General features: G+C 38.6%; 6 protein-coding genes across 7 annotated transcripts; 2 read left to right on the plus strand and 4 right to left on the minus strand.

The window, feature by feature from the left end:
• The first annotated feature begins 290 nt into the window (after window positions 1-290).
• On the plus strand, window positions 291-86,916 carry slc1a7a (solute carrier family 1 member 7a). Its single transcript, XM_057857256.1, has 11 exons — window positions 291-794; window positions 4,011-4,090; window positions 24,533-24,748; window positions 36,377-36,419; window positions 40,131-40,362; window positions 40,443-40,542; window positions 40,642-40,875; window positions 43,176-43,370; window positions 74,660-74,794; window positions 75,283-75,382; window positions 84,271-86,916. The coding sequence occupies exons 1-11, from the start codon at window positions 654-656 to the stop codon at window positions 84,535-84,537; spliced, it is 1,743 nt and encodes a 580-aa protein (XP_057713239.1). The 5' UTR covers window positions 291-653; the 3' UTR covers window positions 84,538-86,916.
• A 5,730-nt stretch (window positions 86,917-92,646) lies between these two features.
• On the minus strand, window positions 92,647-114,371 carry scp2a (sterol carrier protein 2a). Its single transcript, XM_057858215.1, has 16 exons — window positions 114,256-114,371; window positions 111,386-111,443; window positions 111,228-111,299; window positions 110,929-111,060; window positions 108,245-108,309; window positions 103,834-103,960; window positions 103,703-103,766; window positions 103,528-103,614; window positions 103,289-103,439; window positions 102,487-102,634; window positions 102,187-102,294; window positions 99,245-99,398; window positions 99,075-99,171; window positions 96,725-96,854; window positions 96,401-96,480; window positions 92,647-94,027 (listed from the first exon to the last, which is right to left on the minus strand). Exons 1-16 carry the CDS (start codon window positions 114,307-114,309, stop codon window positions 93,932-93,934), a joined length of 1,623 nt encoding a protein of 540 aa, XP_057714198.1. The 5' UTR covers window positions 114,310-114,371; the 3' UTR covers window positions 92,647-93,931.
• A 2,572-nt stretch (window positions 114,372-116,943) lies between these two features.
• czib (CXXC motif containing zinc binding protein) lies at window positions 116,944-119,095 on the minus strand. The gene is made up of 8 exons (XM_057857836.1): window positions 119,012-119,095; window positions 118,835-118,918; window positions 118,265-118,321; window positions 118,093-118,174; window positions 117,985-118,016; window positions 117,806-117,883; window positions 117,645-117,710; window positions 116,944-117,401 (listed from the first exon to the last, which is right to left on the minus strand). The coding sequence occupies exons 1-8, from the start codon at window positions 119,015-119,017 to the stop codon at window positions 117,324-117,326; spliced, it is 483 nt and encodes a 160-aa protein (XP_057713819.1). The 5' UTR covers window positions 119,018-119,095; the 3' UTR covers window positions 116,944-117,323.
• A 1,041-nt stretch (window positions 119,096-120,136) lies between these two features.
• uck2b (uridine-cytidine kinase 2b) lies at window positions 120,137-126,634 on the minus strand. The gene is made up of 7 exons (XM_057856440.1): window positions 126,467-126,634; window positions 123,504-123,663; window positions 122,983-123,079; window positions 122,731-122,873; window positions 121,620-121,717; window positions 121,494-121,542; window positions 120,137-121,391 (listed from the first exon to the last, which is right to left on the minus strand). Exons 1-7 carry the CDS (start codon window positions 126,569-126,571, stop codon window positions 121,255-121,257), a joined length of 789 nt encoding a protein of 262 aa, XP_057712423.1. The 5' UTR covers window positions 126,572-126,634; the 3' UTR covers window positions 120,137-121,254.
• Window positions 126,635-127,443: 809 nt separating this feature from the next.
• aldh9a1b (aldehyde dehydrogenase 9 family, member A1b) lies at window positions 127,444-138,174 on the plus strand. Its single transcript, XM_057857507.1, has 12 exons — window positions 127,444-127,564; window positions 127,667-127,870; window positions 129,161-129,306; window positions 129,405-129,534; window positions 129,670-129,804; window positions 134,769-134,965; window positions 135,223-135,363; window positions 135,427-135,615; window positions 135,742-135,829; window positions 135,936-136,077; window positions 137,351-137,463; window positions 137,551-138,174. The coding sequence occupies exons 2-12, from the start codon at window positions 127,702-127,704 to the stop codon at window positions 137,643-137,645; spliced, it is 1,545 nt and encodes a 514-aa protein (XP_057713490.1). The 5' UTR covers window positions 127,444-127,564; window positions 127,667-127,701; the 3' UTR covers window positions 137,646-138,174.
• Window positions 137,931-140,618, minus strand: zte38 (zebrafish testis-expressed 38). Of its 2 annotated transcripts, none has more exons than XM_057857509.1 (13): window positions 140,487-140,618; window positions 140,289-140,413; window positions 139,956-140,100; window positions 139,806-139,869; window positions 139,436-139,472; window positions 139,341-139,361; window positions 139,232-139,258; window positions 139,078-139,145; window positions 138,841-138,989; window positions 138,543-138,766; window positions 138,389-138,449; window positions 138,276-138,310; window positions 137,931-138,200 (listed from the first exon to the last, which is right to left on the minus strand). In XM_057857509.1, the coding sequence occupies exons 2-13, from the start codon at window positions 140,334-140,336 to the stop codon at window positions 138,165-138,167; spliced, it is 915 nt and encodes a 304-aa protein (XP_057713492.1). In that variant the 5' UTR covers window positions 140,337-140,413; window positions 140,487-140,618; the 3' UTR covers window positions 137,931-138,164. The 2 variants fall into 2 exon arrangements, with proteins under 2 accessions (XP_057713492.1, XP_057713491.1); XM_057857508.1 differs by having other exon boundaries at window positions 138,270-138,310.
• Between the last annotated feature and the right edge of the window lie 3,561 nt (window positions 140,619-144,179).

The raw sequence follows: 144,179 nt of genomic DNA on the forward strand, positions 1-144,179 counted from the left end.
CTGTATAAACAGTTTATAAGTATGTCTATTAGGCATTCAGGTGTTATACTCAGACAAATGTTTGTGACTCTCAACTTTTCATGCATTTCATTTGTGTGGTCTTCAACAATCCGCTGTCCAATTGTTCAGAGAGCCCTGTAATCCGGCCTTAGATGGGAGTCGTGCAGTACGGCCTAATAGGATCGTAGTATTAACAATAGCACCAGCTGTTGCAGGGCCCCCTGTCGGCCATCGGGAAGAGTGTAAGGGCGGGGGTTAGAGCTGGAGATGTTGTCTGCGTGATGCTGTCAGTCTCATGTGGAGTATCCCGGGAAGCAGATTGGTTTTGACGCAGTGGAATTTCTGCTTATTTTTCCAGGCATTTACTTTTCTTGACCGCCTCGACATCAATCATCCAAATCACCTCAGATTTGTTGTTTCTCACTTTTGTTTTATCCCACTACCTTCTACATAGGTCCGCTTTAATCTGTTTCGATCAACTGTGGCGCTTATAGGTCTTAGAACATTGCACAGGTGGCTGCCGACTGTGCGCTGTCGGATCTACATGGATGAATAATCAACAGTTGGGGGGTCTACTCGGGTTTTTTCCCTCTGTGGGGGGGCTTTACAAAGTTGCAGTCAGGACCAAGCTGCTCTAGGAGGAGGTGGTGAGGATGGCAGTGGCGCTGGAAGAAGTGTGGGGGCGGGTCAAGAATGTCTGCAAGCAGAATGGTCTACTCATCCTGTCTGTGCTTGCTGTCGTAGTTGGCTGCTTGCTTGGCTTCTTCCTAAGAGGCAAGCAGCTCTCCGTACAGGTCAGTCAGTTCAAATGCCGCCCCACTTTCTGATTATTGTGACCCCAAACACACCTGCATACCAACTTGTCAAGTATCTTACCCTTGGTGTCCATTTTACACCTTAAAACATGACCTTTTGGTTAGTTCACAAAAAGACATAGCACATCATTCCATTTTGTAAATGCAGGAATAATTTCAGAAAGAACTATGTTCCTGTTGTTGGAAAGGTTAGCTTGCTCCTTGAATGGCTTTTCAGATTCAGAACTAGGGGAAATTGTTGTCAGAAGCATCCTCAGCTTGTTTCCATCAACCTCCAATATTGCCCAGAGTTGCTGCTGGACACATATATGGTTTAGGATTCCCGGTGGGGAGATTAGTAGTCAATCACTCACAGAGACATCAGGTCAACAACAGACCATCATGTTCACTTATATAATTCACAGGAGTCGCAACAGGCCGTGGCTTGAAATACCAGACTGTATTTGCAGTTTCACAAGCGCCTACGTAGACAAGAATATGGATAACCGTAATTTTATGGCTTGGGTTCCAATTTATAATTTCTTTGATAGACGTCCAATCCTTTTGAAGTTGGAGCTCTGGCAGTGAATTACCCAGTTTCAGCAATAGATGTAAATTAGATGTCATTTTGAACTGGGTGGGCTAACTGTGAGAGTGCAATTACTCATCGATCTGGACATCTGGACAGATATATCGATTGGTGAAGCACAATCGAATTGAAATAATTAAGCCCAACATCAGCATCTTTCAAATAGGACGTTTGCTAAAAAGAATGGTGCTCATTGAAACGTCTGAAATGTTTCAGCAACAAATTGTCAAAAATTGCTTGGTATGTTTTTTGCTGTCAGTAAAAAGAGAGAGATTCTATGTACATAATACTGTATTTGATTGATTGAGCGAAGGCCCTTTTATCGAATTGAAACCTGGCAGACTGACATATCAGCAAATATTTCCTTTTTCCAAAGAATCGACATCATATCATTATGCAATTTGTCATTTTCACCCCCAGCTAGCAGCGAATGTTCGCTACCAGCCTACCAGGTTTAAATTGATTGGACATCCATCCCAGTCAGTGGCAGGGAATGAGTTAACTGTACAGTTAATGACTTTATGATGAAACCTTTTTTACTCTTTGGACTATTATTTCACATCGAGTTACTATTGGGTGAGCTTAGTGTTTGTAATATGGTAAAATGTCTTCTGTCAAATACCCTAGGTGTTATCCGACTCTAAACCAGAATTCACATTGTAACACAATCCAAAAGGGCTAATTTCTACATCTTCATTCTCATTCAGAAAAAAAACCCCTGAAAAATAATAGTCAATAAAAGCACAGTCAACTGTGCTATCTTGCCAATACGAGCGGAGAAGATTACGGTTGCAAATTATGGTTACTGAAGCTCTTGAGCTCCACTGTCAAACACAAAGACTAAGGCAAACATTTACATGATCATTTCTCGAAAGATCAAGGTGACAAAATCAAAAACATCTCATCCCGACCCTTTCACATTTGGTGTCATTCTAAACATTCATTAGTTCCTACAGAAAAACAGCAGAGGTTCACTTTTTATCTACAGAGTAGGTGGTATTGAATGGACAATTGGAAAAGGGCTTTGTATAATTCCTCTGATGTTCCAGATCTGACATTTAACAAGCTTTAACAGTCTGCATTCTCACATGTAGGAGCTCCTAACCTTTATTCTGGTCGTCTTACGACCAATTAGGTCAATACATTGCTTCTATGGTAACAGATGGCGTGATTTCACTTCCAGCAAATAACAGATGCACACGCATACACCCTGCAACTACATTCCTTGCTGTATGTGTCACGGGAAATTAAAAAAGATTTTAAAAATGATAATAATAATAATAATACAAAGTTGCTCCTACTAAAGATGCGCTGTGCTACTTTGGGCATTATTATCACTACTTCATTTTAACCATTGAAATAAACACTGTACTGTATTTCTACGTTCATTGAAACCAAACGCGATTGAATTGCATAACCAGTGGCTGATCAAGCGACCTTTCTTGGAAACAGACTGAGGTGGGTAGTAAATCATTGCATGTACTCCGTTACATTTACTTGAGTAATTTTTTGAGCAAAAGGTACTCCGAAGAATAGTTTTACTAAGCCATACTTTTTACTTTTACTTGAGTAGATTAGTGAAGAAAAAAAAAACTACTCTTACTCCGCTACTCTGGGCTACACAAAAGTCGTTACATTTTTCCTCTTCATTCTACAAATTAGATTTTTTTTTCTTTGCCCCGATGCCAAGAGTAGCTCTACCAATTTCACCAATAAACGTTGCAATAATAATCATATGACTCCATTATACCTATCAAACGCAAACTTGCCGTTCGATGATCATGCCAGCCTGTTCAATCATACGCCGTCTTTGAAGCACCGTAAAAAATGACGTATTTGACATAGAATGCTGCCCTCAACATGACTCGAAAGCGCGGATTTTAACCTCTCTCCCAGGTTTTATTTGGCACCGATTGACCACAGAAAACTAGAGATATGATCCTTTTAATTTCATAATAGCAATGATGAGGGAACTAATCACTATTCAAACTAGGAGCTATTCTCTCCACTAGAGGGCACTTATGCTTTTTGGACGAATAATGCTTCATTTCTGTCATTTTTTTTTTCTTCTCTCGCCGGAATCTTTTTTTTTGGGGGGGGGGGGGGGGGGGCTTAATGTTATGTAATGGGTTATTGTACAATATCACTATAACCACAGTTCATATAGATAACTTTGTGCTGAGAAAAAAATACCATTGTTGAAAAAGAAAAAAATCAAACAAAAATGTAACCTGTTACTCACAATGTTACCCATTACTTGAATATTCTTTTCACCAAATACTTTTTTTCTTGTACTTACTTGTGTACATTTTTTAGATGACTACTTTTACTTGAGTGATATTGTTTTGAAGTAACGCTACTCGTACTTAAGTAAAATTTTGGGCTACTCGCCCCCACCTTTAGAAGCAGATGCCAAGCCAGGAGTTCAGTTAGGTTCGGCAGCACAGCTAGTGTACTTTAGGTCTTCTGAACAAAAGTGACGTGAAAAAATGGAGGTTGGATGAACCGCATTTTACTGTACATGACACTTGTTTTGTAGCACACAAATGCTGCATTTTTCACACACGACGACAAAATTCTCAGCATGTCAAATAAATTGCATGTTAAAGCTTTTTTTTTCCTTGCAGGAAGTCAAGTATTTTCAGTTTCCTGGAGAACTGCTAATGAGGATGTTAAAAATGCTCATCCTGCCACTCGTCGTTTCCAGGTAGGAGCCATTTAAATGTTTACATGGATGTGGGGCTGGAGGTGGACCCAACTACCCCAGGCACCCAATAAGAATCCTTATTTTTAAAAATGAAAATATAAAAAAATATATATATATATAAATATAAATGTTTCATAAAATTACAAATTAATTGGGACCTCCAATTAATTGGTGTCATGAATTAGTCTAAATATAGTAATAACATATTGAGAGAATTAACTTCAAATCAACAGTTCTCCAACATATTGGACATTTTGGAGCGGACTCTCTCAAAGGTGCAAAATGCCTTAGTCCACCAACAGTGACTGGCAACAAGTTATAGTCATCAGTGAGCCCAGATTGAATGACTTGACTAGTGTTAAAGAAAGATGTGTGTTCTCAAAGGAAAATACTGCCACTATTTTCAATGTGTCAGCCAAAAATAACAATATTGTAGCATCCGAAAGAAAGATGGCAAACTGCCGTTGTGATTTTCTTGAGATTTAATAGTAAGACAGCATAGAACACGGCTACTATTGGCCATAGTGAGGCCAAAACATCTGAACGAGCTAATACGGGCCGCGCGATGCATTGACAAAAAGTAATATGCAGAGTTAAACAAATTCACCCAGTCTCAGGCGGAACACACGCAACTTGATTTGTTAAAATATGACAGTTCGGTGTCCATGCTGTGTTGGCCACAAAGTGCTATCCAACTTAAGAAACACAACTTCAAACATGAAGAAATATTTAGAATCACAGCATGGCAAAGTCAAACTGATAGACCAAGTCCCGCAAAGTAGGGGGATGAGCAAAAAAGCGCATATTGAAAAGAATATGGTTCTCACTTTTATGTAAAGCCTGCTTCATGTAACTAAAAATGTGGTCATGGACTTAACATTTTATACTAATTTATGAGTTTAGAATTCAATATTTTTCGATTATTTATTGCTCATTTACTTTTTGCACCATGAATCACAAGCATCTTAGGGTTAGGGTTGTAGACATCTAATGGGCAAATAGCACAACCACTGTGCTAAGCTGTGACCAGCCCTTGTACAAAGGTAGAAGGCTTCTACATTCACTTTTAACATGCGTATTGGCCCAAAACCGATAATTAAAAATTCATGTCGATATTATCCGATATAATTTTAAAATACTTTTATGGGCCGATGTTATAGCTACCCAATTACTACTTTTAATCTAATTTTGTTACTTTTAAAATAAAATAATACATATTAACTAGAAATTGCAATTTCTGGAGAAATAACGACATTGCTTTGCTGTGGTGGATACAGCTCTAACAGGTCACTTCCTGTTAATTTGGGGACATTTCCGGGATACGTCCTGTTGATACCAGGTCACTTCCTGTTGATTTGGGGACATTGCAGGGACAAGTCCTGTTGCATGGCTGTCAATGGCATCGACTTACTTGGGTGCCAGTTGAATGTCAATGGGCTATAATGGTAAGTTTTCGGTCAAAAATCACAACCACGCAGGTTTTTTTTTAAATGAAGGGGAAATTTGGACGTAGATGGCCCTCAATGGCATGGACGTGCATGGCTGACAATGGCATCGACTTACATGGGCGCCAGTTGAATGCCAATGGGTTGTCATGGTAAATGGTCAAAAATCACAAGGACCTATGTCTTGCTGCCATTGAAAATGAAATTTGGACATATATGGCTGTCAATGGCATCCCATTAGAAATGAATGTGACAGTTTTCTGGTGAACCCTTAAGTTTTTGGCAAATTCTAAGTACAATTCTTATGCCCCGTACTGTCCTTGAATTTTTTTATGTGTAAATTATGCAATTTGGTCAGAAATGTTAGGACTAGATACATTTTTTGGGGGGGACTTTATGGGCAAACAGAAAATTTACGTGGGTCACTCGAAAAATTCCCTGCGTCGTGAGAAAATTCCGTTCATGTTGATATTCGAACGGTTTGAGCTGTGCCATACTCCGAAGAAACGCCATTCAAAAAAAAAAAAAAGAATTTTACTATCTGGCCCTTTGCCTTGCAAAGCCCCATCTAACTACATTACTTTAGAAATGATTAATTTATAGAATCAGTCTACTATTTGAAAGTTATTTTTGGCATAACTGAATTCAAGTTAACAGTCCATTCCTGATAGATCATATGCTACTAATTTTTGTATGTTCATGTGAATTCTTTAGTTTAGCTATTGCCAACCAGGCTTCTCGTGGCTGGTATAAAGAAAAAAATTGGGGTAGCTAAGATTGTCAACACGAACCAGTTTTCTAAACAGAAAGTGGTTGTGCAGCAGCATTAACACATTTGTCTAAAATGTCTTTAAATATGAATAATATAATTCCACCCACTTTCTCTCTTTTTACGCTCACACGTTTTATGCAATGGATGGTGGCCAACTGCCATTGGAAATGTACAAAATTTGACGATATGCCCCAGCTTCATGCTTTTGTATCACACACTGTACTACAGTTTGACCAATAACAAAATATTCTAGTAAATTAACATAATCAAACTCGTGATCACATGTTCTGTAACTGTACTTTTCTTTCAATGCATGTCTACATCCTTGTCTTTTTCTACGTATTTTTATCTGCAAAACCACAATTTACCCGCACACATTTAATAGAATGTATCATTTTCTGGGAATTACGTGGTTTCTAAGTAAGAATTGAGCCATTACGGCCCTGACCTAGCTCCCCTTGTCCTTGCCTGACATAATACAAGGCAGCACCATTTATTTTTTAAATGGATAAATTGTCAATACATTATATTGTGAATACAACTGTCACATTGAATTTTGAATAACTTTCTGATCATTTGAATTGTGATTAGATTTTCTATTACAACAGTGTCAATAGAAAAAAAGTCATTTTTTTATTACAGAACTGGCATTGATAATTCACTCTACGTATATTGAAACGGACTGGATATGTTTCACAATCACAATTCAGTGTCACAGAGAAAAATTACAATTAGCGTATAGGCCCAAATATAAGACGGCCCTGATTATAAGACGACCCCCTCTTTTTCAAGACACAAGTTTGAAAAAAACCTTTTGAACACCAAATTAATTTTTAGACAGAAAATAATTACAGTACATCTGAAACAAATGATTATAACAATATATTTGAGAGAAAAAGCATGTTATTTTACCTCATTCAAATCTTAATATCTCAACATTTAAATATGTAAACTAAAGTGCGATCACATTCGTAAATGAATGGCTTCTGGTTTTTGAAATGTAAATAAACCAATCTATTGTGATGAAATAAGAAAATTGCAATAACTGCATTAACCATCAAAGTGAGGTTTAACTGTAACTGTTGTCTTGAAACAAAATCTGAATAAGGAAAACCATTGCAATAAAATAAAATAATGCAAACTGGTTAAACTTGAGAGTAGCTGAGACTTGTCATAACAGAACATTACTCCTCTTTTCAGCATTCGCTTCAATGATATCTGGCGCCATCTAGTGTCGTGAATGGGTATAACGTCTTAACCCCGAATATAAGACAACTCACAATTTTTCAGTCTTATTTCAATGCAAAAAAACACTGTCTAATATTCGGGCCAATACGGTACTTCTTGCAGTGGTGCCCAAAGAATTCAGGGATTTAAGCATTTATTCGCAAGAATTTCCCCTTAAAAGCTCTGTTTACATAAGGCGGCCGCCACATTGACTGACAGACTAGCATCATACTTCGGCATATTTAAGTAAAATAAATGCTAACTGCACGTTTTTCTTTTGCTTTTAACCAAGAATCGAGACAGTTTTACGTCCATATCTATTAAAAAAAATCAGGGATTCAAGCATTTATTCATAAGAATTTTCAACGAAAAAAGCTCTTTGTCCGTGATTACATTTGGTCAGCTTTGATGGCCACGCCAACAATGCAGGCCCGCTATTAATTGCCCCCACGCCCTGTGTCCCGTCAATATCATTATGAATTCTACGTTGTGGGTTATTTTGTTGCCGATGTTAGGGTCCGCTACTGCGTAAACAAGGTTGTACTTCAAAACAGAAAAAAACGCAGGGATGTGGTTAAGGGTTTATTAAATATAAATAAAAATACACGCGATCACGGAAAAGGGTGAATAACATAATGGGTCCATGACAGTAGGTCCACAGGGATCAATAATACTAACCTGAGCGGTAGGCAGAGGGCCAATATCAAATACCAGCACAATGTAGGGGATTTCAAAACAAGGGCGGCAGAGGTCGAATGGCTACCAGCAAGTTAATATCTCAATACCCTTCTCTTGGATCGCCTGCGCCTCGGCTTATACGGTCTTGATGAGCTTGAATTGGCTGCAGTTACGACGTTGGGAATGCTCCGTCTGTACCAAAACACGATTTGATCGATATTGTGACAGCCGATGCTGACCAAAAATGGCGTAACGTCTCCGTCATAAAATCGCGCCAGCAGCCCTCCCCGCACAGAAAGCACCAGTGGGCACCCCAGGACAAGTCTGTGAAAGTGTCCAACCCGCGTCATTCCTGGGACATCTCTGCATGCATGAAAGCAATGGGGCGAGTAAATCCCGCGTCACTTTACACAGGAATTTCCCTGGATATGTGTTTGAAAAGGGCTATGGAGAGATATCACGGGAATAACACGGGTTGGACACTATCACAGACTCATTCCGTGTTGCCGACTCAGCGCTCTCTGTGCGTGTAGGGCGGCTGCCACAAATTTATATTCTGGATATTTTTGATTGGCATCGGCAACAAAAAAAAACACACATTTCCAAAGATGGACAATGGACTCTCTTCCTCAACACTACGATCCAGTAGCAATTTAATTTCGTTATGTTTTTAGTTTAATTTAGCTATTTCCAGTTTGCCATGTTGATAATTGCGATGTTTACCACTTTTCATCTTACTGCGAAAAAAGAGGAAATGACGATCGGCCCACCATGATATTATCGTCATCAGGCATCGCGCTGTGACCTGGGAATTTAACGCCTGCTTTCACACATGCCACTTCTCGGGAAATTCCCGGACATTATACTAACACGCGACTCTGTAAATGTCCGCGACATCGCCGTGTCAATCGATCTGGGCAATTGCTTTCACATGTAAGGGGTACCCATTTAAATCCCAGGATTTTAACGGTGTTTAGGTATGTGTGAAAAGGGCTTCAGTCAAAATGGGGTGGACGTCGATTGCCATCAATGGCAACAAATGAGTCAAGATAAACATGTAAACTAACAGATTCTCCTCATGACTATTTTCGGCCCAAAGCGCTACATGAGGTCAGTAATGTCCAACACACACAAAAAAAAAACCTCCAAAAACAAATCAGGCAAACACACCGGTTACATGCAGGCTGCTTTGTGCAATAAGCTACTTACAATATATGCACCAGCAAAGTCTGGATGAGAAGTTAATCTATCCTCCCTCCCGCTGTCCATCTCTCTATGTCAGTGCTTTTTGCGTCTTCCTTTTATTTATGTTTAAAAGGCGGAGAATAACATATGTATGTGCAAGTTCCAGGAAAATAATGCATGCATGTCAAATGTGAGGCACATGATTAGACCTCAACTAAAATATTTATTTTAAAAATCTCACGGTAAACTAGTTTATGTACATAAATTTGCATATCTTTACAACATGCATATTCACTAGAATCTTCAACATAGTCTCTCTGGAGCTGAATACTGTATAATGTATCAGGTTAGTGCTGTGCAGATCAGCTGGTTGACACAGCTTATCTAGGGGTGAAATATCTGCTCCAGCCCTATAGCCTGTCTGTCCCCATTTTTTTCCCCTCCCAACCATCTGCGCGCCAGCCAAAGAGGAAACCAGATTATCCCGTGTACGCGTCATGCAGAATCAATGGTCATGTACGTGTTTGTCTACACTATGCAATCCATTGCCGTACGTCAATATACAGGGTGATTCAAAAAGAATGATCCTATTTCATGAATTAATATTTTATGAAGCAAAAAAAACAAAAACTTATAGCAGTGTCATGTGACAATCATAAAGAATATTATACACTGCTGGCCAAAAAGTATTGGCACCCCTGCATTACTGTCAGTTAATGCTCAATTTCTCCCAGAAAATGATTGCAATTACAAATGCTTTGGTAATAATATCTTCATTTATTTTGCTTGCAATGAAAAAACACAAAAAAGAATGAAAAAAAACAATTAAATAACTATAATTTTACGCAAAACTCATGGCATGGCATTATGAAAGCTGAAGACTAGCAACAAATTTTGCAGCATAATGTAGGGCCCAGTGTGAGAAAGCTGGGTCTCCCTGCGAGGTCGTGGGTCTTCCAGCAGGACAATGACCCAAAACACACTTCAAAAAAGCACAAGAAAATGATTTGAGAGAAAGCACTTGAGGTTTCTAAAGTGGCCAGCAATGAGTCCAGACCTAAATTCCATAGAATACCTGTGGAGAGATTTGAAAATGGCAGTTTGGAGAAGGCACACTTCAAATCTCATAGACCTTGAGCAGTTGGCCAAAGAAGAATGGTCTAAAATTCCAGCAGAGCATTGTAAGAAACTCATTGATGGATACCGGAAGCGGTTATTTGCAGTTATTTTGTCAAAAGGTTGAGCTACCAAGTATTAGGCTGAGGGTGCCAATGCTTTTGTCAGGCCCATTTTTGGAGTTTTGAGTAAAATGATAATGATTTTTATTTTCCCCATTGTCTTTTGTGTTTCGTCATTGCAAGCAAAATAAATGAAGACATTACGACCAAAGCACTTGTAGTTGCAATCATTTTTCTGGGAGAAATTGAGCATTGTTTGACAGAATTGCAGGGGTGCCAATACTTTAGGCCAGCAGTGTAAAATATAGAGTAATATTTGATCAGGAAATAGGGTAATTCTTTTATAAACACCTTGTATAAAGCATGCATCCAAAGAAAATGAATTTGGTAAACTCATTCACAATATAGTAGTCAAACTGTTTTCTACACTCTGCTAAAAAAGAAAACAAAAAATACAAAAAACTGCCAAATCCACTGAGATTTAGGGCCCTGTTTTTGTGTTGAGCTTGAATTGTGCTTTGTTCTCCAATTTTGCAACGGTAAATTTGAACTAACCCATAATGTTAAATTAGCCATTGGGTGGCTTTATTTCCAAATGTTTTTGCAACTAGAGTACTATAAAGGCAATAAAAATATTAATGGAATACTAATCTGACCTTGTCAGAAAAAGCCAACTTCTCCTTTAAAAAATGCTTAAATGCCTTCTCTATTTTGACAGAAGATTACTTTAATGCTCCTGCTCAGCAAAGAAGCACAATGGTCAAGTGCTCCATATGCTTCAACAGACTCTAGCATTCTCGACTCTACAAAACACACTTGACGTGGTGTGTGCATGATGTGAGCATTACCAGACAGAATTGGTACAAGCAATTGCATGTTCAAAATGTATTCTTCAATTTTATTGCTGTGGATGGAAGGAGAATGGGGAAATATATTTTTCTTTTTCTATTTTTTCGTTTCAATCAAACCGAGACTTAAATTGGAAGGACGAAAACATGGCCAGCATGATTCTTGTCGATCAAATTCATGTTTATAATTGCAAAGTTACAACTAATTCATCACCAAACAACATACCTAACAAGGATCACATTTTTTTAAATTTTCATCTTCTTTTTGCATGCCCTGAATAATAATTTTGGTTTTGCATCTAGGGTCTAATCTTACACAATTGCACAACCATACAGTGGTTTAGTTATACACACAGTAATAATGCTGCATTACTATTTTAATCATGACAACACTGAGATCTTCGGCGAAATAATTTCCCTCGTGAGATCATTTAGGAATTCTTAACTATTTAGAAACATGGATTTGTTTTAAAATACAAAATTCAGATCATCCTGGTTGAGCTCATCCTGACTAATGAAGTAGGTAGCAGGTATGACCTCACATAAAATAATAACATACTTGTTTTTTTGCATCTGATAGGCCACAGTCAGGGAATTAATGCCGCTTGAGTTCAAGCAGCAGTCTCCAATTTAATTCATACATCGATACGACTTTTAAAAAATCATTTGTGAATACTCATCTAATTATTCATTTTATTTTAGTTACCTTTAAACTAAGGGTGTAACGGTATATGTAATAGTATTGAACCGTTTTGGTACTTGGTGCTCGGTTCGGAACGGACACGTACCAAACGAGTTTCTGACGTAATATAACCCTTACTTTTCGAGGCTGTGAGTCGATCGGGTTACAGTTTCTTTGTGTAGATTATATTTACTCCGTCTTCTCTACTATAATGAGGACCAACACGGTAGGACAGTATAACCCAGAAACGTCAATGGCGCAACAACGTGGCCGCCGTGAGAACGCAGTGAAACGCGGGCGTTAGAGTCAATCAGCCAATGCACACCAGTTGCAGTGAGGCCGCGTGTTAGATGCGTCCCAGAAGCGGCTCAACGCGACGCACGCAAAAAGAACGGCAGAGTTTATCATTTGATGCGAGACGCGGCCCTCCTGCGTCAATACTACTACCGGTAGCTTGGATCGGGCCAGAAGTCACTCGTGTAAAAATAAGGTGGATCTGGTCGATTTTCAAACTAATATGCAATCGTAACCTACTTTTTGAGTCTATCAGATCTTTTTAGTGGTAGATCGGGGCACAGTTGATTTGTCTTTGTTGATTTACCGCTGTCTTCTCTGCTATAATAATAACCAACACGGCCCCGTGTTCAATACAAAACCCTCCTACCACAACAAAACAAGTAGGAACTAATATTCACATAGTAACTAAAGTTATACAACATAAAATATACAATATAAATGAATACTACATCACATTTGTAAAATATAAACACATAATAAAATAAATAATAGCCCATTTAAATAAAATAAATTCAAATGAGCAAAAACACCTGTAATTAAATAATAAGAATAATACACACATCCTGCTTACACAATTAAATCCATTAATTTCTGTGTGGCGCTTTAACTTGAGAAAATCCACCAATAAAGCTTTTGAAAACCATTCATAAGAAAAAAAATGTTTCATTGCGGCATTTCATTTGTAAAATACTGCTAAAATCTTTGTCATTGGGATTGCTTTTCTCTTTAGCACAGGACTTCTTTTTTCGTCTTTCTTTCAGAAAAAAAGCTGACCAGTACGCAGGGTCTGAAAGGCAAATTGTTGTTGGATTATCTTTAAATACCCGCTACTTTTTGAGCAGAATTCTAGCTTTGTATAGGCTAATGTTCCTATTGTTGAAAGCACAAAAGTGTGTAATAAACAACAAGCACATTTATATTTTGCATTTTGTTTTCTTACTGTACCGAAAATGAACTGAACCGTGACCTCAAAACCGAGGTACGTACCGAACCGAGATTTTTGTTTACAGTTACACCCCTACTTTAAACAGATACTTGGAAAAACAGGGCATTCCAACTGTGAGCACTGACTGCCACGCCTCCCCGTTCAAATGGTTTGGACGTCTGTCAACGTCAAAGGCAACCAATGAGTTAAAAATTTGTCACTAAAATTAGCATACTTTCTTTCCTTACCATCGTTATAATTTGAATACCAAAAGTGAAAGGCTAGGCAAGATGGCTGCGTTTTACAAACGGTGTTGCTCCTTTGTTGTTGTGTTGTGCGTACAACGTGTTGTGCGTACAACAAAGTATTTTGTGACGCACCTGCCTCATGCAGTGCTCATATAAACACACACCGGCTAGGGAGTGTGTGCTCGTGGATACAAACAACAGCAGAATGATTCATTCGTTGGGTTGGCTAAAATATGATCGTCATCCAACAGAAAATGCATGTTCCGTGGCACAACCAAACAAAGTAACAAGATAAATGTAGGCCTATTGAATGCGTGCAGTGTATTATGTGTATGAAAGCTTGCCAGACCTTTGTTTGGTAAGAATGATAGATTTGTACTTTCATAACACTACTCAATCCATTCAGGGACAGTGAACATTTTTCATAAGTTGACATGTAACAAATATACAGTATATACAGTGGGGCAAATAAGTATTTAGTCAAGTTCTCCCACTTGAAAATATTAGAGAGGCCTGTAATTGTCAACATGGGTAAACCTCAACCATGAAAGACAGAATGTGGGGGGAAAAAAACAGAAAATCACATTGTTTGATTTTTAAAGAATTTATTTGCAAATCATGGTGGAAAATAAGTATTTGGTCAATATCAAAACTTCATCTCAATACTTTGTTATGTACCCTTTGCTGGCAATAACGGAGGCCAAATGTTTTCTGTAACTCTTCACAAGCTTTTCACACAATGTTGCTGGTATTTTGGCCCATTCCTCCATGCAGATCTCATTTTAGAGCAGTGATGTTTTGGGGCTGTCATTGGGCAACACGGACTTTCAACTCCCTCCACAGATTTTCTATGGGGTTGAGATCTGGAGACTGGCTAGGCCACCCCAGGACCTTGAATGCTTCTTACGAAGCCACTCCTTGTTGCTCTGGCTGTGTGTTTGCGATCACTGTCATGCTGAAAGACCCAGCCACGTCTCATCTTCAATGCCCTTGCTGACGGAGGGAGATTTTCACTCAAAATCTTTCGATACATGGCCCCATTCATTCTTCCCTTTGCACAGATCAGTGGCGGCGCATTGTGTTACTGATAGTAGCCTTTGTTACTGTGGTCCCAGCTCTCTGTAGGTCATTCACTCGGTCCCCCATGTGGTTCTGGGATTTTTGCTCACCGTTCTTGTTATCATTTTGACGCCACGCGGTGAGATCTTGCACGGAGCCCCAGATTGAGGGAGATTATCAGTGGTCTTGTATGTCTTCCATTTTTCTAATAATTGCTCCCACAGTTGATTTCTTTACACCAAGCGTTTTACCTATTGCAGATTCAGTCTTCCCATCCTGTTGCAGGTCTACAATTTTGTCTCTGGTGTCCGTCGACGGCTCTTTGGTCTTGGCCATAGTGGAGTTTGGAGTGTGACTGACTGAGGTTGTGGACTGGTGTCTTTTATACCGATAATGAGTTAAAACAGGTGCCATTAATACAGGTGACGAGTGGAGCCTCTTTAGACCTGGTTAGAAGAAGTTAGACCTCTTTGACAGCCAGAAATCTTGCCTGTTTGTAGGTGACCAAATACTTATTTACCACTCTAATTTGGAAATAAATTCTTTAAAAATCAAACCATGTGATTTTCTGTTTTTTTCCACATTCTGTCTCTCATGGTTGAGGTTTACCCATGTTGACAATTACAGGCCTCTCTAATCTTTTCAAGTAGAACATGCACAATTTTCCTCCTCACTGTGTGTGTATATATACATATATACATATATATATATATATATATATATATATATATACAGCATATATGGCCAAATTTCAAAGTTGTGCAATATGCATGTGTGATACATCATTGGGAAGCTTAAAATCTCTATTTTCTGGGGGAAGAAAATTTTTGAACAGGAGGACATTTAAAAAAATAAATAAATGAATAAATTTAAACAGCAAAACCCTATCTGGAAGTGAGAGCACGCGAGAGCAGAATTACAGACGCAATGATTTTAACGAGATATTATCACGTACTTACTTCTTTTATATCCAAAGACTCCATGTAGAATGTATTATCGAGTGTCAAGACACAGATGTGAATGGCCACAGCCGGATTTCTTGGGGATTTTATGGGTTAAACATGGTAATATAACAAGGGTCGCGAAGCAGAAATCGCAGACATCAAGGAGTGGTTTAAATGTTCTTTTTCATTTATTTAACCTATTAAACCTTTTTTTTTTTTTCTTTCTATGTTTCGATCGATTATTTATCATCTAACATATCAGGGAAAATGTGACAGTAACAAAACAAATAAATAAAAATTAAGCCATAGTTATAAGGTTGATATCTGTGACTTATTTACAGACGCTACTTTTCTCATTTTGACGTATGCGAGTGAATAATTTTTTAAAGTCGTTTTTTTTTTTTTTTTTTTTTTTTTTTAAACGAAATATTAGACATCAATTAAGGATTCTAAGCTAAAAATGACAGACATTTTGAAAAAGAAATATAACTACTTACCTTCTTTTTATGGCTGGGTTGAAACAAAAGCGGTTGCGCGACATCTGTAAACGGGGGTTTCCAGGGTAAGACGGACAAATTAAAAATAGCCGGGGGCTTAATGCACCATGAATCTGCGAATGCAGCATATAGACTTATATGGATTTATTTAAAGAGGGGTGCAAGTGCAGAAACTGCTTTTTCAGTCTTGTCTGTGTTTTCCACCATATATATATATTATTACATAATGATTATTGTGTTATTTTTTTCATAATTATAAATAAATTTGTAAATTAATACGTTTTTTAAAAAATTCAATTTATGACAGTAAAATGACGCTCTAAAGTAGATTTTTTGTTTGTTTGTTTTTCCCTTTAACTCATTGCATGCCATTGATGGCAATAAACATCCAATTCATTTAAACAAGAAGACTGGCTGTGAATGCTCATGTTTCAGTGCCATTTGCAGAGCTAGACGTCCAATCCATTTTTTTGGCAGGGGCGAATGAACGAATGGTCTAGCACCGTCAATGACGGTTAAACGAGTGCCCTGTAAGTTTTTTTTTTTTTTTTTTAAATCATAATTCGTGCATGAAAGGGTTAATCGTGTTGCGTGGGTGCCACATCTTTTCAAGGGACTTAAAAGATGTAGTTTTCTCATTATGGTGTGTTCATTGCCATTGACAATTTCAAGGTCGAGACGCTATTTACCCAACCTTTTTAGAATGATTGTTACACACATGTTTGTATCATATGTGCATTTATCAGGAGTGTATATTGTCTATGTTATGACGATACGTTATCGTTCTTTTGACATCAATATGATATTTGCCAATGATAACCCTTTCAGAGACAATGGTCACCACAGTGGACAGGTAAGTATTTCTGATCATGCCCACAAACAGAGATGAGTAGTAATGCGTTACATTTACTCCGTTACGTTTACTTGAGTGACTTTTTGAGAAAAAATGTACTTCTCAGAGTAGTTCTAAGCCATCCTTTTTACTTTTACTTGAGTATATTTGTGAAGAAGACACGCTACTTTTATCGGCTACTTTTGGCGACACTAGTTACAGTGTTATGAAAAAGTATCTGAACCTTTTGGAATTTCTCACATTTCTGCATAAAATCACCATCAAATGTGATCTGATCTTTGTCAAAATCACACAAATGAAAAATGTCTGAAAGATGTCTGCTTTAACTAAAACCACCTAAACATTTATAGGTTTTCATATTTTAATGAGGATAGTATGCAAACAATAACAGAAAGGAGAAAAATAAGTAAGTGAACCGTCACATTTAATATTTTGGTTCATTGTCTTGTTGCAGCATCCATCCTCATTTTAGCTTCAACTGTCTGACAGACGGCCTCAGGTTTTCCAGCAAAACATTCTGATAAACATTTGCATTCTTCCATTAATGATTGCAAGTTGTCCTGGCCCTGAGACAGCAAAACAGCCTCCACTATGCTTCATGCTGGGGATGAGGTGTTGATGTTAGTGAGCTGTTCAATTTTTCCTTTCACAAATTACGTTGTGTGTTACTCCCAAACAATTCAACTTTGGTTTCATCAGTCCACAAAATACAGTGCCTTGCAAAAGTATTCGGCCCCCTTGAACCTTGCAACCTTTCGCCACTTTTCAGGCTTTAAACATAAAGATATAAAATTTAAATTTTTTGTCAAGAATCAACAACAAGTGGGACACAATTGTGAAGTGGAACAACATTTATTGGATAATTTAAACTTTTTTAACAAATAAAAAACTGAAAAGTGGGGCGTGCAATATTATTCGGCCCCCTTGCGTTAATACTTTGTAGCGCCACCTTTTGCTCCAATTACAGCTGCAAGTCGCTTGGGGTATGTTTCTATCAGTTTTGCACATCGAGAGACTGACATTCTTGCCCATTCTTCCTTGCAAAACAGCTCGAGCTCAGTGAGGTTGAATGGAGAGTGTTTGTGAACAGCAGTCTTCAGCTCTTTCCACAGATTCTCGATTGGATTCAGGTCTGGACTTTGACTTGGCCAGTCTAACACCTGGATACATTTATTTTTGAACCATTCCATTGTAGATTTGGCTTTATCTTTTGGATCATTGTCCTGTTGGAAGATAAATCTCCGTCCCAGTCTCAGGTCTTGTGCAGATACCAACAGGTTTTCTTCCAGAATGTTCCTGTATTTGGCTGCATCCATCTTCCCGTCAATTTTAACCATCTTCCCTGTCCCTGCTGAAGAAAAGCAGGCCCAAACCATGATGCTGCCACCACCATGTTTGACAGTGGGGATGGTGTGTTCAGGGTGATGAGCTGTGTTGCTTTTACGCCAAACATATCGTTTTGCATTGTGGCCAAAAAGTTCAATTTTGGTTTCATCTGACCAGAGCACCTTCTTCCACATGTTTGGTGTGTCTCCCAGGTGGCTTGTGGCAAACTTTAAATGAGACTTTTTATGGATATCTTTGAGAAATGGCTTTCTTCTTGCCACTCTTCCATAAAGGCCAGATTTGTGCAGTGTACGACTGATTGTTGTCCTATGGACAGACTCTCCCACCTCAGCTGCAGATCTCTGCAGTTCATCCAGAGTGATCATGGGCCTCTTGGCTGCATCTCTGATCAGTTTTCTCCTTGTTTGAGAAGAAAGTTTGGAAGAACGGCCGGGTATTGGTAGATTTGCAGTGGTCTGATGCTCCTTCCATTTCAATATGATGGCTTGCACAGTGCTCCTTGAGATGTTTCAAGCTGGGGAAATCTTTTTGTATCCAAATCCGGCTTTAAACTTCTCCACAACAGTATCTCGGACCTGCCTGGTGTGTTCCTTGGTTTTCATAATGCTCTCTGCACTTTAAACAGAACCCTGAGACTATCACATAGTAGGTGCATTTATACGGAGACTTGATTACACACAGGTGGATTCTATTTATCATCATCGGTCATTTAGGACAACATTGGATCATTCAGAGATCCTCACTGAACTTCTGGAGTGAGTTTGCTGCACTGAAAGTAAAGGGGCCGAATAATATTGCATGCCCCACTTTTCAGTTTTTTATTTGTTAAAAAAGTTTAAATTATCCAATAAATGTTGTTCCACTTCACGATTGTGTCCCACTTGTTGTTGATTCTTGACAAAAAAATTAAATTTAATATCTTTATGTTTGAAGCCTGAAATGTGGCGAAAGGTTGCAAGATTCAAGGGGGCCGAATACTTTTGCAAGGCACTGTATTTTGCCAAAACGTCTGTGGAGTGTCCAAGTGCCTTTTTGCGAACATTAAACAAGCGACAATGTTTTTGTTTTTTTTTTGACAGCAGTGACTTCCTCCATGGAGCCCTTCCATGAACACCATTCTTGGCCATAGTTTTACATATAGTTGATGTGTGCACAGAAATTTTGGACTGTGCCAGGTATTTCTGTAAGTCTTTAGCTGACACTCTTGGGTTCTTTTTGTACCTCACTGAGTATTCTGTGCCCAACTCTTGGTGTCATCTTTGGGAGACAGCCACTCTTTGAGAGAAGCAACAGTGCCAAACTCTCTCCATTTGTAGACAACTTTTCTGACTGTAGATTGATGAACTTCCAGACTTTTAGAGATGGTTTTAAACCCTTTCCCTGCTTTATACAAATCAACAATCCTTGATCGAACGTCTTCAGACAGCTCTTTGACCGAGCCATGATGCACAACAGACAATGCTTCTCATTAACACAATTCTTAACAGGTGTGTGTTTTATAGTGGGCTGGGCAGCTTTAAACCTCTCCTCAGTGGTTGGGCACACACCTGACTTAAATTGTTTGGTAAAAATTGGTTTCAATTGTTCTTTAAGTCTCCTTAGGCAGAAGGGTTCACTTACTTATTTTTCCCCCCTTCTGTTATTGTTTGCATGCTATCCTCATTAAAATATGAAAACCTATAAATGTTTGGGTGGATTTAGTTAAAGCAGACACTGTTTTTACTTCTGTGTGATTTTGACAGAGATCAGATCACTTTTGATGGTGATTTTATGCAGAAATGTGAAATTCCAAAAGGTTCCAATACTTTTTCATACCACTGCATTACATTTTTCCTCTTTATTCTACATATTAGAGTTTATTTGGGGGGGCAGAGACGCCAACAGTGGCAGTCCCAGTTTCACCATTGAGATGTCGTGACAATAATCACATGACTCCATTATACCAGACTCAAGTTTGCTGTTATATGATCATGCCGACCTGTTAAATCACGTGTTGAAGTATTTAAAATAGAGCGCTGCCGTCGACATGAATCGAAAGAGCAGATTTTAACATCTCTCCCAGTTTTTATTTGGCACGATTGATACCACCGATATGATCCTTTTAATTTATAATAGGAGATATGTTTTCTCCACTATAGGGCGCTCATACTCTTTTGACAAATGATGCTTCAATTCGGTCTTTTTTTTGTTTTGTTTATGGAATTCGTTGATTTTTTAATTTGTATTTCTTTGGCCTAATGGGTTATGTAATGGGTTGTAGTTTTGTTCTTCTTCAAAGTATGATCATAACAGTTCATACAGATTTTAAAAAACTGTTAAAAAAAAATCAAATCCTAACTTCGTAAGCAGTCACTCACAATGTTACTCATTACTTGAGTATTCTTTTCACCTAATACTTTTTTGCTTTTACTTAGAGTGCATTTTTTTTGGATGACTACTTTTACATTAACTTGAGTAATATTATTTTGAAGTAACGCTACTCTTACTTGAGTAACATTTTTGACTACCCATCTCTGCCTACAGAGTTATAAAAGCACTTAGAAATAAGAATCCTAGGTTATAATAATTAATGTATTAAGTCAACTTAATGCATGAAAGGGTTAAAAGGTCTGCCATAATCCGAGTTAGATTCCGTTCAATGGTCTACTGTTAAGAACAGGTGCTTTGCACCAAAATGTAAGGACAGGAGACAGACGGGCAATTGCAACAATGGTTTATTTAGTGATGGGTCAACTGAACAGAGATTCCAAAGTGTGGGTCGAGTAATAGTGCAGTCACAAAGCGAAGCGCGGTCCGGTGACGTAAGCAATTACGTTCAAACCTTCATGACCCACCGTACCACGTGACTGATTCAGAGAGTGGTTCAACGATTTGGGTTAAACCGCTGATTTGAACCAGAAAAGGTGCAGCAAAACACAATGGAGTTCCCCGTGCATTTTTGTTGTTTTTCAGTCTACTGGCGAAATTTTCATTTTGCAAGTTGCAAGGAAACTGGAACAATACACAGAGCCAAAAAGAGAATGTTTGATTTTTGACCTCATCAGTAACAACAACATTTACCTGATAAAAAAATCAATCATATAAATAAACCGGAGGAATTCACTATTCCATAGCTTGTACAGACACACAAGGGCTGCAAAATTACACATCGCCCACTCACGTAGACTAGACATTCACTGTTTTTATTTTCCCTATTTACTTACTAACACTACCACGAAGCGACATGAGAACATTCCTATTTCTTATACTGTATTTGATGGTGTTCGATATTCCCTTGGGTGTATATTCGTCTACTTTCTGGTGCCGTGGTGGAAAATAAGCAATTCTACATTTTGACCTCTAAATGGAGTCATAGAGTAAATGAAACATTATGAAGTGTTGGCGTATGTACCGGCATAGTTGGCTGAAAGTGTTGATGCTTCACAGGGCTTCATCTGATCATCACTGGGTTTATTAGTAGTGAAGGAAGGTGGCAGGTAATGAGGGATACACTAACAAGTGAGGTAGCAGGGAGTGAAAAACCATTGCTGTGTGACAGGAGCAGGTTGAGAGACACCTCCAATTGATTTAATACGATATCATGTCAACATTCTACACAATAAGTTACATTCCATCGAAAGCAATTAAAAAAAAAAAAAAAAAAAAAAGTAATTTTGACATTTTTGACAGTGGTGTGTCCGAATTATTTGAATGGAAAATATCTATGAGATAACAATATTGAGCGATATTTTGTGTTTCAATTTCAACTAGAGTTGTCCGATACTATCGGGTAGCCAATAATATGGACCAATGAAAGCATTTTAAAATGAAATCGGATCATATCATCATTGGTTATTCATTATCGGATTTGGGCCAATATGCATGTTGCCTTCAAAGTCAGTATGGAAGCCTTCTGCCTTTGTACAAGGGCTGGTCACAGGTTAGCACAGCAGTTATACTTATCGACCATTAGATGTCTCCAAACTAAGATGCTTTGGATTTGTTATGTGAGCATTATCATTATTATAGCATACAGTGGGTACACAGCTGCCTACAGTGGTATGAAAAGGATCAGAACCTTTTGGAATTTCTAACATTTCTGCAAAAAAATCACCATCAAATGAGATCTGATTGTTGTCAAAATCACACAGATGTAAAAACAGTGTATGGCTTAACTAAAACCGTCTAAACATTTATAGGTTTTCATATTTTAAAGAGGATATCATGCAAACAATGACACAAGGGGGAAAAGGAGTGAGTGAATCTTTTGCCCAAGGAGACTTAAAGAGCAATTGAAACCATTTTTTACCAAACAATTTAAGTCAGATGTGTGCCCAATCACTGATGAGTGGTTTAAAGCTGCCCTGCCTACTATACAACACACACCTGGTAAGAATTGTCTTGATGAGATGCATTGTCTGATGTGCATCATGGCTCGGTCAGAAGAGCTGTCTGAAGACCTTCGGTCAAGGATTGTTGATTTGTATAAAGCTGGGAAAAGATACAAAACCATCTCTAAAAGTCTGGATGTTCATCAATTGACAGTCAGAAAGGTTGTCTACAATTGGAGAGAGTTTGGCACTGTTGCTTGTCTCTCAAAGAGTGGCCGTCCACCAAAGATGACACCAAGAGTTCAGCACAGAATACTCAGTGAGGTAAAAAAGAACTCTAGACTGTCTGCCAAAGACTGGCACAGTCCAATATCTCTGTGCACACATCAACAATATGTAAAACTATGGCAAAGAATGGTGTTCATGGCAGGACTCTACGGAGGAAGCCACTGCTGTCTAAAAAAATATTGTTGCTTGTTTAATGTTCACAAAAAGGCACTTGGACACTCCACAGAAGTTTTGACAAAATATTTTGTCGACTGACGAAACCAAAGTTGAATTGTTTGGGAGTGACACACAACGTCATGTGTGGAGGAAAAATGGAACAGCTCACCAACATCAACACCACATCCCCACCGTGAAGCATGGTGGAGGGAGCAACATGCTTTGGTGCCGTTTTGCTACCTCAGGGCCTGGGCAACTTGCAATCATTAATGAAAGAATTAATTCAAATGTTTATGAGGATGTTTTGCGAGAAACTCTGAGGCTGTCTGTCAGACAGTTGAAGCTGAAATAGGATGGATGCTGCTTCCAGACAATGATTCAAAACACAAGTAAATCAACTTCAGAATGGTTTCAGAAGAACAAAATACACGTTCTTATGTGGCCAAGTCAAAGTCCAGACTTGAATGCCATTTAGATGCTGTGGCATGACCTAAAGACAGTGATTCATGCCAGACATCTCAGGAATCTGACTGAACTGCAGCAGTTATGTAGAGAAAAATGGGCCAGGATTAGTCCTGATCGATGTGCCAGACTGATTTTCAGCTACAGGAAACGTCTGGTTGAAGTAATTACTGCCAAAGGGGGGGCTACAACATATTAAATGTGATGGTGCACTTACTAATGTTTTTTCCCCTTCTGTCATTGTTTGCATACTATCCTCATTAAAATATGAAAACCTTTGAATGTTTGGGTGCTTTTAGTTAAAGCAGACACTGTTTTTTTTCATCTGTGTGATTTTGACGAAGATCAGATCAGATTTGACGGTGATTTTATGCAGAAATTTGAAAAATTCCAAAAGGTTCAGATACTTTTTCCTACCACTGTATTTAGTTGTCGGATTTTTGGAGTTGGATAATATCAGAATATCGGTTATCTGTTAAAAAGTCATGTCAGACAACTATAATTTTGACCCATCAACGTATCATTCCAGATCGATTCATTCGTACATTCCAAGTTTCAACTAAGGGTGTAACAATACATTGAGCTTTAACAGAAGTTAAAATAACCAATTTCATGACACAACGATACGATATTGATTTTTTTTGGATGACACAATATTTGCCCATGTTACAAAGTTTGTCATGATTGGATTCGATTCCGACGCTTTCGGTCAAATTTTTTTTAACAATCAATCAATCAATCAATCAATCAATCAATCAGTTACATTTGACTTAAAAGCAATAAAAATACGAGGCAATTAAAAATATTTTGACAATTTTGTTGTTCTTTTTAACAGAACAGCTTATCTACTGTAAAAAATGTAGAAGACAATATTCATCCATGTTTTGTGTTTAATTCCGATTCTATTGTGCTTAACCAATCAATCTATCGATCCTGGTCGATGCATCATTTCATCCCTAATAATCACACAACATTTCTGAGAAGACACTCTTTCTAAATGTTTTTCTCTTCTTTGTCTTCCACCCTTGAATATTTCTTTAGTTTGATGTCAGGTTTGGCTGCCCTGGATGCCAAATGTTCCAGCCGACTGGGCATCATGACCATCTCCTACTACCTCTGGACCACCTTTGTTGCTGTAGTGGTGGGCATTATCATGGTGTATATCATCCACCCTGGAGGAGCTGCTCAGAAGGAGGACTCCGAAGAGAGCAAAAAGCCAATGACCAGCTCTGCCGACGCTCTGCTAGATCTCATTCGGTGAGACAGACTCTTTACTCTCTACTTTGCTGCTTCCATTACTTTTCTCAAAAACTTAGAACTGTGTTTAGTCATTGAAACTGTGTCAGAGCAGATTAGTTTTGTTAAGTGTCCCACATTTTGAAAGTGTTGGTCTTGTCTCGGTCTCGACTCCCAAAATTCTTGGACTTTTCTTCATCTCGGACCAGTCAAGACCTGCACTGATCTGCTATTCTTCGAATTCATTTATGTAATTTGACAGGGGGAAAGTTTGTCAAGCAACAAATACCGTCAATTATTGTGTAACTAATGTTCCATCACTTCTGTAAATGACTATAACATTAACTCATTGGTTGCCATCTATTATTCCAATGGGAGACAATGAGTTAACTTTAAAAATATATACCTTTTTTTTTATTTATTTTTTTTACCATTTTAAAATTCACTTTTCTGGTATGGTTTTGTAATGTCTCAGCTTGTCTTGGTCTCAACTCTCAAAAGTATTGGTGAGTTCTGTTTTTGGGCCAGTCTTGATCTGGGAAAGTGTGGTCTCCATCAGAACCATAGACCTCACAATCAGTTGATGGTAAACAGGGCGCTGGGCCTATTCAAATATTTTCAAAACCAAAGCCGCCAGCCAAAACAAGCACTTCCCTTGGGCATATATGAGTCTCCATGAGCAGCAGCATAAAAAAAATTCAAAGTCGTTCCCTAATAAAATCCCGATTAAATATCTTCTATATAAGTACAACAAAACTTAAAACTATATGCACAAAAATCACCAAATGCAGAGATAATTACCTATATTTTCAGGATCAATAGCAATATTTAACATATCATATAAGATTTTGCGTGAAATAGCGACTTTTTCTTTTTCTGTGTGAGTGTTTGTGCAATTTTGAGTTTTCAACAGCTGATAAATCACTCGGTTTTCATATCAGAAACTTAATACTTGAGGTAAGCATGCAGAATTATCTTAATTTTACTCAACAAAAGCATATATTACATTTTTCTGTATACAATCACAACATATTTAGGTTGACTTCCGATGTCACGAATGCCGGCTATCTGTTTTTTAGATTGAAATGTTACATAAAATAAAACCTGAAAAGACTAATTGTTTTTTGTATGGTCGCAGAAATGTCAAAATTACTAGGTTTTTTTTTTGCCAAAGAGCTTTGAAAATCCTTGTAAATAAATGCGTAAATCTGAGAATTCCTATAGCTATGAACGTAAAACAGTATAGATTCTTGGTTAACAGCAAAAAAACGAGCAGTTATCATTCATTTTATGTAAATATTTCAAGCTAAAGTTAAGCTGTTTTTTTCCACGAATTTTTTCACAACATTTCAGAGTGCATGCATGGTGCTATTTTATATAATAATTACTTTTAATCCTCGACGAAATCACCCAAGACACTCCTTCCTGCTTGTATGCTCTAAAACCTTTGTCCTGTTTCCACCTAAATCCGGCGTTAGAACGCAGTGTGTGTTTGAGATCATCGCAGTGAAAGCTTTCACGACACTCTGCCTGGCCCGGCCCCCTATGGGAAGCCGTGGCGCAATGTCTGTAGGAGCTATCTCGTCAACTGATAGTAAAGTCTACGTCAGAACACAAGAAAATTGAGTCCTATTACCTAAACAGTGTTTAACATTCAATGCCATTGACGGCAATTGATGTCCAATCCATTTTGACTACGAGGGCTTGCAGTTTATGATTACTGCTAGCCATAAGCGGAGTTTAAGGGGGAGCCAGCCCCCCCTGGTGGCCGAAAAGTGTCATTGCTTCTAATTGACTTTCCTATATATATAAAAGTTGTTGCAACAGTTGAAAAAGTTGCAAACAACAAAAATGAATGAAATGAACAAAAAAAAGATACTTTTATAATGGGTCAAAATTATTTTTCGAACAGATCATGTGACTAGCACCTTAGACGGTCATTTGTTTTGCATATTATTATTATCTAAAAAAAAAAAAAAAAATAGGGGAGGGCAATTTAATTTTTCAAATGATTTTTTTCTTTGATTGAAAATGTTTTTTTCATTGAAGCAACTTTTGGGGGGATTGAATGATTTAGACACAAATGTCCTTCCCATAATATGGCCCGAACACAAAAAGGATTGCTAAAATCAAAGAAAACTTTTAATTAAAAATTAACTGTTCAAATGCAAATATTTGAGCCTCAAATATTTTTTCGCATTCAAAAACTTTTTTCTAGGATTGATTTTTTTTTTCTTTTTTTTTTGATTGAAGTGACGTTCTTTTGAAAATATGTATTTTTTTGTTTGAAGGAACTTATTTTTTGATTGAATAATAAAGACACAAATGTCCCAGCCAAAATCTGGCCCAAACACAAAACAACATTACTTCAATCAAAAAAGTTGCTTCGATCAAAAAAAAAAAAAAAAAATTGAGTTCAATCCAAAAAAAAAAATCAAAGAAAAATAGCTTTCAAATGCTTTTTTTTGTTTTGTTTTGTTTCAAATTTATTTTTGCATTCAAACACATTTTTTGATCGAATTTTGAAGACGCAAATCTACCTCCATATGGCTCTTTCCAGGGGATACAATTTTTGACTGGGGTAAGGTAACTACACTGGCACGACACCCGCGGGCGTACTATATTCAATGGATGACAATCTTGGCCAAAAGTATAGCTGTCCTAAACAGCTTGATTTAGAATTCCCCTCAAGAATGATGGGAAACAATAAAACACTCATTTTCAACTTATTATTATAAATATTCTTGTAAGTTAATTTTATTGCTGACACTGCATTTTGGGGTCATCAACATGTTGTGGCCCTCTGGCCCAAAAGTCAAACTCCAGTCAAAATGGATTGGATGCCATCGAAAGTGAGTGCTTTATTTAAAAAAAATAGGTCACATAAAAAATGGTACAGGGTTCATATACAGGTATTAGCAACTGTAAATGGCGTACCGCAAGCAACACGTCAGTTTTGCTCATTAATATTCATGATGTTAGCAATTGTGGCTAGGCGGTTAACCTCCCATTTGTCCCCAATAGTAAATGAATGGAAATAGTGTACGAGCAAGATGTTTACTGAGCTAAACCAACCAATTCTGTCTGAAAATGATGTCCCTGGTGCCAAATTCACTGCTAAAGATGTGGAAGAACATAGAAGTGTTCAGTTAAAGAGATGGCTTGAATGTCGATGGCTGAAAAAGGCGGGAAAAAGAGTCGAGCCGACCGAAGCTTAGCCTTAGCTTTTTTATCGACACCTCTTTCTTACGCTACTGACTATGACATTCTTCTGTTTCAACAATCTATCTTTTACCACCATATGCCCTGTCTTTCTTATATATTACCGTATTGGCCCGAATATAAGATGGCCCCAATTATAAGACGACCCCCTGGTTTTCAAGACTCAAGTTTGAAAAAAGACTTTTTGAACACCAAATTAATTTTGACATGCAAAATAATTACAGTACATCTGAAACAAATGATTATAACAATATATTTGAGAGAAAAAGCATGTTATTTTGCCTCATTCAAAACTTAATATCTGAACATTTAAATATGTAAACTAAAGTGCAATCACATTCGTAAATGAATGGCTTCTGGTTTTTGAAATGTAAATAAACCAATCTATTGTGATAAAACAACAAAATTGCATTAACCATCAAAGTGAAGTCTAACTGTAACTGTAGTCTTGAAACAAATCTGAATAAGGAAAAACATTGCAATAAAATAATGCAAGCTGGTTAAACTTCAGAGTAGCTGAGATCTGTCATGACAGAACATCACTTCAATGATATCTGGCGCCATCTAGCGTTGTGAATGGGTATAACGTCTAGACCGCGAATATGAGACGACCCCCACTTTTTCAGTCTTATTTCAATGCAAAAAAAAACGTCTTATATTCGGGCCAATACGGTATATCCTCTGGTTGTCTTCCATCTCTGACCGTTCTTGGGGGAAATTTAATATTGCTATTTTTGTGTAGCGATCGCAAATGCTACTCGGTGACTGCCAACAAACACTTTTAATTTCTTCGTTGTTTTTTTACAACAGAAAAGGTAACATTGGCAGGGAGATAGCATTTTAATTTTTTTCAGGTCATTCATTGTCAGACAGGAGCAGCATGGCAAAACGCCAGGCTAAAAAATAAGTAAAAAATATCAAAATGGCTTACCTCTTCATCCTCTGAAGTACCATGGCCCCCAACAAAATGTTTACTGAATATGAAATGTGAATGGCTTCACCTTGCTAGCGTTAAACTGGTCTTTTGGACATCCGCGTTCCTCAGAGTTTTTGTTTGCAAGAAACATATGAAGAAAACATTCTTCATATGTCGTAATGTCTAGAGTCGTTTCTACAAGTTTCATATCAGCAGTGCTTGATCGGCATGTTCTTTTTTGAAAGATTACCTGAGAAAATAACAGAAATAACATGGTTTTTATGCGAGGGCGTGTCGAAAATGTCCCACTTCTGCGTTACGATGGCGACATCACAGTCTAAAAATAGCATTCGTGCGGTACGCTATTGGGTAGAGGACGCCACTTATAAGGAAAGCGTGTTAGAAGCAAATTATTTAAATAGTTTACTAAACGCCAGAACAATTCCACAGATTAGTAATTAAATTGTTTTGTGGTAAAACGTGCCCCGTCTTATGCTGACTGCCTGAGGAAGGAGGGGAAATCCTTGAGTGAAGCGTGCCAGTGGGTTGACGTGCTAAGTTAATTAGCGCTGCTCAAGCCAAGCAGGGTGTTTTTGAGGTGAACATTGTTGAGGCCAGTAGAGTCACAGTGTCAGTGTGACAGTAGGTCAACGGGCAGGAGAGTGCAAGTTGCTTAGATTTTAATATTGTTTTATTAGGATTTTTTAATAAAGCTTAAATTATATCTCAGGACCCCTGACAGGGAAAAACTGAAAATGGCTTCCTCCTATGTTTTTGGCTTTTTTTTTTTTTTTAATCAAAACCAAATTAAGGTAGAAATAAATTGCCTTTTGAATGAGTATGAGCCAAGTCCGTACAATTCAACTTTCTACTGATTATATGACAGTAGTGACGTTCACAGTCTCTTAATGTGTGTGTGCGTGTGTGTGTGTGTGTGTGTTGTAGAAGAGCACAGCTGTGCTTTGGATTTATCTGGCAAAGCTTCTTTAAAGCCTTCATCTATCATGCAGCCCTGCTATATTGGTACATTCACAAATGGCCCAGAGTGTCTGACTTTGGCCCAGTGTGCATGTCAACGTAATGAGCACCCGTGTTCATGAATATGGGGATTCTTGGATTTAATAAAGCTCGCAGGGGATGAAAATAGTACATTAGCTCGATTTGCCTCGTCTTGGATGCAAAATAGGCTGCTGAATGAACACTCTTGCATATATTGAGCTTTATTTGTGACACCATTTTTTTTTTGAGTCAGTTCTTTTATATACCTCTGCTGTATGTCTCGTTGCTTGAGTGAATTATTTGCTACTCTACCTATTTCAATCTCACCACAAGGACAGGCACTTTCAATGTCAGAGTGCTTTGATTGTTCTTGGTAAAGGCAGCCATTAGCATGGTAGTGGGAGGAAAAGTGGACCAACAGTAGCTAACCAAGGCCCAAAGAGGGAGGTGACTCCATGAAAATCCTGATTTAAAAACATTTTTTATGATGTTCATTTCATATGAATTGGGGTCTCCAATTAAGACTCATTTACTACCAAAATCGTATTTATTATTGCGTAGCCGATACTATCGACATTGATTTTTCATCATAAGTTTTGGGCCAATATGCATTTTGCCTTCAAAGTGGATGTAGAAGCTTTCTGCCTTCTGCCTTTGTACAAGGGCTGGTCACAGCTTAGCACAGCCGCTATGATTATTTACTATTAAATGTCTCCAAACTAAGATGCTTGGGATTTGTTATGTGAGCATTATCATTATTAACACATCTAGTGTGGCATCACAATACAATTAGCCATAATATGTTGAGTCCACGACTGTCTATATCATACCTGTCAACCCGAGGCCGTTGCAATCTTACAGATAGTGACGTATGCCCTTACAAATTGGTGACTAATCTTACAACGTTTTATATAGCGTGCAATATCAAACAAAAATTAAACTCAATTTTTAAAATAATATGAATTTATTGGTAATATTGTAACATATAACCTGGTGCAATCCAAGAACAATCAATATCTTCAGCTACATCATGATTACTAAAATTTAAGTTTTGTTATAATTGTATGTAGCACTTTTGACAATTTCTATCATCTTTTGATAGCTGCACTTCATGGCGCTTCAGCTCGCAATTCAGTTTGACTTAAAGGTAGTTTGTTAGTGTGTCCAATTATAAATTAAAAAGGTCAATTGATAAAATTAACTTACTAATGCCATCTTTGATTCAGGGAACATTTCTTTTGCTAATTCTGAGAAGTGATCAGGAATAGTTGCAGGCAAATTGTGTTCGGCAACAAATTGGCAGAGTAAAATCTCTGCGGACTTCATCTTTATGACCAGTGTTGTTAATCTTAATTTTTAAAAGTAATTATTTTAGTTTCAAATTACTTCTCCCAAAAAAGTAAATGTGTTAGTAACTTAGTTACCTGAATGTAAGAGTAATTAGTTACTTGGCAAAGTAAATGTTACCTTTCTTTTTTTTTTTCTTTTTTTTTTTTTCTCCAAAAACACAAAAAAACAAAAAGCATAGTCACCTTTGCTATGTTTGGAAGTCATTTAATGTTGTGAATCAACTGTTAAAGTTGTTAAAATTGCTCCCGTTTTTGCATTAGTTCCCTTCTGTCTACTTTCGACATGTGAAAGTTTTAAAACTGTTTCATCATTTAAAGATAGATTCATGTCAAGATTTTGCCGATTTAGGAGTATTTTAGATAAAAAGTTACTTAGGTTCGCTTGGAAGGTTCACTACAACAGATCCTTTCTGAGAAATCTACTGCTTTTAAATGGCGGCTGTTTACTAATGCCGCTGAGTCTGTCATTTCGCATGTAGTTCTGTATGCATGTGATATCTAGGCGTAGATTGTAGGCTGTCGGCTACAGTCAGGAATTATCTGAGCCACTTAACCTAGCATCGTAGTTGCTACAGCGTCACAACAAACACTCTTCCCTCCTTCCCACTCCCACGCTTCTCTCTCCGTGTCTCTGACTTTTCTCGTGTCATTCAACCAACATAGTAACGCATAGCAACGCACATTGTGTCGTAACGGTGACAAAATCCTAACGGAGAAAAGAAAACGTAATGCACAAAAAAACGTACGGATTTTGAACATACGCCGTACACATTTAAAAATCAGTGCTCACTTGTACAAATTACTCCGAAACCGTACAACTTGACAGGTATGCTATATCAGTATTGTGTTGATATTGTTATTGGATTTTTGGAGTTGGACAATACCGGGATATCAGTTAAAAAGTCATTTTCGAACTCTATTTGGAAGACATACCTTCGATACCAAAGACATACAAACAATGTTCCCGCTAAGCTGTGCACGTGCGCAGTCGCCCACTGCTTGCACACACTCAGCGTACAAGAAAATCTATGAAGTGCAGGAATATAAAATTTAACAGAAACGTCTTGTAGCACCGATAGGACTACTGTCTGTTAGCGCCGCAATGATATGTCAGCCCGACACTCCTATTGATACGTTCCATACGGCAACACGGCGCTCCCTTTGATGCTTTCGATACGGCAACGCAATGCTCCCATTGGTGCTTTCGATATGGCAACGTGACGCTCCCATTGGTGGAGGAAAGTGAGTTTGATTCCTCTGCTGATTTACTGACGCAACATTCCGTTGCCCATCCTTGCAAGCGGTACAGTATTAATTAATATCTAATTTTAGAACGAATCTAGTTACCTTAATTAGCTAATTAGACCCCAAAAAATTGTTTTCCGTACCATTTTGCAACTTAACTCAATGAGCGACAGGTGTCTAGAAAAATGCTTTCAAATAATTTTTTGAACAATATCTATTCTTGAATTAAGAACGTTTCTGACTTTACAAAGCTTTTCAAAGATTAAATATACTAATTTATTGCTTAAAATATGTCTTTTAAGCTAATTTTCCACTAGCTATTTTTCTTGTTTGAAGAAATCTGAGTAAAAATTTACTTGAAGCCCTGGCAGATAATTTCACAGTTTTTGCAGTGTAGCTGCTTAGACACAGAGAATTGGAATAGGAAACACTTTTAATGTGGTAGTAATATAGTGTGATACATTGTGGTTGTTTATTATTCTTTATTTATTAACTCACCCATGCCACAATTGGACCTTACCCAGGCCGAAGCAGGACTCTCCTATGGTTAAAGCAGGACTCTGACATATAACATAGTAGATATCTCATGAACAACGAGATCTTGGTCTTTTTCATTTTAAGTGGGCCAAATCAATTATACTGTATTAAAAGTAAACTCATGAAAATTGCTGCTTTAATTTCATTCTTTTAATAAGCCATGTAATTTGCTGTGATCCAAGGTTTTAAATAGGCGTGATACTGGTGTGTGGCCTCCATGTACACATCTGATGTTTCTCAGCGTGGTCCGCAGTGTGCTAAGAGAGCTTGTGTGTCTACTCAGATTCATGAAAAATTAGAGGGAACATTGCCTATGAATGTATTTTGCATTTTGTGTTTGCTTGTTTGCTTGTTTGTTTGATTTTCATGGGGGCAAGCAACAAAAGTATCCAACGCAACTCCTAAGGACTAATCCGGCCCCGAAATGGCCAGCAAGGGGATGAAGTGCAGAGAATGAAATTGAGCGGCATTGTCAAAATGGAGGAATAAAGACAAATTTAATGCAGTGTTTATGGGAAGCAAATTGTCATCATCCTTGAAGGGTACATTAAGTTTATACAGAGTAAAAGTATGTGTTATAAGGAAATTTTTACTTCATACGTGCGCGCACAGCGTCACGCACGCATGCACATAGTCTACACCAGGGGTCGGCAACCTATAATACTCAAAGAGCCATTTCGACCCAGTTTCCATGTAAAAGACAATCCTGGGAGCCGCACACACGTTTTGCCATATGAAATGAAGAGATTGATGCTTAGATCATAAAGCCTTGGTCCTTGGCTTCAAGGCTAAGCTATGTACTCACTTTTATATGCGCATATGGAGCCTTTTATTCTCAGTCAAAGAAGTCATGCATTCACATTCTTTAATCATAAATGAAAAAATATTTTAATAGCCCACTGCAAGAATTAAAATATTTTGGTATTGGAATTTAACCCCTACAATTCCCCTGGAATTTTTTTTTCTTTACACGGATTAAAAACAAGCCAAATCAAAAAAATGTATGCAGTAATGGTATCATTAACTAAACAGCTAACTCCCTGTTTAGCCATGTTTATTTACAAAATAAAACACAGGGGTAAACCATAGACTTCATAATGATATTGACGTGACACCTTCCCCAGACACTGCGCCACACCATCAAGTAGGGGGCCGACCCACCCTCCGCTTCAGTCGGTAAAAGTCGGCCGCAGTTATCCTGACATGCAGCGATCCAACGCCGGATTTAGGTTGAAAAAGTACAAAAGCTGTACCGCATAGAAACAGGAAGGATTGTCTCAGGAGTGAGTTGTTCAAGGATTCAAGGTAATTATTATATTTTTCGTACCATGCAAGCATTTTGAAACGTAAAAAAAATCAATGGGAGAAATTAACCACTATGGCATTGGCGTCATAATTCGCAATATTTACGTAAAATAAATGCTAACTGCCCGTGTTTTTTTTTTTTTTTTTTTTTTTGCTTTTAACCAAGAATTTAGACTGTTTTATGTTCATATCTATAAAGAATTCAGGGATTTAAGCATTTATTCACGAGACTTTTCAACGTAAAAAGTTTTTGGGGTGATAAGGCGGCGCCACAGTGGCTTAAAGACTAGTAGCACATTTGACATATTTACGTAAAATAAATGCTAACTGCAACAACGGGAAAAGCTCTTTGTCTGTGTTTCCACTCAGTCAGCTTTGACGGAGATGGCCGCCTATGAATCGGCACTGCCCCCGGTATCCCGTCAATATATTATGAAGTCTATGAATCTGCATTCATTCACACACCAATTTCCTTTATTATCGTACATCCACCCACATGTCTTAATGTATGCATATTGATTATCAAAGACATGAGTAGACGATACCAGGATGTACCAGGATGGGTGTCCAAAACCTTTTTTTAAATGAGAAACTTAAAGAAAATTTCAAAGGTCTCAAAAATGTCTATTTTTCACTCACCTGATTTGACCTACTTTTAATGTGTCAAAAAATGCCCTCCTACTTTTCTTCCCCCAGAAAATAGAGATTTTAAGCTTTCCAATGATGTATCACACATTCATATAGGAAAATTTTGAAATTTGGCCAAATTGGGGGTCTCAGAGCGGAACTCCCCTGTGTGTTTTCCGCTATATACTAGTATATACCGTATTTTCCGCACTATAAAGCGCACCTAAAAGCCTTAAATTTTCTCAAAAGCGGACAGTGTGTATTATAATCCGTTGCGCCTTATATATGAATCAATATTGAGGCGCAACAGTTTTTTTTTTTTTTTGGACAGATTTATACAAATTACAAAATTGCACCATTATAATAAGAAAACCACAAACAACACTCTCCATCATAATATACCCATCTAACCCAAAAAGGGTTGCTGTGGAAAAAAGTTCCCCTCCACTATGCGATATAAATGTTGCACTACATGTTTTACCTTGCTGTTGTGTTGCTGTTTTGTTGACATTCCCTTTAGCGCAGCACCGTCTAATGGATGCATATAATAACCCCAGCCTCTGCTGTAGCACTTATTCTTTGCGCCTTATAATGCGGTGGGCCTTATAAATGGAAAAGTTTTAAAATATGTCCTATTCATTGAAGTGCGCTTTATAATCCGGTGCGCCTTATAGTGCGGAAAATACGGTACATTGATGTCAATGCTATGGTTGAAATTTGTCTTCTCACGAAAAAGCTTTTTCGGTGGGGGGGGGGGATTTTGCCCTGAAATCAAGCTTTTGCGAAAACTTCCTCATGTTCCTCTGCTCATAACTAAAGGCAAGGCAGGGCAGATTTATTTGTATAGGCAAATTTAACTCAAGGTAATTCATTGTGATTTACATCGCAGTTTCTTCTAGAATAGGAATTAAAAACAGTAGAAACAAACCTTTTTTTTTTTTTTTTTTTTTTTCTGACGAAAAAGGCAGATTCTCTGGTCAATATTGTGTGTTTGCATCATCAGTTAGTCACAGACCCTTTCCAAAAAATGAGAATATCAAAATATTAGAATATCATGGGACAGTTTATTTAATTATTAATGTTTTTGGAAGGGGTCTATATATTGAAAACATGAACTGAGAGAATCAACTTCAAATCAGAACCCTCCACCAAATTGTGGGGCCTTTTCATTAAAGTGCAAATATTTTTTGGGGTGACGTGTTTCATGCACTGGCATGGATGGGGGCCTACTGACACTGGAAGTTTACAATGCCCAGAATTTGGTGCTACGCCCCTCAAGACACGCCATCAACCGAGGCTGTTGTCCATAGAATATTTGAGGAGCAAGACTTTCCAAAAATCCCAATTTGCAAAATGTTTATTCTGTCCGGAATTGACGCTTCAAAATGAACACAATGCAAAGGGAATCTGGAAAAGATTTGAATTACATTTTCAACCTCTCTTCCACAGCAACATGTTTCCAGCAAACTTGGTTCAAGCTACATTTCAACAGGTAAGCTGGAATCTTAGATTCACGACAACTATATTATATTTATGTATTATTTAGTGTTGTCACTAATGCGTTACTCTGTAATCTGATTACTTTCAGTAACAAGTAATCTCATGTGTTCATTTTTACAAACCAGTAATATGATTAAAGTTAGTTTCCTTAGTGTCTGTGCGTTACTATTTTGTTATTGCCTCATAATGTACAGTGGGGCAAATAAGTATTTAGTCAACCACTAATTGTGCAAGTTCTCCCACTTGAAAATATTAGAGAGGCCTGCAATTAAAGAATTTATTTGCAAATCATGGTGGAAAATAAGTATTTGGTCAATACCAAAAGTTCATCTCAATACTTTGTTATGTACCTTTTGTTGGCAATGACGGAGGCCAAACGTTTTCTGTAACTCTTCACAAGCTTTACACACTGTTGCTGGTATTTTGACCCATTCCTCCATGCAGATCTCCTCTAGAGCAGGGATATTTTGGGGCTGTCGTCGGGCAACACGGACTTTCAACTCCCTCCACAGATTTTCTATGGGGTTTGGATCTGGAGACTGGCTAGGCTACTCCAGGACCTTGAAATGCTTCTTACGAAGCCACTCCTTTGTTGCCCTGGCTGTGTGTTGGGGATCATTGTCATGCTGAAAGACCCAGCCACATTTCATCTTCAATGCCCTTGCTGATGGAAAGAGATTTTCACTCAAAATCTCTTGATACATGGCCCCATTCATTCTTTCCTTTACACAGATCAGTCGTCCTGGTCCCTTTGCAGAAAAACAGCACCAAAGCATGATGTTTCCACCCCTGTTTCACTGTGGGTATGGTGCAATTCAGTATCCTTTTTCCTCCAAACACGAGACCCTGTGTTTCTACCAAAAAGTTCTATTTTGGTTTCATCTGACCATAACACATTCTCCAGGTTTTCTTCTGGATCATCCAAATGCTCTCTAGCGAACTGCAGACGGGCCTGGAGGTGTACTATCTTCAGCAGGGGTACACGTCTGGCAGTGCAGGATTTGAGTCCCTGGCGGCGCATTGTATTACTGATAGTAGCCTTTGTTACTGTGGTTCCAGCTCTCTGTAGGTCATTCACTAGGTCCCCCCGTGTGGTTCTGGGATTTTTGCTCACTGTTCTTGTTGTCATTTTGACGCCACGGGGTGAGGAGGGAGTTGAAAGTCCGTGTTGCCGAATGATAGCCCCAAAACATCACTGCTCTAGAGGAGATCTGCATGGAGGAATGGGCCAAAATACCAGCAACATTGTGTGAAAAGCTTGTGAAGAGCTATAGAAAACGTTTGGCCTCCGTTATTGCCAGCAAAGGGTACATAACAAGGTATTGAGATGAACTTTTGGTATTGACCAAATACTTGTTTTCCACCATGATTTGCAAATAAACTCTTTAAAAAAATCAAACAATGTGATTTTCTGTTTTTTTTTTCCACATTCTGTCTCTCATGGCTGAGGTTTACCCATGTTGACAATTACAGGCCTCTCTAATATTTTCAAGTGGGAGAACTTGCACAATTAGTGGTTGACTAAATACTTATTTGCCCCACTGTATGTAGAATGAAGAATATTGTAGTCATGTACGAAGCGCATTTGTGATAGAAAATGTGAGAAAGGTTCCCACAACGTGTTTCTTTCCATGGTAACCGCTCATAGGTCAGATGCGCTACATGTTTTGGGCCTAACATGTGCCAGCGTGGATGTACATTTGAGCCAAGTGCAGTCACCTGTTGAGATGTGTGTGGGAATGTTGATCCTTGTGCATCCATGAATGATTGTATTTTTCCTTTATTCTGGAGGGTTCCAGCAAGAGGTTGGAGCCGCTACATGCGCGGCCGTTTCGTAGCATTGCCGTTGCAACGGCGAGTAGTCATCGTTCCCGCTTGTCCTCACGAAGGCGGCGACCATTTTTACATGGTATTCGTGTTGCACATTTATGCCGTGAGGTGACGTGTTCGTTTAGCATCTTTGGGATGTGTTATAAGTCCAACTGAGTATTAAGTAGGTATAAAGTAGTATAAGTAGTAGGCAAACGATGAATATTTTTGATCGAGTTAATCACAGCTTGAAAAATTAATTAATCGTAATTAATCGCAATTCAAACCATCTCTAAAATATGCCACATTTTTCTGTAAAATATTGTTGGAATGGAAAGATAAGACAGATGTATACATTCAACATACTGTACATAAGGACTGTATTTGTTTATTATAACAATAAATCCACAAGATGGCATTAACGTTAAAAACATTCTTTCTGTGAAAGGGATCCACGGATAGAAAGACTAGTAATTCTTAAAAGATAAATGTGAGTACAAGTTATAGTAATTTTGGTATTTTGTGTATTGTGACTAAATATTGCCATCTATTGTATTTGTTGAGCTAAACGCAATGTTTGAATAGAGTTTGACCAAAGTCTGAGGATTATTTTGCATAGCTATTTTGATTGGGAATGCCAATTCTCTTTGCATTGAGCGTTTTTCTTTTTGTGAACATTATTTTTTTTGTGAGAGATAGGAATATTATTTTTGTTGTGCTTTCACTAAATGATACTGTTGCGACTTAACTGTTCTTAACTGCCCAAATGCGTGATGGGAAGTTGGGCAACCATGACTATCAATGGTGGCTGCGAATGGTATATCTTCTCTGCGTTGTGTTTAATATAGGGTGCTAAAAAAAAAGCTCTTCTCCTGTCATTCTTCCCCACGTCGCTTGCCACAATAGTTATAATTGTTGTGGAAGAGATGCCAAAGCTTATACCAATAAATAGCGCAGCTCCAATGAATGCCTGTGTCCACTCCACTCGCTTGTCTCTGCCTCTTAGCTCTCAATATACATTAAACGGCGCCATTGTAGTCTGTTCGCGGCAATGCGTGAGTGGGTCGTTGCGTTAAATGTGTTAAATGTGTTAAATATTTCAACGTGATTAAATTAAAAAATTAATTACCACCCGTTAACGCGATAATTTTTACAGCCCTAGTATAAAGTGCTTAGTTGTCACCACGTTTTGTGGCCAAATTGACCACGTGTGTATACGGCGTACTTCTGAGTTGTGCGTGCGCATCCGCGACCGCCCCGAACTTTGTGTTTATTGCACTGTGCAATTCATTTGCGTGTTGTTGATTATTGTGCTGTTAATTTGCATTCTTATATACTGGTATTGATATGCTGTTAACCCTAACCTCTAAACTGTAGCCCGAAATTTAGAATTTTTAACATTAGGCTTAATCTTCGAGTTAGCAGGGTTTAATTAGTCGGTGGAGTTAAATTCAACAAATTCCGTGCAGTTTGTCAGTTATTTGTTCGTTTCAGGGGCTCTTATGTTGAGGCAGCAAAGGGGAAAAAATGGGAATGATAACTAATAAATTACTTTTAAGTGACTTAGTTTGACTTTGACAATAAAGTAATCAGTAAAGGAGCTAGATTACTTTTTTGAGGCGTAATCAGTAATTAAATTACTTTTTCAAGTAATCTGTGACAACACTGATTATTTATCTCCCGAACTGTATAGAGATCATTCAATGGCAGCACCCCTATTTAAAATAGATTGGATGTCTGTCGTCTCTCTGCCGTAAACAACCTCTTTGGTTAAGTCATTTTCCCCACACATTTGTGGTCTTCATCCCCACTCCAGCAGCTTTTCTAATATAAAATGTTGCAGAAGGCACAGTAAAAATCTCCCCATTCTGTCATCTTCCATTTGCTTTTCAAGTATCGAACACAGAGATTCCCCGAATATATCCCTAAACCAACAGTGGCTCAGCTCTTGGATGAGACCACCACTCGGAGGGTCTACATCTACGGCATACAGGACGACAACGGAACCGACGTTCAGAACTTTTCGCTGGACCTCACGCCGCCACCGGATGTCATCATGAAGACAGCGGCGGGTACCAGCGAAGGCATGAATGTGCTGGGCATTGTCATTTTCTCTGCAACTATGGGTAAGGAGCTCTATACATTATGCTCACACAGTATATTCAATATGTTTGTTATTTATGAATTGTGTATATGATTGGTCCAGGGATCATGTTGGGAAGAATGGGGCCAAATGGAAGCGCCTTGGTCAACTTCTGTCAGAGTTTGAATGAAGCTGTTCTCAAGATCGTTGCCATTGTCATCTGGTAAGAATTAACTATTTATATCACTGTAAGCCTTAAAATCTGATTAAAGAAGGTCAAATTGTGTAATTTCTTTTTTTAAAAAAACATCTTTGTTTTTAGGTATTTCCCTTTTGGTATTGTCTTCCTGGTGGCCGGGAAGATCTTGGAAATGGACGATCCATCCGCAATGGGGAAGAAGCTGGGCTTTTATGCCATCACAGTAGTAATGGGCTTGGTGCTACATGGTCTCTTTATCTTGCCAGCCATGTATTTCTTTATCACAAAGAAGAGTCCTATTGTTTACATCAGAGGAATTCTACAGGCACTACTTATTTCCTTAGCTACATCTTCAAGGTCATTTGAATATCATATTTGAATATATGTCTTTTTAGTCAAATAGATAGATAAAGCACAATTTTGGGGGGGAGAATGTGGAAGCAAGACTTAACCAAAGACTTCATAATGATATGGACGGGACACGGGGCGCGGGGCCGATTAATAGGGGGCCTGCATGGTTGGCGTGGCGGTCAAAGTTGACCGAGTGGAATCACAGACAATGATTACTTTCGTTGGAAAATTGTGCGAATAAATGCTTAAATCTCTGAATTCTTTATAGATATGGATGTAAAACTGTCTTGATTCTTGGTTAAAAGCACACACAAAAAAAAAAAAAAAAACTTCAGTAAGCATTTATTTTACGTAAATATGTCGAAATACAATGCTAGTCTGTCAGTCAATGTGGCGGCCGCCATATGTAAACAGAGCTTTTCCAGTGAAAATTATTGTGAATAAATGCTTAAATCCCTGAATTCTTTATAGAAATGGATGTAAAATAGTCCCGATTCATGGTTAAAAGCAAAACAAAACGTGCAGTTAGCATTTATTTTACATAAATATGTCAAAGTATGATGTTAGTCTGTCAATGTGGCAGCCGCCATATGTAAACAGAGCTTTTCCGGTGAAAATTCTTGTGAATAAATGCTTAAATCCCTGAATTCTGTATAGATATGGACGTAAAATAGTCTCGGTTTTTGGTTAAAAGCAAAAAAAAAAAAGACCAAAAAAACGCGCTGTTAGCATTTATTTTACATAAATATGTCGAAGTACAATGCTAGTCTGTCAATGTGTCGGCCGTAATATGTAAACAGAGCTTTTCTGGTGAAAATTCTTGCGAATAAATGCTTAAATCCCTGAATTCTTTATAGATATCAACGTAAAACAGTCTCGATTTTTGGTTAAATGCAAAAAAAAAAAAAAAACATGCAGTCAGCATTTATTTTACATAAATATTGCAAACTATGAGGCTAGTCAGTAAGGAAATTAGCGGCCGCCATATGTAAACAAAGAGCTTTTTCCGTTGACAATTATTTTGAATAAATGCTTAAATCCCTGAATTCTTTATAGATATGAATGTAAAAGAGTCAATTCTTGATTAAAAGCAAAATGAACGTGCAGGTAGCATTTATTTTACATCAATATTGCAACAGTAATGCCAATGCTGTAGCGGCTAGTTTCTCCCATTGATTTTTTTCAAAATGCATGCATGGATCGAAAAATATAACTATTACCTTAAATCCTTGAACAGATCACTCCTGAGACAATACTTCCTGTTTGTATGTGGTACAGCTTTCCTACTTTTTCAACATAAATCCGGCGTTGGATGGCTGCATGTGTCGCTGTGACCGACTGCGAATAACTGAAGCAGATTGTGGGATGGCCCCCTACTTGAAAGCGTGGCGCACTGAAGGTCGAATCTGACCCTTCAATATCATTATGAAGTCTGTGATTTAACCCTTGGAAAGATAATTTAAAAAAAAAGAAAAAGTAACAAAAAAATTAATAAAAATTGGACTTAACTAAAAAAATTTGTAATCATACGCTGTAAATTTGGAAGTCATTATGACTCATGAGCATTATGAAAGACAAATAACCAATATGTAAATCTCATGTTGTTATAGTAGCGTCAAAGAGTTTTACGTTTATTAATTAACCCAAACTTTTAGCATTACTACCAGCATGTGATTGAAAAATTACACTGTAGCATAATTCAAAATTTTCAAGTCCCTAAAAATTTTAATTAAATTTCATACTATTCACAATATAAAAATGTACTCATGATAATTTCCATAATTAACTCTAAAGCTTCCTTTGAATTTCTGCTATCATATTTCAGTCACCTTTAAAATAATTTATCAACACTATCATTTGTTATATTTTCCTCATGAGCCACTTTTAATTTACGGTCAAAGCTCACCACGTGACAGCTCTTATAGCTTAAAAGAAAAATATTTAATCGTTCATTATAACTATTGTCTTAGCATGACATTTTCACCAAATAAAACAAATCTTATTGTCTTCAAAGGAGATTAAAACATTTTTGTAAGCTTTCCAGAGCATTGTATAGGTCTGAATTAGGCTCAATAGCTAAGTTTTATCTTTAGTGCAGCGTTTTTCACTTCATTCGCTTCTCATGACAAATTCCGTTTCAGTAATCACATCTTTCCCATTTTTTATTCTTAATTTAACATAAAAAAATTGTTGAAAGAAAAGGCTTTTTGAAAACCGGCCTCCTTTTCTAATCAGAGGTGCTTTTATACATTCAATTTCTAACAATGTTTAATTATATTTGTCATTTTTGTGATTTTTCCCCCCAGCTCTGCCACTCTGCCTATCACCTTCAAGTGCCTCTTAGAAAATAACCACATTGACAGACGCATTATTCGCTTTGTGCTGCCTGTGGGGGCCACCATCAACATGGACGGCACCGCCCTTTACGAAGCTGTGGCAGCCATCTTTATTGCCCAAGTCAATAACTACGAACTCGACTTCGGACAAATAATCACGATTAGGTGAGCAAAAAAAAAGTTATTTCAATTCTAGAGGATGATGTGCTATAGCAGAGGTGCTCATACTATTTTGCTCCAAGAGCTACTTTTCAAAGAGACAGCCTCCAGAATCTACCTTAACTGTTGTTTAAGTTATATATGGCGGAAAATACCCAGGCGACTTGAAGTTTCGCTCTGAGACCCTCAATTTGGTCACATTTCAAAATTGTCCTATATGCATGTGTGATACATCATTGGAAAGCTTGAAATCTCAATTTTCTGGGGGAAGAAAAATTTTGAACAGGAGAGCATTTTTTGATTTTTTTTTTTTTTTAAACAGCAAAACCCAACTGGAGGTGAGAGCACGCTAGAGCATAATTAAAGACACCATGGTTTTAACGAGATATTATCGCGTACTTACCTCATTTCCAGCCAAAAACGTCCTGTAACATGTATCAACAGAGTGTCAAGACACAGCTGTGAATGACCACAGCCGGATTTTGGGTGGATTTTATGGGTGAAACATGGTCATATAACAAGGGTCACGATGCAGAAATCGCAAACATCAAGGAGTGGTCGAGATTTTCATTTTATTATATTTACCCTTTTAAACTTTTTTTTCAATTGTTCTTTGTTTGGATCGATTATTTATCATCTAATATCAGAGAAAATGCGACAATAACAAAAAAAAAATACAATTAAGCGATAGTTATGAGGTAGATATCATCCGTGCCTTTTTTTACAGACACCATTTTTTTCATTGTGACATAATTTGTTTAAAAGTTTAAAATATGCGAGTGAATAATTTTTTAACTCATTTTCATTTTCACTGGAGCAACTCCCTTCGCTCCCGGCCGTTTTACTGGATTTTGACTGATTTTGCAAGGCCCACAGAAAATTCTGTTCTATTGCTATATAAACATGGAACGCACTAAAAGAAAGATTAGACTCTCTTCTTTCAGCAGGAAAAAAAAGTTAGTTCACATCTTTTTCCATTCATTAGAAATTAGCATTAGAAAATAGCTAGTTTGAGCAATTTTCCAATTTCTGATGAAAAAACAGAGAAATTGAGCTTTTTGTAAAAGCATACATTTCAAACATAACTTTGACTTTAACACAGCTATTTTTTGCTTTTGTGACATCCCAAACATTTGGATAATGTTTTCCTTCTACAAAATAACATAAACAACAAGACAAATAGAGCTTTTGATAGCAAAGTAACAATTTATAAACTATAACTAAACAATTGAACTGAGAGATGACGCTGTTGTATCTGCGGCTGTATCGGCGGACGGGGTAAATTTTTCCCTCATCACCGCCTGTCCTGTCTCATCAAGGTAGATTTGTTTTAAATCTTTCTTTTGTAGTGACCACTTGCCTGGCACGGCCAGACTGTTCTCCCTGTATTTTTCAAACACTGTGAGAATAGTCTGGGACGCAGCCCATTAACCGCCTCTCGAGCACAGACAAAATATACCGTCCAATCAGATTCGTTTATTTGTGTGACGTATTCTTAACAAGCAACGTCACTCTTCCGTGTCGGAAGTGGTCTCCACAACAACACAGATGGCAAACAGGAGAGCCGAGAATATGTTCCAATCCATGGTAAAATCAGTTTTAAATTACCAAAAACACATCGACACGAATCATTGACACCAGTCTGTCTCGCGCTAGCCATGTTGAATAAACTCCGCTCTCCTCGTATGTTTACTTCCGCACGCAAGTCCCTCATCCTCGCTGATTGGTCCACTCTGCTGTCTGTTTGCTGTGGCTTGCTCCGCCCTGGAAATTGTATCCGCTGAATGGTGGCCAGACTCCATTGCTGGAACAGCGGTGAGTCTGGTGTACCAGGCTAAATGACCACTACCTCATAACAGAATTCACCTAGGGAACTTGTGTGGGGCATGTGCCTTGTGTTTTCCATCGTTCTCTTCTTCCAACTTGCGTTTCCTATTTCTCTTCATTCATTTCCTTTCATGGTCTGATATGAGTTCTTACCAAATGCGCTACTGCCCTCCAGTGGCCAGTTTTATTGCTGTAAAATGGATTTTGTGAGTTGTGCTTTGGAGCAAAGTTGCATCAGAACCTAGAGATGTCTCTTGTGAAAAAAATTCATAAGACGTATAAATAAGTTTTGGGGAAACTGAAACAATTAAAAATAAAACGTATTTATACATTTTTGGGAAAAAATGAGTTAAAGTCGTTTTTTCATAAACAAAATATTAGACATCAATAAATTATTCTAAGATAAAAATGACAGACATTTTGAATAATAAATATAATTAATTACCTTTACGTTTCATGGCTGGGTTGAAACAAAAGCGGTTGCGCGACGTCTGTAAACGGGGGTTTCCAGGGTAAAACGGACAAATTAAAAATAGTTAGGGGGCTTAATGCACCATGAATCTGCTAAGGCAGCATACAGTAGACATATTGCTCTATCAAACACAACAGTTGTTTTGGCTTAAAATACAGCAGTTTCTTTTAAAGAGGATTGCAAGAGCAGAAACTGCTTTTTCAATCTTGTCTGTGTTTTCCGCCATATATTTTTTAAAATGTACATAGTAAATTATGTTGTGTGAACAACATATGAGGTTATGTTTATGCCACGGGCTACCCACACTAGCGTTGCGATCGACGTAATGTGCACCCCTGTGCTATGGTGTACTGCACATTCGTGTAATGTATTATCTTTGAAGAGTGCAGCATAGTGATTTATGTCAAAAGCTTTCACTCCAGGTCTGGTTGGTCATTCATTACAGAAGTGATGCATTGTTGGGTCAAAGGTCATGAAATGGTGGCTCAACATTCTACTTTCGGGTTTTCTGCTGAAGAGCAGAATTCATGGTTGCATCAGTCACGACAAGTTGTCCAGGTCCTGAAGAAGCAAAACAGCCCCAAATCATCGCAATGCCATCATGTTTAACTGTTGGCATGACGTTGTGTTCTTGAAATGCAGTTATATTTTCATCAGACGTAACAATTACCGTCCCAAAAGTTCAGCCTGGTCAGTATTCTCTCAAATGTCATGGGAAAAACAATCAAAAGTTGTTTGGGAGAAAGCAAAATGAGCCTTTCTTTTCATTTGGTCAGCTGTGTGTTGAATGGTTGCCATTTTTTTCCCGGTCACTTTCATCATTCCAGAATCATTTATACTGATTTTTATTTTAGCAAGGAAGGCTTGCTGTTCTTTAGATCTAGTCCTGCGTTCCTTTGTGACTTCCTGGATGAGCGTCGTCATACCCTTTGGGTATTTTTGTAGGGTAGACACTCACCATTTTTTCAGTTTGCTCCTTATGTGGATTAAAGCTCTCACCATGGCTCATTTGAGTCCTGAAGATTTCAAAATGGCTTGGGTACACGCTTTGCACACCAAACTGGTCGATTTTTATTTATTTTGTTGGATCATGCATTTGTGTTTTTTACAGTCTTTTTGGATCTAATGGCTGTCTCCATTTTGTCAAATAAGTTGTGTTTCAGTGATTTCTTTACTGAAAAGTTTTGGGGGTAAATAAAATGGTGGGTATTCAGCAAAAATGAATTCAGCATTATTGCAAGAGAGTGAAATATCTTTCAACACAACCTGACGACTTTGAATAGTTTTTTTAGCATTAGAATAGTTTTTTTAAAACTGTGTTTTATGTTCACTTTTGTTTATCTTTGTATTCATATTTGTTAAATGATCTGAAACATTCAAGTTGGAAAACTGCAGATATTTTTAAGGAGCATATTGTTTTTCACACCCCTGTAGAAGTAGTAATAATTCTTCTTCAATCATAATTTGAAATTTGCAATGGTTACCTTTAGGGCTACAGGTATCGATTATTTTAGTAGTCGATTAATCTATCAAATAGTTAGTTTGAATAATCGAGTAATCAGATTAGGAACATTTAATGCGTTGCAGAATAAATTTTAGATGAGATGTTAAAGGCTTGCTATGTTTGCACTTTCAAAAGAGCATTAAATGTGAATGAAAATTAAATTCCAGAATTGCACTTAAAATTCATTTTAAAATTATTTAAAATACCTGAGCTTAGCCTCAAGCGGTATAAAAAATTAATCAATAAGGATCTAAGTACAAGAAAACAATTGGCTAGCAAAAGTCCACGAACCTACATGCAATAAAATGCTAACATTTTTTTTTTTTTTTTACAATACTATTAACAAATCGTTCCCACAAAAAACTGCAACCTATAAACTAAATTACGAATGCATTAAAAAGACATATTAGCTCAAATAAAAAAATTACCTTATGTTGGCCTTAACAGGGAGCAGCTGGATTCAGCCATGTTAAACGAGGTATGTCATATTCACTTTTGCCACGAGAAGTGAGTTTATTCACCCAAATCAATACAACTAAATGCAAACAATTTCAAAACAAACCATTGCAACGCCATTCTCAAGCCCGTCGATGGACGGCGCAACTGGGTATGTTGTCCTGGGCCTCAGGACCATAGGGGCCCCTGAACAGTGTTGTTAATAACGGCGTTAGAACATAACAGTGTTACTAACGGCGTTATTTTCTTCAGTAGTGAGTAATCTAATCAATTGCTTTTCTCATTTTGGCAACGCTGTTACCGTTACTGAGGCAGGAAAGGCGTGCGTTACTATGCGTTACGATGTTGGTTGACTGCCGCGAGAAAAGTCTGGAAAAAGACGGACTCATGGAGGCGAGAGAGCAGAGCAGGAATGGGGAGGAGGCAAGGGAGTGTGACGCCGTTGCAAACGCAATGCTACTATGCTAGGTGGCTCCAATAATACCTGACTGTAGCCAATAGCCTACAAACTACGCCCACATGATGCTTCGGTAGATATCACATATAAACAGAACTAGATGCAAATGACAGACACGGCGGCATTAGCAACATATATTATAAAGAACTAGATGCGTTAGAAAACAGCCACCATCGTAAAGCAGTAGACTTCTCATGAAGGCTCTGTTGTTGAGAACCTTTCTGGCGAACCTAGGTCACTTTTTATCTAGAATGCTCCTAAATCGGCAAAACTTACCGGTAACTTAAATCTAGCTTTAAATGATGAAAGTTTTCAAATTTACACATGTCGAAAACTAAGGGAAGGGAACTAATGCAATAACGGGAGCAATTTTAACAACTTTAACGGTTGATTCATAACATTAAATGACTTCCACACATAGCAAAGGTTATTATCTAGTTATCGCAATATCTGTGTCTAGTTAAGTTTAGGGTAAAGAATTGGGCTAGGGCCAATTGTCCAAAAAGCCCTTTAAACTTCAGATTGTGTGACCATTTTTTTTTTTTTTTTTTTTTTTTTTTGGGAAAAAAAAAAACATGAAAATTATCACCAGTTATTTTGTCAAGTAACTAATTACTTTTACATTCAGGTAAATGAGTTACTAACACAATTACTTTTTGGGGGAAGTAATTTGTAACTGTAATTAATTACTTTTTTAAAGTAAGATTAACAACACTGCCCCTGAATGACCTTTAATTTATTTTACTTTACATTCACATATCTCTTTTTTTATTTAACTCATTGTCTGATTAAATATTATGTTCTACTCTATATATACTTAAAACAATATTAAATATTTCAAATATTTCCTTTTTTTTGTACAATGCCCTCCCACCCTCCACCCCTACTGTCTTAGCAGAGAATGGTTTGACCCCGCTCTGGCACACTCAAGGTTACACTACGTACGTGCCCTGAAGCGGAAAATTAAAATCTGTCATTGTTATAAACTCTAAACATGGCGAGTCGTCATAAATCGGGTGCGCAGAAAAGAAAAAAGAAAAAGAGATGAAGATCATAGAGGTAAATGAGAAAAAAATATGAAGTTTTTAAAAGGGAGAATTTGGGGTTGGCTGTGGACGGTGATGTCAGTAAGTGAACAACAGCTGCTAACACTGACACCGTTTACATTCACGATCACTGTGACCAAAGCCCGATTTAAGTCTGTCACCGGCCAGAGAAGGCGAGGGGAGATCAGGAATATGCATTAGTCTGTGGGGAGCAGGTGCGCGAGGCTTTGCCAGTAACTGTAGCTGGAAGAAAGCGAGCCTTCAGTAAAATGAAAATGATAATATTTAAATAATATTGAAAATCATAAAAATTTATCTACGCTCAGCCATATCACAGGGCAGGCTTAACAACCTAGCTACGCTTTCCGTTGAGCGTGAGCTTGCTCAAAAATCTAAAAAAATCTAGGCGCATTACTGTTTGAGGGCTTGATAACCCCAGGGATGTGGAGGGGGCAGGCAGAGCAGGCAGGCATAGCGCTCTCAGTTGTATTGTATTGTAGCCTACATGGGACAATAGATGGAAATTGTTTGTTTATATTGCGTCACGTCACATTACGGTTTGTCAAATTTAACTGTCCATCTCAAATTAAATAATTAGAAAATTTACAGTCATTGCTTGCAAAGCATTAAAAGTACTGCGTATGTTGTCGTGACAAGCCGGTGGCAGGAGTGGGGTGGGACGGGGGCTATAATGGTCTGTTGTCCCCGGGCCCCTGCAAGTCTGTTGACAGCCCTGGCCACTCTAATGACACAAATACTCAAAGTAGCTAAATTTGATTCGAAGCTACTTTCTAATCGAATTACTCGAGTTAATCGATTAATCGTTGCGGCACTTTTTACCTTGACTATTTTGGTTATCAAACTTCACCCTGACCCATTCATGCAGTAGGTCTACGATTTGAAATTTGTGCTAAACTTAGTTGGATTAAAAAACTTTTGAATTTGAGAATTTGAAATTGTAGCGTTGAAATGAAAATCGTTTCATTGAGAATCTTGAATCCGAATTGAATCATTTGAAATTGGATTCATTCGTTTGAATTTTCAACCCGATGTTCTCAATTTTTCCGAACATCTTTAAGTACACATATTTAGGAAAAGCAGCCAGTCGATTGCAAGTCACAAAAATCTCCACAAATCACCACAATTGTTTAGAGCATGTGACATTTGCTCTTTGTGAGCACGTAAATGGGAAATATTGAGCAAATAAAGCTTGTTCTTGACAAAATTATTGTTTTTTTCAATGTCAAATGATAAGGAAAATATGAAGAAGAGCATAATGAATTTTTTTCCTTCCATACGTGACATCTATATTATCTCTGTATACGAAGGGAGAAAGCACTATGCATACAAATGAGGTGCAACTGGTCACCCACATACAAACTAGATTTCCCACAGCTCATTTCACCCAGCTGATATTTTGGGAGAGAGAGCATGGCATTCTCGTGTGTTTTACGATTTTGAATTAATCACATCACATATTGAGTTTTCTAAATGATTAAAAAAATATTATGGGATTTACCAGATACACATATACTGTATGTAAATGTCACACAGATTATGCCTCATGTGAGCTTCTTAGTCTGATCTGATTTCTGCCAAATCAGTCTGGAAGCCACAACAACTCTGAAGGTTACACAAAAGGTAGTACTGTACAGTGTTGCTCTACACCTTTGCAAGAGGTAAACAAGTCCATACCGAGGGGAAAAACAGTCTCTCCCTCTGATTTAATGATATGTCCTCATGTAATAACATTAAGCAGACTTGCGCCCATAGCTTCAGGCTGTGCCCATTCCCTCGTAATCCCTTGGCAGTAAAACCCGTATGACCTGTATGACTCATCTCTCTCGTCACGCCAGAATTATAATAATTTGCCCCCTCTTCCCGTGCTATTTGGCTGCTGACCACAGAGCTTCATGTTGAGTGAAGGTTTGTGAACATGTCATTTTGCGTAATAAGAAACTATTAACTGTTCTTTGAATGGCTGCCTACATTCTTTTATTTAAATAAAGGTACTCAATTTGACTAAATTGCCGTGCTAAATGTGTTTGAATGTATCATACGTTCATTTCACTTCTATGCTGCTTTTAATCTATTTTTATGATTGTTTTGTTGTTATTGTTGTTGAGCTATTGTGTTTCCATCTTTCTTGTGAAGCGTCTTTGCAAGGCATGAAAAGTGCTGTGGAAATAAAATGTATTATTTATTATTATTATTATTATTATTACTGTTTCCAGCTGGGGTTGGAAATCACACGAACTTCCAGCAAAAATTCCTATTGCACCACTGAAAAACACGCCTTTACAAGCGACCGAGAAAACAGTGTGAATACCAAGAATACCAAAAATAATAAAGAGTTAAATAGAATTTTTAAAAAACACAACAACTTCAGAGTGCTTTGGGGGTTACAGTGGTATGAAAAAGTATCTGAACCTTTTGGAATTTCTCACATTTCTGCATAAAATTACCATCAAATGTGATCTGATCTTTGTCAAAATCACACAGATGAAAAAAACAGTGTCTGCCTTAACCCTTTAACACCGAACGTGTCGGATGCAACACGTTTACGCATATCATCTTTGAAGCCTTGTCAGGCTGTAAATACGTCACCCACGTGCCACTGGTTGCTCTCATTTAAAAGTACGGAAGTTGATGTCCACACCAGTTTTTATTTGAAATCAATCGACCAAGTAAAACGGGAGATAATGTCATTTGAGTTTTATAGTTTTATTGCACTCGTAAATATGCATTAAAACGCTGCATGGACCATGTGTCTATCTCCATATTTCCGTCATTTTTTGTCCTTTTTCGAAACCAAAAGCAGCACAAAAAGACTACATATCCCAAGAGCCGTTGTGATGTCAAGAAGGACGAAACTAATGTGAATATTTTTAATAAATGGCCGAGTGAGGCGCCATCTAAGGAAAGGGAGGCATGAAAACCGAGCAACAGCCAGTTGGATTGAGCGAGCGACTTTGAAACGTGCAGAATAAATCGAAAACTAAATTTAACACAAGCTAATTTATTATTTCATTAACTCAAGGAAGAGGATGAGCTGCATTTGTCGTTGTTTTCCTGGGATCAGTCGGCGTCGCGGCGAGTAGAAGTGACAGCAGCGCGCAAACGGCGGATGAGTAATTGAGTAGGCTGTATGACGTTGTGTGTGATTCAGCTCAGTGACCTGTTCAAGAACAAACTTTATTGAGTGCGCAAAAAAAAAAAAAAAAACTTTATTGGGCCGCATGCCTGAAAAAATTTAACTGAGCTACTTGTCAATATTTTTGAAAATACTTTTTTTCAATGTTATAAATATTTTTTTCTTCACTATGAATCTTTTCAATTTTCATATGGATGTGTGTTCAAGAAGCTTGATTGCATGTACATACGGTACATACCTTTGATAAGGTGATGGGTACAATACCTAACTTCACTGAGATATCCTCCAAACCCTTTTTGTGTTAGATGATATATATCATTTTTTTTCTCACGATTTTGCTCTGTATATAACCTGTTTTGACCGTAATATGTGTAAAGGCCAAAAACGCCTATGACCATACCTGCTGTTTGTGTTGAATTGTCAAACATAAAACTATTCAATCTTATTTTTTTCTATTGAATGTTTATCCTAACAAGTTGAAAAAATATTATCAAGCTTCAAAACGGTTGGTCGAGCATGTTTGGTTGTCAGTGGGACATCAACATTACAAATTTTGAAAAAAGATTTTAGGATTTTTTTTTTTTATCTTTTTGGGTCCAAAATGTGGTTTATAATTGATCAGTGAAGAAAACAACAGTTTGGACATGAAGTTCAAGGTGTCCTGAAAAAAAACGACCCAACTTGGCCATTGTGAACAATTTTTTCTTTGAAATATAAAGGCAACATCAAAGGCATGCAAATTTGGGCAAAATAGGCTTAGGTGTTACAGGGTTAACTAAAACTACCCAAACATTTATAGGTTTTCATAATTTAATGAGGATAGTATGCAAACAATAACAGAAGAGGGAAAAATAGGTATATGAACCATCACATTTAATATTTTGTGCCCCCCTTTGGCAGCAATAACTTCAACCAGACACTTCCTGTAGCTACAGATCAGTCTGGCACATCGATCAGGACTAATCTTGGCTGCTGTAGTTCAATCAAATTCCTGGGATGTCTGGCATGAATCGCTGTCTTTAGGTCATGCCACAGAATCTCAATGGGGTTAAAGTCTTGACTTTCACTTGGCCACTCCAGAACGTGTATTTTGTTCTTCTGGAACCATTTTGAAGTTGATTTACTTCTGTGTTTTGGATCAGTCTTGTTGCAACATCCATCCTCTTTTTAGCTTCAACTGTCTGACTGACGGCCTCAGGTTTTGCTGCAAAACATCCTGATGAAGTTTTGAATTTATTCTTCTAATAATGATAGCACGCTGTCCAGGCCCTGAGGTAGCAAAACAGCCCCAAATCATGATGATTCCTCCACTATACTTCACGCTGGGGATGAGGTGTTGATGTTGGTGAGCTGTTCCATTTTTCCTCCACACATGACGTTGCGTGTTACTCCCAAACAATTCAACTTTGGTTTCATCAGTCCACAAAATGTTTTGCCAAAACTTCTGTGGAGTGTCCAAGTGCCTTTTTGCCAACATTAAACGAGCAACTATGTTTTGTTTAGACAGCAGTGGCTTCCTCCGTGGAGTCCTTCCATGAACACCATTCTTGGCCATAGTTTTACATACAGTTGGTGCGTGCAGAGATATTGGATCGTCCCAGTGATTTCTGTAAGTCTTTAGCAGACACTCTAGGGTTCTTTTTTACCACTCTGACTATTCTGCGCTGAACTCTTGGCGTCATCTTTGGTGGACGGCCACTCCTTGGTAGAGAAGCAAGAGTGCCAAACTCTCTCCAGTTGTAGGCAACTTCTTTGAATGTCGATTGATGAACATCTAGACTTTTAGGGATGGTTTTGTATCCTCTCCCAGCTTTATACAAATCAACGATCCTTGATCAAAGGCCATCAGACAGCTCTTTTGACCTGGCCATGATGCACGTCGGACAATGCTTCTCATTAAGACAATTTTTACCAGGTGTGTGTTTTACAGTTGGCAAGGCAGCTTTAACCCTCTCATCAGTGATTGGGCACACAACTGACTTAAATTGTCTGGTCAAAATTGGTTTAAATTGCTCTTTAAGTCTCCTTAGGCAGAAGGTTCACTTACTTATTTTTCCCCCTTCTGTCATTGTTTGCATGCTATCCTCATTAAAATATAAAAACCTATGAATGTTGTGGTGGTTTTAGTGAAAGCAGACACCATATTTTCATCTGAGTGATTTTGACAAAGATCAGATCACATTTGATGGTGATTTTAAGCAGAAATGTTTGAAATTCCAAAAGGTTCAGATACTTTTTGATACCACTGTGCAACCAGGGTGTATTTCTGATTTTATTCACTTTAATTTCATTAATTTTGTAAGATAACTTTCATCAATTATATAATTATCATTTTAGTTATGCATTAAAAATATACGATATATTTGAAAAATATTGTAATCATGAATGATTTTCAAAATAACATAATTCATTTAGACATGGCGACCACATACAGTTGTGGTCAAAAGTTTACATACACTTGTGAAGAACATAATGTCATGGCTCTCTTAAGTTTCCAGTTATTTCTACAACTCAGATTTTTCTCCGATAGAGTGATTGGAACAGATACTTCTTTGTCACAAAAAATATTCATGAAGTTTGGTTCTTTTATGACTTTATTATGGGTTAACAGAAAAAGTGATCAAATCTGCTGGGTCAAAAATATACATAGATGGATCTGAAAAAGCGAATCATTGACTTGAACAAGTCAGGAAAGTCACTTGGAGCCATTTCAAAGCAGCTGCAGGTCCCAAGAGCAACAGTGCAAACAATTGTTTGTAAGTATAAAGTGCATGGCACTGTTTTGTCACTGCCACGATCAGGAAGAAAACGCAAGCTATCACCTGCTGCTGAGAGAAAATTGGTCAGGAGGGTGAAGATTCAACCGAGAATCACCAAAAAGCAGATCTGCCAAGAATTAGAAGCTGCTGGAACACAGGTGTCAGTGTCCACAGTCAAGCGTGTTTTGCATCTCCATGGACTGAGAGGCTGCCGTGAAAGAAGGAAGCCCTTGCTCCAAAAGCGGCACCTTAAGGCTCGACTGAAGTTTGCTGCTGATCACATGGACAAAGATAAGACCTTCTGTAGGAAAGTTCTGTGGTCAGACGAAACAAAAATCGAGCTGTTTGGCCACAATGCCCAGCAATATGTTTGGAGGAGAAAAGGTGAGGCCTTTAACACCAAGTACACCATGTCTACCGTCAAGCACGGTGGTAGTAGTATTATGCTGTGGGGCTGTTTTGCTGCCAATCGAACTAGTGCTTTACAGAGAGTAAATGGGATAATGAAGAAGGAGGATTACCTTCAAATTCTTCAAGATAAGCTAACGTCATCAGCCTGAAGATTGGGTCTTGGGCGCAGTTGGGTGTTCCAACAGGACAATGACCCCAAATACACATCAAAAGCGGTAATGAAATGGCTAAATCAGGCTAGAATTAAGGTTTTCGAATGGCCTTCCCAAAGTCCTGACTTAAACCCCATTGAGAACTTGTGGACAATGCTGAAGAAACAAGTCCATGTCAGAAAGCCATCAAATTTAACTGAACTGCACCAATTCTGTCAAGAGGAGTGGTCAAAGATTCAACCAGAAGCTTGTGGATGGCTACCAAAAGCACCTAATTGAAGTGAAAATGGCCAAGAGACATGTTACCAAATATTAGCGCTGCTGTATGTATATTTTTGACCCAGCAGATTTGATCACTTTTTTCTGTTCACCCATAATAAAGTCATAAAATAACCAAACTTCATGAATGTTTTTTGTGACAAAGAAGTATCTGTTCCAATCACTCTATCAGAGAAAAATCAGAATTGTAGAAATAACTGGAAACTCAAGAGAGCCATGACATTTTGTTCTTCACAAGTGTATGTAAACTTTTGACCACAACTGTATGTGGACATCACCTTTTGGGTCATGTAGGAACTTGTATACCAAATGTACCAAATATATACCATAATACCACGTTTTTTTCAATTACCAAAAATAGTCACTTGCCCTGTAAAGGGTTAAAGGGACAAACAACACCTAGTATAAACTAGAAACTGCAATTTCGGGAGAAATTACACACCTTGGTCTTTCCTCTGTGGAGATACAGATCTTAGCCCCACTCAGGTCTATCAATAGAATGGATCATAATGCCAGTCATTGGCAAAAAACAAAGTAAAAGCCGTTAGAAATGAATGGGAGAATTGGACGTCCATGAACGTCAATGGCATCACCCTCCATAAGCGGCAATGCAATCGGGGACATTTGGGGGACACGTCCTAATGATATCTAGTCATTTTCTGTTGATTTGGGAGAAAAAAAAAAATCCCATTGAAAATGAATGGGAAAAATTTTGGACGTCCATGGACGTCAATGGTATCAACTTACATAAGCGTCAATGGAATCCAAGTACATTGGCATCAATAGAATGAACAAACATGAAGAAATGCCTTTGGAAATGAATGGGAAGTTTGGACGTCCGTGGACGTCAATGGCATCACCCCCCATAAGCGGCAATGCAATCGGGGACATTTGGGGGACACGTCCTAATGATATCTAGTCATTTTCTGTTGATTTGGGGAAAAAAAAAAATTCCCATTGAAAATGAATGGGAAAAATTTTGGACGTCCATGTACGTCAATGGTATCAACTTACATAAGCGTCAATGGAATCCAAGTACATTGGCATCAATAGAATGAACAAACATGAAGAAATGCCATTGGAAATTAATGGGAAGTTTGGACGTCCGTGGACGTCAATGGCATCACCCTCCATAAGCAGCAATGCAATCGGGCACATTTGGGGGAAACGTCCTATTGATATCTAGTCATTTTCTGTTGATTGGGGGAAAAAAAAAAAAATTCCCATTGAAAATGAATGGGAAAAATTTTGGACGTCCATGGACGTCAATGGTATCAACTTACATAAGCGTCAATGGAATCCAAGTACATTGGCATCAAAAGAATGAACAAACATGAAGAAATGCCATTGGAAATGAATGGGAAGTTTGGACGTCCCTGGACTTCAATGGCATCACCCTCCATAAGCAGCAATGCAATCGGGGACATTTGGGGGACAGGTCCTATTGATATCTAGTCATTTTCTGTTGATTTGGGGAAAAAAAAAAATTTCCCATTGAAAATGAATGGGTAAAATTTTGGACGTCCATGGACGTCAATGGCAGCACCCCCCATAAGCGTCAATGGAATTGGGGCGTTTGGGATATACGTCCTATTGATATCTGGTCATTTTCTGTTGATTTGGAGAAATTTAGTTTTTTCCCCATTGAAAATGAATGGGAAAAATTTTGGACGTCCATGTAAGTCAATGGCGGCACCCTTCATAAGCGTCAATGGAATTGGGGAAGTTTGGGGGACACGTCCTATTGATATCTGGTCATTTTCTGTTGATTTGGGGTAATTTTGTTTTTTCCCCATTGAAAATGAATGGGAAAAATTTTGGACGTCCATGGCCGTCAATGGCATCGACATCCATATAGTCAATTGAATCCAAGTACATTGGCATCAGTAGATTCGACATGCATGGCCGTCAATGGCATCAATGCAATGTAAATTCCATTGGAAATCCCATTGGAAGTGAATGGGACTTTTCCCATTCGAAATGAATGGGATAGTTTTTGGCAAATTTCCGAGGAAGCGTAATTTTTTTCCAAATTCTGTATACAACTTTTATGCCCCTCACCGTCCCGGAATTTTTGATGCCCAAATTATGTGATTTGGTCAAAAATTGTAGGACTAGATACATTTTGAAACTTTTTTTTTTTTCACGGAAAATTGCCGTTTACGGACGAACGGAAAATTTTTCGGGGCCATTTGTAAAGTTTCCTGTGTCACGCTAAAATTCCGGTCGTGCCGATACTTGAACGGTGCCGATCGGTCTAACGGTTCGGGCCGTGAAGCTCGCGTTTTTTTTCCATTCAAAATGAATAGGAAAGTTTTTGGCAAATTTCCGGGGAACCGTACATTTTTGCCAAATTCTGTATACAACTTTTATGCCCCTCACCGTCCCGGAATTTTTGATGCCCAAATTATGTGATTTGGTCAAAAATTGTAGGACTAGATACATTTTGAAACTTTTTTTTTTTTCCGGAAAATTGCCGTTTACGGGCGAACGGAAAATTTTTCGGGGCCGTTTGAAAAATTCCCATCGTCGCGCGAAAATTCCGGTCGTGCCGATACTTGAACGGTGCCGATCGGTGGTACGGTTCGGGCTGTGCGGCGCGCCGAAAAAAACGTCAACAATTATTGAATAATAATAATAAACTAGAAACTGCAATTTCGGGAGAAATTACACACCTTGGTCTTTCCTCTGTGGAGATACAGATCTTAGCCCCACTCAGGTCTATCAATAGAATGGATCATAATGCCAGTCATTGGCAAAAAACAAAGTAAAAGCCGTTAGAAATGAATGGGAGAATTGGACGTCCATGGACGTCAATGGCGGCACCTTTCATAATTGTTAATGGAATCGGGGAAGGTTGGGGGACACGTCCTAATGATATCTAGTCATTTTCTGTTGATTTGGGAAAAAAAAAAAAAATTCCCATTGAAAATGAATGGGAAAAATTTTGGACGTCCATGGACGTCAATGGTATCAACTTACATAAGCGTCAATGGAATCCAAGTACATTGGCATCAATAGAATGAAAAAACATGAAGAAATGCCATTGGAAATTAATGGGAAGTTTGGACGTCCGTGGACGTCAATGGCATCACCCTCCATAAGCAGCAATGCAATCGGGGACATTTGGGGGACACGTCCTAATGATATCTACTCATTTTCTGTTGATTTGGGGAAAAAAAAAAAATTTCCATTGAAAATGAATGGGAAAAATTTTAGACGTCCATGGACGTCAATGGTATCAACTGACATAAGCGTCAATGGAATCCAAGTACATTGGCATCAATAAAATGAACAAACATGAAGAAATGCCATTGGAAATGAATGGGAAGTTTGGACGTCCATGAACGTCAATGGCATCACCCTCCATAAGCGGCAATGCAATCGGGGACATTTGGGGGACACGTCCTAATGATATCTAGTCATTCTCTGTTGATTTGGGAAAAAAAAAAAAAATCCCATTGAAAATGAATGGGAAAAATTTTGGACGTCCATGGACGTCAATGGTATCAACTTACATAAGCGTCAATGGAATCCAAGTACATTGGCATCAATAGAATGAACAAACATGAAGAAATGCCATTGGAAATGAATGGGAAGTTTGAACGTCCCAGGACGTCAATGGCATCACCCTCCATAAGCAGCAATGCAATTGGGGAAATTTGGGGGACACGTCCTATTGATATCTAGTCATTTTCTGTTGATTTGGGGAAAAAAAAAAATTTCCCATTGAAAATGAATGGGTAAAATTTTGGACGTCCATGGACGTCAATGGCAGCACCCCCCATAAGCGTCAATGGAGTTGGGGACGTTTGGGGTATACGTCCTATTGATATCTGGTCATTTTCTGTTGATTTGGAGTAATGTAGTTTTTTCCCCATTGAAAATGAATGGGAAAAATTTTGGACGTCCATGGACGTCAATGGCAGCACCCCCTATAAGCGTCAATGGAGTTGGGGACGTTTGGGGGACACGTCCTATTGATATCTGGTCATTTTCTGTTGATTTGGGGAAATGTAGTTTTTTCCCCATTGAAAATGAATGGGAAAAATTTTGGACGTCCATGGCCGTCAATGGCATCGACATCCATATAGTCAATTGAATCCAAGAACATTGGCATCAATAGATTCGACATGCATGGCCGTCAATGGCAATGCAATGTAAAGTCCATTGGAAATCCTATTGAAAGTGAATGAGAACTTTTCCCATTAGAAATGAATGGGATAGTTTTTGGCAAATATCCAGGGAACCGTAAATTTTTGCCAAATTCTGTATACAACTTTTATGCCCCTCACCGTCCCGGAATTTTTGATACCCAAATTATGTGATTTGGTCAAAAATTGTAGGACTAGATACATTTTGAAACTTTTTTTTTTTTTCCGGAAAATTGCCGTTTACGGGCGAACGGAAAATTTTTCGGGGGATTTTGAAAAAGTCCCCGCGTCGCGCGAAAAATCCGGTCGTGTCAATACTTGAATGGTGCCGATCGGTGGTACGGTTCGGGCTGCGCGGCGCGTCGAAAAAACGCGGAGAATAAGATGATGATATAATAATAATAATAATAATAAGGCGAATAAAGTTGCAGAATAACAATACCTTGTTCTTTCCATAGGAAAGACCAAGGTAATAAAAAATAATAAAGTTGCACAATAACAATACCTTGTTCTTTCTTTCAGAAAGACCAAGGTAACTAGAAACTGCAATTTCGGGAGAAATTACACACCTTGGTCTTTCCTCTGTGGAGATACAAATCTTAGCCCCACTCAGGTCTATCAATAGAATGGACCATAATGCCAGTCATTGGCACTAAACAAAGTTAAAGCCATTAGAAAAGATTGGGAGAATTGGACGTCCATGTCCGTCAATGGCAGCACCCTCCATAATTGTTAATGGAATCGGGGAAGTTTGGGGGACACGTCCTATTGATATGTAGTCATTTTCTGTTGATTTGGGAAAAAAAAAAAATTTCCCATTGAAAATGAATGGGAAAAATTTTGGACGTCCATGGACGTCAATGGTATCAACTTACATAAGCGTCAATGGAATCCAAGTACATTGGCATCAATAAAATGAACAAACATGAAGAAATGCCATTGGAAATGAATGGGAAGTTTGGACGTCCATGAACGTCAATGGCATCACCCTCCATAAGCGGCAATGCAATCGGGGACATTTGGGGGACACGTCCTAATGATATCTAGTCATTTTCTGTTGATTTGGGGAAAAAAAAAAAATCCCATTGAAAATGAATGGGAAAAATTTTGGACGTCCATGGACGTCAATGGTATCAACTTACATAAGCGTCAATGGAATCCAAGTACATTGGCATCAATAGAATGAACAAACATGAAGAAATGCCTTTGGAAATGAATGGGAAGTTTGGACGTCCATGGACGTCTATGGCATCACCCCCCATAAGCGGCAATGCAATCGGGGACATTTGGGGGACACGTCCTAATGATATCTAGTCATTTTCTGTTGATTTGAGGAAAAAAAAAAATTTCCCATTGAAAATGAATGGGAAAAATTTTGGACGTCCATGGACGTCAATGGTATCAACTTACATAAGCGTCAATGGAATCCAAGTACATTGGCATCAATAGAATGAACAAACATGAAGAAATGCCATTGGAAATTAATGGGAAGTTTGGACGTCCGTGGACGTCAATGGCATCACCCTCCATAAGCAGCAATGCAATCGGGCACATTTGGGGGAAACGTCCTATTGATATCTAGTCATTTTCTGTTGATTTGGGGAAAAAAAAAAAAATTCCCATTGAAAATGAATGGGAAAAATTTTGGACGTCCATGGACGTCAATGGTATCAACTTACATAAGCGTCAATGGAATCCAAGTACATTGGCATCAATAGAATGAACAAACATGAAGAAATGCCATTGGAAATAAATGGGAAGTTTGGACGTCCATGAACGTCAATGGCATCACCCTCCGTAAGCGGCAATGCAATCGGGGACATTTGGGGGACACGTCCTAATGATATCCAGTCATTTTCTGTTGATTTGGGGAAAAAAAAAAAAATTCCCATTGAAAATGAATGGGAAAAATTTTGGACGTCCATGGACGTCAATGGTATCAACTTACATAAGCGTCAATGGAATCCAAGTACTTTGGCATCAATAGAATGAACAAACATGAAGAAATGCCATTGGAAATGAATGGAAATTTTGGACGTCCATGGACGTCAATGGCATCACCCTCCATAAGCGGCAATGCAATCGAGGACATTTGGGGGACACGTCCTAATGATATCTAGTCATTTTTTGTTGATTTTGGGGGAAAAAAAAAAATTCCCATTGAAAATGAATGGGTAAAATTTTGGACGTCCATGGACGTCAATGGCAGCACCCCCCATAAGCGTCAATGGAGTTGGGGACGTTTGGGGTATACGTCCTATTGATATCTGGTCATTTTCTGTTGATTTGGAGAAATGTAGTTTTTTCCCCATTGAAAATGAATGGGAAAAATTTTGGACGTCCATGTAAGTCAATGGCGGCACCCTTCATAAGCGTCAATGGAATTGGGGAAGTTTGGGGGACACGTCCTATTGATATCTGGTCATTTTCTGTTGATTTGGGGTAATTTTGTTTTTTCCCCATTGAAAATGAATTGGAAAAATTTTGGACGTCCATGGCAGTCAATGGCATCGACATCCATATAATCAATTGAATCCAAGTACATTGGCATCAGTAGATTCGACATGCATGGCCGTCAATGGCATCAATGCAATGTAAATTCCATTGGAAATCCCATTGGAAGTGAATGGGACTTTTCCCATTCGAAATGAATGGGATAGTTTTTGGCAAATTTCCGAGGAAGCGTAATTTTTTTCCAAATTCTGTATACAACTTTTATGCCCCTCACCGTCCCGGAATTTTTGATGCCCAAATTATGTGATTTGGTCAAAAATTGTAGGACTAGATACATTTTGAAACTTTTTTTTTTTTCACGGAAAATTGCCGTTTACGGACGAACGGAAAAATTTTCGGGGCCATTTGTAAAGTTTCCTGTGTCACGCGAAAATTCCGGTCGTGCCGATACTTGAACGGTGCCGATCGGTCTAACGGTTCGGGCTGTGAAGCGCGCGTTTTTTTTCCATTCAAAATGAATAGGAAAGTTTTTGGCAAATTTCCGGGGAACCGTAAATTTTTGCCAAATTCTGTATACAACTTTTATGCCCCTCACCGTCCCGGAATTTTTGATGCCCAAATTATGTGATTTGGTCAAAAATTGTAGGACTAGATACATTTTGAAACTTTTTTTATTTTTCGGAAAATTGCCGTTTACGGGCGAACGGAAAATTTTTCGTGGCGGTTTGAAAAATTCCCATCGTCACGCGAAAAATCCGGTCGTGCCGATACTTCAACGGTGCCGATCGGTGCTACGGTTTGGGCTGTGCGTTGGCTCAAAAAAACGCGGAGAATTATTGAATAATAATAATAATAACTAGAAACTGCAATTTCGGGAGAAATTACACACCTTGGTCTTTCCTCTGTGGAGATACAAATCTTAGCCCCACTCAGGTCTATCAATAGAATGGACCATAATGCCAGTCATTGGCACTAAACAAAGTTAAAGCCATTAGAAAAGATTGGGAGAATTGGACGTCCATGTCCGTCAATGGCAGCACCCTCCATAATTGTTAATGGAATCGGGGAAGTTTGGGGGACACGTCCTATTGATATCTAGTCATTTTCTGTTGATTTGGGAAAAAAAAAAAAATTCCCATTGAAAATGAATGGGAAAAATTTTGGACGTCCATGGACGTCAATGGTATCAACTTACATAAGCGTCAATGGAATCCAAGTACATTGGCATCAATAAAATGAACAAACATGAAGAAATGCCATTGGAAATGAATGGGAAGTTTGGACGTCCATGAACGTCAATGGCATCACCCTCCATAAGCGGCAATGCAATCGGGGACATTTGGGGGACACGTCCTAATGATATCTAGTCATTTTCTGTTGATTTGGGAAAAAAAAAAAAATCCCATTGAAAATGAATGGGAAAAATTTTGGACGTCCATGGACGTCAATGGTATCAACTTACATAAGCGTCAATGGAATCCAAGTACATTGGCATCAATAGAATGAACAAACATGAAGAAATGCCTTTGGAAATGAATGGGAAGTTTGGACGTCCATGGACGTCAATGGCATCACCCCCCATAAGCGGCAATGCAATCGGGGACATTTGGGGGACACGTCCTAATGATATCTAGTCATTTTCTGTTGATTTGGGGAAAAAAAAAAAATTCCCATTGAAAATGAATGGGAAAAATTTTGGACGTCCATGGACGTCAATGGTATCAACTTACATAAGCGTCAATGGAATCCAAGTACATTGGCATCAATAAAATGAACAAACATGAAGAAATGCCATTGGAAATGAATGGGAAGTTTGGACGTCCATGAACGTCAATGGCATCACCCTCCATAAGCGGCAATGCAATCGGGGACATTTGGGGGACACGTCCTAATGATATCTAGTCATTTTCTGTTGATTTGGGAAAAAAAAAAAAATCCCATTGAAAATGAATGGGAAAAATTTTGGACGTCCATGGACGTCAATGGTATCAACTTACATAAGCGTCAATGGAATCCAAGTACATTGGCATCAATAGAATGAACAAACATGAAGAAATGCCTTTGGAAATGAATGGGAAGTTTGGACGTCCATGGACGTCAATGGCATCACCCCCCATAAGCGGCAATGCAATCGGGGACATTTGGGGGACACGTCCTAATGATATCTAGTCATTTTCTGTTGATTTGGGGAAAAAAAAAAAATTCCCATTGAAAATGAATGGGAAAAATTTTGGACGTCCATGGACGTCAATGGTATCAACTTACATAAGCGTCAATGGAATCCAAGTACATTGGCATCAATAGAATGAACAAACATGAAGAAATGCCATTGGAAATTAATGGGAAGTTTGGACGTCCGTGGACGTCAATGGCATCACCCTCCATAAGCAGCAATGCAATCGGGGACATTTGGGGGACAGGTCCTATTGATATCTAGTCATTTTCTGTTGATTTGAGGAAAAAAAAAAATTCCCATTGAAAATGAATGGGTAAAATTTTGGACGTCCATGGATGTCAATGGCAGCACCCCCCATAAGCGTCAATGGAATTGGGGACGTTTGGGATATACGTCCTATTGATATCTGGTCATTTTCTGTTGATTTGGAGAAATTTAGTTTTTTCCCCATTGAAAATGAATGGGAAAAATTTTGGACGTCCATGTAAGTCAATGGCGGCACCCTTCATAAGCGTCAATGGAATTGGGGAAGTTTGGGGGACACGTCCTATTGATATCTGGTCATTTTCTGTTGATTTGGGGTAATTTTGTTTTTTCCCCCATTGAAAATGAATGGGAAAAATTTTGGACGTCCATGGCAGTCAATGGCATCGACATCCATATAGTCAATTGAATCCAAGTACATTGGCATCAGTAGATTCAACATGCATGGCCGTCAATGGCATCAATGCAATGTAAATTCCATTGGAAATCCCATTGGAAGTGAATGGGACTTTTCCCATTCGAAATGAATGGGATAGTTTTTGGCAAATTTCCGAGGAAGCGTAATTTTTTTCCAAATTCTGTATACAACTTTTATGCCCCTCACCGTCCCGGAATTTTTGATGCCCAAATTGTGTGATTTGGTCAAAAATTGTAGGACTAGATACATTTTGAAACTTTTTTTTTTTCCCGGAAAATTGCCGTTTACGGGCGAAGGGAAACATTTTCGGGTCCGTTTGAAAAATTCCCATCGTTGCGCGAAAATTCCGGTCGTGCCGATATTTGAACGGTGCCGATCGGTCAAACGGTTCGGGCTGTGCAGCGTGCGTTTTTTTTTCATTCAAAATGAATAGGAAAGTTTTTGGCAAATTTCCGGGGAACCGTAAATTTTTGCCAAATTCTGTATACAACTTTTATGCCCCTCATCGTCCCGGAATTTTTGATACCCAAATTATGTGATTTGGTCAAAAATTGTAGGACTAGATACATTTTTTAACTTTTTATTTTTTTCGGAAAATTGCCATTTACGGGCGAACGGAAAATTTTTCGGGGGATTTTGAAAAAGTCCCTGCGTCGCGCGAAAAATCCGGTCGTGTCAATACTTGAATGGTGCCGATCGGTGGTACGGTTCGGGCTGCGCGGCGCGCCGAAAAAACGCGGAGAATAATTTGATGATATAATAATAATAATAACTAGAAACTGCAATTTCGGGAGAAATTACACACCTTGGTCTTTCCTCTGTGGAGATACAGATCTTAGCCCCACTCAGGTCTATCAATAGAATGGATCATAATACCAGTCATTTGCACAAATCAAAGTAAAAGCCATTAGAAATGAATGGGAGAATTGGACGTCCATGGACGTCAATGGCATCACCCTCCATAAGCGGCAATGCAATCGGGGACATTTGGGGGACACTTCCTAATGATATCTAGTCATTTTCTGTTGATTTGGGGAAAAAAAAAAAATCCCATTGAAAATGAATGGGAAAAATTTTGGACGTCCATGGACGTCAATGGTATCAACTTACATAAGCGTCAATGGAATCCAAGTACATTGGCATCAATAGAATGAACAAACATGAAGAAACGCCATTGGAAATTAATGGGAAGTTTGGACGTCCGTGGACGTCAATGGCATCACCCTCCATAAGCAGCAATGCAATCGGGGACATATGGGGGACACGTCCTATTGATATCTAGTCATTTTCTGTTGATTTGGGGAAAAAAAAAAAATTCCCATTGAAAATGAATGGGAAAAATTTTGGACGTCCATGGACGTCAATGGTATCAACTTACATAAGCGTCAATGGAATCCAAGTACATTGGCATCAATAGAATGAACAAACATGAAGAAATGCCATTGGGATTTAATGGGAAGTTTGGACGTCCATGAACGTCAATGGCATCACCCTCCATAAGCGGCAATGCAATCGGGGACATTTGGGGGACACGTCCTAATGATATCTAGTCATTTTCTGTTGATTTGGGGAAAAAAAAAAATTTCTAATTGAAAATGAATGGGAAAAATTTTGGACGTCTATGGACGTCAATGGTATCAACTTACATAAGCGTCAATGGAATCTAAGTACATTGGCATCAATAGAATGAACAAACATGAAGAAATGCCATTGGAATAAATGGGAAGTTTGGACGTCCCTGGACGTCAATGGCATCACCCTCCATAAGCAGCAATGCAATTGGGGACATTTGGGGGACACGTCCTATTGATATCTAGTCATTTTCTGTTGATTTGGGGAAAAAAAAAAAATTCCCATTGAAAATGAATGGGAAAATTTTTGGACGTCCATGGACGTCAATGGCAGCACCCCCCATAAGCGTCAATGGAGTTGGGGACGTTTGAGGTATACGTCCTATTGATATCTGGTCATTTTCTGTTGATTTGGAGAAATTTAGTTTTTTCCCCATTGAAAATGAATGGGAAAAATTTTGGACGTCCATGGAAGTCAATGGCAGCACCCCCCATAAGCGTCAATGGAGTTGGGGACGTTTGGGGTATACGTCCTATTGATATCTGGTCATTTTCTGTTGATTTGGAGAAATTTAGTTTTTTCCCCATTGAAAATGAATGGGAAAAATTTTGGACGTCCATGTAAGTCAATGGCGGCGCCCTTCATAATCGTCAATGGAATTGGGGAAGTTTGGGGGACACGTCCTATTGATATCTGGCCATTTTCTGTTGATTTGGGGAAATTTTGTTTTTTCCCCATTGAAAATGAATGGGAAAAATTTTGGACGTCCATGGCCGTCAATGGCATCGACATCCATATAGTCAATTGAATCCAAGTACATTGGCATCAGTAGATTCGACATGCATGGCCGTCAATGGCATCAATGCAATGTAAATTCCATTGGAAATCCCATTGGAAGTGAATGGGAACTTTTCCCATTCGAAATGAATGGGATAGTTTTTGGCAAATTTCCGAGGAAGCGTAATTTTTTTCCAAATTCTGTATACAACTTTTATGCCCCTCACCGTCCCGGAATTTTTGATGGCCAAATTATGTGATTTGGTCAAAAATTGTAGGACTAGATACATTTTGAAACTTTTTTTTTTTTCACGGAAAATTGCCGTTTACGGACGAACGGAAACATTTTCGGGGCCATTTGTAAAGTTTCCTGTGTCACGCGAAAATTCCGGTCGTGCCGATACTTGAACGGTGCCGATCGGTCTCACGGTTCGGGCTGTGAAGCGCGCGTTTTTTTTCCATTCAAAATGAATAGGAAAGTTTTTGGCAAATTTCCGGGGAACCGTAAATTTTTGCCAAATTCTGTATACAACTTTTATGCCCCTCAATGTCCCGGAATTTTTGATGCCCAAATTATGCGATTTGGTCAAAAATTGTAGGACTAGATACATTTTGAAACTTTTTTTTTTTTCCGGAAAATTGCCGTTTACGGGCGAACGGAAAATTTTTCGGGGCCGTTTGAAAAATTCCCATCGTCGCGCGAAAATTCCGGTCGTGCCGATACTTGAACGGTGCCGATCGGTGCTACGGTTTGGGCTGTGCGTTGGCTCAAAAAAACGCGGAGAATAAGATGAATAATAATAATAACTAGAAACTGCAATTTCGGGAGAAATTACACACCTTGGTCTTTCCTCTGTGGAGATACAAATCTTAGCCCCACTCAGGTCTATCAATAGAATGGACCATAATGCCAGTCATTGGCACTAAACAAAGTTAAAGCCATTAGAAAAGATTGGGAGAATTGGACGTCCATGTCCGTCAATGGCAGCACCCTCCATAATTGTTAATGGAATCGGGGAAGTTTGGGGGACACGTCCTATTGATATGTAGTCATTTTCTGTTGATTTGGGAAAAAAAAAAAATTTCCCATTGAAAATGAATGGGAAAAATTTTGGACGTCCATGGACGTCAATGGTATCAACTTACATAAGCGTCAATGGAATCCAAGTACATTGGCATCAATAAAATGAACAAACATGAAGAAATGCCATTGGAAATGAATGGGAAGTTTGGACGTCCATGAACGTCAATGGCATCACCCTCCATAAGCGGCAATGCAATCGGGGACATTTGGGGGACACGTCCTAATGATATCTAGTCATTTTCTGTTGATTTGGGAAAAAAAAAAAAATCCCATTGAAAATGAATGGGAAAATTTTTGGACGTCAATGGTATCAACTTACATAAGCGTCAATGGAATCCAAGTACATTGGCATCAATAGAATGAACAAACATGAAGAAATGCCTTTGGAAATGAATGGGAAGTTTGGACGTCCATGGACGTCAATGGCATCACCCCCCATAAGCGGCAATGCAATCGGGGACATTTGGGGGACACGTCCTAATGATATCTAGTCATTTTCTGTTGATTTGAGGAAAAAAAAAAATTTCCCATTGAAAATGAATGGGAAAAATTTTGGACGTCCATGGACGTCAATGGTATCAACTTACATAAGCGTCAATGGAATCCAAGTACATTGGCATCAAAAGAATGAACAAACATGAAGAAATGCCATTGGGATTTAATGGGAAGTTTGGACGTCCTTGGACGTCAATGGCATCCCCCTCCATAAGCAGCAATGCAATCGGGGTCATTTGGGGGACACGTCCTATTGATATCTAGTCATTTTCTGTTGATTTGGTGAAAAAAAAAATTTCCCATTGAAAATGAATGGGAAAAATTTTGGACGTCCATGGACGTCAATGGTATCAACTTACATAAGCGTCAATGGAATCCAAGTACATTGGCATCAATAGAATGAACAAACATGAAGAAATGGCTTTGGAAATGATTGGGAAGTTTGGACGTCCATGGACGTCAATGGCATCACCCCCCATAAGCGGTAATGCAATCGGGGACATTTGGGGGACACGTCCTAATGATATCTAGTCATTTTCTGTTGATTTGGGGAAAAAAAAAAAATTCCCATTGAAAATGAATGGGAAAAATTTTGGACGTCCATGGACGTCAATGGTATCAACTTTCATAAGCGTCAATGGAATCCAAGTACATTGGCATCAATAGAATGAACAAACATGAAGAAATGGCTTTGGAAATGATTGGGAAGTTTGGACGTCCATGGACGTCAATGGCATCACCCCCCATAAGCGGTAATGCAATCGGGGACATTTGGGGGACACGTCCTATTGACATCTAGTCATTTTCTGTTGATTTGGGGAAATTTAGTTTTTTCCCCATTGAAAATGAATGGGAAAAATTTTGGACGTCCATGGACGTCAATGGCAGCACCCCCCATAAGCGTCAATGGAGTTGGGGACGTTTGGGGTATACGTCCTATTAATATCTGGTCATTTTCTGTTGATTTGGGGAAATTTAGTTTTTTCCCCATTGAAAATGAATGGGAAAAATTTTGGACGTCCATGGCCGTCAATGGCAGAACCCCCTATAAGCGTCAATGGAGTTGGGGACGTTTGGGGGACACGTCCTATTGATATCTGGTCATTTTCTGTTGATTTGGGGAAATGTAGTTTTTTCCCCATTGAAAATGAATGGGAAAAATTTTGGACGTCCATGGCCGTCATTGGCATCGACATCCATATAGTCAATTGAATCCAAGTACATTGGCATCAATAGATTCGACATTTATGGCCGTCAATGGCATCAATGATGTAAATTCCAATGGAAATCCCATTGGAAGTGAATGGGAAATTTTCCCATTAGAAATGAATGGGATAGTTTTTGGCAAATATCCGGGGAACCGTAATTTTTTTCCAAATTCTGTATACAATCTTTATGCCCCCCACCGTCCCGGAATTTTTGATGTCCAATTTATGTGATTTGGTCAAAAATTGTAGGACAAGTAGCGTTTTGAAACTTTTGTTTTTTTTACGGAAAATTGCCGTTTACGGGCAAACGGAAAATTTTTCGGGGCCGTTTGAAAAAGACCCTGCGTCGCACGAAAATTCCGGTCATGCCAAAACTTGAACGATGGCGATCGGTGCTATGGTTCGGGCTGTGAAGCGCACGTTTTTTTTCCATTCAAAATGAATAGGAAAGTTTTTGGCAAATTTCCGGGGAACCGTAAATTTTTGTCAAATTCTGTATACAACTTTTATGCCCCTCACCGTCCCGGAATTTTTGATACCCAAATTATGTGATTTGGTCAAAAATTGTAGGACAAGTAGCGTTTTGAAACTTTTTTTTTTTTTCGGAAATTTGCCGTTTACGGGCGAACGGAAAATTTTTCGGGGCCGTTTGAAAAATTCCCATCGTCGCGCGAAAATTCCGGTCGTGCCGATACTTGAACGGTGCCGATCGGTGCTATGGTTCGGGCTGCGCGGCGCGCCGAAAAAAACGTCAACAATTATTGAATAATAATAATAATAAAGAATAATAATAAAGAAGTACAATAAAGTTGTACAACAACATAACCTTGTTCTTTCCCTTGGAAAGACCAAGGTAATAATAATAAGAACAATAAAGTTGCACAATAACAATACCTTGTTCTTTCTTTCAGAAAGACCAAGGTAATAAAGAAAAAGTACAATAAAGTTGTACAATAACATAACCTTGTTCTTTCCCTTGGAAAGACCAAGGTAATGACCTTCATGTGAAAGACGGTTGGTCCAAGTATTGTATTCAACTATCCAAATAACACATTGCTTAGACCTCCAATAATGAGGAAAATGAACCGCCAAGCTCCTTCTTCTGGCTAACTCAGAACCTACAGGCAACAATAAGTCCGCAATTAACCAGTATGATTAATCAGCCCTGAGATGAAAAGAAAAAAATCCAGCTCCAATGATCGATGCGTATATAGTACATTTATAAAATATACCAATCAAATTTCATTCAGATCAGATTTTGAGACCCGCCTCTGGGCGGTCTAAAAATGACACTGCTTACGAGTGCAGCCATTTTGTAATATCAGTTACACTCACTGTAGAAGAAAGTATCCTTTGAGTGCTGCAAAAACAGCTAGAGTCTCAAGACGATAAAATAAAACAATAAAACAGCAACAATAAACTCATTTATAAACAAACAACGCAGACCGGTCTGGACCCTTATTCCCTAAGGCAAAATAATGCTCCCAGGAAGATTCGGTCCCAAACCAAAATAATGTCAGACCTTATATTGTGCTTATGCAAATGAGCAAGTTAGTACTGATGAGCACGACCAAGGCATAACATGATGAGTGGAAAATCACCAAGCATCTCTGGCTTGTGTCTGGACAACATCAACATCCCTATCTCTTTGGCGACGACCTTGGCTCAGGGAAAACTTCTCCGTAAGCAAACATTGCTTACGGAGAAAAACAGCCACTCAGCAACAGAGTCCCCCCGACAATAGAATTCTGACATTATGAATGAGCTAGACACAATATTATAATAGCAATAAACAATACATGTGATTATATATATTTATATATATCTCTTCACCACTCACATAAACATTAATATATAGTGCTGGCCAAAAGTATTGGCGCACCGGCAATTCTGTCAGAAAATGATCAATTTCTCCCAGAAAATGATCACAATTACAAATGCTTCGGTAGTAATATCTTCATTTATTTTGCTTGCAATGAAAAAACACGAAAGAGAATGAAAAAATATATATATATATCATTATCGTTTTACACAAAACTCCAAAAATAGGCCGGAAGTAATTATTGGCACCTTCACCCTAATACTTGGTAGCACAACCTTTGGACAAAATAACTACAAACAATCACTTCCAGTATCCATCAAGGAGTTTCTTAAATTGCTCTGCTGAAATTTTAGACCATTCTTCTTTGGCCAACTGCTCCAGGTCTCTGAGATTTGACGGGTGCTTCTCCAAACTGCCATTTTCAGATCTCTCCACAGGTGTTCTATGGGATTCAGGTCTGGACTCATTGCTGGCCGCTTTAGAAGTCTCCAGTGCTTTCTCTCAAACCATTTTCTTGTGCTTTTTGAAGTGTGTTTTGGATCATTGTCCTCTGAGGAAGACCCAGCTTTCTCACACTGGGCCCTACATTATGCTGCAAAATGTGTTGGTAGTCTTCAGACTTCATAATACCATGCACATGGTCAAACAGTCCAGTACCAGCGGCAGCCAAGCAACCCCAAAACATCAGGGAACCTCCGCAAAGTTTGACCGTGGGGACCGTGTTCTTTTCTTTGAAGGCCTCGTTTTTTCTGTAAACTCTATGTTGATGCTTTTCCCAAAAAGCTCTACTTTTGTCCTACCTGACCAGAAAACATTCTTCCAAATCGTTTTTGGCTTTCTCAGGTAAGTTTTGGCAAACTCCAGCCTGGCTTTTTTTATGTCAGAAGTGGGATCTTTCTTGGTATCCTACTATAAAGTCGTTTTTCATTCAGACGCCGACGGATAGTACGGGTTGACACTGTTGTACCCTCGGACTGCAGGACAGCTTGAACTTGTTTGGATGTTTGTCGAGGTTCTTTATCCACCATCCGCACAATCTTGGGTTGAAATCTCTCGTCAATTTTTTTCTGTCCACATCTAGGGAGGTTAGCCACAGTGGCATGGGCTTTACACTTATTGATGACACTGCGCACGGTAGACTCAGGAACATTCAGGTCTTTGGAAATGGACTTGTAGCCTTGATATTGCCCATGCTTCCTCACAATTTTGCTTCTCAAGTCCTCAGACAGTTCTTTGGTCTTCTTTCTTTTCTCCATGATCAGTGGAGTACACACAAGGACACAGGACAGAGGTTGAGTCAACTTTAATCCATTTTCACTGGCTGCAAGTGTGATTTAGATATTGACACCACCTGTTATGTGCCACAAATAAGTAGCAGGTGCTGTTAATGACAAAAATTAGAGAAGCATCACATTCGTTTTCAAAGGGTGCCGATACTTTTGTGTGGCCCATTTTTTGAGTTTTGTGTAAAATGATAATGATTTTTTTTTTAGATCGATTTTCTTTAGTGTTTTATCATTGCAAGCAAAATAAATGAAGATATTACTACCAAAGCATTTGTAATTGCAATCATTTTCTGGGAGAAATTGAGCATTATCTGACAGAATTGCAGGGGTGCCAATACTTTTGGCCAGCTGTGTATGATTTGCTAAAATAGCAATGGCATTAATAAAATGTATGGGCGGCAACCTTCTGGAAATACTCATTGTTGTTTTTTTTTAACTGTTTTTTTCCTAAATTCCATATTAGAAAAAAAAATAACTTCTGGCTTTTTTCAATGCATTAAAATAAGAATATTTCCCCTGAGATGATAAAGATGTTGTCTTTTCCTTTAAATGTTTTTTTAGAGGGGTTCATTTTAGTGCTGACATCACTTTTAGCCATAGACCTATAAAATATGTTCCAGTGTTAAACCCATAGAATGGTCCTATTAAATGCAATGTGAAAGTGTCAGCTATCTTTATCCATTCTTGCCTCAATGTGTGAGGCTCTCAGACAGGTCACAAAGTCACTTAGTATGAAACTTCTACCTCATATGGCGATATGTGGGGCGGCGTGGTAGAGTCGTTGTTCCCCAACCAAGAGGTTGTAGGTAGCATTCCCCTGCCCTTGTGACCATGAGAAATGTCCATGAGCAACTGAACTGAACGTTTCTCCTGATGCTGTGTAATGTAGTGTAAGCCAAGTGTTAGCCAATGTATTATAGGGCATATTCCATCAGAAAAACCCAAATTTCTCAACAGTAAAATATCATTTTAAGATATATTTATGACATAATAAATATATAATATGACAGACACTAGAAAAGTAAAAATGTTGATTAAAAAGTGCATGCTCTTTTTTTTCTTTTCCAGTATTACTGCAACAGCAGCTAGTATTGGTGCAGCCGGAATCCCACAAGCTGGACTTGTTACCATGGTGATTGTGCTGACATCTGTGGGTCTGCCTACCGATGACATTTCTCTCATCATTGCTGTTGACTGGGCTTTGTAAGTACTTTCAAGTCTTCTTAAAGGTGCACATATTCTATATAGATTTTGTTTGATTGGTATGATTCAGGCCATTTTAATTCGTAAATGCCACAGCAGTTATGTGAGAGCATGTCCAACCTATTTTGATGTGAAAACTCCCTCCCTGACAAGTGTTATAATACAGCCCTTCAATTTAAGTACTCGCCAGTGCTGAGTATGAATACCAATATGCTGTGTTTTATTTCAATCATATAGGGTTCAAAATACCTACTACATTTTTTTTTAAATGGCATGCTTCTGTCAAATTAAAAAAAAAAAAAAAAATCGTTTTATGATTAGGTTAGCTTTACTTGAATTTTAATTCGCGAAAGTGTTTCATTATTGTAAAAAGCAGCCCATTAAATCACATGACCAAAGGGTGAAAAATAAAGTTGAAACAAACAAAGAAACAATGACATGAACTTCCCCGTTAGCATATCCTGATGCTTCAAACTTCTACATGACAGGGATCGATTCAGGACCATGGTCAATGTAATGGGCGACGCCTTGGCCACAGGTATCATGGCTCACATCTGCAGAAAAGACTTCATTAAAGAAGGCGAACAGGTGAGATATTAGTGATACACACATGTAGGAAAGGGGTCTGTCAATAAAAAAAAAAACATACATAAATACTGTCTACAGTGATCCCTCGCTACTTCGCGCCCTCAGTCGCGGATTTTTTATCAAATTAAAAATAAATAAATAAATAAATGCAGTATTTTATAGAGCTGTCCCAATCCAATCACGTAGTCTCTCACTGTCGCTCACGTGCACCGGTGATGCTTGTTAAAGTTAACGATGATTGACAGACAGTTAGGGTTTGATCTTGCCAGAGATGCTTGTAAGTCAAAACTTCAAAGCGCCGCATGCGTCAATCATCGTTTAACTTGTTAAACAGTTGCTGTGGCAACTCATTGTGTGTAAGTGAGCAGCTTGAGCGGATTTGAGTGGACTCACTCAATGAAACATTTAAGACAAACATTTTTCTACTTTACAGTGATCCCTCGCTACTTTGCGCTTCAAACTTCGCGCCCTCGGTCCATCGCAGGTTTTTTTTTTTTTTTTTAATTAAAAACAAATGATAAATAAATGTAGTATTTTATATACCTGTCCCGATCCAACCCTCTAATCTCTAATTTTCGCTCCTGTCGGCTTTCTTGGTCAGGCAGTGTTCTGGAGCTGCTTATTAACGTTAACGATGATTGACAGACAGTTCAGGTTTGATCTTGCCAGTGGCGCTTGTAGATCAAACCTTCAAAGCGCTGCATGCATCATATATCGTTTAACTTTTTAAACAGTTGCTGTGGCAACTCATTGTGTGTAGTGAGCAGCTTGGGTGGGTTAGGGTTAGGAGTGGACTCACTCAATGAAGCATTTAATAAAGACAAGCGTTTTTCTACTTTTTTTAATGGATTGGGTGTCTACTTTTTTCTTATTTAAAAATAATTCGGTAGGACAGTTTAAAACTAATCATTATTATTATTACATTTGAAGTGCTTAGTTTTTTTTTTTATTACACTTTGGGGAAAAGTGAAAAAACGTCTTATACTGGTCCTTCTAAAAAAAATTTGCATATTGTGACAAAGTTCATTATTTTCTGTAATGTACTGATAAACATTAGACTTTCATATATTTTAGATTCATTACACACAACTGAAGTGGTTCAAGCCTTTTATTGTTTTAATATTGATGATTTTGGTGAAAAAGTCAAGAAAAACCAAAAATCCCTGCCTCAAAAAATTTGCATATCATGAAAAGGTACTCTAAAGAAGCTACTAACCTAATCATCTGAATCAACGAATTAACTCAAAACCCCTGCGAAAGATTCCTGAGGCTTTTAAAAACTCCCAGTGTGGTTCATTACTCAAAACCGCAATCATGGGCAAGAGTGCCGAGCTGACTGCTGTCTAGAATGCCATCATTGACACCCTCAAGCAAGAGGCTTAGACACAGAATGAAATTTCTGAGCGAATAGGCTGTTCCCAGAGTGCTGTATCAAGGCAATTTAGTGGGAAGTCTGTGGGAAGGAAAAAGTGTGGCAGGAAACACTGCACAACCAGAAGAGGTGACCACACCCTAAGAAAGATTGTGGAGAAGGGCCGATTCCAGACCTTGAGGGACCTGCAGAAACAGTGGACTGAGTATGGAGTAGAAACATCCAGAGCCACTGTGCACAGGCGTGTGCTGGAAATGGGCTACAGGTGCCGCATTCCCCAGGTCAAGCCACTTTTGAACCTGAAACAGCAGCAGAAGCGCCTGACCTGGGCTACAGAGAAGCAGCACTGGACTGTTGCTCAAATTTTGCATGTCATTCGGAAATCGAGGTGCCAGAGTTTGGAGGAAGAATCGGGGAAAGGAAATGCCAAAATACCTGAAGTCCAGTGTCAAGTACCCACAGTCAATGATGGTCTGGGGTGCCATTTTAGCTGCTGGTGTTGGTCTACTGTGTTTTATCAAGGGCAGGGTCAATGCAGCTAGCTATCAGGAGATTTTGGAGCACTTCGTGCTTCCATCTGCTGAAAAGCTTTATGGAGATGAAGATTTCGTCTTTCGGCACGACCAAGCACCTGCTCACAGTGCCAAAACCACTGGTAAATGGTTTACTGACCATGGCATTACTGTGCTCAATTGGCCTGCCAACTCTCCTGACCTGAACCCCATAGAGAATCTGTGGGAGACTGTGAACAGGAAGTTGAGAGACACCAGACCCAACACTGTGAATGAGTTTAAGGCCACTATCGAAGCATCCTGGGCCTCCCTGACACCTCAGCAGTGCCACAGGCTGATTGCCTCCATGCCACGCCGCATTGAAGCAGTCATTTCTGCAAAAGGATTCTCGACCGAGTATTGAGTGCATAGCTGATATAATTAATTGAATGTTGACTTTTTTTTGTATTAAAAAAATCTTTTTTGTACTGGTCGGATGAAATATGCTAATTTTTTGAGATAGGGATTTTTGGTTTTTCTTGACTTTTTTGCCAAAATCATCAATATTAAAACAATAAAAGGCTTGAACTACTTCAGTTGTGTGTAATGAATCTAAAATATATGAAAATCTAATGTTTATCAGTACATTAGAGAAAATAATGAACTTTATCACAATATGCTATTTTTTTGTGAAGGACTAGTATGGATCTCTTTCCAATGATAAATCTGAATAAATACATTGTTGTTGTTTTGGGGAGGTGCTACTTCGTGGTTTTTCACCTATCGTGGTGGGTTCTGGTCCTCATTATCCGTCAAAAACAAGGGATCAATGTATTCTTGTTTAAAAATAATTCGGTGGGGCATTTGAATTGCTTAAAAACCATTTATTAAAACATAAATTATGTATAAAGTTTTTTTTTTTTTTTTTAACTATACTTTGGGGAAAAAAGTGAAAAAACGTGTTATATGTATCTATTTCCAGAGCTAAATCTGAATAAATACATTGAACTTTTTTTTGATGGGGGGGCGCTAACGCAGTTTTTCACTTATCATGGCGGGTTCAGTTCCCCATTAACTGCGAAAAATGAGGAATCGCTGTATACCATATTTAGTGTAAGTCACACCTACCCCCCAAAAATGCATAATGAAGATGAAAAAATTATATACCAATATACAGTCCCTGAAAATCCTTGTCGCATAAGGGCATAGTGACTTAAAATGGCACATCACTTCATTTCTAATCATTTCATTCTTACAATAAAAGGTTAATTTTCATGTCAAGGGCCTTCACAATAAGTAGTGTGACATTCAGAGCTTGGTAAAGCCCATAACATCTGTTTTTGCAAGGACAAAAGTGCTGCCGTATCCAAAAATAAAGTATCATTTCTTCCATAATTTATTTTGTAAAGACACATATGCTACTATAAGATCAGAACATGAAGTCAAAATGCCTTGGAGGGGGGAAAAAAATAATATCGTATGTGACTCCCATGAGCTTGGAGGACTACATCCATGCGTCTTGGATATGACTCAAATAACTTATAGATGAAGTCGTTTGGAATGACAAAGAAAGCAGTCTTGCAGGACTCACAGAGTTCATCAAGATTTTGTGGTTTCATCTATAAAACCTCCTCCTTCATCTTACCCCAGCCATGCTCAATAATTTTCATGTCTGGTGACTGGGCTGGCCAGCCCTGGAGCATCTTAACATTCTTCTCAATCAGGAACTTTGAATGGGCTGAATCAGAGGGAGACCTGTCCTGCTGATGAATTTGCCCTCTTTTGTGGTTGGGAATGTAATGAGCAGCATGAATTTCTTGATACTTCAGGCTGTTGATGTTGCTGCCCACTTTGCAGATCTCAGATTTTGTGTGCGACAAGACTTTTGTCTTTGCAAAAACAGATGTTATGGGCTTTACCAAGCTCTGAACGTCACACTACTTTTTGACGATTTTATTTTGCACCTAGTTATTAATGTGGAAGCCCATAAGAATAAAATGAACCATTTATTGTAAGAATGAAATGATTAGAAATATAGTTATAGTGGGGAGAACAAGTATTTGATACATTGCCGATTTTGCTGGTTTTCCCACTTGCAAGCCATGTAGAGGTCTGTAATTTGTATCATAAGTTCTCTTCAACTGTAAGGGATAATACAAAAATCCAGAAAATCATATTGTATAATTTTTAAATAATAAATTTGTATTTAACTGCATGAAATAAGTATTTGATACATTACCAACTAGTAAATATTTCGGCTCTCAGTTCTTTTTTAAGAACCCCTCCTGTTCTCCACTCATTACCGGAAGTAACTGCACCTGTTTGAACTTGTTACCTGTATAAAAGACACCTGTTCACATGCTCAAACAAACAAACTCCAACCTTTCCACAATGGCCAAGACCAAAGAGCTGTGTAAGGACATCAGGGATAAAATAATAGACATGCACAAGGCTGGGATGGGCTACAGGAAAATAAGCAAGCAGCTTGGTGAGAAGGTAACAACTGTTGGAACGATTATTAGAAAATGGAAGAAGTTCAAGTTGACGGTCAATCTGCCTCGTTCTGGGGCTCCATGCAAAATCTCACCTCGTGGGGCATCACTGATCATGAGGAAGGGGAGGGATCAGCCCAGAACTACACGGCAGGACCTGGTCAATGACCTGAAGAGAGCTGGAACCACAGTCTCGAAGAAAACCATCGGAAACACATTACTCCGTCATGGATTAAAATCCTACAGCGCACGCAAGGTCCCGCTGCTGAACCCAGTGCATGTCCAGACACGTCTGAAGTTTGCCACTGACCATCTGGATGATCCAGAGGAGCAATGGGAGAAGGTCATGTGGTCGGATGAGACCGAAATGGAACTTTTTGGTCTAAACTCGGCTCGTCATGTTTGGAGGAAAAAGAAGGATGAGTACAACCCCAAGAACACCATCCCAATCGTGAAACATGAAGGAGGAAACATCATTTTTTGGGGCTGCTTCTCTGCCAAGGGTACAGGACGACTGCACCGTATTGAGGGGAGGATGGATAGGGCTATGTATCGCCAGATCTTGGCTGACAACCTCCTTCCTTCAGTGAGAGCCCTGAAGATGGGTCGTGGCTGGGTCTTCCAGCATGACAACGACCCAAAGCACACAGCCAAGGCAACTAAAGACTGGCTCAGTAAGAAGCATCTTAAGATAATGGAGTGGCCTAGCCAGTCACCAGATCTGAACCCGATAGAAAATCTATGGAGGGAGCTGAAAGTCCGTGTTGCCCGGCAGCAGCCCCGAAACCTGAAGGCTCTGGAGAAGATCTGCATGGAGGAGTGGGCCAAAATCCCTGCTGCAGTGTGTGCAAACCTTGGCAAGGACTACAGGAAACGTTTGGTGTCTGTAATAGCAAACAAAGGTTTCTGTACCAAATATTAAGTTTGATTTTTGTGATGTATCAAATACTTATTTCATGCAATTAAATGCAAATTTATTATTTAAAAATCATACAACGTGATTTTCTGTTTTTTTGTATTAGATTCCGTCCCTCACAGTTGAAGACAACTTACGATACAAATGACAGACCTCTACATGCTTTGCAAGTGGGAAAACCAGCAACATCGGCAGTGTATCAAATACTTGTTCTCCCCACTGTATATGCCATTTTAAGTCACTATGTCCTTATGCGACAAGACTTTTGTCAGGGACTGTAGAAGTCGCGCTGAGGTATAATTCGCATTTATGCGGGCTGAAGGTTGGGTGAGAGGCTTTTATTAGACCTCCCCCCCCAAGAATCCGCAATTCTGTGATCGTGGAATTTACTGCACAATTCAACATCATCCGCTAAAATCAAAACATAACGCGGAATAAATGGGGAGGTGTAGAGCTATTTTTATTATTACATTTTACCATGTTTCATCACGGCTTCTAGATGTCATGGTTAAATACCACCCGCCAAACACAGATAAGAAGCTGCATTTAATTGGCTGACTGAAAAGGTCGATTTTTTCCCAGCAGTCAGAAGTAATGTTGATTAAACAAGTGGATGATTTACACATAGATTTGTTTCGTTTCATGCAATGTTCTGCACTTTGGTATATTTTTCTGCTGCATGCTGTAGACCCATAGTCATGTGGATGGCCTCCACTTTTAAAAAATCTTTTCCTCAACATCACTTTTCCTCAAACCTATTAAGGAAATGTTTTACACTTTTTTAGTAATACAAATGAATCTGCCAAAGGGAATAAACACAATATTCATGTTTATTATTTATCATCAGAATGTTTCGCAGTGTTTTAGCATTGTATTTTTACATTGAGCGCTTTCGTGGTTAGCACATCTACCTCACAGTTCTGAGATCAACGGTTCAATCCCGGGCTCCAGACTTCACGTGCCTGCCTGGATTTGCTACAGGTGCTCCGGTTTGCACCCACATCTCCAAACGCTTGCATGCTAAGCTGATTGAATACTCCAAATTGTCCATAGGTATGAGTGTGTACGTGTTTTTTTGTCTCGTTGTGCCCTGCGATAGGCTGGAAATCAATTCAGGTTACGGCCCATAGTTAGATGGGATAGACTCCAGCACACCCGTGACCCATGTGAAAATAAGCGGCACGAAAGATGGATTTATTTTTCATCGTTATTCTATAAATTTGCTTTATAACTGGTCATTTTAGTTGTTTTTATTACAACTTTCAAGCCACAAAATGAAGAATTGCTCTCCGCAGAATCATGAATATTCTCTGCAGAATAAAGCCTTTTTTCGTCACTGATTCCTGAAGCCACTTTATTGAATCAGGGACCAAAAAAAGAACATTATTTATAATAAATAGCAACAATAAAATAGAGAACAACAGGCTAAATAGGCATCTGTTGATGTAACATACAGTTGTGTTCAAAAATTTTTAACCCTCACAGTAGATAAGTGTTTTTGCAAGTTTGACATTTATTTTTCATCTTGTTTATAATCACATTACCGTAATTTTCGGACGATAAGCCGCTACTTTTTTCCCTCATTCTGAATCCTGCGGCATATAGTCCAGTGCGGCTTATTTGTTGATTTATTTGGGTTAATAGGTAACACTTTATTTGACGGCGGCATCATAAGACTGCCATAAGACTGTCAGAATTATGACATGACATTATCCTGGGCATTAATGAAGGCTTATGACAGATGTCATTAAGTGTCATCTGTAAAATTATGTCACTAACTCCATTTATGTCCAGCTCGGCTATTTCACATCCATTCAAAAGACAGATATTTTGCCGGATGACACAAAATAACATCTGTCATCACCATTCATTAATGCTCATGGCAGTGTTATGTCATAATTATGATGGTCTTATGAAAGTCTCATAGCGCCACTGTCAAATAGTGTTACCAAATTCCACTACTAGCAATTAATCAAACAAGTAGAACAGTAACTGAAGAAATAATTAGCACAGAACATGAATTTTGATGTTATTTAAATCTGTAGCGCTGCAATGCATGACGACAACAGTGTTGACAGCAGGTGGCAGCAGAGGTTGACTGTCTCCCCCAAGAGAACAGTGATGGCCAAATGAAGCTTCTTGAAGCAATGAACCAATTGGTTCAAAGCTTCATGGTGGTTCATTTGGTCTTATGACAGTCTTATGATGCCGCTGTCAAATAAAAGTGTTACCAGTTGATATCTTTTGATGTAAATATCCCATAATGCAGTGAGGACAGCTGTGGCTTATAGTCCAGTGTAGCTTATCTATGAACAAATGCCGTTTTCGTGCCACATTTGGTGGGTGGCGGCTTATTGTCAGGTGCGGTTTATAGTGTGAAAATTACGGTAAATAATGACATGTCAAATAGAAATATACAACTGAAATAACAAAAATATTTTTGGGAATATTCCAATTTATGGCCTTTCTGTGATTACTTCATTGACAAAATTAAATTCAACCCCTTAGGCATGTATAACTTTAGTACTTAGTACAACATAATTTGCAATAATAACATCCTTTAGAAATGAAGCATAGCTTGACACAAGTTTCTTGCAGTGATCAACAGGTATCTTTGCCCATTCCTAATGGGTGAAGGCTCCAGTTCATTAACATTTTTGGGCTTGCGTGCTGCAACTGCCTTCTTGAAGTACCACCAGAGATTTTTGATGGGATTTGAGTGATTGGTGATTGTGGTGGCCACTCCAGAATCTTCCAGCACTTCTTTTGCAACCAAGATGTGGTAGATGTTGAAATTGAAGAAATAAAGCGTTCCATTTCTTTCAGGAGCATAAAATACCGCGTGAAACATGAAATAAACATGCTTTTTGGTGTCATATGCACTTCAATCTTGCTAACAATGCTCCCAATTGTGTCTCTTGAAATGTATAGTCCTTTTGCTATCTTTTTATATCCATATCCTTGCTTATGAAATGAAATGACATCCTCTCTGAACTTTTTTGACCGTTCCTTGGACTCCATGTTGTAAATATGTCATTAACTGCCATGCAGAACCATGTGTCACAGTCGTTTTAAATCTGCTTAATTGCTGCTCATTTGGGTTCCGTTTACATTTACAGATGTTTTCATCAGCTGTTTGACAACACCTGATGGAAACTTTTTCTTAAGAGTGGTGGACTTGAGGGGTTGAATAATTTTCTCAATGAGGTAATCACAGAAAGGCCATTAATTGAAATATTCCCCAAAATATTTTTGTTATTTCAGTTTTATTCATCTATTTGACATGTCGTTATTTGATGATGAAAAATGAATGTCAAATGTGCAAAAACACATCCACTGCGGGGCTTGAATAATTTTTAACACAACTGTATTAACAGTTATTCAGATAACTATAGCCTAAACAACAGACTCTCACTTCGAAATCCATTAGTCTTCATCTTTAGTATCACATGTGAACACCTGCGCCAACTCTGGAAGTAGAGGGTACACATCTTCTCGTGGCTTTCAGTGTCGGGAAAAAAAACATATCAGAGTATAGATTACAGTAGTCATACTGTCAAAATTAAAGCTTTCAGAGTTAAGGAATCTTTAATCTAATATGAGATGGCCTCTACCAGGTCCCTCTAATCTGCGAGACGAAACCCATGATCAGCATCCAACAGATGATGAGCTACCAGAACCAGAAGAACGGCTGCTACCCACCGCCTCCTCCGGGTGGCAAGCATGACCACCTTTCCCCGGATGTGGCTCGCCTGATCCAGCTGGAGGAAGGCATTCGACCATTGGAGAAGAAGAAACACGCTCACTCTTCGCACCACAAGAGAGGCCACAGAGACAAGGATCACTGTTCCATTGATATGAACGGTCTGGAGACTAATGTGTAGAGAAGCGATCCAAGTGGCCATCTGAGCACTCAGCCGCTGCCCCGGCAGGAGAGGACCGGCATGTTCCTTTAATGACGTGGGTGAGGTCACATGCATCTCCCGGCTTAAAAAACAGAGGCAGGAAACAAACGAATACGGATCAAATAGAAAACAAAGACTTTTTTTTGGTGGTTTATTTCTTGTTTTTTTTTACCGTATTTTAATGATGACCTATATATTTGTGAGTGTACATACTGAACATGGATCAGGCCAGATGATACCAGTTCAAGGTTTGTTTGCGTGCTTGCTTGCTTTCTTCAAGGCTAGACCCTTGAGATACATTATCTCCGTTTATCAAGGTTTTAACAGAACATAAGGGGAAGGAAGGGAACACAGTATATCAGAAATGATTATAAAAAAATAACCCCATCCTTCTGTGGACTGTGGATACTTAATCCACTAGCATCAGCTACAAAGTATATTGTATTGACCTGTTTTGGTATCAGATAGTATATTTTCAAATGGACTTTTTCTATATTTTAAACATGAATTCATGAACATTGTTTCAATTCTGAAGTGCACATCCAGTATAATAAACAAAACTGTTTCCGGAAGAGTACTGTGCAATCTTCTTATGCAGACAGACACTAACCTCTTAAAATCACGTGGACGTGGAATGATCACCACAAACTCTCCCGTATCAAATGGGTTGGAAGTCCATTGGTGTCAATGGCAACTAATGAGCTAAAACGCAATCTGAGGAAAAAAGTAGACTTGCACATTTCCACGTTACTGCTGGGCACTAACACAGTTTAGCTGGCACCAAGACAACAGCAACAAGAACCAACAATCACTGTATATATAATTGAATCCTTCATAAGTGACTATTTTTGTCGGTTTATTATTAGAAAATAAACGTTATTATGAGTTAAAATAATTTGATATTGAAACCCCCTTGATGTTTTCATTTTTATATCATTTTTAAAATTAGTTTAACTCATAGAGTCGTGGGTCGCCATTGCTGTTGACGTCGCAGGACGATGACGTCACATGGTTACGCTGCCGAGCTTCCAGAACTTGTCATCTGTTCAACCCTCTAATTTGAACCCGACAGGAGCATTAATGAGCATTACAGCACTGTCGATATTTTACAAGACGAGCAGCAAAGGAACAATGAACAGGAAAGACGGGATGAGACGTGACAAGACCTTTCACCTTGTTTTGTTTAGATGCATACAGACAGAATATACTAAAGCAGCCTTAAGAAAATGTTTAAACGTAGTCATATCAAATAAGGGTGGTTTAGATATGCTACGCGACTAATGTGGTCAACAGATCAACAATCTGCTTTACAGCCACCACAAGAAAACACTATGTGTAAAAGTATGAGAGGGGAACACATGCAAAAAGTATTTTGAGGCAATGAAAAGGTAAAAAAAAGACTTAACAAAAACACAAATAGTAAGTACTCGCCGCTTTTAACCGATGAGCGCATGTGTTGGACATCTCGCTGTGTAGAAAGAATTGCCGTAACCCCGCAGTATTCAGCAAGTGGCAGTGACTATCCACTAAGGGCGTAGGTTTGCATTGGGACAGTAGGGAAAAACACAAGCAACTTTTTAGGATGCTCAAATAGTCCCCATCAACTTTTAAGCAACCTTATTTGCATCATATAACGGATTCAGTTATATAGGTCATTTAGATTGTCCCCCCATATGTTTTAATTGTTGTAACTGACCCCACCATTATCAAGCAAACTATTTTCAGTGTGTTCAGACTTACATGTACCTCTTTTCAATGGCTGAATGTGCCGGTCCATTTTTTTTCCCCTCCTAAACGCACATTTGATTGGCTGATGCCTTGACCCCCCCTCCCACACATACACACACAGGGATATTAGGTAGGGATATTAGAATTTTTTTTTCCCAGCCAGCCGCTGCAACTGTAAGAAGTGTAAAAATACGTCAATTTTCCAGCCAGTAGCTGCCACTGTAAGAAATGTAAAAATACGTCAATGTTGTGGAAGTGGGGAACACACCACTAATTTTGCTAGTGAAAATCTGACCTGCATCAGAGTTAGCATAACATTAAACTGTTTGAACTTGCTAACCTGCAAAACCTGTTATTTGTAGGTATCTGCTTAGAGAGAAGAATTCTCCTTTATGTGTTTTCTACTGTTAACATTAATTAAACTGTGAAATGTAGTGAACGGTTTTACCCCATTCACCCCAATTTTACTTTTAATTTTATTTGCTTGGTCTTGAAGCAACCCACAGGAGCTTTCTTTTTTTTTTTTTTTTCGGGATGGGGGCGGGGGGACTGTGCTTGTGGACAAAAGCAGTAGTGTTTTACCTGAAGGAAGGCTCAATTTTTATTCAAACGCTTTGTTAAAAGTTTTTTCAATTATATTTAATTCATTTATTTAGACAGACAATGTTGAGTGGTCTGAAGATAAATGTTTATTTCTTGAATTCCTGGGTAGTTAAGAGATTATTAACAAGTTTGTATTTATTGTGGATGTTAATATAATTTATGTTCAAATAATGCAATTTAAATTTGCTCATAAAATCCAGAATTTTTTGCTTGAAGTTTTCAAAAAGTTTTAGTAATTTTAGAAAACAAAGGTTTGAATTGAATGATGCAGGCTGAACCAATACATATAAAAGTTATTATACAGTGCCCTCCATAATTATTGGCACCCCTGAAAAAGATGTGTTTTTTAGCTTCTAATATTTTTTCTTTTTATTCAAATAATATGGGACCTTAATGGGAAAAAAAAAGAGAAAAATCCAACCTTCAATACAAGTGGATTCATTCAGTGGGGGAAAACTCCCACATAAAGAAAAAAATATTTGACATCAAATAATGTGTGTCACAATTATTAGCACCCCACAATTATTAGCAAATATTTTTTTTCTTTATGTGGGATTTTTTCCCCACTGAATGAATGCACTTGTATTGAAGGTTGGATTTTTCTCTTTTTTTCCATTAAGGTCCCATCTTATTTGAATTAAAAAAAAATATTAGAAGCTAAAAAACAAATCTTTTTCAGGGGTACCAATAATTATGGAGGGCACTGTAAGTAAATACAGCTTTATTTTGCATTGATCACTAAGAATGTCCTGTCCCAAGCAAAAAGTGTAGGCCTACATACAGGTTATGCCATATCGTCCCTATCAATGTTAAGAGCAAACTTACGTCCTTGCAATCCACGGCATCACCCCGAGCGCCCATAAAACATGGCGCCCTCCGTAGGTCAAAACATGTACTAAATATTATAGATTCATAAATCAATGGTAATATTTTATGTGAATCTAATAACTTGTTTGACTAAAAGAGAACAGTTGTCGCTTACTAGAGCCTACAAGTCTTTAAGTCCGGGGTTCCCTTATACAAAAAAAAAAATGGCACTAAAGTAATATGCCTATATTATAAAATGTTTCATGTATAAGATGGTAGAAATAGGAGTGTGCCTGGCTGAAGTGCTCTGTTTATTTATTTTTTGTTTGTTTGTTCTTAAAATTTCCTCTAATATATATATTTAGATTATATCCAAAGCAAATGACTGTCTAAGGTGCTCGAAAAATAATTTTGACCCATTATAAAAATGTTTTTTTGTTCATTTCATTCATTTTTGTTGCACTTTTATTGTTCTACAACTATATATATATACATACATAGGAAAGTCAATTACATGCAATGACACTTTTCAGCCACCAGAGGCGCCTGGCCCGCCTACCCCCCCCCCCCCCCCCCTTAAAATCCGCTTATGGTTCTGGAGGATATTGTCAGTTACAATTCAACAGTTATTTGTATTGACAACCATGTATTTTTTATGTTTGATAATGAATAATCTACAGTTAATATTATTGTGTTTACTGAAATGTAAATAATACAATAGCTTTAATCTTTTCTTAGAAATACACCTGCCATTTATTTAAAAGGCAAATGTTTCCAGTACGATGTCTCCCACTGTTAACTTTTCTCAATTATATATAAATACACAAACGTTTTATGGGGGAAACATCTTAACAAAAAATGGAGGTTGCAATTCGGGCTGTTTTTTATTGACCTTAGCAGGTTTTACGGTGTGATTGGGCTGGAGACAGTCTTTCGGATCTGGCAACCCTGGTCACACAGAGCCTTATTATTCAAGCCCTGCCACTCTTCGTTCTTCTTCCATGCCCGATAATATCAGGAGCGGACAGCACTGAGGATAGCCCTAACCCTTAACTAGGGTGACCATATTTTGATTTCCAAAAAAGAGGACACTCGGCCCGGCCTTGAGATACTTAAATTTTACTTGACGTTCACTCAAAGATGTCTTATCAATGTAATAAATTTAAAGTGTGCCTCCTCCATCTGGATAAAAAAATTCTGTTTTATAAAAAAAAATTAATAAAAATAATAGCCAAAGACACAAATTCAAATTCGCAGAGGTTACCTAACAGGCTTAGTTATTCCTAAAATAATAACGCAAAATAACACTGGAATTAGTGATAGGAAAAAAAAGGCCTCTTCTGTATTGGTGAATCCTTGAATCCTTGAACAAAATAACAGCTCTCTTTTCAATTCTTACTGTACAAATAATCTGAAACAATGTTCTAAATACTACATTTTCTGCAGAAAATCCAGCTTTAACAAAAAGCTCAGTTCTCTTTACAAATAATGTAAATTAAACCGTAGCCTCAAAACTCACTACAACTGTCGTTGACAAATTGTTATTCCCACTCAATTATTATTCCCATGCAATGTTCTAGATTGCATGCAAACAATAATTTAAATAAACAGACAAACAATTCCACCAGCATGTTTCCAAACCTAGCACTTCAAAACTACATATCCCATAAGGCAGGGGTGCTCAAGTCCAGTCCTCGAGAGCTTGTTTTCCATTTCTCCCTCCTCCAACACACCTGACTCAAATAATCAGGATCATTATCAGGCTCCTGCAAAGCTTGCTGATGAGCTATCTGATCATTTGTTTCAGGTGTGTTCAAGGAGAGAGACATGGAAAACAAGCTGGATAGGGGCTCTCGAGGACCGGACTTGGGCACCCCTGCCATAAGGCCTAGTGGGGCTTACCTCACTGACAGCTGGCACTGGTAGCCGAGGCAAAAATCAAACATTGCTATAAAAGTTTACAATCATTGGCAGCGTAACAATGCGACACCAAACGGGATTTTAAAGATCACACCAGTACAAAGCTCCGACCGAAGTCACAGTGGCCGAAAGGTAAGTTTAGCAAGTGTACATAGCGATAGCCCCTGAGCCTGTGAATGAGAATTGACAGTTGACGCAATGATAAAGCCAGTCCGTGACTGCGTACGCATGCGCAAATTTATATCCAAAGTAGGATAAAGGTATTTTTGACTTAATTACACTTTTAGGTAAGTGAGCATTTGATTATATACGCATTGAACACAAGTCTTAAAAACTGGGCAAGCTCTTTGGTAACATGTCACTAGGCCTGTCGCGATAAATTTTAGTGTGCGATAATTTATTTCATAAATTATTGCGATATGAGATATTATTGCACCCCCCCCCCATTTAAAAAAATAAAATAAAATTACAATAACACTGTGAGAATACAGTATATATTAATGGATCATGTACACCCATTTAAACGCAATAAATGTTTACTCTTAAATTCAAAAACACTTTTTAGGAAATCACAACTAAAAACAATAGACCATGCCTCTTTTTAGTAAAAGACAACAATATTAATACTGCACAGATACACAGAAGAAATAAAATGTGTTTTTTAAGAAAAATAAAATTCCACATAATAATTTAAGCATCTAGGCAAATGAAAACGTTTCCCCTCATAGCTTCTGCTATGGCGTTCCATGTGTAATACAGTGGTACCTCTACATACAAAGTTAATTCGTTTCAGGAGCTTGTTTGTAAGTCGAAATGGTCGCATGTCGAGCAGGATTTTCCCATAAGAATACATTATAATTCCAATAATTCGTTCCACAGCCCAAAAACCCACACTACATCCTTAATAAATACTGCCGTTACTATTGCAAATAGCAATTACAAAGAGCAAAACAAATAAAATATGAATAAAAATCAGAATAACAATAATATAATAATAGCAATAATAACAATATTACAGTACAGTACCTGCAATAATGTAACGAATCAGCTTCTAATGTGGCGGACTTTTTTTTACTGTACCTGAACGCACCGCGGGGCTGACGGTGAAGAGGAGAGCGCTATTCTACTTTCTGTTTCGATCCTGGCGTCAACAGCAGTGGACACTCGGCGAGTTGATGGAATAAATGATTTGAAACCTGACGAAACTGGCAATTTCTTAGGCGATGTTACCACAATAAGAACTGTCACCTTAACTTATAAAGACTGGCGAACGGAGGGGGACCGCTGGCCGAGATCGGCATTCTACGACCCAGTTCATGGATGCACACACCATGCTTATATTTTGCTATCATTCACATCTTCATCTCAATGGTAAGCGTCACCTTTTCTTTTTTTCTCCACCTGCACTAAACTTAAACTGCACTAAACTAAAAACAGAACTAAAATGCATTCTGCATACTTGGTAACAAGAAAGCCGAACTTTTAACAGCACGTCAGCCGCACGCGCGCACGCAGGTGCACGCGAGGCGATAAATCGCGGCGGGAAAATTATCGCCTTCATTTTTATTTACCGTGCGATAAATGGAATTATTGCATATTGCGGCAGGCTTACATGTCACAGGCCCGACAGTTCCGTAGTATTCTATGTAAATCGTCAGACAAAAAAAGCCAGACATTTTCATGAAATTATAAAACCGGCATGGACAGGATATAGAAAGTGGACATGTCCGGGCAAAAGAGGACGTTTGGTCACCCTACCTTAACTAGACCGCACCAAGCATGAAGTACATAAAAAAGATGCAGTATTCAAAAATCTACATGGGCATTTGCTGTGGTTTAGTTAGTAAAATATTTTTGTCACACGACCAGTTCCTTTCTTTGTCACATTTATTTTCAACGACCTTCAACCCCTGTTATTGTTCAGTTTAGCTGGCCGAGAAACACTTTGCTCGGCTTGTTCGCCGGCAAAAGTCAGCCTCCTCACCTGGTTCACGTTCAACTTTTCTAAAGGAAAAAAAAATCGCCTGTGAGTTTCCTTTGGACGTCTGCAATACGACAATGACCTCCAACCTTGAAACATCATGTGAGTGTGTTGACGTATAGTAAGTGAATGTTTAATTGAAGTAGAAATAATGAATTTCTAAGCATTTTGGAACCAAGAAGTCCGAGTGAAAGCTTGCCTGCTGACTGAAATGTGCCTTTCTGTGCTTAAGCGCTCATGGAACCTCGCTGATTTGAAAGTATCACGTTAGGAAAGATTTTATTTTGTATAATTATGAAATGGCAAAGTGTCATTGAAGAACGATTGTAGTCCATGTCTCCATGAAGTCACCCCGCACATTGCTAACAGTAACACGCACGAGCCTCCCACCAAGGCACACTTCACTGACAGCCAATCAGAGCAAAGTGTTGTAAATTAAATATTCAAATTGAATCCTGTCAGCTGCATATTAATGAGAATAGAGATGTTACAGAAAGGCAAAGAAACGGACCAACTAAAACGGCATTCTGGAGACTTTCAATGCAAACGGCTATGCAAACCTGGTAAAATGGCATTCAAGGTTATCAAAAAAGAAAAAAAATGATAATAATTCAGTGCCACTTCAACCTCTTTAAGGTCTGGGTTCCACCTATGTGGTCATCCCATTTTAGATCATATAGGCCACAATATCAACATTTCGTAAACAAGTTTCACCTATATGACCCAAAATGTTTTGTCCACACAGCCAGGATGCTAGGTCTAAATTACCATATTATTTTCTTATTATTTATTTTTATTATTACTTTTATAAATTTTATGTCTGAAATAAAATCATAGATTAATGTTAATATCACCCTATTAAGGTTTACCATATAGTAAATCCATTTATACGCATAAATCCCACGCAATCATTCAAGACATGCAGGATGTTCTTTTAAAGCAAGCAGACAAGGACAAATGATTTTGTCCTGAGATGTAGTAACAATACATTTACGGGTTTTCCATTTGAATAATCATAAATAATTGTGCAAATGATTTTTAAAAATAGAAGAACGTGTTTACTTAGTTGTGTGTGCGTGTTTTTCTCCATACGAAGACGACAGGGATTTCAAATAAAGCAATCAGGCTGTGACTGAATGCGCTTCCAGGGAAGAATGTTCCAATTTGATGGTTACCGGTATATAGAATGAACTGCATAATGTGACGGTAATTGCGAAATCTGGAATATAATAGTCATGTGGACCTATTTAATGAAAGCTGAAGGTCTACACTTTGTCTACACAGTCACACCTTGATTTTTTTTCCAAATCCATTACACGGTGTAGAGATCATCTGTCATTATTCTCAGAAGTATTTATATTGTCACTTGTCTAATTGATTTTTTTTTTTTAATAATTTTTTTTTCCAAATCCATTATACGGTGTAGAAAGGCATTTCTCATTAATCTCAGAAGTATTTATCCTGTCTCTTGTCTCAAGGGTTGACATGTTTCCCCTCATCACAGACCCAATAACCTACTGCTCATGGACAACGAGTTTGACCTGGTGTGCAGCTTGTGCCGTCATCGGATGTCACCATGTGTCCATGCATATCCCTGGCACAGAGACAAGTACTGGAGGTGGGGTAGCTTAGGCAAAATGGAATAAATGAGAACACAGTCTGGCCTGGCAGAGGGTGCAAGCGGATGAGTACGTCAACTCACTAATGGGTATGGATGAAAAATAACATTTATTCTGAGAAAAATCTTGAGGGTGTATCACATGTGTATTTTAACTCCTACACACCCATTCTGAGGTAATATTATGAAAACTGAATAAAAGAAAACTCATACACAGATTAGTGTTTATTAAACATTGTGCAGGAATGGTGGTTTCAAAACGATTTTCATGTTTCCAGTTTTCATGAAGACAAAAGAGAAACACTAGAATGCAATTATGTTTAACCGCATGGTTGAAATGAAATGATTTGTTCATCAAAAGGGTTTAACTGGGTGAGGAATTACAGTTTGTCATGTTGTATTTTTTTCGTCTCTCGCTCTCAGATAAGTTCTGGCTTGTTGTGTCTTTCTCACCCGCGATTCCGTCAATATCACCACCTAACACTTATTGTATTTGATACAAAAAATATATCATCGCGGACAGTTTGACATAGCACTGGCTTTGCACTTCTGTATATATTATTTATATCACACAATTAATAGTCCGTATGAATGATTTACAGCTGAAATCAATATTCAAAGAGGCACACGTCACCAGTTACCTTTGAGCATATCACTACTCATGTCTGTCAGAAAATGTTTGACTCCAAGATTAATCTCCACTCACATTCCAGTAATCAGAGTTTGGCTTTTCCTGGTGACACTTGAAGGTTCTGCAGTTTCATGGCCATACCCATATTCCCAGCAATCTTCAGCTTTCCTTTGAAAAAAGCCTGTGCAGAAAAAAAGTTTGATAAGGAACGCTAATACAGTGCTGGCTAAAAGTATTGGCGCCCCTGCAATTCTGTCAGATAATGCTCAATTTCTCCCAGAAAATGATTGCAATTACAAATGCTTTGGTAGTAATAGCTTCATTTATTTTTGCTTGCAATGAAAAAACACAAAAGAGAATTGGGGGGGGGGATCATTATCATTTTACACAAAAAAAAATTGGCCGGACAAAAATATTGGCACCCTTTGAAAAATCATGTGATGCTTCTCTAATTTGTGTAATTGACAGCACCTGTTACTTACCTGTGGCAAATAACAGTTGGTGGCAGTAACTAAATCACACTTGCAGCCAGTGAAAATGGATTAAAGTTGACTCAACCTCTGTCTTGTGTCCTTGTGTGTACTCCATTGAACATGGAGAAAAGAAAGAAGACCAAAGAACTGTCCGAGGACTTGAGAAACAAAATTGTGAGAAAGCATGGGCAATCTCAAGGTTACGCGACCATCTCCAAAGACCTGAATGTTCATCTGTCTACAGTGGGCAGTGTAATCAATAAGCGTAAAGCCCATGGCACTATGGCTAACCTCCCTAGATGTGGACGGAAAAGAAAAATTGACGAGACATTTTAATGACAAATTGTGCGGATAAAGGCTAAAGAACCTCGACTAACATTCAAACAAGTTCAAGCTGTCCTGCAGTTTGAGGGTTCAACAGTTTCAACTCGTACTATCCGTCGGCGTCTGAATGAAAAGGGACTCTATGGTAGGATACCCAGGAAGACCCCACTTCTGACCCAGACAAATAAAAGAGCCAGGCTGGAGTTTGCCAAAACTTACCTGAGAAAGCCAAAAACGTTTTAGAAGAATGTTCTCTAGTCAGATGAGACAAAAAAAATTGCAGTATAATGTAGGGCCCAGTGTGAGAAAGCTGGGTCTCCCTCAGAGGTCATGGGTCTTCCAGCAGGACAATGACCCAAAACACACTTCAAAAAGCACTAGAAAATGGTTTGAGAGAAAGCACTGGAGACTTCTTAAGTTGCCAGCAATGAGTCCAGACCTGAATCCCGTAGGACACCTGTGGAGAGATCTGAAAACGGCAGTTTGGAGAAGGCACCCTTCAAATCTCAGAGACCTGGAGCAATTTGCCAAAAAAGAATGGTCTAAAATTCCAGCAGAGCATTGTAAGAATCTCACTGATGGATACCGGAAGCGATTGTTCGCAGTTATTTCGGTTAAAGGTTGTGCTACCAAGTATTATGCTGAGGGTGCATACAGTACACATTTGTCCAGCCCATTTTTGGAGTTTTGTGTAAAATCATAATGATTTAATATTTTATTTCATCATTTCTATTTTGTGTTTTTTAATTGCACGCAAAATAAATAAAGATATTACTACCAAAGCATTTGTAATTGCAATCTTTATCTGGAAGAACTTGAGCATTATCTAACAGAATTGCAGGTGTGCCGATAGTTTTGTCCAGCACTGTGTAATAACTTCCATTCATGGAATTGACAGAATAAAAGAATGCAACAACAAAAAAATACCAGCAGGGGTTTGGAACTAAATGGAAAACTAGGCCACTTATGAACATGATGAATTTGGCCAACACTCATACAAAATATGTAGCACAGCATTGAATGCTGACAATGATTTTTTTTTTTAAATCCATCAAGACATTGATCAAGTGAAACCATTTCTTTGTGCATGGTTTTCTGTTTGCGGTGCTGTGCTAATGGTTTTGCAGTGAACTGAAAAGAAGACAAAGCATAAAAATATATATTTGCCGCAAATTTCTGTTAGGTAATTTTTGTGTTGGTTTTCTCTGTTATATACTTGTACACAATTGGATAACAATACTTGTACTTATAAAGAAAATTGTCATTGCAGGGTGTAAAGGACCAATGATATTTATGGACTATTTTGGAGCACGCTTAAAAAAGAAGATCTAACTGCACATCCATAAAAGGTCAAGTACTCGGAAAGAAAAGAAAAAAAAATCGCAACACGCCACTGTTTACCAATTAACATTTGCTTAATTATTTGCCTTCTATTGATGATGATAGACGTCCAATCCATTTGAACTTGGAGGGGCTTGCGGGGAATGATTATTTTTCAGCGCCATTGACAGTGATCGCCATCCAATCTATTTGAACTGGGAAGGACACTGAATGATCAATGAAAACCCCTCCCAGTTCAAATGAACGTCTATCACCTTCAATGGCTGCCAATGAGTTTAAAGATGAAAATTTCCGCCATTTCGTAACAATCATAATGTAACAACAATGTTTGGTGCACTTTTTGGGGACATTTCTTTTTAAAGTAAAAAAATCACTGCCATTGAACTATTAACCAAGAAGAGTATTTTGACACGTACCATTTGTGCATTCAATTTTCCTGTCATCAGATCAAGAAGATCTTGATCACTCATGGTCAAGGTGCAGTCAGCCTTTGTACCTGAAAGCACCATCAATTACAGTGCATTAGAATTCTAAAGTGAGTCATTTTCAAAATTCTGCTGTTTTAACAAACTAATTACTTATATTATATATATTATATTATGAACAACAGTTGTTGTTATTTTTTTTTTAAACCTGCCAAACAATATGCTTAGTAAATAATTTACTCACTGTACCATGCCAATGGTTGCACCTTAACAGGTTTATGCTAAGTGCCTTGAAATTGCAAAGAAATCCATTACCTGACTTATTGGTGACTGAACCGTTGCCGTTCTTCACATCCACAAACCAAGTGGCTTCCTTCCCATCCGGTCCATCTTTCACTTGAAAAGCAAACACGCCACCAACCTTCTTGACAAGCTGTGCACCTTCCTGCAAAAAGACAAAACGGCTTTAGGGCCCAGCCAGTATTATTAGAAAAAAATGGGAAAATCAAATTAAAAACTATAGTATACGTACACTGATGGCCAAAAGTATTGGCACCCCTGCAATTCTGTCAGATAATGCTCAATTTCTCCCAGTAAAGGATTGCAATTACAAATGCTTTGGTAGTAATAGCTTCATTTATTTTGCTTGCAATGAAAAACCGAAAAAAGAGAATGCGAAAAAAAATTAAATCATTATCATTTTACACAAAACTCCAAAAATGGGCTGGACAAAAGTATTGGAACCCTATGAAAAATCATGTGATGCTTTTCTAATTTGTGTAATTAACAGCAACTGTTACATACCTGTGGCACATAACAGGTGGTGGCAATAACTAAATCACACGTGCAGCCAATTAAAATGGATTAAAGTTGACTCAACCTCTGTCCTGTGTCCTTTTGTGTACTCCACTGAGCATGGAGAAAAGAAAGAAGACCAAAGAACTGTCTGGGGACTTGAGGAGCAAAATTGTGAGGAAGCATGGGCAATCTCAAGGCTACAAGTCGATCTCCAAAGACCTGAATGTTCCTGTGTCTACCGTGCGCAGTGTCATCAATAAGTGTAAAGCCCATGGCACTGTGGCTAACCTCCCTGGATGTGGACGAAAAAGAAAAATTGAGAGATTTCAACAAAAGACTGTTTGGATGGTGGATAATGAACCTCGACTAACATCTAAACAAGTTCAAGCTGTCCTTCAGTCCGATTATACAACACTGTCAACCCGTACAATCCGTTGGCGTCTGAATGAAAAGGGACTCTAAGGTAGGATACCCAGGAAGACCCAACTTCTTACCCAAAGACATTAAAAAGCCAGGCCGAAGCTTACCTGAGAAAGCCAAAAACGTTTTGGAAGAATGTTCTCTGGTCAGATGAGACAAAAGTAGAGCTTTTTGGGAAAAGGCATTAGCATATAGTTTACAGGGAAAAAAACAAAGCCTTCAAAGAAAAGAACACGGTCCCCACAATCAAACATGGCGGAGGTTCCCTGATGTTTTGGGGTTGCTTTGCCATCTCTGGCACTGGACTGCTTGACCGTGTGCATGGCATTACGAAGTCCGAAGACTACCAACAAATTTTGCAGCATAATGTAGGGCCCAGTGTAAGAAAGCTGGGTGTCCCTCAGAGGTCATGGGTCTTCCAGCAGGACAATGACACAAAACACACTTCAAAAAGCACTAGAAAATGGTTTGACAGAAATCACTGGAGACTTCTAAAGTGGCCAGTAATGAGTACAGACCTGAATCCCATAGAACACCAGTGGAGAGATCTGATAATGGCAGTTTGGAGAAGGCACCCTTCAAATCTCAGAGACCTGGATCAGTTGGCCAGAGAAGAATTGTTTAAAATTCCAGCAGAGCATTGTAAGAAACTCATTGATGGATACCGGAAGCGGTTGTTCGCAATTATTTTGTCTAAAGGTTGTGCTACTAAGTATTAGGCTGAGGGTGCCAATACTTTGGCCCATTTTTGGAGTTTTGTGTAAAATGATAATGACTGATTTTTTTTTTTTTTCATTCTCTTTTGTGTTTTTTCATAGCAAGCAAAATAAATGGAGATATTACTACCAAAGCATTTTTAATTGCAATCATTTTCGGGAGAAATTGAGCATTATCTGACAGAATTTCAGAGGTGCCAATACTTTTGGCCAGCAGTGTATATACAACATCCCTATTGTTATAGCAATTTGGAATCAGTCAAATTTAGCACGCGTCAATGTAAATTAAGTTGCGTTTTAGAACAGTCTGCGTTTGAGATCACGATAAACTGCTTTCCCCACTGATTAGTTTTTATTAAAATATAGGTTTATGATTTAACTAGTACATTTGTGACTTAATAAGTTATAAATAATGACTATTGTTCTGAATTAAACACATGCAGTAGGGAGGAAAGAGGCACTAAAATCTGGGATATATTCTACACATTGTTGAGAAACTTTTTTTTAAGAAATAAAGTTGTTTTGAGGGCCATTTTATTTTTAAATACATTTGAGAGCTTTATCTGATATCGTATACTGCGATAATTTTGCTCGAGATTGTCATACCATCAAAATCTGATATCGGCCTATGCATGCATGGAACACTAACAAGTAGTTTGCTAAGTAGACAGTTATCAATTGACTGATCCCACCAAAGCCAAACTATATGGCTTGCTTATATGCCACCATACCTCCTGCAGATGTTTTTCAATCTCCTTAAAGACAGCATATGCTTTAAATCCCTCCAAGCTGTTGCCTGCACTAGTGGCCACTGCGCTAACATGTAACCTGAGAAGGTAAAAACAATAGTTGTAAAATACGCCGTAAAAATATTTTAGCTGAAATAGTAAACATAGGATACCTGGGATCCTGTGTGAATCCCATTCTGTAAAGAGTGACAACCACAGCTCCTCCTAAGCCAATGTTGTGCTGTAAGGCTACTTTGGCCCCAGAGACTTGCCTCCTGCCAGCCTGGCCTCGGAGTTGCCAGCAGAGCTCAGCACATTGAGCCAGACCTGAGTCAAAAGATGGGAGATGGTGAGCGCACATTGGGCTAGCCATATGTCCTGATTTAAGCAGAACATTCCTTCTTTAACAATACCTCGTCTAATGTCCTGCACAGCCTCGAGCAGGAAACGTATTTCTACTTCCTTTTAACTTTTAACTTCCTTTTAAAATTGTAACTTAACGCACACAATCCAGTGCGTTCACAAGTGTTCGCTGCATTGAAAGCTGCCACAAGGCCAAGTTAAACCTCTAGTGATGTAGGCCTAATACTTAACCTCTTTACATCTGATGCTATCAACTCAACTTGTAAGCGTCACTTCTATAAATGAGTCATATTTCATTGTCATCGAGTCAAAGAGGGAATTGGTGAGTCAAATTTAATCATTGTTGTTTGTGTTAGCATGCTAGCAGTTAGCCGCTTACCACGTTAGACTCACAAGAAGTTGTTGGAGCTGGACTCTTTTGTCTTAGACCGCAAAATCTTTTTCTGTGCAACATATATATAGGGGTGTGACAATATATCGAAATGGTGATATATCATGATACTTTGTATCCCAAAAGGTTATCGATATGCTCCTGCCAAGAATCGAAATATCATTTTAAAAAGGTGTCTATTGCCCCTTTCCCACTGAAACTAGTCACTCAACGCGCGTTTTTTCCAAGCCGATGCAACCCACTAGCAATTGGCATTTGGCACCTATCCCATTGACAAAAAGAAGCCGTGTCTATTTTTTTTTTCCACCCGTCTAATCCCCCACCCCTCCTCAGCCGTGCGTAAGGTTACGTGACGTCACCACGCGAAGATGCGCGTCGACACAAGTGCGACCGAATTCATTCAGTTCAAGGAAGTAAACAATGCAGAGCAACATGGAAGCCTCCTTTCCGTTTGTGTTCTCTGCTTTCATGCTTTTTACTGCCCTCAAAATGGTCAAAATTGTTATGACGCATCACATAAGAGCCTACGTCACCACGTAGATTAGGGTGTTGACTGTTGACCCGGGGTTTTGCTTTCACACTGCATGACGATCAGAGCTGCGGTGATTTTAACGCGGGTCGATTGGCGGGTTGATTGACACTGGTCGAGGCGGGTCGCTGCACCTTTCCCACTGCCACCAAAAGCCGATTATTAGTGGGTTGACATGGGTTTTTTGGCCAGTGGGAAAGGGGTATATGTCTAAAAAAAATAAATAAAAATGAACCAACAAGTTGCTACCAAAATCTTCCACCATAATAGTGTCTCAATTAACTCTAAGGCTGCATTGACGGTACTTGACGCCCAATCCATTTAGACTGAGAACGTTCATTCATTCGAAACCAGAGCGTTCAGTCATTCTGTCAGATTTTCAGGGCATTTACAGGTCACTTGCTGTTCATTTTAGGTCGTTTCCTGTTGAGTTTGAGTCACTGCCTATTCATTTGGGTGATTCCCAGGTCACTTCCTGTTCTGTAACTCAAAATAAACAAGGGACTCATAAAATACCCCAAAATCAACAGGAGGTAACTGAAAATCAACAGGTAAATGACCTTAAAAGGCCCATAATTACCTCATTGCCTGGCATTGGCTGCCACTGACGGCCATAGACGTTCAATCCATTTGAAGTGGGAGAGATGGCAGTTGAAATGGATTGGACGTCTACTAGTGATAAACTCATTCCAATTCACAGCAGAAGCTTGTTTTTCTGTTTATTAGTTGTTTATAGAATATTCTAGAATAATTTCCTGACCAATGTATCGATAATCATTGTATCGCCATATCGTCAGATCATCGTCATCGTGAGCTTTGTATCGCAAATCGTATCGTATCATGAGGTACCAAGAGGTTCCCACTCAGAGATATATATATACATATACGTATATCACCAAAAACATGCATAAACATCAGTGTCATGCTGTGGTTAAATCTTTTTCTGTCTGCTACATGGTGTTTTTGGGTGGTTTATTTAAAATGTTCTATTTAAAAAAAAATTTTTTTTTCCTTTTAAACCTGTTCTGTTCAGCTGCTTAGACACGGACAATGGGAATCTGAGTGTCCTTATAGACTGAACAGTTTTAATGTGACATATGGGAGTTTGATGTACTCAAAAGCGCTATACAAGTATAACACCACCACCACCACCACCATTGTGGTAGTTCATATTGCTTTATTTATTAGGAGAAAGCAGCAGACAGAACGAAGTTTTGTTGGAGGGTGCTGATAACCGAAGAAAAACAGGAGGGAAGGTAAGTCAGATAGAGACATAATAGGGCAGGTGGGGGACCCAGTGTTATGAAAATCACCTGCGAGTGTTGATAAATTGACGTCCTACTTTTTGCTACACGATTGCTCATCCTGGCATTAAGACTTGAATGTGCCTAGTTGCAATTAGTCATATGTGAACCCACACCAACGAGTTTTAGTCATGCAGAAAAATGAAACTGCTGTGTGAGGGCAGCCAGGGGGGCCTGGCGCTGCCCCTTTCATACGGGGTTAGCGCAACTCAGGCGGGTGGGACACCGTCAGCACCCAAGGACCCATGGCGATCTCCAGACTTTCCGCGCTGCCACCTACAAGCCCTCAGGGAAAGGATGAGGAGACGCGCCACCACCTCCCACACCCACCCCATCAGCATTCATAGTGGCTGAAATCTACAGTGTTACTACAGAACCACAAAGCTAAGCCTTTCAGTAACATGGCAAACATGCCTCCCAGTGGCCAAAGAAAAGATTGCTTGTTGAAGCTGAAAATTTTCCTGCTTATTTGTGGGGTTAAACAGAAAATAATAAAGATTCAATAATAATACAATAATAAATATTTACCTGTTGCTCCTAAAGGATGTCCCTTGGAGATGAGGCCACCACTGGGGTTAATCACATACTTGCCACCATATGTGTTGTCCCCTCTGTCAATCAGCTCTGCTCCTTTTCCTGTCAAGAGAAAAGCCCACCAATCGAATCACGGCTTGTTCGCTAGCAGCATAAACTATCAAAAAGCAGATTCTAAAAATCAGATTGGTCCATTTTACTTTGAAATCTCGCAAAAGGAATATGTCAGATTTACTAGTCCATTTGAGACTTCTATCAATAACAGCTTTTTATTGTGGCAAATCCAAATTTTACCTTCAGGACACAATCCCAGTGCTTCATAAGTGATCAGTTCATTAGCAGAGAAGCAGTCATGAAGCTCCACAACATCAACATCAGCAGGCTGCAGACCTGATGTTTCAAAGCACTTTTTGGCTGCCAGACGGGACATGTCGTAACCCACCTACATGCAGGTAAGAAGGAGTGAGTACAACTTTGATGGATGACACTCAGCCTGTGTGAAGTAAAGTTTTTCTCCAATAGATATTTAGTTAGCTGTGAAAAAATAAAGAAAATCAACAAAATTAAAAATATGATGAGTCATCGGGTTTGATTTACTTTTTTTTTATTTTTTTTATAAAGTGTTGAATTTGTGATATGTTTTTGGGGCACAATGTTGAAGATATTCTAATCAAGAAACTATAACTTGGTTTAAGTCCTTTAATTGTCATCATCTGCTCTGCAGCAAGGTCAGCATTGCAAATGAGCATCTGTTCTAATGAAAAAGTCAATTGTAGTATTTCAAAAGATGGTGTTTCGCTTCAAATATTCAATCTACGCTTTAAAAAATGTGCCGTCCATGGAAAATATTGCTTACATTTTGTTCAGCTAATTTTCAATTGCTACCCTGACACCAAACAATTGAGTATGGAACCAGAAGTGTTTTTCAAGACATTTCTTAATTTACATTTCTCATTTTTTGTTACTATTAAAATGTACAATGTAGTGCTGTTCCTAATAAGGATGATATAATATTAGTTTTTACAGTCATCGTTTAACATGAACTGTATTAGCACAGAAAAATCACAGTATAAAAACCACAGTGGCCCTTTCTCACCATCTTAATGCAGCTGTTTTCATCAAACGTAGTGGTCAAGTCAGTCACCATCTCTTGGGCTAGGATCTCCACTGCCTGCTCCTCCAGATGGTGACGCCGAACAAAGTTCTCACTTGCCAAAACTACAGCGGCAGCCCCATCTGATGTAGGACTAATGATAGGCAAATGTACACGAAATATTATTATTGCATTATCGATGCATTCTGGGAAAATATATTTAATGCAAAGGAGTATCTCACCAGCACTGCAGAAGCGTAAGGTACTCAAACACCTTCCTCGAGTTCATAACTTGCTCCAAAGTATACTCATCTTGGAACTGAGAATAACTAGACATATACAGTATACCCATTCATAGATTAGCAAAGAACCAAAATCTACTTCTGAAAAATATATTGTGCCTAGTTTGTAACTTACGGATTGTTGGTGGAATGTTTGTGGTTTTTCCAAGCAATTTTGGCAAAGTGCTCTGGTTTAGTGCCTACAAATAACCCTGGTTAGACACAATTAACCATTTAAATGCATCTTGTCTAAAATTCCACATGTACCATATTTTTCCATGTGCTCTCTGCCGGCATTGCCAAACATCTGCGCAGCTGGTGGAGCGGCCACCATACCGTAACGGTTGATCATCACTTCCATGTGTTTATCCATAGGGCTGGTTCGATCCATGTACTAAAATGAGCAATTTTCAGTTGTGTCCATAGAAACACTCACCAGCCACTTGCTAATGTAATCTTCTTCAAGACGGTCAAAGCTAATATTGACGTGTTTGGACATCAAGCAGTGTTACACTTGGAAAACATCGAGAGAAGCTCACACGTCTGACATTATGTTTGCTGCAGGAGGCACACGGGAACAGAACATTAAGTGCGTATACAGAAGTAGGACCTCAAGACATGAGCCAAGAAATTAAAGCTTGGGCACAAATGCGTTTTTCAAAAGGAACTGGGTTGAAAAAATAGCTTGACAATAAAAATTGCGGTGATTGCAAAATTCTAATCTCAATCCAATTGAAAATTGGAGGGCAGATCTGAAAAGGCATTTGCGAGCATGGCGGCCTACAAACTTGAATCACTCACACCAGTTCTGCCTGAAGGAATAGGCAAAATTTATTGCTGACTAGGGTGAGATGTTATGAAACGATGGCCTGAACCCAAACAATACGGTTTAAAGGGAAAGACAACACCCCGATGATGTGCTCCAAGCAGAAAGAATCTTGTTTAATAAATAGAAAATTAAAAAATATAGGATAAAAATAAATAAATAAATAAATGAAATTAAATTTCATTTTGTAATTGTGGAGATTGTTTTATTATTTTTTTAAAGCCAGAATTTCCAGGGGGTTGCAGCCAGAAATGGGGGGCTGACATTTTGTCAATGCTGTACTATTTGAGCCAATCAAATATGATTGTTCGCCCTTCCTCGTGACATCATTAAAACCTATTATCATATGCACCTATGCTCGAATCCAGCAGTATGGACAGTGGGGCAAGTAAGTATTTAGTCAACCACTAATTGTGCAAGTTCTCCCACTTGAAAATATTAGAGAGGCCTGTAATTGTCAACATGGGTAAACCTCAACCATGAGAGACAGAATGTGGGGAAAAAAAAACAGAAAATCACATTGTTTGATTTTTAAAGAATTTATTTGCAAATCATGGTGGAAAAGAAGTATTTTGTCAATACCAAAAGTTTATCTCAATACTTTGTTATGCTCCCTTTGCTGGCAATAACGGAGCCAAACGTTTTCTGTAATTCTTCACAGGCTTTTCACACACTGTTGCTGGTATTTTGGCCCATTCCTCCATGCAAATCTCCTCTAGAGCAGTGATGTTTTGGGGCTGTCGTTGGGGAACACGGACTTTCAACTCCCTCCACAGATTTTCTATGGGGTTGAGATCTGGAGACTAGCTAGGCCACTCCAGGACCTTGAAATGCTTCTTACGAAGCCACTCCTTTGTTGCCCTGGCTGTGTGTTTGGGATCACTTGCCACATTTACATGGAGCCAAATATTCCAATTACAATCGGAATATTTGTTCAAACCGAATAAATGTGTTCCATATAAACACCTCATTCGGAATGAACAGGCCCAAACCGAATGGAATTTCATTCCGGTTCACAGGGGTGGAATATTCCTTTTCCCAAACCGATTAGAAGTAAAATTATATCATGTAAACAGGGAAGCGGAATGGTGTCTGGTTGCGTTCTTTCTGCGCATGCTCCGTACTGACGTGGTGACGTCACTTGGTGACGTAAGTAACGTCACTTGCAACATGGCTTCCAAGCACACGCACAGCGCACCCACACAACTTTTTAAATGAACGGCGTATCATTCTGAAGTTTTGTTTCCACTCGAAAAGTTAAAACAGCAGCTGATCTGACGATCGATCTCCATGTTTTGCAACGTGACGCTTTGTTTTGATTAATCTGCGCATGTCAGACGGCAGCTGTCAAACGTCCTTTCGGAATAAAGGCAGTCACATGTAAACGCTGGATCGGAATAGATGAAGTGACATGTAAACAGCTGATGTGAAATTTCCATTCGGAATGATTTGAATCGGTATGAATAAAAGTCAGCATGTAAACGTGGCTACTGTCATGCTGAAGGACCCAGCCACGTCTCATCTTCAATGCCCTTGCTGATGGAAGGAGTTCACTCAAAATCTCCCGATACATTGCCCCATTCATTCTTTCCTTTACACAGATCAGTCGTCCTGGTCCCTTTGCAGAAAAACAGCTCCAAAGCATGATGTTTCCACCCCCATGCTTCACAGTGGGTAAGGTGTTCTTCGGATGAAATTCAGTATTCTTTCTCCTCCAAACACAAGAACCTGTGTTTCAACCAAAAAATTCTATGTTGGTTTCATCTGATCATAACACATTCTCCCAGTCCTCTTCTGGATCATCCAAATGCTCTCTAGGGAACCGCAGACGGGCCTGGACGTGTACTGGCTTCAGCAGGGGGACACGTCTGGCAGTGCAGGATTTGAGTCCCTGGCGGCGCATTGTGTTACTTATAGTAGCCTTTGTTACTGTGGTCCCACCTCTCTGTAGGTCATTCACTAGGTCCCCTGTGTGGTTCTGGGATTTTTCCTCCCCGTTCTTGTTATCATTTTAAAGCCACGGGGTGAGATATTGCATGGAGCCCCAGATCGAGGGAGATTATCAGTGGTCTTGTATGTCTTCCGTTTTCTAATAATTGCTCCCAAAGTTGATTTCTTTACACCAAGCGTTTTACCTATTGCAGATTCAGTCTTCCCAGCCTGGTGCAAGTCTACAATTTTGTCTCTGGTGTCCTTCGACAGCTCTTTGGTCTTGGCCATAGTGGAGTTTGTAGTGTGACTGAATGAGGTTGTGAACAGTTGTCTTTTATACCGATAAGGAGTTAAAACAGGTGCCATTAATACAGGTAACAAGTGGAGCCTCGCTAGACCTCGTTAGAAGAAGTTAGACCTCTTTGACAGCCAGAAATCTTGCTTCTTTGTAGGTGACCAAATACTTATTTTCCACTAATTTGGAAATAAATTCTTTAAAAATCAAACAATGTGATTTTCTGTTTTTTTTCCACATTCTGTCGCTCATGGTTGAGGTTTACCCATGTTGACAATTACAGGCCTCTCTAATCTTTTCAAGAAGGAGAACTTGCACAATTGGTGGTTGAGTAAATACTTATTTGCCCCACTGTATGTATGTACAGTACGTATGTGGTTATAACTGGCGTCACGAAAATGGTTGTGGTTGTAAGCGTTTGGACTTTGTGTGTTTAAACATGATTTTCTCTATTGTTGTAGGTCCAAGAAATGCACCGTTTCCATATTTTGAGCAACTGTCTTTCACATTAATGTCTTTTATACAGAGTAGGCATGTGTCGGTATGATAACCTTAGGCTAAAAATATCACGGTTTTAATGATATCACAGTATTGCAATTACAGCTCTAAAATGTGGTACTTTGAGATCTTGGTTAAAAAAAATTTTTTTTTTACATTTTTCTTTTGACCACGATTTTTATTTTTTAAAACATTAGCAAATTGGAACATAATTATAATGTTTTCATTCCTATTATCATCAGAACAAAAATAATTCAATTATTTTCCATAAAAGGCACGTGTGTATGACTTGTATCGTGTTTACATTAAACACACACTGTCTTTCTCAACACAGACAGATGCCAGAGAGAAAAAAAACAACAAATGTTTTACCATTGCTAGACACACTAAACACGCTGGAGTTAACTCTCGTAGCTGGTGGGAAACGTTCATGACAGTGTTGTTTACTAACCTTTAATTTAGTATAAATGCGAAATCATATTGGAGGAATTGCCTCCTCGGCAGCCACCCTCCGCAAACATGTTTTACATGTTGGTTGGCCCTCCTACTCTAAGCAACGGTCGTCTTTAACTTTTCTGTAGCCAAAATATTCCCATACCAGCGATTTCGTTTTTTGATTGGGGAAAAAGTTCAGGAGTTTCACCTCCTCCAGCCATCGAGTAGCACAGCTGACTAACTGACACTGAGCAACAATGTTAGGGGAGCGTTGAGCCTTACAGCTGCAAGCGAGGGATTCCTCCATGCATCTTTGGGACATAAATAATAGCTAATACCTTAGGGACGGTACGACGGAAATTTTTTGCGGTTTTCAAACCTTCAAGTTTTCATACCAGGGAATACCTTGAAACCAGTAATCGGCACGTTTAATACTAGGTGTTGTCTTTCTCTTTAACGACAATGACAAATCCTCATGAAATATATGTAAACTTCTGACATTGAACAAAGTCATGATATTTTAACTAAAAAAAATAAATAAATCACTCATAACAGAGTTTAGCCAATTTAAATTATTGTGAGAAGCCTAACTGACCAAAAAAGGAAAATTTGTCTTGTAAAAATATTTTGTCTTATAAAAGGAATAATACATTTGAAAGTTTAACAGTTTTTGGGTTTATTTGTTCTTTTACCTTTGAGGACAAAGATCCCCTCTCCATCTTTTCAAATCCCAGTGCAAGCACACAGTCTGAGAGACCTAAAGGCATATGGAAAAATGCTCTGATTAATTAATTTTAGTCAGAGTTTATATGTACGTCTAATATAACTTTCAAATTGTTTAGTTAAATCAAATCAATTTATTTTTATAGCTCATTACAAAAACCTGATAGGTTGTCAAAGTGCTTTCCACATAAGAAAAATATAGTATATGATCAACAGTCTTGTTTTTGGCAGCCCTTTTTTATTTTCGTCTTTGAGCAATAATACTTATTAGTCTTAATCCTATTTTAGTCATCTTAAAATGTGTTTGTCTTCATTTAGTTTTTGTTGCCAAAAACTCAAGACTAATTTCGTCTGGTTTAAGTCGATGTTTATTAAAAATGTTTTCGTCTGTCAAATAAAAAAACTAAAAAATTACTCAAATTAAATTAATAAGGGTTTCCAACTATTTTATATGAACATTGACTGACAAGCACAGATTGTAGCATCTACAAGAAGGACAAGGCCAACTTGGTGATAATACACACTCAGCAAGAAACCAGCAGTGTTGGGCACATTACTTTAAAAAAGTAATTAGTTATAGTTACTCACTACTTCTTCCAATAAGTAACTGAGTTAGTAACTGAATTACTATATAGTAAAAGTAACTAGTTACCAGGGAAAGTAACTATTTCCGTTGCTTTAAAAAGAAGTTGTTGTATGTCAAAGAATTTGAAATTTTCTGAGCATCATTCGAGTCAGTTGAATAGAGACGAACAGACAGGTAGTTGTGTTATAAAACCTTGTAATATTTATTGCACCTCACCAGCAACAGATTTATCTTACACTTGAAGTGCAACAAAAATAAACAGATTTGAATTGCTTACCACAGATGTCGACAAAAGCTTTGCCCTAGGACATAAATTACACTTTACATGCACGTTCATTCCTTTAATTTCGACCAACTTAAAAATAGTGTTTATATCTCCAACTCGTAATGGACAAATTTTCCTCTGAATGCTCTGCCATCATATCCCTCTGCATCTGTTTTGCGTGTGTGTGTTTGCCGCACGCGCTGTTACGGTTTGTGTGTGAAAACACCGGCTCTGAAGTTTTTTTTGTTGTTTTTTTTTTTTTTAAACAAACTTTATTAACAAGAAATACACATATACAAACATAGGGCGAGACTATTCACATGTAAACAACCGGCTCTGAAGTATGTGCGCTATTAGGCTCGAGCATTTACGTCACAGAATGGGGGATCACATGAGATTTGACAACGCAGCCATATTGGAAGCAGGTCTGCCTCGTGGGACATTAAACTTTAACTTGCCAGTTCGATAAAGAGACAAACTCGTTACTAAGGCGAAGAACAGATATGTGATCAAACTTAAGGATGTGAACAATGTTGACCTTTACGAGCAAGCCGAAGACAAATGGTGTAAAGATGTCGACGGGCTTCCACAATTACGCGAAATGGAAATTCTGCTGTATTTATTGTTTGGTGTATGTTACTAAACTCATCAGCGATTCCGAAATTACAAATCGCTACAAAGCTACGAACAGTTTTGCTGCGGATGGGTGCAGAACCTGCACATTATGACCGTATCAAACGGCAACTCCATCGTTCTTGCAAAGGTAGGCTATGTGTGTTTACTACTTTCATTGCCATGAACCTGAACGCACCCCAAGTCTTGGATGACAAACAGAGCAGAGTAGACTCGCTACGGCTGGTAGTTTCTTCAATTTATTCAAAGTAAGTAACGCACCGCTTTTGACCGTCAGTAACGGTAACGGCGTTGTAATGGCGGAAAAAATAATTAGTTAGATTACCCCGTTACTGAACGCCGTTATGTAGTGGCGTTATTCATAACGGCGTTATTCCCATCACTGGAAACCAGTACAATATTTTCAATTAATTATACCCACCTGGATACCACGAACTGTAGGTAAAAAAAAAGTTGTCCGAGAGTTAATGAGGAGGCTCGCTGTTGGCATTATCCTAATGCTAACGTGAACGCTACGCTAATGCTACAAGTTACATTTAGTGTGTGATGATCACTCAACACAGACCTTTACAGGCTAAAGTAACATTGTATATTCTCTCTGGCCAAGATAAGAAAACAAATCTGCCCGTGTGTGCAACCCTTGAGACGTGAGAGGACACTGCACTGATCTGCCCGTGTGTGCAACCCTTGAGACGTGAGAGGACACTGCACTGATGAGTGTGTGTGTGTGGTGGTGGGGGGAGAGGTCAGCACATCACATGAGTGACACAACCAGACACTACTACGATGCAGGCTAACTACCATAAAATGTCACATATTGTGAACATGTGACGGAAACTATGGCGCATTTTCATCTCGTTAGACAAAAACAGGCATTAGGCTCATTATGTTTTAGTCTCCCAAAACAGGTTTTTAGGTCGTTATTGTTCGTCATCGTCATGAAAAAAAGTGTTCCTTGACGAAATATTTTGATTATCGTCATCGTTGAAAGAAACAGCACTGATGATAAATATAAGGCAGGAAAGTACAATATACAATAAAAAAGTGAGGGGAAAAAACAGGAGTTTCTCCTGCATATTTAACTGTGAGGATTTCTGGCAAAAGATATGTGATGCAAAGACCACATTTTTGAGGAAACACACATTTAAAAACAATCTTGCTTCACTCACCTCCTTGAATCAACTGCCGTGCCATGAACAGTGCAGTGGAGCCGGTGGAGCAATTATTATTGACATTTATGATAGGGATGCCAGTTAAGCCCAGGCTGTGATAAATGGCCCTCTGCCCACATGTGGAGTCCCCTTAGACAGGAAAGTGCACGAAAAGAAAATTATTGGTACAAGGTCAAGAAGTGTTTTGCGGAATCACTGGATAATTCTGATTGAAGTATAGACGCTTCAAAGGTTCCAATGATTGACTGGGGCTCTATAAAATAATACTGAAACAGCGGGCAAATTAAATGCATTACCATAGACATATCCCACACAGGCTTGTTCAATTGCGGAGTATGGGATCCCTGCATCTGCAAGAGCCTTTTGACCTACAACAGAATGAGGATAAGTTAAAAATTCATTCGGATGTTCTTGGTAATTGCTGAAAACGTCCACATCGTGTTCAGAAAAGCACCTGCTTCTTTGGCCATGTCAGGGTAGTCATAGTCACCTCGAGCTCCGGGCTTGTCAAACTAAAGCCAAAAGACATGAAAATCAGAAAAGTGTTTGACTAATTGGTCATGCAGCACTTTTGTGATCATAATCATAACATTAAATTAAAACTTGATAAACATTTTTGTTCAGAAACAGAATTTTCTATAACAGTTCTATAACAATGACTCCAAATCAGCGCATTAGTGTTAATTATCCAACTTTTCTTAATTTGTTTGAGATGTATTTCCTAAAAAAATATTGAGATTGATTCAACCATCTATGCCAGTAACCTGAAGAGACCGAACAATTAACTGCATTTTTACCCACAATGTAAGAAGGTTTACAATTACACTGCATATGAAATTTTAGTTATTGTGAATTGGTTTGTGGTTTTTTTTGTTTGTTTTAACACAATTTGGTTATGCACACACAACTCAATTGAATTGTTTTATGCTCTGTGATACTTCAATACATACGCTGATATGCTATTTGTACTCATCTTCCTGTATTTATTACTATTATGATTTTGTATATTGTATGTTTTGTATTTGTTTTGAAGCCTCTTCTGTGGGCCTGTAAAACAAGAAAATGAGGAATAAGTCTTGCGTGGCCCAATGTGTGTATTCTGTGATGTTTTTTCAAAGGTTAATCAAAATGCATACACATTGTACTTTCAGATTAATGTTTAAAAATATTAAAAGTAAAAAAAACTGCAAAACACTAAGGCGTCAAGGACGTGCAATATGCAAGACAAACTTTAATATACAGTGCCTTGCAAAAGTATTTGGCCCCCTTGAATCTTGCAACCTTTCGCCACATTTCAGGCTTCAAACATAAAGATATGAAATTTAATTTTTTTGTCAAGAATCAACAACAAGTGGGACACAATCGTGAAGTGGAACAACATTTATTGGATAATTTAAACTTTTTTAACAAATAAAAAACTGAAAAGTGGGGCGTGCAATATTATTCGGCCCCTTTACTTTCAGTGCAGCAAACTCACTCCAGAAGTTCAGTGAGGATCTCTGAATGATCCAATGTTGTCTTAGATGACCGATGATGATAAATAGAATCCCCCTGTGTGTAATCAAGTCTCCGTATTAATGCACCTGCTCTGTGATAGTCTCAGGGTTCTGTTTAAAGTGCAGAGAGCATTATGAAAACCAAGGAACACACCAGACAGGTCCGAGATACTGTTGTGGAGAAGTTTAAAGCCGGATTTGGATACAAAAAGATTTCCCAAGCTTTAAACATCTCAAGGAGCACTGTGCAAGCCATCATATTGAAATGGAAGGAGCATCAGACCACTGCAAATCTACCAAGACCCGGCCGTCCTTCCAAACTTTTTTCTCAAACAAGGAGAAAACCAATCAGAGATGCAGCCAAGAGGCCCATGATCACTCTGGATGAACTGCAGAGATCTACAGCTGAGGTGGGAGAGTCTGTCCATAGGACAACAATCAGTCGTACACTGCACAAATCTGGCCTTTATGGAAGAGTGGCAAGAAGAAAGCCATTTCTCAAAGATATCCATAAAAAGTCTTGTTTAAAGTTTGCCACAAGCCACCTGGGAGACACACCAAACATGTGGAAGAAGGTGCTCTGGTCAGATGAAACCAAAATTGAACTTTTTGGCCACAATGCAAAACGATATGTTTGGCGTAAAAGCAACACAGCTCATCACCCTGAACACACCATCCCCACTGTCAAACATGGTGGTGGCAGCATCATGGTTTGGGCCTGCTTTTCTTCAGCAGGGACAGGGAAGATGGTTAAAATTGACGGGAAGATGGATGCAGCCAAATACAGGAACATTCTGGAAGAAAACCTGTTGGTATCTGCACAAGACCTGAGACTGGGACGGAGATTTATCTTCCAACAGGACAATGATCCAAAACATAAAGCCAAATCTACAATGGAATGGTTCAAAAATAAACGTATCAAGGTGTTAGAATGGCCAAGTCAAAGTCCAGACCTGAATCCAATCGAGAATCTGTGGAAAGAGCTGAAGACTGCTGTTCACAAACACTCTCCATCCAACCTCACTGAGCTCGAGCTGTTTTGCAAGGAAGAATGGGCAAGAATGTCAGTCTCTCGATGCGCAAAACTGATAGAAACATACCCCAAGCGACTTGCAGCTGTAATTGGAGCAAAAGGTGGCGCTACAAAGTATTAATGCAAGGGGGCCGAATAATATTGCACGCCCCACTTTTCAGTTTTTTGTTAAAAAAGTTTAAATTATCCAATAAATTTTGTTCCACTTCACGATTGTGTCCCACTTGTTGTTGATTCTTGACAAAAAATTAAAATTTTATATTTTTATGTTTGAAGCCTGAAATGTGGCGAAAGGTTGCAAGGTTCAAGGGGGGCGAATACTTTTGCAAGGCACTGTATTTCAATTTATGACGCACACTCATTTTTTCCCCCCACAACGACACACAGAATACCTGAAAAAATATTTTCATACAGATGAATTATTGAAATATAACGAAAGAAGTTTGGTGCTATCAAGAAAGTAGGGGTCAAATGACCTTTTACACACTTTGTTGACATGGACATGAACTATGGACTGAGAATGAGGATCACGTTGCATAACTAACAAATAGCAACATTAGCCGAACTCTAAATTCGCAAATGTTCATACAGCAATGACCACCAAATGACAAAACAGATGTATTCTTTTTTTTTCCCCCCAAAGAGCCAACCTTGAGTGCAACGTTGTTTTGGTGTTAAAAGTTTTGGACCATTACTTGGAAGTATTTCAGTAATGTCCACTCAACATTCTTGTTGCACTTTAGGTAACCTCTTTTAAGATACTTACAGACATTTTACCAAACAGCTTTAAATTACCTTTGTCATGCCTACGCCGATTACAAACACCCGATTTTTGCTTGCGGGAGCCATGGTTCGAGATCTGTGTCTTGTAGTCCACCCCGACACTTGACAGCAGGACCACAAGGGCTTCCGGTGTTAGTACTCATTAGCAAAGATCGTCTATTAAAAAGTCGGGCGTCACAACGGTATGCTAGGCTGAGCGGAGCAAACGAACGTTGCAAAAAAAATAATTAATTAATTAATATATCACATCGACAGTATTCAGATAAACGTGTGGTTACACATGTCATATAAACGACGAGGCATAATACTTTTTTAAAAAGATTTTTATGGTGCTAAATCAAGGCCAACTACGAAGAGTGAGTACTCTTTCTCTGCAAAAGCTCAGTTTTGGGAAATGGTTGAGCATTTTTTACCTAGAATAGAATAGAATAGAATAGAATAGAATAGAATAGAATAGAATAGAATAGAATAGAATAGAATAGAATAGAATAGAGCTGTATATTGATATTGATGTAACGGTGCAAAAACGCTATAAAGGAACTGTGCAAATATTGCATAAACTATACCCTGATTATGCAGCAGTACCCAGATTGAGAGATTTCTAAAACATTGCTTTGTGAGATAGACCACATAATACCAAAATTGTAAAAAAAAAAAAAAAAAAAAAAAAAAAAAAATTTATACTCTGACAACTTAAAGTTTAATAAATAATCAGAGGTATAAAATCCGTTTGAAAACTCACATGTCACAGAGAAGGAAGGACTGTTGATACTTCCTCGAAGCTTGCAGAGTCGCAAGGCTAACAGTTTGCGTTTATTTACAATGCATCTTATTCTTAAACCCGGAAACTCCAAGTTTTGGGGAGTTTCAGCCAGTAATATAGGCAAAACATGACCCGTGGTTTCTCTAGGGTTTATTAAGCAATAATTCTTTTATTTTTCCCGGCTAATAGTAGAATAGGTCCATTGCAATAATCAAATGTAGATTAAATTGAAGCCTAGATGACATTTTCATGGTCTGTCACACTGAGAATGCCCTTCATTTGGTTGATTTTGAAATCTCGTTATTAGACAGGACATTCAAATACAATTGTGGTCAAAAGTTTACATACACTTGTGAAGAACATAATGTCATGGCTCTCTTGAGTTTCCAGTTATTTCTACAACTCTGATTTTTCTCTGATAGAGTGATTGGAACAGATACTTCTTTGTCACAAAAAACATTCATGAAGTTTGGTTCTTTTATGACTTTATTATGGGTGAACAGAAAAAAGTGATCAAATCTGCTGGGTCAAAAATATACATACAGCAGCGCTAATGTTAGGTAACATGTCCCTTGGCCATTTTCACTTCAATTAGGTGCTTTTGGTAGCCATCCACAAGCTTCTGGCAAGCTTCTGGTTGAATCTTTGACCAGTTCAGTTAAGTTTGATGGCTTTCTGACATGTACTTGTTTCTTCAGCATTGTCCACAAGTTCTCAATGGGGTTTAAGTCAGGACTTTGGGAAGGCCATTCGAAAACCTTAATTCTAGCCTGATTTAGCCATTCCATTACCACTTTTGATGTGTGTTTGGGGTCATTGTCCTGTTGGAACACCCAACTGCGCCCAAGACCCAATCTTCGGGCTGATGACGATAGGTTATCTTGAAGAATTTGAAGGTAATCCTCCTTCTTCATTATCCCATTTACTCTCTGTAAAGCACCAGTTCCATTGGCAGCAAAACAGCCCCACAGCATAATACTACCACCACCGTGCTTGACGATAGGCATAGTGTAATTTGGGTTAAAGGCCTCACCTTTTCTCCTCCAAACATATTGCTGGGCATTGTGGCCAAACAGCTCGATTTTTGTTTCGTCTAACCACAGAACTTTCCTCCAGAAGGTCTTATCTTTGTCCATGTGATCAGCAGCAAACTTCAGTCGAGCCTTAAGGTGCCGCTTTTGGAGCAAGGGCTTCCTTCTTGCACGTCAGCCTCTCAGTCCATGGAGATGCAAAATACGCTTGACTGTGGACACTGACACCTGTGTTCCAGCAGCTTCTAATTCTTGGCAGATCTGCTTTTTGGTGATTCTCGGTTGAATCTTCACCCTCCTGACCAATTTTCTCTCAGCAGCAGGTGATAGCTTGCGTTTTCTTCCTGATCGTGGCAGTGAGAAAACAGTGCTATGCACTTTATACTTACAATTGTTTGCACTGTTGCTCTTGGGACCTGCAGCTGCTTTGAAATGGCTCCAAGTGACTTTCCTGACTTGTTCAAGTCAATGATTCACTTTTTCAGATCCATGTATGTATATTTTTGACCCAGCAGATTTGATCACTTTTTCAGTTAATCCATAATGAAGTCATAAAAGAACCAAACTTCATGAATGTTTTTTGTTACAAAGAAGTATCTGTTCCAATCACTCTATCAGAGAAAAATCAAGAGTTGTAGAAATAACTGGAAACTCAAGAGAGCCATGACATTATGTTCTTCACAAGTGTATGTAAACTTTTGACCACAACTGTAGGTGAAAGGTTATATACTGTATGTAATGAGGGAAGAGATTTGTTGATTATGACAATGTGAGTCAATTTGTTTGAGATACTGTATGCTGTATATCTCCCCTCATAACAACGACTGTACTTAAAATAAAAGTGTATTTCTGACTGAAATACCCCAACAGAAAAAACATAAGGGTGGGAAAAAATTCTCAACACAAGATTTGTATCATCTCAACTTTTATTGAGGCAATTTGAAATAACTGAGCAATGGTTTTATTTCTATGTTCATGAACGTTTATGCCTGTCACACTAATCAAAAGGAGGAACAAAAGCCTTTTTCCTATGGTACGTTATATGCCCACTTACTAGTGTAAATACTGAATTTTTTTGATAAAAAATGGAAAAAGATTGATCAATTTTCATCCTCATCTCAGTGTGACAAACAACTAAATTAGGTTTGGGTTTAAACCATTATGTCATCAACTCTTTGTCATCGCCACGTACACGGGGAGTCCTCTAAATTTTATTCCAGGTTTGGTGACAAACTTCAGAATCCATCCTTCAGTCCATAGAGTCAACTAATCCATATCATATAAAATCAGCATTTGATGAACTTGTGCGTGACCTCATATATCCCCACTGATTCCTTGACTTTCTCGTCATACTCTGTCCAATCCTGAAATGTGAAAAGCAAACATTTACAAGTACAACATGAGAAATATTTCAATCCCATTGGAATAGGATTCAAATCGATATAAGAGGTATTTTAGAATACTACAATCATTACACAGTAAACATTGGAGTAAAGAAAATGATTTCAACATAATATTTTCATCCAAAAATTCCACTATTTCAAAAAATTCTGCAAGGATATATTAATTTATGAGCACGAGAGCAAAACCAGCTGAACAAATCTTACTTTTTCGAGTAGGTTCACTTCAGGAAACGCCGTTCCAGACTCTGCTCCCTGTGCAGCAAAGCCAGCCTGTGGTAATTTGGAAAGGAAAAGGATCATGTATGCATTCCTCGTTAGAAGACACAAATGTTATTTGGTAAAAAAAAAAATTAATTGTTCCTTACCTGTGGCTGGAAATCAACAGGCTCCAGACCCCGGCATTCAAACTGCACCATCGTCTTGAACTTTTCACTATCTTCAGCCTTCAATGAAGCACACATAGACCAATGGAAAATACATGTTCACAAACGATACACCTGAAAACTGGGTTACAAAATCTGTACAGTTCCAGCCTTATTCTTACGTTATATGGTGTAATCGTGTCTTCTAGGATATCTGCATGACAGCATCATGTATGAGTCTACACAGATAGGATTATCAAGTTCAAAGAAATTGACACGCTACCCCTTACCGATAGAATTCTCCCTGGAACAAAGTTTACACTTCTGCACCATGCTGGCGCTTCCCCTTCCTCCTTTTAGCGGTGTGCTCTCCTAAGCAAACAGTTAACATACTGAGTATATGCTGCTTGAATGAGCAACAAAAATGACTACCACAGCGCACATGTCAAGGCTCTTTCTTACCGCTAGGTTAATATACTGCCATTTATCTGGAATCTCTCCACAGTTTCCACATTTGAGCTGAATGAAGGAGAAACGCATATATCGGTATAAGTACACCTATTACACTTAAGTTTCTATCTTGAATTCACATTGTATAGCACTGTTATTGTGAAGGGATTCAATTTACACCATGATGACAGTTTAAGGCTATATCGGTCAGCCCTCAACCTTTGAAGCAGTAGGGTATTGCAAAATTATTCAAAACTATTAATATACATATGATGGCATTTATGTAGAATTGTCTAGAATTCATAAACATGGTTAAAAAAAGAAAAAGTTACAATGTACCCTTCCACAAAGGTTTATATAAAACGATGCAAATATTAGATATTTAGTTGTTGTTTTTTAGCAAGCAGATGTATTGAACCATTTCAAGAAAAACTTATACTCAATTATTTGAACCAGCTTTGTTTTTTGGGTAATATGTGCGTTTCTGCGTTGCTTGTCACTGTGATAAATCATAAATGTGCCATACATCACAGGCATGAGTCTAGCAACAGTACTCAGAATGCTAGCAAGCAGACAGCCTACCTTTAGAAACCAGCGAAAGTCTTCGCCCACTGGTCTCACATTTGTGACATTCTCTAGTGTAGCTTTGAACTGAAGTCCAAATTTCTGTTAGAAAAATGACAATAAATCACAAAGTGAATGTGCACAAAAGCGGTTTGTTTCAATGTTTACGAAGAAACGCGGAGAAGCTCTACGTACCACCATCTTGGTTTGCCCTGCTGCTTTCAGGGAACCTCTGAAGTTCTCAACATCACAAACGTCATAAATAAAATGGGCGATAATTTCTTGCTTTTAGTGTATTTGTATTAAAGATTTAATGTTTACGACCAAGCCCCGCTCCCCCCCCCCCCCAAAAAAAAATAAAAATGAGTTCAATTGAATTGAAATTAAAATAGCCCCAAAAAAAATCGTGAAAGTAATATGCTTTGACTCGCGCGCTAAAACTTGTTTTTACTGTACTTTAATATATAAATGTATGTTCAATGGCGCTCCCCCTATGGGGTGCCTTTTGTAAAGCAGCAGATTCTCAAAATTACGACATTTTCTCACATTTAGCGCCACACAGTGTTTAAAATGGTGTGAAATTTTTAGTCCTTTTTTTTTTTTTTTTTTTGCACATTTACAACATTATTTAGCAACTTAAATTAAATAAGAAGTTTGGGACCCGATTGTTTAAATCCAGAACTAAATATTTAATTTAAATATTAAACTTATATCCTAAATGTTAAATCAGGAAACGGTCGGAACTAAATATTTAGCTTAATATGCAAATTCACATGACTGGAGCCCAGAAGTAACAAAATAAAAGCTGGAGCACACAAAATACTCTTAAAATACTTTCTCCTAAATATGTATTTTACCTATATATGTGATTAGCACAATGACTCATGTCCAAGAGCAGACTGCCACCGTTGAGTAGGTTTTATTCGTTTTTAAGCAACATAAACAGACAGTCTGAGCTGCTCCACCACCTTTTATTTTGTTACTTCCGGTCTCCAGTCATGTGAATTTGCATATTAAGCTAAATATTTAGTGCCAACCTTTTCCAGATTTAGCATTTAGGATATAAATTTAATATTTAAATATTTAGTTCTGGATTTAAACAATCAGGTCCAAAACTTATTTAAAAATAAATAAGTTGCTAAATAATGTTGTTAATGTGCAAAAAAAAAGTGACTAAAAATTTCACACCACGTTTATACACTGTGTGGTGCTAAATGTGAGAAAATGTAATTTTGAGCATGTGCTGCTTTACAAACGGCGCCCCATACTCCCCAGTGGAGAAATGATAAGCAACAAAAATAATTCAGACATGACATTCGCTCACGTCAATTTATTGACTGTTGAACAGTAACAAATTATGATGTCCGCATCATCCATGTACACGTCTTTCAAGTATTCTCAGCAGCCATCCTGTACATAATTCAGTCAACTGGACATACAAAACACGCAAGAAGGTATACAAAATGATTCAACGCTATTTTATTGGCTTTTGAAATCGAACCGCAAACTGGCGTGGTGGATACTCGCTGTGCATATTAACCTGAGGCAACTTTATGGAGGCATTGTGGTGGATGGATGTCGGTGGCATATGGCCACACAGATATTGCTGTGCATTATTTAGCCTTTTTTGTAACCTGAGTATAACTTATATTTTTAAAATATAACCAAGTTTTTATGTTTTCTATGATTAATGTCGCTACACAGAGCAAGTGAATCACAGCCCATAAGATTTGCCCAATTATCAAACAGCAATGCCATATACCATAGCAAGTTATCCCACTAGTTATTGGAAGAATTGGCGAAGTCTACCGTTTCCTTTTTACAATGTCACCGGCAGAGTAAATAGATGCTGTAATGTTACACATTATACTTTGAAGGACCGGGGCAAACACTGAAAACCAGGAGGAAACAATACCAAGATTGTCATACAAATACAAAGTGCAATCTGAGTTTGTTCAACCTTGTCTTTGAGTCCACATCCTTTTCCGGCTCTAATTAAAACTCAAGTTTATGGTACTCGTGGACTAGTGTAGGTTCAAGTTTCATCAGATTTAAAAAAAAAAAAAAAAAAAAAAAAAAAAAAAATCCCCTTTTATTCATCATCAGCATTAACTTCCATGAAGCCGCAGGGGATATAATGAAACCAAAGTTAGACTTGGAAGGACAATGCAAGCAAGGTTCTCATTAACCCAAGGTGATGATGAGACAAAAAGCTTCTTTTAAACTGACATAAATTTGAAGCCCATAATTCAACAATTACAATAAATTGAATTGTAACTAATAGCAATGAGTAGTCATGTAATAAAAAAGGCATTTTTGATTCTCTCTGCAAATCCTTTTTTTCCTTTCACTCATCTTAAATACAGTGGTGCCAACAGGCATTATTTACAGCGCTGGCCCATCACCCCCCTTCTCCCCAGAAGAGAGGTGCTGCGAGGTCAATGTGGCCGACTGCTGGACTCGGACGTCCGACGTTGCCGGGGTGTGCCGTGACCGTTGGTGAAGCCGTTGTGACGCTTGTTTAGACCGCCATTGAGAATGTCTTGGATGTGCTGTACGATTAGGTTGATGGCCACTAATGACGGAAAGCAAAACCGTAAGAAAGATAAATAAAACAGTCTAGGATCCATGGGATTCTAATAATAAAATGTCTTTAACATAATAATTGAAGCATTACCAAGGTTATCTGCACCACGGGGTATTATCACATCAGCATACTTCTTCGTCTAGAGGAGGTAACCGAAACAAGGGGTCAATAACTTGAGAAGTGCGAGTGCCATGCTAAGTTGGCCACATCACATACTGGTAAACAGAACTCCTCGAAGGCCGGTTTCACAAACGTTATGTACTGCGTCAGCACTTGCTCCAGCTCCCGCCCACGCTCACCGATATCTCTTAAAACTGGGGGGAAAGAAAAAAAAAAAAAATCAGCAGTCAGAAGACAGGACGAATTAATCATACAGTTCCCCCAACGTAAAATAGAGGAAGCCCCAAATACTTCATACATTACCAATATTCATAATTATATTGAATATATAGCTGGGAAATGACAGGAAATTAAATGATTAAGTGCCAAAAGACTGGATGTTGCGTCAATGAAACACTTTTTATCACTATGTGTCATTTCCACCTAGAAATACAAATCAAAATGTGGTTGGGGTAATTTCTCACTTTCAGAGTATTTGATCACTATCAAGTACTGTATCAAATGTTTTTTTCCACTTATCATACAAGGTTGTGCAAAAATCTTCAAATAGCATACTGAGCAAGCTTTAAGATATAAACGTACAAGTACAAACCCTTTCCAAAAAATTAGATTTTCAAGGAAATGTAATTTTGATAAGTAACTTTTCCACCGTGTTCCAATTCTTCCAAACGGTCTGTAGCTTTGATGTGAACAACTTTCAATAAGCTTTATATCTGTGTCGTATCGTGCACTTTTTATGGCTACACAGGTTTAAAGTTGAAAAATGGGGGGGGGGGGGGGGTTCTTGAAATAACACATTTTTACTGTAATTCAAATTGTGTTTATATCTACAAGTAAAGAAATAACGGTGCACTTAGGCTGCAAATGATACCAGAGCCTAAAAAAAAAACTATTTGCATTGCCTATCAAGGAAATGTATTCAAGTGCCCATCCCTTCGTATCAGGTGAATACTATTTAGACACATTTTTACTGTAATTCAAATTGTGTTTATATCTACAAGTAAAGAAATAACGGTGCACTTAGGCTGCAAATGATACCAGAGCCTAAAAAAAAAACTATTTGCATTGCCTATCAAGGAAATGTATTCAAGTGCCCATCCCTTCGTATCAGGTGAATACTATTTAGATCAACAAATGCGCAAAAACAACTGAAACTAATACTAGTGTTTGTGTGCATCTTTGGTTAACCCGACCATGTTCCACACACCTCTTCGGGAGAGCCGCGTGTCTGGGTCGGTGTCGACAAAAAGCTTCATCTGGAACAGGTCACGGATCTCCTGCGAGTAAAACATAAGGATGCCCTCGAAGAGGACGACGTCAGCTGGATACACTGTGACAAACTCGTCCTTCCTGAAACGCACACAAAGGTTTCCTGACATCATAACTAAATCAACCGGCATGAGTGCTCAGAAACCTGCGTCACACTAAGCACACATCAGACAATAGCAGGTGTGCTCACCTGGAATGAGTGACAAAGTCATAAACTGGGATCTGGACAGTGTTCCCTTGTAGGATTTCCCTGAGCGTTTGCATGATTAGTTCATTGTCAAAGGCATCTAGAAGCAAGGAAAGGACACATGCTCAGATTTCTTAACTCGGGCTCAGGGGCACGTGGGGGACTGCCGCCGCACGTTTGGTAACCCTCAGCCAACAGCTGTTTGACTCTGTCTCTGTGCAGCTGCCGCCGACTAAAAAGCCTGCAGACTGCCACGATTCCAAACGAGAAAAGGACCACTTAAAATGATGGAAAGGCATACCTTACATGACAAAACTATAGACTTCACGCAATGAAGCATTTCATATACAAGTGATGAAGATTTATCTTAAACAGCAGCTCTAAAATGATTAATCGATTATTTGAATTGACTCATTTGAAGATTTATAGGTTGTTGATTAATCGATTGAGACAGCCCTACTGTAAATTTATCATTCATATCTATTTTAAAATAGCAGTTCACAACATAAAAAAAGTTTGTATACCTGGATGATCAAAGTTGTACTGTCCCTTAAGTGCCTTGGCTTTCTGGTCAGCGGTTAACACCTTGTAAAAGCTGTCCTGGCTGAGGATGGCCACCTGCCTCTGGTGATGGTCAATCTTATTTTGGCCCAGCAGCTCCATGATCTTCCCACAAACGGATGACTGGAAACACAAATCAAGAGAAAGCGGGCAATGAGGAAGGCAAACAGATGTTATTGGTGCCTTGACAATTTGGGTGCGGGAAAAATAATTCCAATCAATCCAGTTCAATATGGATTTAATTGGTTCCTGTCCGGCAATAGGCAAAGCTGCCCTACAGGAGGACATCAGTGTCCTCATTGACCTGGACTCTTGGTGAATGCTGACAGGACAGTCTCCGACTGCACTACTGGTGTGTTCATCAAATTACTAACCACTACTGCATACTACCACTACAACACATGCTTCTCCGAATGTCAATACGCATTCTGATGTTTTTAAGGCTAATCTTTTTTCAACAGCAAAAGAATGTCCAGGTGTACTTCCTGTATCACCTCATTAGCTTTCATTCATATAGACTGCAATTTTATTTGGACCTGGAAGCTTGCTAGTGCTCCAATTCAAATAGTTTGACACCTATTGCCGCCAATGGTAGCAACTGGGTCAATGAAGAACAGATCTGGATACCAAAGGTTTGAAGACAATTGATCGCGTTAATCTCTGATACAAATTTAATATGTGCTGCCTTCCTGCAGTCTTGAATTTACGCTAATTTCAAACAATAACTTAAGATTACATCATACAATCCACACTGCAATCACGCTACAGGAGGCTGCAGAGGAATTCTACCTTAACTGATTCCAATTTTCTCGGGCTGTGCAACCAATTGTTGAAAAGCGGGTAACATTCAACTAAAATGGTTGTGCATATTGCACTACGAAGGGGACAGTACTTTGATTTAGTATTTTTTGGTTTATAGCATTTGTCCATTTAAAAAAATAATAATTCAACATCCTGGATCCTCTTTCCTGGTTGGTAGGATGGAAATTTCAATTCCAAATTTCCTCGTGATGAAACTCAGATATGTAATCATACTGGTTTTACCAGTGTTTTCACAGAAGTGATAGCAACCAACCACAATGGGTACCTCTAATGTACTGTATATATAGTCAAATATATGTACTGTATGTCTTCAGCATTCCACCACTATTACTTTCACAGTTAAACGGGTATAAAACACATAGGTTCACAATTCGGATAACATGTGACTGCTTATTCACTAAATTCTCTCATTGATCATTTAAAAAATAAATCTCATAATATATGGTAACATTGAACACTTGGTTTGATCTAGTCCTGCAACGATTAATCGATTCACTCGAGTATTCGATAAGAAAAAAAGATTCAAATTAAATTTTGCTGCTTCGAGTATTTGTTTAAAGTGGCGTTGTAATGGTTTGTTTTGAAAGTATTTACATTTAGTTCTATTGAATTGGGTGGATACACTGCCCTCTAGTCTGCTTCATTTCATGTGGCTGAATTCAGCTGCTCCCAGTTAAGACCAACATAAGCTAAGGTTTTGTTTGAGCTAATGTTTATTTTTAATGTATTCGTAATTTAATGGTGTATTTGGCTGTGTTTTTTTGTGGGAATACGTGTCTGGACCATTTGTTAAGAGCATCAATTTTTTTTTTTTTTTTTTTTAAAGTTAGCATATTATAGCATTTAAGCTAGCGGACTTTGGCCAATTGTTCTTTTGTTGTACATAGATCCTCATTCATTAATTATTTATACTGCTTGAGGCTTATCTCAGGTATTTTATTTTTTTATGTTCCTTATCCGATTACTCGATTATTCGAACTAACTACTTCATCGATGAATCCAAAAAATAAAATAATCGATAGCTGCAGCCCTAGTTTGATCATAGTAGCTTGTACAAAAAACTTAAAAGTGGCCATTTCTCAGAATATAATGCCGTTTGGGGGGTTACATTAGCACATTTGAACTACCTCTCCGATATCTGTATGGTACTAAGAAATTATCGGAAATAAAAAGATTAATTATGTCATTCTGTCATTGCAAAGTATTCTAAATCTGAAGAGTAGTACAATTTGGCTGAAATTTGCATAAAATTAACTCTTTACATGACTAAAAATGATCATATACTTTTTTTTTTTTAAGACGCGCTGTCATTGTTAACACACTGGCTGCCACTGACCGCGCTAGACGTCCAATCCATTTTTACTGGGTGGGGGCCCGCAGCGACCATTCGCTGAACATGAGCAATCGCAGCCAGTTCTCAGTTTAAATGAATTAAACATCTATCGATGCCAATGGTAGACAATAAATTAAGACTGAGCATGTCTTCGAATAATCAGTACGGGGTTAAATAAAGAGATGGTTCCGATTTGGATCATTAAAGGCAGTGGTTAGAGGCGGATGTTGTAACGTTTGGTTAAACCTTTGATGTGACAAAGAGAAAAAAAGTCTTTTGTTACTCCTAGAACGAAAAGGCTCGATTATATCGATAGAACACTTTTTACGCGCATTTTTTTATTTAAAGAAGTACACTTCGTTCACTAATAAGAAGCTAATACGCTTATTTTTGACGGGGGGGAAATTATATGTGCTGTTTACAAACAAGGAATTACTTGGCTTAAGGAGAATGCTAGCACTGGCTATGGTCTTCAATAGCCAGCTAAGCTTAGCGTGTGATGGAATTTGGCCTAAAAGCCAGTAAACCAAAATTAAGGAGTACCACCTAAGACTCAGTAAAAATGCACTAGGGATAACTATAAGGAATTCTTTCGGGTTGAACCGGGTCAATGCTGGGAGCGAGAGAGTTAACCAGATGATGCAGCTGTCAATCAAGCACACCGAAGCCACGCGGTCAACCAGCAGTCGGTGGAAAACGTCATTCAATTTTAAAAAAAAACACGAGTGACAATTCTCTAAAGTCGCCCAATTCGCTCTCTACGGTGCCAACCTTTCCGCTGGCGGTGCCTCCAGAGACACCGATGAGAAAAGGTTGTCGTATTACGTCGCTATTGTCACCCCGGTCCCGGAGGCGTGTTTCAGAGTCGCCGGCCATTGTTGCAAATGTGCTGCCGAGATGGTTGTGCTGGAAGATCACGAACACTGAGCTCCTCCCATATCGAAACGTTGCTATATACGCTGGGAAAATTCATTTAAAAAATAAAAAATAATATGCTCATTTTGTTAGTATTTTTATTTGATTATCACAAAATGGGCACGTGTGATTTTTTAATGAGTGTTATTTTTATATTTAATTTCTGGCTAAAAATACTATAACCAATCATATGACACATAAACTGACGTATGTCGTAAGTCCCACCTCCACGTTGAGTTGAGAACTGAGATAACCCATATATAAAGCTAGCTATAGCTATAAAGCGTCAATTATCGGCCATTTTGCGTCGGTGATATTTAATAAACATAACATTATGATCAATAACGCGTGTAATTTTAAATAGCTCTAAATAGCTCAATTTTCCACCGATTTTCAAACGACAGAACTTTTCATAAATATTTAAGATGCAGAGATTTTACTTTACACGTAATCATATTTATAACATTTTCTAAATCATATCCAAATCAACACGGTTTGTTATCAGCCAAACAGTTTGTAAATCCGTCTAGAATTCAGACAGTATTTTAGTGGCGAAAATCAATCATGTTACTTCCGCTATAGAAGTCCAGCGACGCAAGTTGCCCACTAGATACTTACGCCGCCAATTCCGCCTTTAGACATCTTGGCCTACATATATATGATATCTATGGTTAAAAAGAGATCATAATAAAAAGTCAACAAATTATTCAAGCGCTTTTAAAATCATTTTTACTTGTTAAAAAATACGCACTCAATTTTCTTTAATAATATTTTATTTTTATTTCCATTCTATTTTTTGGGTCAAAGAATTGTATCCAATCAAATTACACCTACTGTGACGTATGATTCGTGAGTCCCGCCTCCATATAGAATTCGCTGAACAGGCTAATGTAAATTTATAAGATTAACTAAGTAAAACTGGATTTACCACTCATGTCAGCGTAGTCTTAAATGGTGAGTTCTTGTGCTAATAGTGTCAGTTTGGTGTGTACCGTGCAAAGATAGTTTTGTGCTTGCCAGTTCAAAGTGTGTAATATGCTATTCTGTGCTTGGCAGTTATATTTGCAAGCAGCAGAACCACCAAGAGAGATATGCTGCAGAGGGTCGCTTTGCTCCAGCGTGCGGTTCTGCATTCACCTGCAATACGAAGCCTGTCCTCCGGCTCTGTGGACATCACGGCCCCGCTGAACTTCTGGGGTGGCAAAAGAAGGGAGAGCAAAGAAAGAAACAATGTGGAGAACGTCTACGAGCCTTCAACAGGTAAAGATATTCACTCAAAAAGAATCATTCGACTTTTGAAATTTGATTTGAACATTGCTGACATGTTACGGACTTTGGTAATTGCATGATTGTTGTTTTTGTCGTTTTACATCACTTTGAAAAGGAACGTTTCGTTTTAAAGTTAAACAAATTTTGTACATTACCCTGAACAACATTACATTATCTGGTATTTAAGGCGTTACTACTAGTCAAGTGTACTTAAAAGTTCAGCAGTCGTGAGCCAAAAAGTACTTTTAGATGGTTATTGCTGTAGAGTTCTGGAGCTAATTAATTCAACCTCAAGGAGAAAAGCCATGTGCAATGATCATAGTGACGCAGTTGTTTTGCCCAGAAATCTGGGAACTATTAAAATACCATTTCGAAACAATTTGGAGTTCTTTGTCCCAATGTGAAAATAAAAATGTTTGTCTATAATTCACACGGGAAAATACTGGACAGAGCATAGCAGCCCAAGTAGAGCATCCAAACTCCAGCCCTCTGATAAGGGGTGATTATTTTGACTTTTTTTTTTTTTTTTTTTTTTTTGGTTATGCATGCAATGATCCGACCACAGCAAGGATCCTTGGAGGCGTTGAGTCAACCATTAACTCTTTAGTAGACGAAAATGGACGTGAATCAAGTGTCTGCCTTGACCTAGGCACCTTAATGGTTGACTCAGGTGTTGAGTCAACCATTAACTCTTCAGTAGACCAAAATTGATGACAATCGAATGTGAGTCTGCCTTACAACACAAAGCTGAGCCATAACTGGGTCACGCAACAGGACAGCGATCCCACCAGCAGCAAATTTGCAAGACTGGCCAGGAAAAAAAAAAGAATCAACGTGTAACTGCGCAATAGAGCAAAGTCCAGACCTCAATCAGTTGAAATGCAGTGGCAGGACTTTGACTGGGCTGTGCAAATCTCAATGAACTGAAGAAATTTAGGTTGTTTTTTTGGGGGGGGTCCTTTTCTCTACACTCTACAGTCATGAGCGGCTGAAACAAAACAGTGTAAACAATTACTTCAATTTTTTTAAATCATTGGGTTCATTGGCTATTATAACTCTATGATTTTGATGATGATATTGAACTAAGAATTGAACTTTGTTCACACAGGTTGAATGTAGGAAACTGGACTTCTCTATTTGTGCATCTTAAACAAACAAGAAAGGTCTGGTTGCCTTGATTCAACCTAGCGGTTGACCGTGACCTGGATGACTGACATTCTATACAGACAGAACTGCATTTTGTGTTCAAGAGTTATTTAACATACTTACTCTATTTTCCAGGGCGCGTCCTGTGCAAGTTGGCACCATGTGGTGCTGCAGAGGTGGACCAGGCTGTGGAGGTAGCCAAGTCGGCCTTTGGTCCCTGGAGTAAAATGTCTGGAATGGAGAGAGCAAGGGTGATGATAGAAGCTGCTCACATCATTGAGGTGTGTTTATTTTTTGTTTGCCACTTATTCTAGAGCTATAAAATAGTACTTGTAAGGCTGTGTTTGACGTATTAGAGTATTTTGCTTGTCATACATAGAAAAGGAGAGAGGAGATTGCTGAAATGGAAGTTGTCAACAATGGCAAGTCCATCACAGAGGCGCGTCTGGATGTGGACTCTGCTCGATTGTGTATAGAGTACTATGCAGGATTGTCCAGCACTCTTGCGGGTTAGCACGCCGCAGCATGGTAGTTCCACCACTTGAGAAAATAGCATTCTGGCATTTATTACTTTTTTTAATTTCTTTACATTTAAGTAATAGAATCAAAACTGGTCAAATGAATCTTGTTATAAATCTTTCCAGGTCAGCATGTGCAGTTGCCAGGCGGATCTTTCGCCTACACACGCAGGGAGCCTTTGGGTGTATGTGTTGGCATTGGTGCTTGGAATTACCCTTTCCAGATTGCTGCTTGGAAATCAGCCCCAGCACTGGCCTGTGGTATGTGTGAGATGTTTCCAAAACACTCACAAGGAACTAGATTTGCTCTAGTATAGATGGCACTGCAGGAAGATGACATGTAAATAGAGATGAGGCCAATCCAGTATCGATATTGGGTCGCAACACAAGTGTAATTCTTGGATCGGATCGACCCAATCTGTGAAAATTTGTGATCCATGAGCCATATCTCAGGACTAGTCATTTTATCCTTTCATAAATAAATGAAGATTTTTTTTTCTAAAATTTTTGTATTGCTTTTATATAGAACAGGGTTCTCAAACGTGCGACCCAGGGGCCAATTGTGGACCGCGGGACAATAATTTGTGGCACCCATTTGAAATCAAATTGAAGTAGTGTGGTACCTCAAGATACAAAATTAATTTCTTCCAGAGTGGCTTTTGTATCATGATATTTTTTGTATAATGAACCGCTTGTTCCATGTAAATATCCTAATTTCCTTCCAAGCTATACTAAAACACCACATTAAAGTGCCTGCGACAGCATAAAAAAATCTTAAGCAGCATAATTATGTGAATTACAATCATATTTTAAGACGATTCGACTATATACAACAATTTGGCAAAGCGCAGATGATGAGAAATTAGTCTTTTAAGCTGCCGTTTAGCCACGCCTGTCAGTACAGTGCTCTAGCGTCCCCAGCTGCCACGTTGGCAGGGTCACAATTTCAGCTGATTTAGAATTCAGCCCCTTGAGAGGGAAGATTCAGAGCAAGGAAAATTCGACACAGAGCAGCAAAATGTCACCATTATTTCAATCTCTCTACTCCAATATTTTGACAGGATATTCTTTTGATATAAGTATTTTTCCCCAATTGCTAAGTAAATGGTATGGTCATGAAAAATAACAGTCTTGCGCTAAATGGAATATAAAATAATAAACATGCATTTATTCAGCACAACTGGGCAAAACTACTCCATAATGGTCAAAGCTGTTGACTTCTTGCACCTCCCGAACGATATTTTATGCCACCAGAGTTAATCCGGCTTTTGTCATTTCCCTGCCCCGGCTTCGGAGACGGAGGAAAGAGCTTAAACAAAGCAGGAGGCGTGACAGCTAGCCGACATGCTAACCCGAACTGAGCGGCCCGGACCATAGCAACGGCGGCGGGGTTGACTATCTTGACCGACAACTTGTGGCGAGCAAGTTACAGCTCGTCGTTCCCCTGCTGCAAGCAGGAGTGCTCGTTGAGGGGGAAACAGCTGGAGAATGACCGCCGAGTGGCCTTTCCAATCTTTTTTGCCTTTCGAAAATGAAAGAAAAGCACAAAACTACCCCAACTCATGTCACACACGGCGGCGAGGGTGACACCCTTTACCAATCGGCGGTGAGCAAGCTCGTCTTTCAAACCCTGCTGCGGGCAGGAATGATCGTTGAGGGGTTAGCAGCTGGAGAATGACTGCCGGACAAACAGGCCGACATCCGAGGAGTGTGTGGCTGCCCGAGCCCAACCCGAGGATAGTTGTCTATTGCCGGGTACAAGAAGAGGGCAGAGGGGGCCGGAAGTCTGGACGATATGGCGAACCGCAGACAAGAGCGGGTGGCTTCACGGGCATAAGCCGAGTATAGCGTTCTCTCAGTAGGCACGCGAAGGGGCCCAAGGGGGGGGTGTGACAAGCTGCCGGTCGTCGGCCGAGTGGCCTTCTAGGTGGACAGTCAGCCACAAAATGCAAGCCACCTAACCTCCTCCTAACGTGTGCCATGATCCCAGTATTTGACATATTACAAAACACGTACTTATTCACTTCCTCGTCCAGTCCAATGGTCCCACAGTTGTCAGACTTGTTTTGGCCAATTTCCGGGGTGAACGGGAAACCCAAAAAGGCTCACACGCCTCTTCCTGCTGTAGCAACAAAAACTTGCAGAACATTTGGCTGGCATGATGCGAAAAATAAACGGAATTAATCCGCAAAATCAGCTGAATCCGCAGTACATCTGCATGCTATAAAGCAATGCTGTATTGTGAGATGCTGAACCGGGTGACGTTACATTCACATTCCTCCTCAACCCGAGACTGGAGCCGAAGTCACTCATTTTCATGGCGCGGAATTAAAAAAAAAAAAAGAATGTATAAATCAACCGCTTCCACACACATCCAAGCGGTCCATTTCATTCAGGAGCATAAAATACCGTGTGAAAAATGAAATGAGCATGCCTTTTGCTGTCATAGGCACTTTAAATTTGCAGTTGTGTCCCTCTGTCCGTGTCTTTATTTGTAATTCGCCCTCTGGTGGTGCTTAAGTGTAACTAGCAAACTACTCTAGCTAATAGCAAACACAGAGTGCTAAAAAACAAGCTAACTTTGGCATCCGTTGCTTGCTGTGTCATCTTACTGTTTGTGCCTTGATAAAGCATCTCTTGTAGGTCATATCCTTCTTTTATTTCACATACATGAGCGTTTTCTAGCACATTGTGGTGTGTATATTTTGCTTGTTTATACATTTATAGTCAAATTTACAGTGGTACCTCTCCGTACAAAATTAATTGGTTCTGGAAGTAGTTTCTATAAATATAGACGCGTTTTCCATGTAAATGCCCCAATCTGTTCCAAGTCCCCAAAATTCAGACATAAATCTTTTATAACGCATAGAATGTGCATAATGTAAAAATACAAGAATAAAGAATAAAAGTTAATACACTCATGTAAAGCTGTCGGAACACGAGGGGCGAATGAAGAGGATGCTGGGATGCACACATAAGCATTCAGTAGAGGTCCCTCTTAGCCAATTGGATGCTAGGCAATAGCCAATGGCAGAGCAGCTGTAAGTATGTTACATTCGGTAAACTCTAGGAGCTGCGAGTACCAGCCATACTGTATTTTTATTTTTCGTATCCTGAAATTTCTTTCGTAACAATAGGCAATATTTTTCCGGTGAGGCGTGTCTTAACCTGAAAATTATGTATGTAGAGACGTTTGTAAGTCGAGGTACCACTGTAGTTGCATTAATGCATTTCTGCGAGCAGGACTTATTAATTAGAGTACGTATTATCTCTCGTATGATTGATCATTTTTCATTGTAGGAAGCGAAAAAAAAGCTTCGAAAAAATTTCCGTAAAAGGAATTTTCGTGTACCGAAGTTTCATATCTCATGGTACCACTGTATTTGTGTTGCCCGCATGTATTTTGCAATGGGAAATTAAAATACATATATAGAAATAATTTTGAATGAATAAAGTGAATGATCCATTTTGGGAAAAAAATCAATGTAAACTTTTTTTAAACAAAACTTTACAGAAATTTTAAAGAATTTGTTGTAGATTGAAAAAAAGAATAAAATTAAGGACATGAACTCAAAAAAGGGTGGCCCGTATGCACTTTTTTTTTTTTTTTTTTTTTTTTTTTGGCCCTTACGCAAAATTCAAGGACCACTAATCAGGGACGTCACTAAGATTTAGAGGATGTAAGCGAACATTGCACATGATCACAAAAAAAACAGCTAACAAATGATGATAAATTACTCATTATTAATTTAGTCAATTTCTTTTAATGCAGTACAAAAAAAACTTTTGCCGCGTTACTACAGTATTTTTACAGCATGAAAGAGAAAAAAAGGCTTCAAATGTATTTATATTTATTTATACAGAATTTTTATGCGTAGCTCTATGTATGGTATACAGATTATTAGGTGATCCTGAGTAAATATATTTTATTATTGTTAATTTTATTCCTTTTTCCCCTGTTTTACTAATACTCAACTCGGGTTCTATCATACAAATGAGCAACAAAGTCACGGCACAGTATTTGACATATTAGAAGAATAAATTGCTGTCATTGATATTCAGGACAATTGTCGAAGGCTTTGCTGGATTTTTCAAACTAGGTCTGAGTAGGAGTGGGAACCTCTTGGTACCTCACGATACACAATACGATTTGCGATACAAAGCTCACGATAACTGATCTGACGATATGGCGATACAACGATATTGATACATTGGTCAGGAAATCATTCTAGGATTTTCTACAACTAATAAACAGAAAAACAAGTTTCTGCTGTGAATTGGAATGAGTTTATCACTAGTAGACGTCCAATCCTTTTGAACTGGGAGTGTGGCAGCAAATGAACATTCGTTCATTCGCTGCCATCCCTCCCACTTCAAACGGATTGAACGTCTATGGCCGTCAGTGGCAGCCATTGCCAGGCAATGAGGTAATTTTGGGCCATTTAAGGTCACCTCCTGTTTATTTTCAGTTACAGAACAGGACGTGACCTCGGAATCACCCAAATGAATAGGCAGTGACTCAAACTCAACAGGAAATGACATGTAAATGCCCTAAAATGAACAGCAAGTGACCTGGAAATGCCCCGAAAATCGGACCGAATGACTGTGAATGCTCTGGTTTTAAATGAACGAACGTTCCCATTCTAAATGGATTGGGCGTTGAGCACCGTCAATGGCAGCCCTAGGGTTAACTGAGACACTATTATGGTGGAAGATTTTGGTAGCAACTTGATGGTTCCTTTTTTTTTTTTTCCAATGTGGGGCATATCGATAACCTTTTGGGATACCGAGTATCACCGTATGTCACCATTTCGATATTTAGTCACACCCCTAGTTCTGAGTAATATTAATCGGGGGGGGGGATGAGTTCTTATAATGGTATCACCAGACACCCTGATTCAAGTATTTGGATCGGATCGGAAGGGAAAAAATATAATTTTAAACATTGAAATTGTAAAGAGATTGGTAGAGGAGTCGCTTCATTCCCTTTCAGTTATCCAAAATTCTTAACTCATTGCCTGCCAATGCAGTTCAACAGCTCTCCCAGTTCAAATGGATTGGACGTCTATCACCACCAATTACCTTTTTTTGTCAATTTAAAAATATAGAAATTGTTTTCTGTAATGTTCAGCTTTATTTGTTCCACTGTCTTTAACATACCATATTCTGGCGTATTCTTGAACATGCATTTAAGGTATTTTTTTCTGTGGTGCTTTGTGAATCAGGCAACACCATGGTGTTCAAGCCATCCCCTGTCACGCCTGTGACAGCGGTCATGCTGGCAGAGATCTATGATGAAGCAGGATCTCCACAGGGTCTCTTTAATGTGGTGCAAGGGGGCCAGCAGACAGGTAGTTTACTCTGCCACCACCCTGATGTTGCAAAGGTGTCCTTCACTGGGAGCGTTCCAACTGGACAGAAGGTTAGCTAAACATTGTATAGACGGCAATTAAAATGATGGAAAATGGAACAAGTTGTGGACCAGATTATAGAATGTAGGGATAAATCTGATCAGTGTTTATGTGTTTCCGAAGCACTGTTAGTATTTGACGTCCGTATGGCTGTAGTGGAGCTGTTTGTATATGACTAAAAGTTCCAAGGGAATTTCTCCATATGGCTGCCACACTTCTATTCACACTGGTGGGAATTTTTAAATCTATTTTTTCTGCAATCCCACAGATTATGAAAACGGCATCCAAAGGGGTCAAACCAGTGACTTTGGAGCTTGGCGGAAAATCTCCCCTGCTCATCTTTGAGGATAGTGACCTGGAAAATGCAGTACGGGGTGCTCTCATGGCAAACTTCCTTTCTCAAGGCCAGGTAGACTCTGCTTTTTAATATCGTTAAGTTTTGTCAGTTTGTCATTGTTTCCTTGTTTTACAGGTTTGTAGCAATGGGACTCGAGTTTTTGTCCAGAAGGATATTCTGCACAAATTTGTAAATGAGGTGGTGAAAAGGACGCAGGCTATTGAGATTGGCGATCCACTATTGGAGAGTACCAAAATGGGAGCGCTGGTCAACCGGACACATTTAGAGAAGGTCCTGGCTTTTGTGGATCAAGCAAAGAAGGAGGTACTGCTGATTAGTTTTAGTTCATCCAGAGGTTGTTTGGTGGGATTGGGCGAAAAAAAAAATTCACCAAACCTATCCAACATGTATATTTTCAAATTCATGTTTATATATTTAATGTCACAACAGGGAGCCACTGTATTGTGTGGGGGTGAGCCTTTTATCCCTTCAGACCCTAAACTCAGACATGGATACTACATGACTCCCTGCGTACTGGGTAAGCCTTCTATGTTTTCTCCTGTCATATTTAAGGTTTAGAATGCAACAGGATTTCAGTCCTGGTTGGGTTTTGGCCACATTCCCATCTATTGTTTTCTTTCTAGTGAATTGCAGAGATGACATGACCTGTGTAAGGGAGGAAATCTTCGGTCCCGTTATGTCTGTGTTATCCTTTGAAACAGAAGAGGAGGTGCTGGAGCGAGCTAATGATACAACCATGGGATTAGCTGCTGGAGTTTTCACCAGGTCAGGACTACATATAGCACAATGACTTTTCATGAAAGAGTGCCAAGAAATTATTTATTGTCACCGTTGTTTTCAAGGGTGTAGGTTTGCATAAGGACAGTACGGACAAAACACTACGAACTTTTCAGGATGCTTTAATTGTCTCCATCAACTTTTAAGCCACCTTATTTGCATTAAACAAATAAGGTGGCTTAAAAGTTCAGTTCAGTTATATGGGTAATTTAGATCGTCTTCCCAAATGTTGTAACTGGCATGCAAACTGGTTAGGGGTGAAAAAGGTGACAAGTAACATGGACACACGGGATGCGCGGAAAAGTGCATTTCATAGTGCAACCAGAGACATCTCGAATTAAACACAGTACATAATAATTTAACATATACAAGTCTAAATCTCTCATCCTGAAATCAGAACATATAAGACACATTAAGTAGCAAATTATACAAACTCTAAATTATAAAATATACAGTATGTCCCATTTACATTAAGCAGAGAATAGCTTTACAGCATAAAATTTGAATTTACAGGTACAGTATAAATTCCATTCACTTAACTATAGATAGATAGATAGATAGAATTAAAAAATTACAATTCTTCAAAAGCATTAATTGTAGTGATAATTTTATTTACATTCAACCAAAGCAATTAGTACCATGGTCCTCAACCTCAATTGATAGGGCATCATACTGGATAAACAGAAGTACATCTGAAGGCTGTTTTATGAACGGGGGTGTGTACGAACAGTGCGGGAAGGGGGGTACTTTCAAATGATTCCGATTCAGAATATTTATTGTCATTGTTGCAAAAAGCACAACGAAACTTTGTTTGGAGCATCCATACAACTAAGTTGGTAAAGTGCGAAACCCATATAATAAATACCCTTAAGTACCAAGTGTAAACATTGACACAGTATTACCTGTAGCGGAGCTCTCCGGTTTGATAAACTCTCGATGGCTAAACAAATGAAACTACCTCCACAACAAGGCAAAACTCTTCCCTTTCTGTAATTATCGGAGAGTATAGGGGGGCCTTAATAATCTGTTTGGTCTTAATAATGTCCCGTCCCCAGCAAAAAGTGCACATGCAGGTTATGCTGTTATATTGTCCCTACCAATGTTGAGACCAAACCTACCCCCTTCAATGTATTTCACCAATCTAATATATCGCTGTCAATGGCATATCGAAATAAGTCAACATAAGTGTATGACTCAAACAGTTGACCATACTTTTAATGTGATCATTTTTTTTCCTAACTTTACCTCACTTCCTATTCAGGGATGTCCAGCGTGCCCACCGTGTGATTGAACACCTCAAAGCTGGTTCCTGTTTCATTAACAACTACAATATCACTCCTGTTGAGGTTCCCTTTGGAGGTTTTAAAATGTCAGGTGTGTGATGCCCCAAATAACCATATATTTCTGTAATTAGGAAGACTCTTAAAAAACTATTAATATAACGACTTTTGTGTTGACCAGGCATTGGGCGGGAGAACGGACAGGTGACGATTGAGCACTACTCTCAGCTGAAGACAGTGTATGTAGAGATGGGGGATGTTGACAGCCTTTTCTAGGAACCATAGAACTACGGGAAAATACAAGTACAGTACTGGAACGCCAACGGTATGAAGTAAACGCATCACTCAAGCGGCGCTCATGCTGCCATTAAACTTCCGAGTGATTGTTGAGTGAGCCCGAGATATACGTATTTGAGGAAGCATTGCACTCTGAAATATGATGGACATTGTCACGAATGCCTAATATATCAAAGTTTTGCTAGTTATTCAATATTAAAGACATATATTTCCACATTCATTTGTTCACATAATCAACACTGTATGCCTTTTTTCAAAGTGCCTTTTATTATTATGCATAAAAAATGTAATGTTTTTTAATTCTGAAATTATTTATTAAACGCACTGGTCACAATGTGCAAATTGATTACAGAACAATGACTTTCTGCCTTGTGAAAAGTAATTGAAACAACATCTTGAAAATAAAGGTAAGATAACAATCAACTGTGTTCAGTGTATAACATGGAAAACAGTACATCGGTGTTTACTGTGCTATTTATCCCAGGGGAAATGTTCCATTTAGTGTCTTCTGTGCCTTTTTATTGCTGCCTTTCTCTAAAATAGAAACAAAGGTAAGCAATCCATACCCACCCACAACTTTGTACTTCTTAAAATGCAACATACTTTTACCATGGGCTTTTTGGGTGCTTTGAACTGTGCCGACTCTGTTTAAGGCGAGATTTAGGGGAAATTACTTTATACTGTATATTTGTCAGCTCTCTACTGACATCAGCTCAACTTACCACTTTCAGAGGGCAGAGTCTCATTATCATCAGCAGCTGCAGACACTATCTTGCAAGGGCTCTGTTCAAACATGGGAGTTGAATCTTGAGCTTGCCAGTTTAGAAATGTGTTTTTGTCAGTGTGTAAAAAAAGCTGCACTTTAAACTATCTAACCTTGTCAATTTCTTTCCCTGAAGTACTTGTCTGCTGAGTCTCCTTCACTTGGTTCCCGCCTTTAAGCTTCCCCAGGCGACCACTCTCAGCAGACACTCTCACTTGGAAAGTGTGGAAGGTCGTCTGTATGTCACCCAGTGTGAAGTCCACAGCCGTGCCTTCGAACAATAGACTGTCGCAAGTGCCCTTCTTAAAGCCTGGTGGTTCGTAGTCTGCTGGAGTAACTGGGGATCAAGAGCAGAGGATGTTTGCAATAAAAACACAGTCTTCTGACTTTACTATACTTTTGAACGCTCACTGTCATCGTAGTAGTAGAGTTTCATGGTGAGGTGGACATTGTCGGGAAGAACGCTGAGGTTCTGCGTAAGAAGGAAGAGCTTCCTGATCAACACTACAGTCGCTTTCTTGGTGTCTTCCAACGTGACCTTCCACGCAACATCATTGTTCCTGTGTTTTCATGATGGATATTTATTCAATCACCTACTTACACAAGCAATAACAATACCAACAAAAACAACCAAATGTACTTCCATACTTCAGTATATCCATCTCTGGACCTTGGGTGGTATACTTGAATTTGAAACTGTAGGACTCAGTAATGCACTGAAAAACATAAATAATTTCTTGATTTCTGAAAGGCTTTTATTGCTTGACAGGACTGAAAAAAAACCTGAATATCGAGGACTTACATTAGGTGCATTCTCACTGGTGAATACCTAAATTGGACATCAAATACAGTGAATGTCAGCTATTTTGTGTTAGCTCAAGTTTCTTTTGTCACTGAATTGAATTACTTACCCCGATGAAAATAATTTGAAGCTGTGAAACAGGGCAACGGTTAAACAATCAAATTAGAACATTATTCTAAGTAGTTATAAGGTTTTAATACTTACATATTGTTTATCCAGTGCATCAAAACAGCCAAACAGCCTAAGAAAAAAAGATTTTTAAATTTAACCATCACTGGAACAAATCACTGGAATAAAAATGACTCAAGGACTACCATCATGGAGATGCTCTTGCTAAATTAGAATAAAACATATTTCCAACTTTGGTGACAATGGAAATTATCCAATTCATATAATGCATCTGAAGGTTAAAGGTTTTTAAATACAAACGTATTTGTTTATCTCCATCCTGTCACCATTCTTTCGACGACCACAGAATGTACCGTCTTACTGTTCTATTAAAACAGACCCAGATTTCACCCCCGAATAATCCAATTAATGAAAAACTAATTATTTCAGTAATTATTGTGAGCACCATTTTACAACTTTGCTGGCTCCAGTTGCGCTGTCGTCTTCCCGCAATATTTTGATGCACAGATCTGATGGAAACAGCACATAGTAGCAAGATGGTTGTACTTGAAATAATGATTGAAATTTGTAATGACAGTTGAATGAAAGTTGTCACCTTCCAAATATTTGGAACGGTAGGCATTTTCGGGAAAAATGCCTCTGAGATAAGTGATGGTGGACACAGCAACAGCCAACATCCTCTTGACGAAAGCAAGGGATCCTGCTTTGTTCTTTAGGTCGTTCGGAAATAATCCAAGCCACTTTAGAAAGTTTAGAACACGGTTACGAGAGGAACAAATGAATTATAGCACAATACAAACTATGGAACCTATAACTTTCCACTAGATGGCGCGGTTACACTGACTTCAACGTGCTCCAAAAGAACGGATGAAAGGTTCACACAAATTCAAATTTTATCCATAACCGAAAAATTGACTTATTTTCAAACCTCCGGAGTATCCTCTTTCCTCTTCTTGGCGCTTTTTTCCGTTGCCATCTGCGTTTCTTCCCAAGAATCTCAGTCGGCTAAGTGCTGTGAATGATAACTAGCTTGAGCCTACAAATTGTGTTGAACTGTAAAAAAAAAAAAAAAAATCTTCAATTGACCGAAATTATAGTACACATTTACGATGTAACACAAACTTACGAAAAAAAGTATCTGCTTTTGTTGAAAAATAGTCAACGTGGACTTCGTGAGCAACTTTTATGTTGATTCGCGTCCGTGACTTTACAGAATAGGTCTGTTAGCTGCTAAAACGAGCTGTTGATTGTTTTCCCGCCATGGTGTGTTAAAGAAACATTGGAATTTAAAGTAAGAAATAAAAACTCTTAGAATAAATTTGAGCTAGTGGTCACCTTAGCAAAGAATAATGATTGTGAGGAATTCCCAATTTTTGCCCCCATTGTATACATTTTTAATTAATTAATTAAGGGTTAATTGCTATTTTGAAGAATTCGCTCCCACGTTTATGAACGTTGCGTTCACGTCGGCCACAATGCTAAGGCCATGTAGCAGGGCTTTTTAAAAATGAGTATTTTGCCCATTTGTCAAAACAAAACAAAAAATCAGCATCCACACCACCTCTTTTGTAGGAAAAATATTATCCACATCCAACTGCATAAATAGGCTTGTGTCGGTATGATATTCTGACGGAATGATAACCTTAAGCCAAAATACCACGGTTTCACGGTAATACGGTATTGCAATTAAGGCTCTAAAATGTGTTACTTTGAAATACCTTTTTTTCCATTGAACAGGATTTTTATTTTTCAAATAATATTACCAAATTGGAACATAAGTATAATGTTAAGTTTTTAGTTTAAGTTTAAGTTAAGTTTTTAAAAATATATAATAACAAAATATTCGAAGTAAAATTTAAATAAATGCACTGAAAATGTTCTTTTAGGTGAGCCTAAACCAGTGCTTCTCAATTATTTTCAATTACGCCCCCCTAGGAAGACATAAATGTTTCGCGCCCCCCCAACTCTCTGCCGCCTCTTTATATATCTATATATATCTTTATAAGTACGCCTCTGCAGTGGCGGTCCTGGCTACTTTTGCGCCCTGGGCGAACCACCCCATCAGCCCCCCCCCCCCCCCCCCACCGACATCCAAACTACCCCCCCCCCCCCCCCCCGACATCAAACACAAGAATGTGTTACGTTTTTTACGTTATTTTATTAAAATCTATCCCCCACCCCCCTCCTTGCTTTTCCTCTGAGAGTGAGTGAGACTCGTCCTGCTCACTCACTCAGCAGTTGCGAGCAGCTGATCCCCCTCCCGTCTCCCCCTGCCTTTTCCTCTGACTAGAGCCTAGTTCGGGCCTAAAAAATCCAGCCCGACCCGACACGGCCCGCTGGTATTGAGGCCCGACCCGGCCCGAACCCCATCAAATAACTAGATTTGCAGGCCCTAGCCCGAAAAAACCCGATTTTTAAAAAAATTTGTTGGAGTGACGCGAAAAAAAAACCGCATCAATTTATTTTCATTTCTTCGAGTTGGCAGAAAAAAACGCAAGTTATCTTAATGTTTAAATAGTCTACATATTTTTATATCATTATAAAAACATTTACACAACGAAATAACGCTGGGAAAGTTTAATGTTTAAAAAAAATGCGGTTTTGCAGACACACAGAGGAGAAGATTCAAAAGGATCACATTTGTGTTGCCCTTGTGTGCATAAATAAGTGTCTTTCGTAACGAATTCACAGTTGTCAGAAAAAAAATGCAAGTTTACTCAATATCTAAATAGTCTACATATTTTTATGAGAATTATAAAAGCATTTATACAATGAAATAACACTGGGAAAGTTTGTTAAATATATTTCTGAGTGTGTGGGATATTGTTCTCACGTGGACGCGCCTCTCTGACGAGAGGGAACAGCAGCAAAAAAAAAAAAAAAACTGCAAATGCTTTGAAATAACATTCTTTATTGTAATGACAACGATACCAAAAATAAATTATTAAAAAAAATACAAATGAAATAAAAGCTTTTAAACTGCGGGCTGGCCTTGACTGCAGTCTGCAACTTGCGGCCTCATGTCCTGCTCTTTATTCCTGTGAAATAAGGGAAATAACTAGACCGGCTCGGGCTAAAAATGGCGATTTGAACAGCAGGATATTATGGCTTACTTACACTGTTTATATTTTTTGGTCGTCGTCGTGCAGGAATAAGATTGCGTCCACTGGCAGGTTTCAGTGACGTTCTCCGCTGATCTATTGTGCGGCCTGCAGCGCTGAAAACTCTCTCGCAGCTGCTGCGGCTGGTGCTTGCAGGGATGCACAACACTTTTTCTTGCCAACTTGGAAAGTTTTGGGTATATATTTGTTGCATTCGACGAAGCCTCTTCCACGATCAATTGAAATTCTTTCCACACCTCACTCCTACCGGTGCATTCTTGCCTCTTCCATTCGCCCGTCTTCAGTTTGTTTTTAACTTCTCGCTGCTCCATATTGAAAAAGAAGTGCCACGAGGATGAGGAGTTGTGGAGTTGTGTACACGCGCAAGGCGCCAGAACAGGAGAAAATGAAAAAGAGGGCGGTGCCTCGGCCGTGCGCAAGTGCTACAGCGGGAGGACAAGAAGAAAAAGCGGGCGGCGCCACGGCGTTCATGTGCGTGCATGCACACGCAAAAGCGCAATACAGAGAGCCTGCTCTCCATTTTTTTTTTTTTTAATATATAATGTATTAGTCCGGCACGGCGCGATTTTTTTTTTTTTTTTTTTCTCTCAAGGGCGCTTGTGCGCCCCCAAATAGATTGCGCCCTGGGCGGTCGCCCACATTGCCCATAGCAAAAACCGCCTGTGCGCCTCTGCATAACATTGTGTCCTCTTTTAATATTAAAGAAAAAAAATATAGATCAACTCACAATAAAGTATAACATTATTAAGACTGTTTTCTTTGTAACAGAAAAGACTTAAAGTGCATCATTTCGTCTGCATTTAAACAAACAAAAAAAGTCACATCTGAACTGTAAAAATACACTGAAAGTACATTTTCTGAACATTTACACACGATTGACTTTAGCACTTCTGTAACTTGGTCCTTCTGCTAGTGTCCGCCTGGTGTTGTTATTCCTTTTATTGTACGTCTTGTACGTTTATTGTACTTAATTAGTAGCATTTGTACTTATTTCATTCTTAATTTAATTTCATGTTTTTTCATCCCTTTTACTCTAGTACTTTTTTACTATCCTGCACCTGATACTTTTTATCTTTGCTGCTGTGTTGTTATGGGCACTGAAAACTAATTTCCCTGAGGGAACTCTCCCAAGGGATAAATAAAGATTATTGAATTGAATTGAATACTGAAAAATACAATTTAATTAAATAAATAGATAATTTCATATTGATTAGCAACATTAACCCATCAGAACAATATCCCAAACCATTTGTCCGAAAAAACAAAAATAGAACAGAAACGAATGGGACCGTTTATATTTTTTGCTTTTTTCCTCTGAGCAACTTGGTATGGCAACTTATATGATGCTAACAGTGCTTGCTGGTTTACTGATGTAAAACTGACATAGCAGGACGATTGTTGGCAATATTTGGCACGTCTTTGCTAAAATCGATGAGATTTGGGTCTAATATTTTCAAGTGACTTCTTAATTGATTTGGCTTCCTGCTGTCTGTTGCAAACGTTTTAGACACATACTGGGCTTTCCTTGCCTCCCACTGTATTAGAAGCCAAAAGTCCAACGCTACATATGCTTCGTCATATTTCCTTGTCTTAGCTCTTCATATCTCCAGTGCGCTTTGCTGTGTGGTCTTGTTTAGTTAAAAAATATTGCTCACACTCTGAAAATGTGCGTGCGACTGTCACCCAGAGTGGATGGG

The sequence above is a fragment of the Corythoichthys intestinalis genome, chromosome 14 (genome assembly GCF_030265065.1).
Source record: "Corythoichthys intestinalis isolate RoL2023-P3 chromosome 14, ASM3026506v1, whole genome shotgun sequence".
Taxonomy (NCBI): domain Eukaryota; kingdom Metazoa; phylum Chordata; class Actinopteri; order Syngnathiformes; family Syngnathidae; genus Corythoichthys; species Corythoichthys intestinalis.

Coding starts and splice junctions, on each gene's coding strand:
- slc1a7a (XM_057857256.1), top strand. CDS start 654: ATGGCAGTGGCGCTGGAAGAAGTGTGGGGGCGGGTCAAGAATGTCTGC. Junction 40,363..40,442: donor CATTTTCTCTGCAACTATGG/GTAAGGAGCTCT, acceptor TGATTGGTCCAG/GGATCATGTTGGGAAGAATG. Junction 40,876..43,175: donor TCCTTAGCTACATCTTCAAG/GTCATTTGAATA, acceptor TTTTCCCCCCAG/CTCTGCCACTCTGCCTATCA.
- scp2a (XM_057858215.1), bottom strand. CDS start 114,309: ATGGCTCCCGCAAGCAAAAATCGGGTGTTTGTAATCGGCGTAGGCATG. Junction 103,961..108,244: donor GGGGATCTTTGTCCTCAAAG/GTAAAAGAACAA, acceptor TGCTCATTTTAG/TACATGGATCGAACCAGCCC. Junction 99,172..99,244: donor GGATTCACACAGGATCCCAG/GTATCCTATGTT, acceptor TTACCTTCTCAG/GTTACATGTTAGCGCAGTGG.
- czib (XM_057857836.1), bottom strand. Junction 118,322..118,834: donor ACTTTCGCTGGTTTCTAAAG/GTAGGCTGTCTG, acceptor TCCTTCATTCAG/CTCAAATGTGGAAACTGTGG. Junction 117,711..117,805: donor CTGTTGATTTCCAGCCACAG/GTAAGGAACAAT, acceptor AAATTACCACAG/GCTGGCTTTGCTGCACAGGG.
- uck2b (XM_057856440.1), bottom strand. CDS start 126,571: ATGGCCGGCGACTCTGAAACACGCCTCCGGGACCGGGGTGACAATAGC. Junction 123,664..126,466: donor GAGGCACCGCCAGCGGAAAG/GTTGGCACCGTA, acceptor TTGTGTTTCCAG/TCATCCGTTTGTGGGAAGAT. Junction 122,874..122,982: donor GACTTTGTCACTCATTCCAG/GTGAGCACACCT, acceptor TGTGCGTTTCAG/GAAGGACGAGTTTGTCACAG.
- aldh9a1b (XM_057857507.1), top strand. CDS start 127,702: ATGCTGCAGAGGGTCGCTTTGCTCCAGCGTGCGGTTCTGCATTCACCT. Junction 129,805..134,768: donor AGCCCCAGCACTGGCCTGTG/GTATGTGTGAGA, acceptor TTTGTGAATCAG/GCAACACCATGGTGTTCAAG. Junction 136,078..137,350: donor GCTGCTGGAGTTTTCACCAG/GTCAGGACTACA, acceptor CTTCCTATTCAG/GGATGTCCAGCGTGCCCACC.
- zte38 (XM_057857508.1), bottom strand. CDS start 140,336: ATGGCAACGGAAAAAAGCGCCAAGAAGAGGAAAGAGGATACTCCGGAG. Junction 140,101..140,288: donor GGAAAGAGGATACTCCGGAG/GTTTGAAAATAA, acceptor AACTTTCTAAAG/TGGCTTGGATTATTTCCGAA. Junction 139,259..139,340: donor TTCAAATTATTTTCATCGGG/GTAAGTAATTCA, acceptor TGTCCAATTTAG/GTATTCACCAGTGAGAATGC.